Source organism: Musca vetustissima, unplaced genomic scaffold (genome assembly GCF_032173495.1).
Source record: "Musca vetustissima isolate MV318-11 ecotype Yass unplaced genomic scaffold, APGP_CSIRO_Mvet_v1 utg2045, whole genome shotgun sequence".
Classification (NCBI taxonomy): Eukaryota; Metazoa; Arthropoda; class Insecta; order Diptera; family Muscidae; genus Musca; species Musca vetustissima.
This window is the reverse complement of record NW_026872726.1, coordinates 1-137,696: the sequence shown is the minus strand read 5'-3', so window position 1 is coordinate 137,696 and position 137,696 is coordinate 1. Positions and strand designations below refer to the sequence as shown.

The 137,696-nt window shown below is 34.5% G+C and overlaps 3 protein-coding genes across 3 annotated transcripts; 2 read left to right on the top strand and 1 right to left on the bottom strand.

The window, feature by feature from the left end:
* Positions 1 to 70,259: 70,259 nt before the first annotated feature.
* Positions 70,260 to 72,328, top strand: LOC133338112 (large ribosomal subunit protein mL38). The gene is made up of 6 exons (XM_061546301.1): positions 70,260 to 70,429; positions 70,513 to 70,668; positions 71,192 to 71,337; positions 71,399 to 71,610; positions 71,675 to 71,973; positions 72,036 to 72,328. The coding sequence occupies exons 1-6, from the start codon at positions 70,285 to 70,287 to the stop codon at positions 72,326 to 72,328; spliced, it is 1,251 nt and encodes a 416-aa protein (XP_061402285.1). The 5' UTR covers positions 70,260 to 70,284.
* Positions 72,329 to 91,625: 19,297 nt separating this feature from the next.
* On the top strand, positions 91,626 to 131,143 carry LOC133338101 (coactosin-like protein). Its single transcript, XM_061546290.1, has 4 exons — positions 91,626 to 91,740; positions 129,082 to 129,164; positions 130,660 to 130,900; positions 130,974 to 131,143. The coding sequence occupies exons 1-4, from the start codon at positions 91,678 to 91,680 to the stop codon at positions 131,088 to 131,090; spliced, it is 504 nt and encodes a 167-aa protein (XP_061402274.1). The 5' UTR covers positions 91,626 to 91,677; the 3' UTR covers positions 131,091 to 131,143.
* Positions 131,144 to 134,780: 3,637 nt separating this feature from the next.
* On the bottom strand, positions 134,781 to 137,588 carry LOC133338090 (uncharacterized). The gene is made up of 4 exons (XM_061546279.1): positions 137,524 to 137,588; positions 136,946 to 137,367; positions 134,942 to 135,653; positions 134,781 to 134,874 (listed from the first exon to the last, which is right to left on the bottom strand). The coding sequence occupies exons 1-4, from the start codon at positions 137,586 to 137,588 to the stop codon at positions 134,799 to 134,801; spliced, it is 1,275 nt and encodes a 424-aa protein (XP_061402263.1). The 3' UTR covers positions 134,781 to 134,798.
* Positions 137,589 to 137,696: the final 108 nt, after the last annotated feature.

Here is a 137,696-nt window from a genome sequence, read left to right as displayed (position 1 = left end):
TGGAAAAACGTTAAATAAGGGGAAAGAGAGAGAGCGCACAAATAAGTGTAGATAACAGTAAGAGAGTCACACCCAATACCATTTTGGAGATAATGGTTATATTTTTTTGCGTTGAAAATAATTCTTTGAAATTTGTTCTTTTTTTGGAATTGTGACCACACAACCGGCATTCTTATATGATGTGAGAGAGTATGTGTGTGTGTTGAACAGCTACATAATATTTATCTCTCTGCGGAAGCAAATATTTTCAGCAACAGAACAAAAAAAAAACAAAATGAGTCAAGTTCAAGTTGTGGGTTTGCTACTTGGCGTGGTTTTATATTTGCCGGGATCGGGATCGGTGTTGAGAGTTTCTCTCTCGAGAGAGAGTAATTAGAGTTGCGCTATTTTTAATTTTGTAACAAGCGTACTTTTTGTTAACAAAAGGTACAACATAAACGTACCAAAACAAAAATTATATTTTTTATTATTCGTGGATACATTTACGCTTAAATTATAACATATATTATTTATGCAAACAACTGGTATAAATATTGGCCAATATTTCTCGATAATTATGATTTATTATCATTTGAAGTAGAATTTTAGGTACCTTTTCGTATTTTTTTGTTCCTACCTGTGGCAATGTTTTCCAACACAATTCACAATTTACCACTGAGAGAGAGAGAGACTCTCAACACCGATCCCGATCCCGGCAAATATAAAACCACGCTTGCTAAAATGTTTACACCACAGATACAAGAAGTACTTGAGATATTGGTGTTGATGTGTCAACGCCAAAAAAATAATGAAGTTTTGCATGACGTGTTCAATTCTCAAGTAGTTATTTTTTGAATATTTGGTTTTTTTTTGTCTAATAAAGTCAATGGAATTGATAAGTTTTTTTTAAATGGTGGGAACCGAGTTTTTTGTTTGTTGTATTTGGGGGGAAGTTATGTATGACAAAAACAAATGGTGAATAGAAAATTTTAAGGTCAAATTCAAATTAAACCGTTAGAATTTTGAAAAAAATAGAAAAACAATTCTTTAAGATTTTTTTAAATAGCATTTGGAGACCGTTAGAAAATGTTATGAAGATTTTTTTAGGAAAAATATTTAAATGGAGAAATATTTGAATGAGAGCAAGGTTTCTGTTTGTTGTTGGTATTTGAAGTGGTAATATTCTAATAAGATCGTAAACGGAGTAATCCAGTTTAAGGGGAAAATTAAAAAAAAAAGTTTTGAATTGTTGATGGCAATTGTGGAATGAATATGTTTAAATCAATATTTGGAATTAATATATTTTGAGAAATTTGTTTATAATTATCCTTAAACATGATCCCCGAAAATGTTCAAATTCGAATATTTTTTTTTTTTTAATTGAATAATTTTTAATGGAGAATTAGATTTTTAATTGGAGAAAAAATGTTGGTTAAAACATTTTTGGTTTTTTTTTTTTGGAATTTTGAAATTGATATTTTTCAGAAATGTTAAAATTTTTAATGGAGAAATATATTTTTAATTCGAAAAAAATTATGGTTAAAGACATTTTTGTTTTTTTTTTTGGAATTTTGAGATTGATATTTTGCAGAAATGTTGTTAAAATTTTGTAAATACAAAAATACGGAAATTTTTCACATTTTGAAATGAAAAAAAAAAAATAGCTTGGAAATGATTGAAAGAATTTTTAAATTAAAATTTTTGACATATTTTTGTAGTTTTATTTAAGAATATTGGAAAAAAATATTGAAATTTTAAAAAAAATTAACTAAATTTTTAGTTTAACTGTAAATAATTTTATATCATTTATATCAGATGAAAAATTATTTTTGTTTCTTTTAATTTGTTTCATATTCTTTGAGGTTAAAACAAAAAAAAAATTAAACCTCAATATTTTTTTTCTTTGAAAAAAATCTCATACGGAAGAAAGGTTAATGCCCTGAAAATTTGTTTTCTTTCAGAAATATTTTTCCAAAACCAAAATTAAAAAAAAAAAAAAATTTGTTTTATTTCAAATTTTTTTCTGTTTGAAAAAAATCGCAAAGGGTGGAGGTTAACGCCCTAAAATCCAATTGCGAAAACATTAATTTTCAAAAAGAAAAACAAAAATTAAAAAATGTTCTCCATTTCTTTTAATTTGTTCAAAATATCAAAATTCGTTAAAGAACAATTTTCTCCAATTGTTGAATTTTCAAAATTTCTTTTTATTTTTAACGATCTCTGCAAAACAGAAATTTGTGAAAGTCATGTCTCGTCTTGATATTTCATTCATATCTGCTGCACAAGAAGAAGAAGAAAATGCAGAGAGAAAGTGTGTGAATTTGGCATATCAATGGAGTGTAACGGTTATTTTTTATTAGAGTTTTGAAACCATTTTTTTCAAATTGTTTGGTATTACACACAGACTTTCGCAGAGCAAAATACAAAAAATCTTAACGGTTATGTCTTGAATTTTGATTGGATTCCACACATGTGACCAAATTAAAATTATCTTCACACTTTATTTTTTTGAACTATTATCTTATCAAAATCATTCGTATTTGTTTTCGTTGATTGATGATGAATATTGAATTTTTTTCTTTTCAAGATAACAACAATATTATGTAATATTTGTTGAAAAAAAGAATCACTCAAAAATGTTGATAATTTTTTGTTTGAAATTTATGACTTTTATTTAATAAATCATATTTTTTATCTGAAGTAATCCACTTGCTTTGAAGCTGAGACTGACTGCATTTTCTTTCGAATTTTTCACAAATTGTTTTTGGTGTTTTTTTTTTCAAAATTAGTAATTTTTTCGTATTTTTTCAAAATGTTCTTTGAGTCACTGTTTTCATAAAAATTCTTTGCCACTTTTTTTTTAAATATTTTTTCTTAATGTTCATTGCATTATATTGTCTTTTCTTGTTGTTGTTCATTTTTTTGCACTAAAAAAATACTTACTTTTTTGTTTTGTTAAGTTACTAAAAATTAAATAAATAAATTAAGTCTTTTTGTTTGTTGGTTTGGGAGGTCTCGCGATGTATCCAACACACAGCACAAGAACGCAAACTGTAATGATATCAAAAACTCGTTGTGCCGGCGCTTATAAAGGCGTCCACCCCTAATGGCTCCTTGCGCTTTTTTCGTTCTCTATGGATTTTCAGACATTTTACCATATATGGAAATATGCATGCACAATCGTATATTTCCAGAGAAATAATGGCGGTGGGCTCTCTTTATCTCTCCAACCACACAACAACAATATCTCACATTCATAATAAGCCCGCATTTTTTCAGATACATGCATTTGCCGTTAAGGCACACAGATACTTTGGCTTAACACAAAGTGATAAAGTCACAACTCTCTCAGATACGACTCTTCTGTTTAGCCACTCTCTTAATCAAACTGCAACAACAAGAACAAACAAAACAACCATATAGGCGAGTCATCAGACTTAGGGGTTTTGTTTCATTGAATTTGTGTGTGTGCGTGTGTGGCTGATTGGGTGTTGTTTTTTTTTTCTCAGTCAGACTGTTGTTGAGCATAAGCCGTAGTTTGTTTTTGGTTTGGTTTTTCTCCCCACCAAAGCGCACACACACACGACATGAAACAACAAAATGTGTGTTTATCAACGAGAAGCCCAACGATTGAAACTCTTCGCTGTGGCATTTGTTGTGACTCAGTCGTTTCGTTTTTACTGATAAGATTTGTTGAGGATTTTTTTGGAAGTTAAAAAATAAAAGAAAAAATTTATATTATTTTATATTTAATAATATTTTTGTAAAATTATTGTTTATCAATTAACAAAAAATAAGGGAATTTTGTTTTATTATTAAACCACCATAATCATTGAGTCTCAATAAGTCATTTATTTTCCAAGAAGATTTAAGTTCAATTTTCTTTTAAATTTTTTGTTAAACAAAAAAAAATATTGAACGGAAATTAAGAAAAAAAACATATTGTTTAAAATTGTGGAAGGAAAATATTTTCAAAATATTTAATAATTAAAGGGCACAGCACATAAATAAAACAATAAAAATCATATAAAATTAAATAAAAAATATATTAAGTTATAAAATCAAGGGAATACAATTAAACAATATATAATAAATGATATAAATAATTTAAAAAAATCTTAAATTATAAAATAAATAAAAAGGACTGAGAAACAATAACTTGAAAAATATTTTGAAATATGAATCATTAATAATTGAAAAATAAAAATAGTTATTTTATTAAAAAATAATAAATTAAATAAAGAAACATTAAAGGAAAACAAAAAAAAAATATTTAAAAAAACCAAAATCACAAAATCAAATATCAACAAAATTTAAGTACAAATTAAACAAAATTAAAAACAAATATAAAAAACAAAATTAAATTTATCGGAGAACGTAAACAAATTTTTATTAAAAAAAACAAAATCTTAAAATCAATTATCAACAAAATTTAAGAAAAAACAAAAAACTTTTATAAAAAATAATTCATATTAATAAAAAAAATCATAAAAGAAAAATAATTTAATTTTTATTTTCTTTCCTTTTATGATTTTGAATTAATAAAAATTATAATAACACATTTTTCTTATTTGGAGGTTATAAAAACAATAATATTTTGAAAAAACACCCTAACAAAAATATGAAAATAAATGAGTAAAATTAATAAAAAAATAACTTTGAAAATAATTTTGGAAAAAAATATAAAATAATTACTTTTTTAACTAAAACAAAATATAAATAAAAAAAATCCACAGTAATAAAAATATTCAAAAAAAAATAGTTAAAAAAAAACCAACAAGTATATAAAAATAAATAAGTAAAATTAAAAAAAATAAAAAAACTAAAAATAATAATAAAAAATATAAATAAAATATCCACAGTAAATATTCAAAATTTTGAATAACAAAAATTGGAATTAAAAAAAAAATAAATTCGTCAAAATTGCATTTTTTAGTAACCGAATTTTAATAAAAAAATTATAAATATTGTGTGCAATAATTATTTTTTAATTAAAATTTGGTTAATAACAACATGTAATTTTGTATTTTGATTTTTTAAGTTTTGTTATTATTTTTCAGTTTTTAATATTCAATTTGTATATCCTACACAACTATGTTGGCAGGGTATTATAGTTTTGTGCTGCCCCAAGTGTTTGTAACGCCGCGAAATATTGGTCCGAGACCCATCTTTAAGTATACCCTTCGTCATATCTCGACTAGCTAAGTCGATCTAGACATGTGTGTCCGCCCGTCCGTCCGTCCATTACAATTTGTAAACACGATGCAGGCCACTGTTATGGACCAATCATCACGAAATGTTCCATGAGCTTCCAGTTATGTATGTCAGTTTAAGGAAGAGGTGCTGAGGTGATCTCTAATCGGTCAATAGGGTGCAAATATCACGAAATATTGCCCAGGTTTGAAATAAACATCCGCAGAAAGTAAGAGTTCCGTGGTAGTTGTGTAGGGTGTCGTATGATCGGCTCCGTCCGACAATACAGCTCCGCTCACTGGTTTTTTAATTAAAATTTGGTTCATAAGAAAATTTAATTTTGTATTGATTTTTTAATTTTTGTTATTTTTTTTAGTTTCTTATTAATTTTTTTTTAGTTTTTATTATTCAGATTTTTTTTTTCTTATTTAAATCTATTTCAAATTATTAATATTTTTTTTAATTTTAATTAAAATTTGGTTGATAAGAAAATTTAATTTTGTATTTTGATTTTTTAAGTTTTGTTATTTTTTAGTTTTTATTATTCCGATTTTTTTTTATTTTTTTTTCGATTCCAATTTTTTTATTTTCTTCTTATTTATTATTATTTAATTAATATGTTTAATTTTAAATATATTTTAATTTAATAATTTCAAGTGAAGCCAGAGAAAATTACATTTATTTCGGAATGTCACCCACCATCCGCATCGATGACATTACAAAATTATAAAATTTTTTATAAAATAAATAAAATGAACAATTTGAAAACCAAACAAAAATGTGTTGATTTTTATTCAAATTCAAAATTTGGGCTAGGGAATGTAGAGGCTTCTGCAAACAAATTTTATTTTAGTTTTAAATTCAAATGTAGGGGATTGCAATAAATAAATAAAATATTTAAAAAAAATTTAACTTTGAAATTACTTGCAATGTACCAAACATTTTGAAAATCCAGTACATACACATTTTTATATTTGAATTTAGTGGGATTATGCATGCATTTTCAAATCATTGACCCTTTTATTTGTTTTTTTAGAGGTATTTACGAACTATTTTCATATTTTTCATTCTTAGAATAAAATAAATTTCTATTGATTTCAATATTTTTAACTGTAATTTAATTATTTTTAAACTTAAATTAAACTTAAATAAAGCTACACATTTTTATATTTTCAAATCATTGAACCATTTATTTTTTTAGAGGGCTATTTTCATATTTTTTAAAATTTCATTTCATAGAATAAAAAATATATTGATTTCAATATTTGAAAGATTGATTTAATCATTTTTGTAAGGTCATAAAATGTAAATAACGCTAAAATGTTTAAATCATTACCATTTAATTTACTTGAAGAAATTTTAAGAAACATTTTCCTATTTTTTTCCTAATTATGAAATAAATTTGATTTTAATTTCATTAGATTTAAATATTTTAATTATTCATGTATTTCATTAAAAAGTTTGTTTTTCCATTTTTTTTTTAAATTTAACTATTTAATTTCCTCTAATATTTTTTTTCTAACACCAACAACAAAAATCTAGCCATCATTTCCGATGAATCAACAGCACTTAGTTCCTAAATTAGAATTTATTTCCGATAAGACCGCACTTATCTCGCTCTCTCTCTCTCTCTCTGACTCTCTTAGTCCAACAACACAGTAATATGGCGGCATTCAAACTATAATTAATCATCGATCGTATATAATTTCTCCATATAATAAGAAAAGGAAAACGAAAATAAATTGAAGAAACATAATGTAGATATCCTTATAAGAACATTTCCTTTATGTGAAACATAAATAACAACAACAACAAAAAACCAGACTTTAAAATACATAACAAAACCAAAAAAAAATGTATTTTCTCCTACCATACACAACAAATTGCACAAAATACAAACACATATGTATATAAGAGCAACACATAAGCAACAACAAAAAAGATCCAACAAACAGATGAGAAGAAATGCCATACAATTCCAGCTGAATTTTTTCAATGTTCTCTTTTTTATGTTGGCCAAAAATAGTTGGGCATTTTTTATTCATTTACATATGTTTTCTTCTTTTTTCCTATGAAAAATAAACGCAAGCTTAGAAAAAGTCTATTTTAAGCTATTCCCACCATAATGAAGATGATACCCTTTATCTAACAGAGTAATAGGGGAAAGGGAGTGAGTGAGAGTCGTTTACACTACTCTTTGTGTGTGTGTGTGGAGAGTTGATTCAAGTGCAAACATAAGCCGGTTTTTGTCGTCATCATATCAACGACAAGACAGTAGAGTGCATGTCTCAGCGTTTGGAGAGATAAACTGAGCTGCTCTCCGTTAGTTTATTTTAATTAGGGAGGGGTTGTGTGCGAGAGAACAAACCCAATAAAGGAGAACACAAACAACTATGGTATGTACACAGAGATGATGAGAATGGTTGGTGACGTTGTTGGACGAAATAAAAAACCGGCTTTGAACTTAAGTAAGGCATATGATGTACAAAATGTACAAAAAGAAAAAAAAAGACAAATAAAACAACAACAACAAATATATTATGAAAAAAATAGCAAACTGGGATTGTCATCTGTGTTTTCTTGTTGTTGTACTTTATAACAAAAAAAACTGATACTTTTTTGGGATGTTTTCGTTGTTGTTGTTCTGGCTGCCATTAATGACTCATGACTGTTTATGGTAGTCGTCATTTAAAGCTGTTTATGGTGATTTAAAAAAAGCAAAGCAAAAATACTACAAAAAATAGCAAACATTCGGAAAACACCCATACAAGTATGGCAGTCTTTCTCCTCATGTATGTATTTATAAAAGTAAGTGCCGAGTATGCCTGTTGTGTGGCTTTGGTTTTAAAAAATAACGTATTTTTTTCTGCCTTGCATATTTGTTTAATTAGTGATGGTATGCCGTTTTTTGTTATTCTAAAGAAAATATTTTTTTCTATTTTTCTTTAAAATATGTAATAAAAAAATATGACGTGTTTTTTTTTTGTTATAAATATTATGACACCTTTTTTGGGAATTTTTTTATGCTTGTTTGTTCAAGATAAAGCTGACAAAAGATATGAATAGTGATTTAAAAAAAAAAATTGTTTTGCTAAATCATAACAAAAACCAAAAACAACAAATAATCATAATATGCTTCACAGTTTTTTTTATGACGTTTAATCATGAGAACTAACGTCAACTGGTTTGCCAATTTTCAACAATTTTGTTTTTCTTATCTTCTTCTACTTCGAGAACAAAATTATTCTATCTTTAATTTTAAGTTCTGAAGTCATTTCACATTCCGCTGTGTGTGCTGTTTTGTTATCATATGTTATCTTATCGCCGCCGTCGTTCGTTCCAATTTATCTACGATTAGTGGTTAAAGCAAGCATGATGTGGTTGGTCTAAATTCTAAAAATTCACAGAACTAGATTATTGTGTGATTGGCACTTGTGTTGTTGTTTTTGTTGCTGCTGGTTTTGGTAACGGTTATTCCTATTTTTATTTTTACAGCATAGCAGATTATGTTCCAATATTTGAAGAAGAAGAAACTTTTTTCCTGACGTGCACACACAACAGCAACGCTGATTTAAACCGTTCATTTTGTTTTCATTCAAACAAAATCAAGACATTATTCTTCTTCTAATATCAAATTTCTAATGTCTGTTATAAAGTTTAAAGAAAAAAAGCAAGTCAAAAAGTAAAAGAATCAAGCAAAGAATAACATGCCGGTTGTTGCTATTCATGTTTCCTCAAGTCCAGTCTCAGTGGCTTGCCCACTACTCGCACACAAAGCTTTGCTTTGCAAGTTTCTCCTTTGTTCCTCCGTTGAGAGAGAACACTAAACTGTTCTCTCTCACACACAGTCACACACAGTGTGGTGCTGACACTCAATCTCATTGCATTGCAGTAGTTGTTGTTGCTGTTAACACAGGAAATTTGCATGTTTTGTTTTGCCACTACTACGGACTGTGACCAATTGCCGCCACCGTTTGCTCAGTTGTTTTTTTTTTTGCCCTGTTGTCAAATTTCACTTAAGCAAGAAAAAGAAGAAGCAAACCCTTGCAAAAAGAATAAAATACACCTTGATTTGGATTATGTTATTTATTTATATATATTTCTTAGTTAAGTTTATCATTTATGTACTAAGTTTGTGTGGATGTGTGTGTGTTTTGATGGAAATAAATGAAGAAACAACGACATGGCCATGGTAAAAAAACCTAAAGAAACATTAAGGTTTGTTGTGGGAACAACATAGGGTTCAAAATACAAATGTGGTAGGGTTGCCAGACTACAATAAAAGGATCATATGGAATAAGCGATATATTATGTTTTCCAAAATAATGAGGCTATTTTAGACAAGGAATTAAAAAAATATGTTTGTTTTAATTTTTCTTATTAAAAAAGAAATTACATTTTTTTATAAAAAATATGTTTTTTTTTAAATTTTTCTTATTAATAATGAGACTAAAAAAATATTTTTGGGTTATAATTGGTTCATAACATTTCCTGGCAACATTTTTCAATATTGGTCAAGTTTTTGGCGTAGCTCTCATTTAACGGTTCCGCCCAAAATTCAGTATTTCGATTATTTTTGCCAAGGTTTCAAACCGAATTTGCATTTATTTGGTACTTGGGGTTCTCATTGATTAACAATTTTCTCTGCCAAAAATTTGAAATATTGATGTCCTTTTTTTGGTTAACCTCCTTTAGCGGTACCTCCCGATTACCAGTACTTCGAGCCAGTATTTCAACCGAGTTGGCTGTAATTTTGTATATGGAGCTACTATTGGTTAAGAAATTTTCCTAAAAATTATTAATATTGGTCAAGTTTTTGGCGTAACCCTTATTTAACGGTACCGCCCAATATTCAGTATTTTGGGTATTTTTGGCACGATTTTGGCTGTTATTTAATATTTTGGGTTCCCATTATTTAAAAAATGTCCCTGCCAAAAAAATATAAATATTGATGTCCTGTTTTTGGTATCCCTACTGTAGCGGTACCTCCCGATTTTCGGTACTTCGAGCCAGTATTTCAACCGAATTGGCTGTAAATTGGTATTTTGATTTCTCTTCGGTTAATAATTTTTCCTACTAAAAATTTTCAATATTGGTCAAGTTTTTGCGGAAGCACCCATATAGCGCTACCGCCCAAAATTCGATATTTTCGTTTTTTTTGCACTGTTCTCAACCGAATTGTCTGTAATTAGGCATTTTGGGTTTTCATTGGTTAAAAAATCTCCCTACAACAAATAAAAAATTTTAATGTACTTTTTTTGGTAACCCTCCAGTAGCGGTACCCCCCGATTTTTTGTACTTCGAACAGGTTTTTGAGCCGAAATTTCTGTAATGTGGTATTTTGGGTTATCATTGGTTAAGAAATTCTCATACCAAAAATTATCAATATTGGTCAAGTTTTTAGGGTAACCCCTATATAACGGTACCGCCCGAAATTCAGTATTTTGGGTGTGTAATTTTGTATTTTAGGTTCTCATTGATTAATAAATTTCCCTGCCAAAAATTATAAGTATCGATGTACGTTTTTTGGCAACCCTCATGTAGAGGTACCTTCCGATTTTCAGTACTTCGAGCCAGTATTTCAACCGAATTGTCTGTAATTTGGTATTTTGGGTTATCATTGGTTAAGACATTTTCCAACCAAAAATTATCAACATTCTAGGGAAACCCCCTATATAACCGTACCTCTGATTTTCGATATTTTAAGGATTTTGAACATTATCTCCAATCGAATTGTCTCCAATTTAGTATTTTGGATTCTCATTGTGTGTCGAATTTTCCCACCAAAAATTAGCAATATTAGTTCACTTCTTAAGGTAGCCTCCAAATGACGGTACTTCAGATTTTCGGTATTTTGTGAGATTTTAGATACATTAGTTTAGTATTTTGTGTTCTCAAAAAATTTTAATTATTGGTCCAATTTTACGGTTAGAAATCATATAATGTGACCTTCCTATTTTCGGGATTTTGGGGTGTAATTTAGTATTTTGGATTCTCGTTGGGTGCCGAATTTTCCTACCAAAAATTATCAATATTGGTCAACTTTCTACGGTTACCCCCATATAACGTTACCTCCGATTTTCGGAATTTTAAGGATTTTTTTGCATGTTCTCAAACCAAATTTAATGCAATTCGATATTTTGGATTCTAATTGGGTGTCAAATATGCCTACCAAATATAATCAATATTGGTCCACTTCTTAAGGTAGCCTCGATATGAGGGTACCTCCGATTTTCGATATTTCGTGGGGTTTTAGGGGACGCTAATTCAGTATTTTTTGTTCTCATTTGCTAGCAAATCTTTCTACCAAAAATTTTAATTATGGTCCAATTTTTCGGTTAGCACCCATATAAGGTTTCCTTCCGATTTTTGGTATTTTGGGGTGCTTGGGCACATTTTTCAACCAAATTGGCTGTAATTTAGTATTTTGGATTCTAATTGGGTGCCGAATTTTCCTACCAAAAATTATCAATATTGGTCAACTTTCTACGGTTACCCCCATATAACGTTACCTCCGATTTTCGGAATTTTATGGATTTTTTTGCATGTTCTCAAACCAAATTTAATGCAATTCGATATTTTGGATTCTAAATGGGTGTCAAATATGCCTATCAAAAATTATCAATATGGGTCACTTCTTAAGTTAGCCTCCATATGAGGGTACCTCCGATTATCGATATTTTGGGGGATTTTATGGGACGTTAATTCAGTATTTTTGTCTTCTCATTGGGTAGCAAATCTTTTGTTTTTATTGGTAGTCCCCATACAACGGTTCCTTCGATTTTCGATATTTTAAGAAATTGAGCAGGTTTTTTGACCGAATTGTTCCTAAGTTGATAATTTTAGTTCACATTTGGGTAACACATACCTCCTTCTGCTGCTGCCTGTTTTTTTTATTGGCAGTCCTCATACAACGGTACCTCCGATTTTCGATATTTTGAGAATTTTGGGCACGTTTTTCGCCGCAATTATATCTGATTTGATATTTTGTATTCTCATTGGATGTCAAATCTCTCAAGCAAAAATTATCTATATTGAATCAAATTTCGACATAGTTTGACATATAACCGTACCTTCCGATTTTCGATAATTTGGAGAGTTTGAATTCGTTTTTAAACTATTTTGTCTCTAATTTTATATTTTGGATTCCCATTGTAAAGTATATCCAACAGCCTACCAACAATTATCAAATTTAGTTCACATTTAAGGGTACCCTCTATATGTATATAAACAGATTTTTTGGGTTCTCATTGGGTGACAAATATTCCTACCAAAAATTACACATATCGGTTCCCATTAATAGTCCTAGGCGCATTTTCCAACCGAAGTGACGATATTTCAACATTACGAAGTAGCAAATACGACGACTTAGAGATGAATTTTGTGGTTTTGCTTTAAGTCGGCTACAAAAAAATCTCAGACGAATTTAGAGGGTTACCAAATTTTTCAGAATTTTTTTGTTCGTATATCCAGGAAAATTAGTCCCCTAAGGATTAATCATATTTGTATTGACTATCCAACAATTTCCATAACATTTGGCCTTTGGTCATTCAGATATTCCATGTCCTGCCACAAAACCTACCCCTAACCCAATTTTTTTTTGCAAAACGGCTGTTTGTTTTTCCAAAATTTGCTTCCTTTTTATGTCTGCAGCTGTTCCGAACGATGCTTATCTCAAGCACAGATAGTGGTGCAACAACAATAACAAAAACAAAACACCATCTAACATACGTTTGCCATAAATTTCCGAAATATGTCTAACTAACCATCCGCATGTGTTCGCTACGTCCATCCACAATACCAAGGTCAACGGTAACGGGTGGGTGTTTACTTTTATTTATTTTTTCGAAAGACAAATATTTATGAGATAAACCATCAACGCAAAGCAAACACACGCACACACCAAATGTGTGCAATAACTAGCAAAAACAACAACACTAGATTAAGACAGCAACAACAACATCAGCAGCAGCACCCTCACCACCACATCTGTTATCTGCAAAAACGAAAAGTAACGGCTAAAATGGACGGTTGGTCGGTCCGATTGTTTAAATGTTGGCGGATTTCATTTTCGATAGAGCAGTTACTTCATCTCTCAACTACGTGCCAAAAGAGAGAGATACTGGGAGAACGTGATGTGAATATCTTTTTAGATGAATGGAGGAGATATTTTTGTGTGCATGTGATTTTTTTCAAAACGATCGAAAAGCTGATTTATTTTCGAAATATCAAGTCAATATCGCCTCCAAGTAAATGCAAATTATCTCTGTAGGTAGTGGTGGGTGATTTTCGTTGGAGGTGATTGGGTATTTGACTGAGATTTATTGTTGATTTTAGGTATTAATCAAAATGATGAGGCCAGTTGATGGGGCGGGGATTTTTGAAAATTATACTAATAATTCAACCCAGGAAAAACTTTTAAAAACTACAGGAATGAAACGTCTCTGTCCACCCCGACGCGACTATGTTTCATTGGCCATTTACTAAAGTGACACACGCCGGATAACAGCTGAAATAAGAATTCTACATAATAATTCCTTTGTACGTATGTACATACATACATTAGAATAATGATAATGAGCGTGTGTCGTCGTCATCGACGACGCCACTGGTCTTGTAGGCTCGTGTCTAGTTTCCTGAATTCAACTTAGACATCAGAAGTAATCACCTGAACATCGTTTTGAATACTAAACGTCGAGGGAAATGAGTAGAGAAGAATTAGCAACAAAGAGGTGGAGGGAAACGTCATTATGTTCGGAAGAAGAAATTAGCTATAAAACAAGAGGATAAGTACTACTGGTGTGGAATACATAAATAATACAAAGTAGCAATATGTCACAATTTCATTTTGCATAAAAAAAAAAAATCTGAAAGACTACTATAAAAAAATTCGATGTCGACATTTTTAGATGCTTAGATTTTTATGAGATTTCGACCTATTAATATTTAATTATACCCTTCACCACAGTGTGGTACAGGGTATTATGTCTTTGTTTGTAACAGGCAAAAATAATCGAGATAGACCCATGGTTCCTTTTGAGAATATGCATAGAATCACATTCTGAGTCGATTTATGCATGTCCGTCCATGTTTTTTGTTAACAACGTACAGGTCGCATTTATGATCCGATTTGGATGAAATTTGGTACAGGTCACTTAATTGGCCCAAGGACGAACCCTATTGAAAATGGGAAAAATCGGTTCAGATTGGGAGCAGAATGATGAGTGCCAAGTTTCGAGAAAATCGGTTCAGATTTAGATATAGCTCACATATATATTTTCGTCCGATTTAAGGTAAATGGTGCACCAAAGTCCCTATGTATCTTTCGATTTGCACGAAATTTGGCATAGAGTACTGAATTAGGTCCAGGATGATGTGTGCCAAGTCGGTTCAGATTTAGATATAGCTCCCTATATAGTTTAGTCCGATTTAAGGTAAATGGTGCACCAAAGTCCCTATGTATCTTTAGATTTGCACGAAATTTGGCATAGAGTACTGAATTGGGAGCAGAATGATGTGTGCCAAGTTTCGAGAAAATCGGTTCAGATTTAGATATAGCTCCCACATATATAGTCTCGTCCGATTTAATGTAAATGGTGCACCCAAGTCCCTATATATCTTTCTATTTGCACGAAATTTTGCACAGAGTACTGAATTAGATCCAGAATGATTTGTGCTAAGTTTCGAGAAAATCGGATCAGATTTATATATAGCTCCCATATATATTTCCGGCCGATCTGAGGTAAATAGGGCTCCAAAGTGCCTATATATCTTTCGATTTGCACGAAATTTTGCACAGAGTACTGAATTAGATCCAGAATAATGTGTGCTAAGTTTCGAGAAAATCGAATCAGATTTAGATATAGCTCCCATATATTGTTTTGTCCGATTTAAGGTAAATGGTGCACCAAAGTCCCTATATATCTTTCGATTTACACGAAATTTGGCACAGAGAACTGAATTAGGTCCAGAATGATGTTTGCTAAGTTTCGAGAAAATCGGGTCAGATTTATTTATAGCTCCCATATATATATATCCGGCCGATCTGAGGTAAATGGGGCTCCAAAGTGCCTATATATCTTTAGATTTGTGGTGAAGGGTATCATATAGTCGGCCCAGTCCGACTTTACTACTTTCCTTACTGGTTTTATACTGGTTTTTATACAATCCTACACCCCCACAGTAATCCTAAATCCAAGTTTCAGGATTCCATCTCTATCGGTTCACTCACAATTCAAATTATACGAAATTTATTACACAGTAGTACCAATTTCCAAAACTTCCTACATACCCCAACAGTGATCTTAAATCCAAGTTTCATGATTCCAACTCTATCGTTTAGTAAATATTTTTTAAAATTCCTACATATCTCGATCTTACACCTCAACAGTGATCATGACTCCAAATTTCATGATTTTAGCTCTATGGGTTCGCCTAAAATTCAAATTGTACAAAATTTAGTACCATTTAGTACCCATGAATATAAATTGCTTCAACTGAATCCTGACCCCAGTTCTACACCCCTACAGTGATTCTGACTCCAAATTTCATTGTTTTCGCTCTATTGGTTCATACAAATCCAAATTGTACCAATTATAGTACGATTTCGTACTTTTCGTACACATCAGTAAACAATTTCCAAAACTACGTACACATCCCATTCCTACACTCCGACGGTAATGCTAATTTCAAATTTCAGAATTCCAACTCGATTTGTACCTTCAAAATAAATTTGAACCAAATATAGTACCATATAGTACTTTTTTTCGTACGAACACATGAGCACACGCTTTCAAAACCATCTCCATAAATGGAACCTACTTCTCAACCTTAATTCACACTGCAAATTTTTTAGCGCTATCCGTTCACATGCTACGAAATTGTAACAAATTTAGTACATTTTCGTGCTTTTTGGGTAGTTACCAACCCAAATTTCAGAGTTCTAGCTCCAATGGTTCGCCAAATACAAATGGTATCACATTTAGTAACTTTTAGTACTTTTCGTAGCGTTCTAGTACGAATTTCCAAAAACCCAGCCTTATCTGTTACATTTGGACCAAGAGTGACCCTCATCAAAAATGTTCAGATTCTAGCTTCAGCCGTTTTGTCTGGGCGTCGATGAATCGTTAAATCAGTTAGTCTGTCAGTCAATCACTTTACTCTTTTATTAGTAAAGATTTCTTCTTACCTTCGAATAAAAACTCTTTGCCATATGTTCATGAACTCCAATTTAATGATCACTTCATGATTTAGAGGTCAATAGCGAACATTGATCTTCAAGTTTATGTCAACACTTAATAATTAATTATGATTTTTTGTCTTTCCCCCCGAAAAAAAATCATTTTTAAAAGTAAACAACCAAATAAAAAATTTTTTGCAGCAGCAAAAATATTTGACAACAGCAGCCACAACAGAACTTTTGTCCATACAAATCTCATCATGTTGTGTATTTAGTTAGCACCCACATACATACGTTACGTTACATTACGGTGCGTAAGCACTTGTCTCCTCTCTAATAAATTTCAGTGTGACACGAAAGCCTGCCTGCCTTGCCAGTTCAATTGTTGTTGTTGCCTTGCTGTCAAGGTCATTGTATGCTAAAACACACGAAAGCACACACACGCACGCACACCGAAACATACCTAGATGCTGCTGATTTAATGCGAACATCAAACGTGATTGTTACTGCCGTTAGTTGTTGTTGTTGCTCTTTGGTCGTTTCTTTTTAATAAACACAATTAAAAAGAAATGTTAACTGTTATTTTGATCACTCACCTCTCGATCTCACATATTGTGGAAATTACTTGTTTTTGTAATCATTGCCATCATCGCCATCCAATGATGGCACATTTGGGAGAGTGAGTGTTAGAAACTAGTTGTACATTGCTGTTGCTGCTGTTATTGTTGTTTTTGCATTTCTTAATTTGCTAATTGTTTGACGTCTTCGTTGAGAGATAGAAGAAGAAGAAAAAATTTCACCAAGCAGCAGCAACAATAACAACATAAACGTCGACAACAACTGTTTGGTGTCGCTCGCTTGCTGTGTATTTTCATCGGTATGTGGTCGACGGTACGCGTGATCTCGCATGCTTTAAAAGTTACTGTTGTTGTTTTATGGAATTTGTTGTAACATTTTTTTACTTGTGTTTAATTAAGACTTTATTTGGTGTAAACATGCAAGATACTGTTAGGAAAACAAAAATTTAGAGGGATGGAAGGAAGATCTCATTGATGGTTAAATTTTTAAAAAATGTTTTAAGGTACTTTAAATGGGCGTGGATTAAAAAAAATTGTTTAGGAGGCCATTGGATTTTTTCAAAAATAATTTTTTTAAGGACCATTAATACACGTGGATTTTTTTAAAAATATTTTTTTTACAAAAGCAAACACTTGGGTACCAAAGACCACCATCAGTAGTATTACGACACTGGAGTGTCGTAATGCTACAGATATGAAAAATGCAGCGTATAGAGCACCCCTGCAGGCAGTAGCCACACGTAATGTGATGGAGAATTATCGGAAAAAAGGAGAGAGAAGAAACGTATTTTTAGGAAAAAGAATAAAGAACAAGAAAATGTGAGCGTGAGCAAACCGAGATGTACAAGAGCCAGAATGAAGTACGAAAATTCTACCAACGGGTAAAACACCAAACCGAAGACTTTGGTGCAGGCACATCCTCCTGTAGAGATGAAGAAGGAAAACTGGTGACAGATACAGACAGCGTGTTGAGGATCTGGAAGGAGCATTTTGAAAAACTTCTGGTATCAAATAGTAGCGGTGAAGATGATACCCCAGAACCAATAATAGATGATGGTATAGAGTGTATACCACCTATCCAAGATGAAGTCAGAATAGCAATCAATCGGCTGAAGAATAATAAAGCAGCAGGCACATGCTCCTGTTGAGATGAAGAAGGAAACCTGGTGACAGATACAGACAACGTGCTGAGGAGCATTTCGAAAACTTTAACTGGCACAAGATCAGCAGTTAAAGTCGGAAAGGACCTCTAGGAGCCCTTTAATACCGAACGAAGATTCAGACAAGGTGACAGTTTGTCGTGTGATTTTTTTTAACATCATGCTGGAAAAGATCATACGGGACGCAAAGGTGAACTGAAATGACACTCTGTACACCAAACAACACAGGTTACTCGTCTACGCCGACGACATCGATATAATGGGTCGAACTTTGAAAGCACCAGATGTCGATGGGTACCAGATGCTGGTAAGGAGCATGCACCAGCTGATTAGTAGAATTTGGCTAGGAGAATGCATGCCCAATGATTGATGCCCTCAGCATCGTGTGTCCCGTGCACAAAAAAGGAGACAAGACAAGATATGTGCCAACTATAAAGTAATAAGTCTCCTTCCCATTGCATATGAAGTACTATCCAGCGTAATGTGTGAACGACTGATGCCAATGGTCAATGACATTATTGGACCATACCAATGTGGCTTCAGACCTGGCAAATCCACCATTGACCAGGTGTTCACTCTGCGCCAAATACTCCAAAAAACCCACGAAAAACTCATCGACACATTCCACCTATTTTTGGATTTTTAATTTTTTTTTTGTTTTGAGGGCCTATTTAAATCTTCAAAAAAAAAAAATGTATATATTTAAAAAAAACCACGCCAATTAATAATCTCCGAAAAATTATTTTCAAAAATCCACGAAAAAAATAAAAATTCCTTTTTGGAATAAATATTTTTATTACTTCAATAACTCCAAAAACATAAAATATCAAGGAAATATTTTGAAATCATGCAATGCTTATATCTATTTTATGATTTTTTTATTCATACCTATAAAGAAATTAATTTTTTACCAAAAAAAAATAAATAAATAAAATAAGAAAAAAAACTCTATAAATTGCAAAAGCCTAATCATAAATCTAAATATTTCTGTTACCTCAGAGGGCACACACATGCAAACATATCCATCTGTCTATCTACATACATAAATAGTTATGGATGGTGCAACTTGGAAAAAAATTCAATGCATATCGGTCTAGCCGGAGATTGTTGCATAGCAGTGCAACGCTCACGCTATTCTTGAACATTTTTTTAGGCATATGGGTAGATAGGTAGGTTGTAAAGCTGCCACGCCACTTTTGGATGCATTGCCGTTTGATTTATACTTCCGTTATAACGGAAATGCATTTTTTATGTTTCCAATTTCCCTCACTCCAATTTGTTAAGGCGTTCGTTATTCAATGTTTTTTTTTCAAAAAAAAAAAAAAAAAAAAAATAAATAAATAAAAATTCATTTAATATTTTTCGATAATTCATTCTTCCGATTCCAACAAAACAGCCACAATCAATGAATTTCAATTGGGAAAGTCTCTTAACCTTGTAGTCAAGGAAGTGTGAGAGGGAGAGAGAGGGAGATAGACAAGCACTCGTTGCTATTCTGTCATCTGCTACGCTCGATTGTTCGTTGTAATGTAACTGCTATTGATAACCAACACGACGTAATAGACATCAGATGCCATACTCGTATGGCAACAACAACAAAAGAATATCATTGTGTGGAGAACCGTTGCTTTTGAACTCTTTCTTCATTTATCTTCTCAATGCTCCACACTGTGTCTCTTCAGATCATCACTTTTTGTTTGACTCCAAACATCTTGACACAATAAATAATCTAACATTAGACAAACAACAACAAGAAAAGAATGAAGAAAGATAAAAATAAAAAAAACAAAATAAAACTATGTCTTTGTCTTCTGCTTTGATGAAAGTAGGTTGAGAAAGAAGAAAAAAAAACACGAGTTGTTAGCAATATTATGACAGATGGAAAGTAGAGCCAGACAAACTTATTTTGTTGAGGACTTCTAATAGGTCAGGATTAAAAAAAAAAAAATAATAATAATTTTGAGAAACTTACGTGGATTTTTTAAAAAACATTTTTTTACAGTAGATATCGGATATAAGAAATTCAAAAAAAAAAACAGAGATTTCTTTCTTATATGCGTTACTTTTCTTATATGGAATTATCAATTATAAGAAAGTATAAGCTCGGTGTTTTTGATAATCTTTCTTATATGCGACTTTTTTCTTATATGAGATGTGCTTATATCCGATATCTACTGTAGTAGCATTAAGCTTGCAGCTCAAAAAACTTTTTTTTTTAAAATTTAAAGACCCTCAAAAATATTTTTAAACCTGTGAGGGGATCCGTATAGTCGGACGGGGCCGACCATATGATACCCTACACAACTTCACGAAAATCTAACTTTTTATGGTTCTATATTTTGAGCTTGGGCACTATTACGCGATATTGGACCCCTTTTGACTGACTAGATGTGCAGATTCCCTTCGCCGTGGGTTGTGTTGTTATGTTCGGCTTTGAAAAAAATTAAGTTTTCGGTCCACTTCATCCCAAATTTTTTATCTGATCATCACCGAAGATTATAGGCGTTGTTCTTGACCATAACTGGAACCTCATGGAACATTTCAAAGCGATCAGCACAATATTTCCGCCTTTCAGGGTGGTAATGGGTTACTAAATAATATATGAATACGTAAGCAACTGTAAATTTAAGTGTAACTTCCACATCCGAATATATACAACTATATATTTGGTATCAATTTAAAGGTCAACCAGTTCTCTTGGATATACTATAAACTTCTTGGGTATATGTCCCTCAGGGGTAAATATATGCGCTATAGAATAAAAATTTTGTAATTTTTCACACAAAATTCAGGGTACATTTGACCCGCTAAATATTGACCGATCTTTAACAAAACAGACATGCTTATTCTTTAGGCCGATCGCGTTCTCGCGATGTTCGGGCCATAAGAAAAACCGACAAAATGAAAGTATTTGGTCCATTTCATCCCCTTAATATTAACTAATCTTTACCAAAAAAAATAGGGGTCTTCATTGGCCAGAATCCATCCTACAGGCAAAATTTCGTAAAGACTGGTCCATAACTGTGGCCTGTATCGTGTTTACAAATTATAATGGACAGACGGACGGACACACATGTCTAGATCGACTCAGCTAGTTGAGATATGACGATCGGTAAACTTAAAATTGAGTCTAGAACCAATATTTCGCAGCGTTACAAACTTTTGGGGCTGCACAAAGCTATAATACCCTGGCAACATAGTTGTAGGGTATAAAAATTAGGATTCGATTCCAAGAAGTGTTCTGTTTATACCCTTCACCATACTGTGGTACAAGGTATTATGTCTTTGTGCATGTGTTTGTAACAGGCAAAAGGAAACGAGATAGACACATGGTTCCTTTTGAGAATATACATAGAATCACTTTCTAAGTCGATTTATGCATGTCCGACCGTGAGTCGGTCTGTCCATGTTAAATTGTAAACAAAGTACAGGTCGTATTTTTGATTCGAATTGGATGCAATTTGGCACAGCTCATTTATTTGGCCCAAAGACGAACTCTATTGAAATTGGGAAAAATCGGTTCAGATTTAGATATAGCTCCCATATATATTTTCGTCCGATTTAAGGTAAATGGTGCACAAAAGTACCTACATATCTTTCGATTTGAACGAAATTTGGCATAGCATAATGAATTAGGTCTAGAATGATGTGTGTTAAGTTTCCTGAAAATCGGTAAAGATTTAGATATAGCTCCCATATATATCTTCGCCCGATTTTAGGTAAATAATCCACTAAAGTTCTTGGAAATCTTTTGACTTGCACGAAATTTGGCACAGCGTACTTAATTAAGTATAGAATGATGTGTGCAAAGTTTCGTGAATATCGGTACAGATTTAGATATAGCTCCCATATATATCTTCGACAGATTTTTGGTAAGTAGTGCACCAAAGTCCCTATATATCGTTCGATTTGCACGAAATGTGGCATAGCGTACTAAATTAAGTCTAGAACGATGTGTGTTAAATTTCGTGAAAATCGGTTCAGATTTATATATAGCTCCCATATATATTTTCGTCCGATTTTAGGTAAATAGTCCACTAAAGTCCCTCGAAATCTTTTGATTTGCACGAAATGTGGCATAGCGTACTAAATTAAGTCTAGAACGATGTGTGTTAAATTTGCACGAATTTTGGCATAATTTACTGAATTAAGTCTAGAATGATGTGTGAAAAGTTTTGAGAAAATCGGTTCAGATTTAGATATAGCTCCCATATATAGCTTCGCCCGATTTTAGGTTAATAGTTCACTAAAGTCCCTGGAAATCTTTTGATGTGCACGAAATTTGGCACAGAGTTATGAATAAGATCGAGAATGATGTCTGCCAAGTGTCGGGAAAATCAGTTCAGATTTAGATATAGCTCCCATAAATCTTCGTCCGATTTAAGGTTAATTGTGTATGAAAGTCCCTATATATCTTTTGATTTGCACTAAATTTGGCACAGCGTACTAAATTAAGTATAGAATGATGTGTGCAAAGTTTCATGAAAATCGGTTCAGATTTAGATATAGCTCCCATATATAGCTTCGCCCGATTTTAGGTAAATAGTCCACTAAAGTCCCTGGAAATCTTTTGATGTGCACGAAATTTGGCACAGAGTTATGAATAAGATCGAGAATGATGTCTGCCAAGTTTCGTGAAAATCGGTCCAGATTTAGATATAGCTCCCATATACATCTTCGTCCGATTTAAGGTTAATTGTGTATGAAAGTCCCTATATATCTTTTGATTTGCACTAAATTTGGCACAGCGTACTAAATTAAGTATAGAATGATGTGTGCAAAGTTTCATGAAAATCGGTTCAGATTTAGATATAGCTCCCATATATAGCTTCGCCCGATTTTAGGTAAATAGTCCACTAAAGTCCCTGGAAATCTTTTGATGTGCACGAATTCTGTCAAGTTTCCCTGAAATCGGTTCAGATATAGATTTATAACAAAACGCGTCGTCTGTTAGGATACATATGTAAAATATACCCAAAGTGGTGAAGGGTATCATATAGTCGGCCCAGTCCGACTTTACTACTTTCCTTACTGGTTTAAAATAATTTTTCGGAGACTATTAATAGGGGTGGATTTTTTACATATTTTTTAGGGTCCATTTATAGGCGTGGATTTTTAAATAATTTTTTAGGGTCCATTTATTGGCGTGGATTTTTTTAAATAATTTTTTTTTTTAAATTTCTAATCGAAAAATTCTTCTTCTTTTTCTTCCCAAGCCACATAAAACGAAAACAAAATTCGCACTTAGAAGTCATTCAACTTTAATTATGAAAAAGAAAAAATCAAAATACTTGATTGCCAAAACTGGTTAACAAGACAAACAGACAAACCGCCAACCAGCCCAGCCCAGCCAACTTATTCAGCCCACAATTACCAAACCAGACAATGCTTCCAACCGGCAGTGTAGGTCTGATCGAGGTGGAAGTTGACTACTTACCTACCTACATTTAGATCGCAGCAGTAGACAAAAAAAGCGAGACGAACAAAAAAATTAAAAAAATAATTAATTACGTTTTGCAACAATTGTCGAAAAAAAGACATGACATAATTACTTAACAAATGAACTGAGCAAAAACAGCTAACAGAAATCGGGAGCGTAAAAGAAATTGAAGTGCAAAAAAAAAAAAATAAATAAATAAATACGTTGTGAAAAGTAAACAGCTAACGGTGGGGGTTTTGTGACTAGACAATGGGGGGTAGCACAATGGGTTGGAGAACAAAAAATATTTTTTCTGAAGTTAAATAATTAAAAATATTTTTAAGGGTCCCTCAATAGGCGTGGATTTTTTAAAAAATATTTTTAGGTCCTCTCAATAGGCGTGGATTTTTTAAAAAAATATTTTTAGTTCCTCTCAATAGGCGTGGATTTTTTAAAAAAATATTTTTAGGTCCTCTCAATAGGCGTGGATTTAAAAAAAAAAATATGTTTAGGTCCGCTCAATAGGCGTGGATTTTTTAAACAAAAATATTTTTAGGTCCTCTCAATAGGCGTGGATTAAAAAAATATTTTTAGGTCCAGGTGGAGTAGGGGATGCTAGATACCAAGCAACGGCTCTGATTGGCTTTAACATGGCGAGGTCCAGGCTTTTCTTTTCTCAATTGTGGACACTGACCTCCCCGCCGTGCCACCTGGGGAGCTATTTACATTACCCGATGAAATAGTGAGCTAATAAGAACTATAAAAAATGGGTTGAGGCGTCGGGTTTGTTGCCTACTCTCGAAACACCCAATCTACTATGAAAAAGCAAAGAAAAAGAAAACCAAACCCCACCAATGTTGACGACTCCCGCAAACGTATAAAGGACCACGATCTGCGAATCTGCACGTGCTTTGCTTTGTCAGATGTTCTCAAGAAGTACAAGGCGATATTATTGCCTTACAGGAAATGCAATAGAGAGGGACAGGCGAGAGGGACAGACGATTGCGCCTTGTATTATAGCTGCCATGAAACGAGACATGAATTTGGCTGCGGATTTATGGTCGACAGGGGAATAAAGGACCTCGTCTCCAGATTCACCCCAGTAGAAGAGCGAATTGCTATAATCCGCATAAACGCGAAGTTCTTCATCAGTTTCATTTGCGCCCATGCTCCGATCGAAGATAAAGATGAACAGACCAAAGACATATTTTACGAACGCCTAAAAACAGCATATGATCGCTGACATGGCCATGGCATTAAAATCCTGCTAGGAGATTTTAATGCAAAAATCGGAAGGGAAAATATCTTTGGCCCCACCGTCGTCAGCCTTCATGAAGAAACATCCGACAACGGCATCAGGTTGATTGAATTCGCGGCAGAAAAAAACATGGTAGTTAGCAGCACCAGATTCAAGCATCTTGATATACACAAGGTCACCTGGATTTCTCCTGATCAAGCAACGAGAAATCAAACTGACCATTTTGTGATAGACGGAAGGCATTCATCCAGTGTTTTAGACGTCCGATCGATTCGAGGAGCGAATATCGATTCGGACCATTACCTTGTGGCAGCCAAGGTTCGCACTCGTCTTAATGTTGCAGCAAAGGTGCGACCTAACACAACACGGAAACTCGACGTCGAAAAGCTGCAAACACAACAGGTAGCCGAGGCCTACTCCGCTCAACTTACCCACCTGCTGCTTGACGAAAGCACTACAGTAGCAACACGTAATGTGATGGAGAATTAACGAGAGAAAAGGAGAGAGAGAGGAGAAACGTATTTTCAGAAAAAAAGAAGAAAGAACAAGAAAAACATCGAGATGTACAGGAGTCAGAATGAAGTCCGAAAATTCTACCAACGGTTAAAACACCAAACCGAAGGTTTTGGTGCTGGCACATCCTCCTGTAGAGATGAAGAAGGAAACCTGGTGGCAGATACAGACAGCGTGTTGACGATCTGGAAGAAGCATTTTGAAAAACTTCTGGTATCAAATAGTGGCGGTGAAGAAGATACCCCAGAACCAATAAGAGATGATGGTATAGAGTATATACCACTTAGCCAAGATGAGGTCAGAATAACAATTAATCGGCTGAAGAACAATAAAGCAGCAGGAGCCAATGGTCAGGAGTATGCACCAGCTGATTATTACAATTTGGCTAGAAGAATGCATGCCTAATGATTGGAGCCTCAGCATCCTGTGTCCCGTGCACAAAAAAGGAGACAAGACGATATGTGCAAACTATAGAGGAATAAGTCTCCTTGCCATCGCATATAAAGTGCTATCCAGCGTGCTGTGTGAACGACAGAAGCCAATGGTCAATGACATTATTGGACCATACCAATGCGGCTTCAAACCTGGCAAATCCACTATTGACCAGATTTTCACTCTGCGCCAAATCCTGGAAAAGACCCACGAAAAACACATCGACACATACCACCTATTCGTCGACTATAAAGCCGCATTCGACAGCCCTATCCGTTCAGAGGTGTTTAAAGCCATGTCTGCGTTTGGCATTCCTGCAAAATTAATACGGCTATGCAGGATAACTTTAAGTGTTGGAAAGGACCTATCGGAGCCCATCAATACCGAACAAGGATTCAGACAAGGTGGCAGTTTGTGGTGTGATCTTTTGAACATCCTTCTGGAAAATATCATACGAGAAGCAAAAGTGAACCGTTATGGCACTCACCAAACAACACATGTTACTCGCCTACGTCCATGACATCGACATAATGGGTTGGCAGTAAACGGCGAGAAGACCAAGCTGATGGTATCAACGCACAACACGTCCAGTAGACTCGGACCAACTGTGGAACTTGAGAACTACAGCTTCGAGGTAGTCAAAGATTTTATATACCTTGGTACCGCCATAAACACAACGAATGACATCAGTTTTGAAATTCGGAGAAGGATTGTGATGGCCAACAGATGCTACTATGGTCTGAGTAAGCAGTTTGGAAACAAGGCCACCTCCCGCCAGACCACACTCACTCTCTACAAGACGCTGATACTACCCGTGCTGTTATATGGATCTGAAGCATGGGTACTTGCGCAAGGAGATGAGGCATCTCTTGGAGTGTTTGAGAGAGAATATTGTCCGAAAGATCTATGGGCCGATCTGCGTTGACGATGAATATCGCCGTCGAATGAACCATGAGTTGTAGCAGCTCTTCTCGGACATCGACATTGTTAGACGTATTGAGCTGCAGCGACCACGTTGGCTAGGTCATGTTATGAGTATGGATGAAGATGCCCTAGCCCAGAAGGCATATAAAAGCGAACCAGCTGATGGTTCACGCAGAAGGGGAAGGCCACGAATAAGATGGAAAGACCTAGTGGAAGACAACATTGCCGAATATGGTCTTTAAAATTAAAAAAAAACTGCGCAAAAGACCGACGCGCCTGTAAATCTTTTTTAAGGTCGACTAATGGAACGAAAGTTCTGCCACAAGCCAGCTAAGTAAGTAAGTCAATAAGCGTGGATTTTTTTAAAAATATATTTTATAAGGGTCTCTCAATAGTTGAGGATTTTTTAAAATATATATTTTTTAATAAATCCAACCCATTGTGCTGCCAGTGTCAGTCAGATAGACACCTAATATTTGTACTCCTGTACAAAATCAACGTCATCATCGTCGTCAGCAACAACAACAACAACAACCAAGTGATGAACAATATTATTTTACATTCCATAAAACGGCGCTTCTGTTTTTTATATTTTGTCTTCTTTTTGTTGTTGTTATTTTTTTACAAAACCTGTTTCAATTCAATATCTTGAAAAAAATTGCAACGTAACCGTAAAAAGTAAGCTGTCGATAAGAAAGTTGTACGAACGGGTATAATGGTGCGATCATTTTGTTGTTGTTGTCGTTTTTTGCAATTGTTGTTTTATTATTAATAATTGTGTTATTCGTGTCGCTCGTCGGTGTTGTTGTTGTAGCTGCGACACGTTTGAAAGTCACGTTGGCGAAAATATGGTACAAAGAATGTTGAACAAACGACAACAACAACACCAACATACAGACAACACCTGTATGATGATCGTTGGATGGCACGGAATGAATGTTTACCCCAGCCGTTAGTTGCCAAAAATCAGTTATCTTCAGCAGCAGCAGCATCGGCATATGGTCACTGAATTTGATATGGGATTCACGGAGGAGATAACCCAACCAACCAACAACAGCCAACCGAACCAAACAACCCACACCAACTCATTTTGTGTCGCCATATAACCAGAGGAGCAACATTGAGTATGACCACGACATTGCCATTCCGAAGATATTCGGTATGGTCATCACCATTGTCATCATCATTATTATAAGTGGGGGTTTCAACTAAATTTGGGTACTTTCCAAGATTAATTTGTCCAAAACAACATTGTCAACGAAACACCCCGGCATCCCCACCTCTAACAAAGTGGGTATGCGCAAGTTGGGTATCATCACGACAAAAAGAAGAAGAAGATTTGAATGAAAGTTAATCATCCTTTTGAAGGTTGGTTTTCCACTTGGGGGTTATTAACCCCCAGGTGGTTTTTATAGTCCGAAGAGAATGGGGGAAAGTAAAGGGGAGGTATGGATTAAAAAAAATAAAGAATCACAAATAGGCGTGGATTTTTTAAAAATATTTTTTAGGACACCAACAATTGGCGTGGATTTTTTAAAGCCACAACAATAGGGTCCATTTGTAGGCGTGGATTTTTTAATGCCACCAACAATAGGGTCCATTTGTAGGCGTGGATTTTTTAATGCCACCAACAATAGGGTCCACTTATAGGCGTGGATTTTTTAATGCCACCAACAATAGGGTCCTCTTATAGGTGTGAATTTTTAAAGCCACTAAAAATAGGGTCCATTTATAGGCGTGGATTTTTTAAAGCAACCAACAATAGGGTCCATTTATAGGCGTGGATTTTTAAAAGCTACCAACAATAGGCGTGGATTTTTTAAAGCCACCAAAAAATGGTCTATTTATAGGCGTGGATTTTTTAAAGCCACCAAAAAGGGTCTATTTATAGGCGTGGATTTTTTAAAGCCACCAAAAAGGGTCTATTTATAGGCGTGGATTTTTTAAAGCCACCAAAAAGGGTCTATTTATAGGCGTGGATTTTTTAAAGCCACCAAAAAGGGTCTATTTATAGGCGTGGATTTTTTAAAGCCACCAAAAAGGGTCTATTTATAGGCGTGGATTTTTTAAAGCCACCAAAAAGGGTCTATTTATAGGCGTGGATTTTTTAAAGCCACCAAAAAGGGTCTATTTATAGGCGTGGATTTTTTAAAGCCACCAAAAAGGGTCTATTTATAGGCGTGGATTTTTTAAAGCCACCAAAAAGGGTCTATTTATAGGCGTGGATTTTTTAAAGCCACCAAAAAGGGTATATTTATAGGCGTGGATTTATTTTATATCTACGCCTAAGTGGATTTTTTTAAAAAATCTACGCTTTAAAAATCCACGCTTAGGTGGTTATAAAAAATCTAGGCTTTAAAAATCCACGCCTAAGGTGGTTATAAAAAATCTAGGCTTTAAAAATCCACGCCTAAGGTGGTTATAAAAAATCTAGGCTTTAAAAATCCACGCCTAAGGTGGTTATAAAAAATCTAGGCTTTAAAAATCCACGCCTAAGGTGGTTATAAAAAATCTAGGCTTTAAAAATCCACGCCTAAGGTGGTTATAAAAAATCTAGGCTTTAAAAATCCACGCCTAAGGTGGTTATAAAAAATCTAGGCTTTAAAAATCCACGCCTAAGGTGGTTATAAAAAATCTAGGCTTTAAAAATCCACGCCTAAGGTGGTTATAAAAAATCTAGGCTTTAAAAATCCACGCCTAAGGTGGTTATAAAAAATCTAGGCTTTAAAAATCCACGCCTAAGGTGGTTATAAAAAATCTAGGCTTTAAAAATCCACGCCTAAGGTGGTTATAAAAAATCTAGGCTTTAAAAATCCACGCCTAAGGTGGTTATAAAAAATCTAGGCTTTAAAAATCCACGCCTAAGGTGGTTATAAAAAATCTAGGCTTTAAAAATCCACGCCTAAGGTGGTTATAAAAAATCTAGGCTTTAAAAATCCACGCCTAAGGTGGTTATAAAAAATCTAGGCTTTAAAAATCCACGCCTAAGGTGGTTATAAAAAATCTAGGCTTTAAAAATCCACGCCTAAGGTGGTTATAAAAAATCTAGGCTTTAAAAATCCACGCCTAAGGTGGTTATAAAAAATCTAGGCTTTAAAAATCCACGCCTAAGGTGGTTATAAAAAATCTAGGCTTTAAAAATCCACGCCTAAGGTGGTTATAAAAAATCTAGGCTTTAAAAATCCACGCCTAAGGTGGTTATAAAAAATCTAGGCTTTAAAAATCCACGCCTAAGGTGGTTATAAAAAATCTAGGCTTTAAAAATCCACGCCTAAGGTGGTTATAAAAAATCTAGGCTTTAAAAATCCACGCCTAAGGTGGTTATAAAAAATCTAGGCTTTAAAAATCCACGCCTAAGGTGGTTATAAAAAATCTAGGCTTTAAAAATCCACGCCTAAGGTGGTTATAAAAAATCTAGGCTTTAAAAATCCACGCCTAAGGTGGTTATAAAAAATCTAGGCTTTAAAAATCCACGCCTAAGGTGGTTATAAAAAATCTAGGCTTTAAAAATCCACGCCTAAGGTGGTTATAAAAAATCTAGGCTTTAAAAATCCACGCCTAAGGTGGTTATAAAAAATCTAGGCTTTAAAAATCCACGCCTAAGGTGGTTATAAAAAATCTAGGCTTTAAAAATCCACGCCTAAGGTGGTTATAAAAAATCTAGGCTTTAAAAATCCACGCCTAAGGTGGTTATAAAAAATCTAGGCTTTAAAAATCCACGCCTAAGGTGGTTATAAAAAATCTAGGCTTTAAAAATCCACGCCTAAGGTGGTTATAAAAAATCTAGGCTTTAAAAATCCACGCCTAAGGTGGTTATAAAAAATCTAGGCTTTAAAAATCCACGCCTAAGGTGGTTATAAAAAATCTAGGCTTTAAAAATCCACGCCTAAGGTGGTTATAAAAAATCTAGGCTTTAAAAATCCACGCCTAAGGTGGTTATAAAAAATCTAGGCTTTAAAAATCCACGCCTAAGGTGGTTATAAAAAATCTAGGCTTTAAAAATCCACGCCTAAGGTGGTTATAAAAAATCTAGGCTTTAAAAATCCACGCCTAAGGTGGTTATAAAAAATCTAGGCTTTAAAAATCCACGCCTAAGGTGGTTATAAAAAATCTAGGCTTTAAAAATCCACGCCTAAGGTGGTTATAAAAAATCTAGGCTTTAAAAATCCACGCCTAAGGTGGTTATAAAAAATCTAGGCTTTAAAAATCCACGCCTAAGGTGGTTATAAAAAATCTAGGCTTTAAAAATCCACGCCTAAGGTGGTTATAAAAAATCTAGGCTTTAAAAATCCACGCCTAAGGTGGTTATAAAAAATCTAGGCTTTAAAAATCCACGCCTAAGGTGGTTATAAAAAATCTAGGCTTTAAAAATCCACGCCTAAGGTGGTTATAAAAAATCTAGGCTTTAAAAATCCACGCCTAAGGTGGTTATAAAAAATCTAGGCTTTAAAAATCCACGCCTAAGGTGGTTATAAAAAATCTAGGCTTTAAAAATCCACGCCTAAGGTGGTTATAAAAAATCTAGGCTTTAAAAATCCACGCCTAAGGTGGTTATAAAAAATCTAGGCTTTAAAAATCCACGCCTAAGGTGGTTATAAAAAATCTAGGCTTTAAAAATCCACGCCTAAGGTGGTTATAAAAAATCTAGGCTTTAAAAATCCACGCCTAAGGTGGTTATAAAAAATCTAGGCTTTAAAAATCCACGCCTAAGGTGGTTATAAAAAATCTAGGCTTTAAAAATCCACGCCTAAGGTGGTTATAAAAAATCTAGGCTTTAAAAATCCACGCCTAAGGTGGTTATAAAAAATCTAGGCTTTAAAAATCCACGCCTAAGGTGGTTATAAAAAATCTAGGCTTTAAAAATCCACGCCTAAGGTGGTTATAAAAAATCTAGGCTTTAAAAATCCACGCCTAAGGTGGTTATAAAAAATCTAGGCTTTAAAAATCCACGCCTAAGGTGGTTATAAAAAATCTAGGCTTTAAAAATCCACGCCTAAGGTGGTTATAAAAAATCTAGGCTTTAAAAATCCACGCCTAAGGTGGTTATAAAAAATCTAGGCTTTAAAAATCCACGCCTAAGGTGGTTATAAAAAATCTAGGCTTTAAAAATCCACGCCTAAGGTGGTTATAAAAAATCTAGGCTTTAAAAATCCACGCCTAAGGTGGTTATAAAAAATCTAGGCTTTAAAAATCCACGCCTAAGGTGGTTATAAAAAATCTAGGCTTTAAAAATCCACGCCTAAGGTGGTTATAAAAAATCTAGGCTTTAAAAATCCACGCCTAAGGTGGTTATAAAAAATCTAGGCTTTAAAAATCCACGCCTAAGGTGGTTATAAAAAATCTAGGCTTTAAAAATCCACGCCTAAGGTGGCTGTGAAAAATATAGGGTTAAAAAATTATTTATTTATTTTTTTTAATATTGAAATTTGAAAACAATAACGTTAAGGCCACATTTGGCACGTTTAATTTATTGAAGTACTTCCTTGAGATTTGAAGTATTTTTTGCAAATATATATTTTTTTGTTTAAATAATATTCAATTTGTTTATTAGGTTACTTAGTCTTGAAAACAATAACCCCCTCCGGGTCATTGCTAATATAAATAAAACTTAGACTTCAATAACAAATTTTGTTTTTTTATGGAAATGTGACTCTTAAATAATAAAAAATAAGATGCAAGCACATGTGATTTGTTAAAAAATATTCATATTAGGGTGGATATTGATAAATTATTAACATAAAAAATATAATATTATTTTTTAAATTTTTTTCCCCATAATTAATTGGATTTTTATTTAATTTAATATTTGGGTTTTTTTATTGTATATTAGGGTGTTTTTTTGCTAAATTCTTCACTTATAATTTTTTAAATTTTATTTTTTATTAAAATTAATTGCATTTTTATTTTTTCCATGTGCTGCTTTTTATTTTGATTTTTTTTCATCCCACCCTATTATTTTAATAAATTAAATATGTACAATATACAAGTAACACTTTTTTTGTATTTTGACATTTCAAGTTAAATCTACATCGGGCTTCACTGTATATTTTTTATATCTGCCTCCTACCTCCTGCCATTGAGGGTGATGCTGGTTGGCTGGCTGCCTGACTGATGACGTCGATGATAAAACATCCAAGTGCTAAGTTTTGAGTCTGAGCTGTGAGTCTGGGTCGCATTTTATGAGTTCGTTCGCCATACAGATATGTGTGAGTGAGTGTGTCTGTTTGAATTGTTTGCAACATTTCAATGTCTTGGCCAATGACTTTTTTAGTGTAGTGAAAACAAAAAATTATATTTTTTTGGTATGAAAACTTGTTATGAGATATCCATGGGCTTGAGATTGACTGGCTGCTTGGAACGGCAACATAATGTTATTTTTGGTTTAAATTACATTAAAAGTTCTCGCAAAAAAAATTGAAAGATAAAGAATAGATAAACGAAAAGAAGTTTATTTGTTTTTTTTTTCAAATATAAGAAGAAATTCGTAAATTATTCGGGATATAATTTTTTTGTGGATTTTTAAAGCCTAGATTTTTCAGAGCCATCTCCCATCTTACGACTGGATTTTTAAAGCCTAAAATTTTCAGAGCCAACTCCCAACTTAGGCGTGGATTTTTAAAGCCATCTCCCATCTTAGGCGTTGATTTTTAAAGCCTAGATTTTTGTGAGCCTCCCATCATAGGCGTGGATTTTTAAAGCCTAGATTTTTGTGAGCCTCCCATCATAGGCGTGGATTTTTAAAGCCTAGATTTTTTTGAGCCATCTCCCACCTTAGGCGTGGATTTTTAAAGCCTAGATTTTTCAGAGCCACCTCCTAATTTAGGCGTGGATTTTTAAAGCCTAGATTTTTCGCAGCTACCTCCTAATTTAGGCGTGGATTTTTAAAGCCTAGATTTTTCACAGCCACCTCCTAATTTAGGCGTGGATTTTTAAAGCTTAGATTTTTCAGAGTTACCTCCTAATTCAGGCTTGGATTTTTAAAGCTTAGATTTTTCAGAGTTACCTCCTAATTCAGGCGTGGATTTTTAAAGCCTGGGTTTTTCAGAACCACCTCCTAATTTAGGCGTGGATTTTTAAAGCCTAGATTTTTCAGAGCCACCTCCTAATTTAGGCGTGGATTTTTAAAGCCTAGATTTTTCGCAGCTACCTCCTAATTTAGGCGTGGATTTTTAAAGCCTAGATTTTTTACAGCCACCTCCTAATTTAGGCGTGAATTTTTAAAGCTTAGATTTTTCAGAGTTACCTCCTAATTTAGGCGTGGATTTTTAAAGCCTAGATTTTTCGCAGCTACCTCCTAATTTAGGCGTGGATTTTTAAAGCCTTGAATTTTTAGAGACACTTCCTATCTTAGGCGTGGTTTTAAAGCCTTGAATTTTTAGAGACACTTCCTATCTTAGGCGTGGTTTTAAAGCCTTGAATTTTTAGAGACACTTCCTATCTTAGGCGTGGTTTTAAAGCCTTGAATTTTTAGAGACACTTCCTATCTTAGGCGTGGTTTTAAAGCCTTGAATTTTTAGAGACACTTCCTATCTTTGGCGTGGTTTTAAAGCCTTGAATTTTTAGAGACACTTCCTATCTTAGGCGTGGTTTTAAAGCCTTGAATTTTTAGAGACACTTCCTATCTTAGGCGTGGTTTTAAAGCCTTGAATTTTTAGAGACACTTCCTATCTTAGGCGTGGTTTTAAAGCCTTGAATTTTTAGAGACACTTCCTATCTTAGGCGTGGTTTTAAAGCCTTGAATTTTTAGAGACACTTCCTATCTTAGGCGTGGTTTTAAAGCCTTGAATTTTTAGAGACACTTTCTATCTTAGGCGTGGTTTTAAAGCCTAGATTTTTAGCAGCCACCTCAGGCGTGAATTTTTAAAGCCTACCTTCGGTGTGAATTTTTAAAGCCTACCTTCGGTGTGAATTTTTAAAGCCTACCTTCGGTGTGAATTTTTAAAGCCTACCTTCGGTGTGAATTTTTAAAGCCTACATTCGGTGTGGATTTTTAAAGCCTAGATTTTTAGAGCTTCCCACCTTAGGCGTGGGGTTTTAAAGCCTAGATTTTTCAGAGCCACCTCCTACCTTAGCCGAGTATTTTTAAAATATTTGAATCATTTTCATTTCAGCCCATTCGATTCTTTATCAATCGCACGCAAAATACCACGACTTTGTATATCATTCCCGCACCAGATAGGAAATGTATAGCAGCTCGTTTGTTGGTTTTCTTGTTGTTGCTGCTACTTCTGCTGCTATTGTTGGCCAATTTGCAAGTCTAATTTGTCTATTTGCTGTGGTGTTAAAAAGCGATTTGCAAAAGAATGACCTGCATTCAAATTTAAACGGTAAGGCATTGTGGTCTTGAATATTTCAGTCTTTGTTTGGTGTTGCTGTTGTTGTGGGCTTTCTCAGCTTCGAAGCCCGGCACACGAGTAAAATGAACAGTAATAGAAAGTTGTTTTCAATGCTTTTAGTTTCATACATCGTTTGTTGTTGTTGTTGCTGTTGCCGTTTCAGAGCCGCTGAAGACGAGCTCTGCGGATTTCCATTATTGTGGATCTTGGATGGCGAAGGCAACAATACCATGCCATAGTGGAGATATTTTGTACTGACTGACTGCGACTACATCTACTATGGATGGTTTGGATTGATGGATGGATGGCCAGACCTGGCGGTCAGCCGAACAAGCAGACAGAAGTGGAACTAAATGAAGAAATGAATGGAAATCAAATAAATTATTTTTATTTCAGTTTCATTTGTTCGAATGAATTCGAAAACTGTAAAAATAGAAATAAATTCACTGAACAATTAAAAGCAAAGCGGAAGGCACCGCTATTGAAAAGCGAAAACAACAAAGCCTTAAAAAACGAAACGAATCGAACCCGCCAACCTACCCAACACAACATCAAACCAATAAAAAAAATCTAAATCCCCCCAAAATGGTAATATTATTTTTATAAAATAAAAAAAAAATCGAAGTGGATTTAAAGCTTGAAAATTTATGACCAAATTTGAAATGAAAAAAAAAAAAAAATAAAAGTTAATGTTCGTGCTTGTGTGTGAGAGCTTGAGTGTATAGTTTTACGCCCAACACCTAATTTGTCTCTGTCTGTCTGTACTAAAAATAGATTTGTTTTAAGGACTATTACGGTAAAAAAATAATAAAAACAATTTATTACACATTTTCTTTAAATGGCGATTAATAAAAATTAAAACATTTTGAAATGATTTATTACATGTACAAATGAAAAGTGATTTGAATTCGAAATTAAATATACGAATTCTACATCAAGGTTTAGGGAGAAGCCAGTAATAAAAAATCTAGGCTTTAAAAATCCAAGCCTAAGATGCGAGGCTCAAAAAAATCTAGGCTTTAAAAATCCAAGCCTAAGATGCGAGGCTCAAAAAAATCTAGGCTTTAAAAATCCACGCCTTAGGTAGGAGGCTCGAAAAATCTGGGCTTTAAAAATTCACGCCTAAATCAAGAGGTGGCTCTGAAAAACCTAGGCTTTAAAAATCCATGCCTAAGGTGAGAGCCAAAAAAAAAATCTAGGATTTAAAAATTCACGCCTAAGGATGGAGGTTTAAAATCCACGCCTAGGCTTTAAAAATCCACGCCTAAGGTGGGATGTGACTCTGAAAAACTAGGCTTTAAAAATCCATGCCTAAGGTGAGAGCCAAAAAAAAATCTAGGATTTAAAAATTCACGCCTAAGGATGGAGGTTTAAAATCCACGCCTAGGCTTTAAAAATCCACGCCTAAGGTGGGATGTGACTCTGAAAAACTAGGCTTTAAAAAAATACGCTAAGGTGGCTCTGAAAAATATAGGCTTTAAAAATCCACGCCTAAGGTGGCTCTGAAAAATCTAGGTTTTAAAAATCCACGCCTAATGTGGCTCTGAAAAATCTAGGTTTTAAAAATCAACGCCTAAGGGGGCTTTGAAAAATATAGGTTTTAAAAATCAACGCCTAAGGTAGCTCTAAAAAATCAAGGCTTTAAAAATCCACGCCTAAGTTGGGAGGTGGCTCTGAAAAATCAAGGCTTTAAAAATCCACGCCTAAATTGGAAGGTGGCTCTGAAAAATCTAGGCTTTAAAAATCCAAGCTTGGGAGGTGGCTCTGAAAAATCATGGCTCGGAAAAATCTAGGCTTTAAAAATCCATGCTTGGGAGGTGGCGCTGAAAAATCTAGGCTTCGAAAAATCTAGGCTTTAAAAATCCAAGCTTGGGAGGTGGCTCTGAAAAATCTAGGCTTTAAAAATCCAAGCTTGGGAGGTGGCTCTGAAAAATCTAGGCTTTAAAATTCCTATGTTAGGAGATGGCTCTGAAAAATCTAGGCTTTAAAAATCCACGCCTAAGGTGGTAGGTGGCTCCGAAAAATGTAGGCTTTAAAAATCCACGCCTATGTTAGGAGATGGCTCTGAAAAATCTAGGCTTTAAAATTCCCAGCCTAAGTTAGGAGATGGCTCCGAAAAATCTAGGCTTTAAAAATCCACGCCTAATGTGGGAGGTGGCTCCGAAAGTCTAGGCTTTAAAAATCCACGCCTAAGGATGGAGATGGCTCAAAAAAATCTAGGCTTTAAAAATTCACGCCTAAGGATGGAGGTGGCTCTGCAACATCTAGGCTTTAAAAATTCACGCCTAAGGTGACTGTGAAAAATTTAGGCTTTAAAAATTCACGCCTAAGGTGACTGTGAAAAATTTAGGCTTTAAAAATCCACGCCTAGGGTAGGAGTTGGTTCTGAAAAGTCTGGGCGTTTAGAATCTGAAAATGTAAGTCTTTAATAATCCTTGGCAAATTTTCAATTTTATTTTTTTTCGAACAAAGAACTATTAATATCCGAACTTTTTGAAATCACCCACTATTTTCGTATAGATACATTGAACTTTATTACACTGTGGTGACTCAATTGTACTTTGAACATCGTTCCTTTTGCGGGGGTGTGAGCTTCATGAAAATACAAAACAAAATAAAAATACAATTTCCTTTGTATTTTTTGTGTTCGGAAAGTTTGAACCCATAACCCCAAACGTTCGTTGAGAACTGTAACAAAAAATGTATACTTTACACACAAATGTATCTATTTACTTACATCGAAATGAACTTCTGTTCATCATTGGATTTTTTCAAACACACAAGTGATTGGAATCATTTTTCAAAACAATGGAAAACATGATTATACAGGCGCTTGACTAGAAACCAGACATTTGACGCGTCACTTTAATACAGGGCTTTATCTTCTATTCTCAGCAATATTTTGTGTTGGAAATTCAATGGGAAAACTTTAACACACACACACACAGACATAACTGTGTGGGAATTTAATGTATGAGTTAGAGGGACAATACATTTCAAAATTAAAAAGGTCTGAAAAATCTAGGCTTTAAAATCCACGCCTAAGGTGGGTGGTGGCTGTGAAAAATCTAGGCTTTAAAAATCCACGCCTAAGGTGGGAAGGTGGGTCTGAAAAATCTAGGCTTTAAAATCCACGCCTAAGGTGGTTGGTGGCTGTGAAAAATCTAGGCTTTAAAAATCCACGCCTAAGGTGGGAAGGTGGGTCTGAAAAATCTAGGCTTTAAAATCCACGCCTAAGGTGGGTGGTGGCTGTGAAAAATCTAGGCTTTAAAAATCCACGCCTAAGGTGGGAAGGTGGGTCTGAAAAATCTAGGCTTTAAAATCCACGCCTAAGGTGGGTGGTGGCTGTGAAAAATCTAGGCTTTAAAAATCCACGCCTAAGGTGGGAAGGTGGGTCTGAAAAATCTAGGCTTTAAAATCCACGCCTAAGGTGGGTGGTGGCTGTGAAAAATCTAGGCTTTAAAAATCCACGCCTAAGGTGGCTCTGAAAAATCTAGGCTTTAAAATCCACGCCTAAGGTGGGTGGTGGCTGTGAAAAATCTAGGCTTTAAAAATCCACGCCTAAGGTGGCTTTGAAAAATCTAGGCTTTAAAAATCCACGCCTAAGGTGGCTCTGAAAAATCTAGGCTTTAAAAATCCACGTCTAAGGTGGGAGGCTCTGAAAATTTTAGGCTTTAAAAATCCACGCCTAAGGTGGGCGGTGGCTCTGAAAAATCTAGGCTTTAAAAATCCACGTCTAAGGTGGGAGGCTCTGAAAAATGTAGGCTTTAAAAATCCACGCCTAATGTGGGAGGTGACTCTGAAAAAATCTAGGCTGTAAAATTCGACGATTAAGCTGGGAGGCGGCTCTGTATAATCTAGGCTTTAAAAACCCAGGCCTAAGGATGGAGGTGGCTCTGAAAAATCTAGGCATTAAAAATCCACGCCTAAGGTGGGAGGCTCTGAAAAGTTTAGTCTTTAAAAATCAACTCTTAATAGGCGTGGGTTTTTTCAAATATTTTTTTGAGGTACTCTGAATAGGCGTGGATTTGTTTTAAATAACTCTTCTTATAGAATAATTTTTCAATTCCAATTTCCCCACCTCCTTTCGCCGAATATTTCACTCATTGTTAATGAGAATTCTCAAAAATTTACGAACATCAAAAAAACCATTAATTGTTCTTCCAGTCTTGCGGCCAAGGCGTCATGGAGCATTTAAGTTCTGTGTTATCAAAGGGTGTGGCTCCAATGTGATAGAACATTTTTTTGTCGTCTGGACGCTTTGAGTCCGGCAGCCGTTACTCATGCTTTGTCAGACATCCGCGACATTCACACTGTGTAAATAAATGGAAATCAAAATTAAACATAATAATGAAAGAAATATGTACTCACACACATACACACACATAAACCCCATACATTAGGCGATACTGATTATGACAGAATATGACGTAGCATTTCCAGCATAAAAATTATTTTGGGGTGATGACCCCAAACCACCACCACCAAAGATGGGAATGGAACAGGGAACTGACAAAAGAAGACGAACAACAAAAAGCCCAGGCAATGCAACAGAGATTTTTTTGTTGTTGTTTGGGTTTTAAAAGGGAGTGGAGGTTCTGTTGTTTTTTGTATTAATTTTTGTAGGTTAGGTTCTAATTAAATTTGCAAAAACAACGAAACATTTTATTTTCCACCATAGAAAGTTTTGTTGTTGGTTTTGGTTCGAAAAAAAAAGTTAATTAAGGCTAATATGACCAAGTAACCTTGTAAACGTTTTTTATTTTGTTAGCCAGCCATGTCTGACTGCTGTCTGTCTGCCCGTCAGTCACTCAGCCTATATTTGGTATGTGTGGGGCTGGTCGTTATGCTATTTTATTACACCCGATAGTAATTAACATAATTGTGGAAAATGTACGGCATTAAATTTAGTCAAAGTGGACATATTATTCTCACGCATGTCACCATTTTTGTTGTAATGGTTTGTATTCTTCTTGTTGTTGTTGTCGATTTTGCAAACAAAATTAGTAATTCTTTGCTCTTTCATTTAATTAATTTGTTCGCACCCAGTTTTTATTTTTAAAATGTTATTTAACTTAGAGCCTTAAAACTGCTTTTAAAAAATGCACGCCTATTAATAGAGCCTTAAAGCTTACTTACTTAGCTGGCTTCTGACAGAACTTTCGTTCCATAAGCCGAGCTTAGACAAGATTTCCAGGCGCGTCGGTCTTTTGCGCAGTTTTTCCAATTGGAAATACCATTTTCGGCAATGTTGTCTTCGATTTGATATTTCCATCGTATTCATGGCCTTCCCTTCTACGTCAACCATCAGCTGGTTCGCTTTTATATGCCTTCTGGGCTGGGGCATCTTCATCCATTCTCACAACATGACCTAGCCAACGTAGTCGCTGCAGCTCAATACGTCTAACAATGTCGATGTCCGAGAATAGCTGGTACAACTCATGTTTCATTGTCATCGCAGATCGGCCCATAGATTTTTCTCACAAACACTCCAAGAGCTGTCTCATCTGCATGCGCAAATACCCATGCTTCATTCCATACAACAGTACGGTTAGTATCAGCGTCTTGTAGAGTGTGATTTTGGTCTGGCGGGAGGTGGCCTTATTTCTAAACTGCTTACTTAGACTATAGTAGCATCTGTGGGCCATCACAATCCTTCTCCGTATTTCAAAACTGATGCCATTCGTTTTATTTATGGCGGTACAAAAAAATATAAAATCTATAACCACTTCGAAGCTGTAGTTCTCCACAGTTGGTCCGAGTCTATTGGACGTCTTGCGCGTTGATACCATCAGCTTGGTCTTCTCGCCGTTTACTGCCAGGTCCACTTTGGCAGACTCCTTCTCAATTTGTTCAAAGGTGGCTGTTACCCCACGCAATATCGAATCCATTATATCGATGTCATCGACGTAGGCGAGTAACATGTGTTGTTTGGTGTACAGAGTGTCATTTCTGTTCACCTTTGCGTCTGGTATGACATTTTCCAGCAGGATGTTAAAAAATGACAAGACAAATTGTCACCTTGTCTGAATCCTCGTTCGGGGTATTGAAGGGCTCCGATAGGTCCGATTTTAACTGCTGACCTTGTGCCAGTTAAAGTTATCCTGCATAGCCGTATTAATTTTGCAGCAATGCCGAACGTAGGCATGGCTTTAAACACCTCTGAATGCGGTGTTGTGTCGATGTCGGTGGAATGTGTCGATGTGTTTTTCGTGGGGTTTTCCAGGATTTGGCGCAAATGTGAAAATCTGGTCATTGGTGGATTTGCTAGGTCTGAAGCCGCATTGGTATGGTCCAATAATGTCATTGACCATTGGCTTCAATCGTTCAGGAAGAAGGCTAATTCCTCTTATCTCCTTTTTTGTGCACGGGACACAGGATGCTGAGGTTCCAATTATTGGGCATGCATTCCTCTAGCCAAGTTGTACTAATCAGCTGGTACATGCTCCCGACCAGCATCTGACCACCAGTTTTGACCACCGATTAATTGCTTTTATGACCTCATCTTGGCTAGGTGGTATACACTCTATACCATCATTTCTTATTGGTTCTGGGGTATCTTCTTCACCGCCACTATTTGATACCAGAAGTTTTTCAAAATGCTCCTTCCAGATCCTCAACACGCTGTCTGTATCTGTCACCAGGTTTCCTTCTTCATCTCTACAGGAAGATGTGCCAGCACCAAAACCTTCGGTTTCGTGTTTTACTCGTTGGTAAAATGTCCGGACTTCATTCTGACACCTGTACATCTCGATTTGCTCACGCTCACGTTTTTCTTGTTCTTCCTTTTCTCTGAAAACGCGTTTCAACTCTCTCCTTTTCTCCCGATAATTCTCCATCGCATTACGTGTTAAAATATGTCCGCAGGGTTGCCCTATACGCTGCGTTTTTCACCAGTAGCATTACGACACTCCTGGTCGTACCATGGGTTTCTTGATGGTGGGTTTTGGTACCCAAGTGTTGCTTTTGTTACAGTTTGTAGGGAGTGGGCAATTCTTTGCCATTGTGCTTCTATACTATTATCGGGACAAGAAGTGCTTTCGTCAAGCAGGTGTGTAAGTTGAACGGAATAGGCATCGGCTACCTGTTGTGTTTGCAGCTTTTCGATGTCGAGTTTCCGTCTTGTTTTAGATCGCACCTTTGCAACATTAAGACGAGTGCGAACCTTGGCTGCTACAAGGTAGAGGTCCGAATCCATATTCGCTTCTCAGATTGTTCGAACGTCTAATACACTTGATGAATATCTTCCGTCTATCACAACATGATCGATTTGATTTTTCGTTGCTTGATCGGGAGAAATCCAGGTGGCCTTGTGTATATCGAGATGCTTGAATCTGGTGCTGTTAACTATCATGTTTCTTGCTGTCGCGAAGTCAATCAACCTCATGGAGTTGTCGGATGTTTCTTCATGAAGGTTGAAAATATTTTCCCTTCCGATTTTTGTATTAAAATCTCCTAGCAGAATTTTAATGCCATGGCCAGGGTAGCGATCATATGCTGTTTCTAGGCGCTCATAAAATATGTCTTGGGTCTGCTCATCTTTGTCTTCGGTCGGAGCATGGACGCAAATAAGACTGATGTAGAGGAACTTCGCTTTTATGCGGATTATAGCAATTCGCTCATCTACTGTAGTGAATCTGGAGACAAGGTCTTTTATTCTCCTGTTGACCATAAATCCGCACGCATCTTCATGTCTAGTTTCATGGCAGCTATAATACAGGGCGTAATCTTCCGATTTACTTACGCCTGTCCCTTTCCATCGCTTTTCCTGTAAGGCAATAATATCGGCTTTGTACTTCTTGAGTACATCCACCAAAGCTAGAACTGCGCCTGTTCTGTATAACGTGCGCACATTCCAAGTGCAGAATCGCAGATCATGGTCCTTTATACGTTTGCGGGGGTCGTCAACATTAGGAGGGTTTGGTGGTTTTCTTTGCTTTTTCATAGTAGGAGGGGTTTTCCGAGTGTGGGCAACTAACCCGACGCCTCAACCTATTATTTTATAATTCTTATGGGTGAACTCGTGGCACATATTAGTTCACTATTTCAACGGGTGATGAAAATAGCTACCTTAGGTGATACCGCGGGTAGGTCAGTATCCACAATTGAGATGGAAGAGGGGCCAAGATAAGCCTGGACTTCGCCATGTGAAAGCCAATCAGAGTCATTGCTTGGTATCTATCATCCCCTACGCCTCCCACGCCTATTAATAGAGCCTTAAAAAATCATGCCTATTGCTTATTCCTTAAAAATTAATTTCCCTCTTAGATACCTCCTCCACCCCAGCCACCCACACACATGTGCATTTTGTATTTGTCTGCTTTGGATGATTCATCCATTTTGCTGAGACACACATAAAGGAAAACATTTCTGGGGGGAGACGAATACTTGCTACAAGTAAGTCCTTGTAAGCTTTAATTTGTTAATACTGCTGCTGCTGCACCCTAGTAAGGCAGGATGAAATTGCAACCACCCCCCTAAAAATGAATTTGTGGTTTTATGTTCGGAGCGGATGTTTTATGAGTCATAATTTGGATTAAAAAGAAATGCACATACTCATCATTATATTGTGGATGGAATACACTCACCCACATATACATAGCATACATATGTATGCTAGTATATATACATATATTTGTATGTAACTGGTACAAGTAGCCCTCATTAAATTGTATCGAGCAGAACCAACCAAGCATAAGTGATATGCCAAAAAGGAAACATATTTATTTTTTCGGATATTTTTAGAATTAAAAAAAACTGGAAGTGCATATTTGAGATAAGCTGAGAATGGTTGCGGTCGTGTGACTAAGAAAATGCCTTTCATGGTTAAATGATTACAATTCTTGCCTTGTTGTTCGATATGAGACGACTCATTTCAAGCAATCAGTTTGAAGAATATACAAATACATAGAAATGTATACACAGGCTTAGAATTTTTTTTTCAAAATCACTGAAAATAGTGGCTGTTTTAATGATAATGGACCACAATAAATCACTTCTAAGTAGGACATTTTTAAAATAAATAGTTTTGTGATTAATATGAAAATACGGTTGTATTTAAACATATTAAAGTAAACATTTTTAAGGAACCAATAATAGGCGTGGATTTTTTTAAAATATTTTTTTAAGGTACTACAATGGCTTTTTATACCCTTCACCACACTGTGGTACAGGGTATGATGACTTTGTGCATATGTTTGTAACAGGCAAAAGCAAACGAGATCGACTCATGGTTCCTTTTGAGAATATGCATAGAATCACTTTCTGAGTCGATTTATGCATGTCCGTCCGTCCGTCCGTCTGTAGATGTTAAGTTGTAAACAAAGTACAGGTCGCATTTATGATCCGATTTGGATGAAATTTGACAGAAGTCACTTATTTGGCCCAAGGACGAACCCTATTGAAATTTAAGAAAATCGGTTCAGATTTAGATATAGCTCACATATATATTTTCGTCTGATTTTAGGTAAATGGTGCACCAAAGTCCCTATATATATTTCGATTTGCACGAAATTTGGCATAGGTCCAGAATGATGTGTGCTACGTTTCGTGAAAATTGGGTCAGATTTAGATATAGCTCCCATATATATTTTCGTCCGATTTTATGTAAATAGCGCACCAAAATCCCTACAAATCTTTCGATTTGCACGAAATTTGGCATAGCGTACTGAATTTAGCCTAGAATAATGTGTGCTCAGTTTCGTTAAATTCGGTTCAGATTTAGATATAGCTCCCATATATATGTCGTCCGATTTTATGTAAATGGTGCACCAAAGTCCCTATATATCTTTCGATTTGCACGAAATTTAGCACAGCGTACTGAATTAAGCCTAGAATGATGTTTGTTAAGGTTCGTGATAATTGGTTCAGATTTAGATATAGCTTCCATATATATTTTCGTCCGATTTAATGTAAATGGTGCACCAATGTCCCTATATATCATTCGATTTGCAAGAAATTTGGCCAGCGTACTGAATTAAGCCTAGAATGATGTGTGTTAAGTTTCGTGAAAATTGGTTCAGATATGGATATAGCTCCCATATATATTTTCGTCCGATTTGAGGAAAATGTTGCACCAAAGTCCTTCTATATCTTTCGATTTGCACGAAACTTTGCATTGAGTACTGAATTAGGTCCACAATGATGTGTGCCAAGTTTCGTGAAAATCGGTTCAGATTTAGATATAGCTCCCATATATATTTTCGTCCGATTTAAGGTAAATGGTGCACCAAAGTGCCTATATATCTTTCGATTTGCACGAAATTTGGCACAGCGTACTGAATTAAGCCTAGAATGATGTGTGTTAAGTTTCGTGAAAATTGGTTCAGATTTAGATATCGCTCCCATATATATTTTCATCTGATTTAATGTAAATGGTGCACCAACATTCCTATATATCATTCAAATTGCACCCAATTTGGTAAAGCGCATGGAATTGAGTCAAGAATTACATATGTTAAGTTTCGTGATAATCGATTCAGATTTAGATATAGCTCCCATATATAGTTTTGTCCGATTTAAGGTAAATGGTGCACCAAAGCCCCTATATATCTTTCGATTTGCACGAAATTTGGCACAGCGTACTGAATTAAGCCTAGAATGGTGTGTGTTAAGTTTTGTGAAAATTGGTTCAGATATAGATATAGCTTCCATATATATTTTCGTCCGATTTTATGTAAATGGTGCACCAACATCGCTATATATCTTTCGATTTGCTCGAAATTTGGCACAGCGTACTGAATTAATCCTAAAATGATGTGTGTTAAGTTTCGTGAAAATCGGTTCAGATTTAGATATAGCTACCATATAGATTTTCATCTGATTTAATGTAAATGGTGCACCAACATCCCTATATATCATTCGATTTGCACACAATTTGGTAAAGCGCATGGAATTGAGTCAAGAATTACATATGTTAAGTTTCGTGATAATCGATTCAGATTTAGATATAGCTCCCATATATAGTTTCGTCCGATTTAAGGTAAATGGTGCACCAAAGTGCCTATATATCTTTCGATTTGCACGGAACATTGCATTGAGTACTGAATTAGGTCCAGAATGATGTGTGCCAAGTTTCGTGAAAATCGGTTCAGATTTAGATATAGCTCCCATATATATTTTCGTCCGATTTGAGGAAAATGTTGCACGGAACTTTGCATTGAGTACTGAATTAGGTCTAGAATTATGTGTGCCAAGTTTCGTGAAAATCGGTTCAGATTTAGATATAGCTCCCATATATATTTTCGTCCGATTTGAGGAAAGTGGTGTACCAAAGTCCCTATATATCTTTCGATTTGCACGAAACTTTGCATTAAGTACTGAATTAGGTCCAGAATGATGTGTGCCAAGTTTCGAGAAAATCGGTTCAGATTTCGATATAGCTCCAATATATAGTTTCGTCCGATTGAAGGTAAATGGTGCACCAAAGTCTCTATATATCTTTCGATTTGCACGAAATTTGGCATAAACTTCTGAAGTAGGTCCAGAATGATGTGTGTTAAGTTTCGAAAAAATCGGATCAGATTTAGATATAGCTTCCATATATATTTTCGTCCGATTTGAGGAAAATGATGCCCCAAAGTCCCTATATACCTTTCAGCGTACTGAATTAAGCCTAGAATAATGTGTGCTACGTTTCGTGAAAATCGGTTCAGATTTAGATATAGCTTCCATATATATTTCGACCGATATTATGTAAATGATGCATCAAAGTCCCTATATAAGTTTCGATTTGCACGAAATTTGGCATAAACTACTGCACACAATTTGATATAGCGCATGGAATTGAGTCAAGAATTACATATGTTAAGTTTCATTTGAACGGGTGTCTGATTGAGGCTATAATTTTAACAGAGTATCGTGTATCAAGTTTGCTATAAATCGATTTCCATAAATTTGTGCGTAAACGATTCTAAATCTGCCCAATTGAAACTAAATTTAGCATAGATTGCAGAAAGGTGTATGTCCCTTCGAGGGAACATTGACATGAAATTGTTAGGATACATATGTACAATATCCATAAAGTGGTGAAGGGTAGCATATAGTTGGTCCAGTCCGACTTTACTACTTTCCTTACTGGTTCAAAAATATTTTTTTAACAAAATTTATTTTTTACGAATTTTTGAGGGCGCATTTTTTTATTTTTTTATTACCTTGTAAATTTCTTCCACACCTTGTGTTAATTAATTGTCTAATAACATGTTTAGTTTTTCTTTTTTTCAATATTTTTATTTATTGATTTAATGACGATCATTAAATGTGTTAAACTACAATTAAGATATGAAATCAGATTTGAAACATATGTATGTAGCAAATAACGAACATCGATAAAATTAGCAACGTCTAAGGTAAGAGTTATTTTATTTTATTTTTTGTTTTGTTTTGATTTTTTATTGTCGGTAATTTAACGTTTGTTTTAACAAGTGCAATGCTGTCCAAGTCTAAACAAAAGCTTAGCCAGTGAATTTTTTTCTTGCATTTTGCTTTTTGTTTGACGCTTACAAAAGCGTGGAATGTTTTCACACGCTTTTAAATATCCATGAAACAGACCGTGGCAATGATTTAACACACACATCGAGAGAATAATAAATAAAAATGTTTTTTTTTTTTTGGTGCAAGGAAAGTCGATGTGGGTATACCCTACTCTAATATACATTATATGGAGTATGATAGAAAATATGAAAACATGGCATTGTTGCATTTTTACACCCTCCCAAAATCGTATGTAGCGTACACCGAAGTCGAAGTTTATTTTTCAAATAAATAAAAAAATAAATCACACATTATGACTGATCATTATCGCAATGAATGATGACTCCTCCTCGCCGCATTTTTTTTTACAATCATCATTAGTGGTTGATATCGTGTAATAAACCCAAAATTTATACATTTTTTCCATTTCAATAAAAAAGTGGTTTTGTTTTATTAAATGGAAAATAATTGTTAAAATTCTTTATTTCTTTTTTGGGATTTTTTCATTTGGAAAAAATTTCCTTTCAGACAAAACGTTGTTAATGCATTTTTATGTTGTTGCATTTTTTTTTTTTTTTTTTTTTTGGGAAAAATTAATGGACCACAATGTCTGATATTTTCGTTTAATTTTTGGCAAATTAGAAAGTAAATTTTTGGGGGAGAAAAAAAATAATTGATTTTTTGGTAACATTTGATAGTATGTATGAAATTATTATCATTTACACTGTGCAACAAAAAATAGTTCTTAAAATCCATGCTTACCTCAAACAATATTCTTTAGAAAATTCACGCCTATTTCTATACCTCAAAAACATTCTTTAAAAAAACCACGCCTTCTATTGATCCCTTAAAAAATATTCCTTAAAAAATCCACGCCTATTTCGATACCTCAAAAAACTTATTTTGATACCTCAAAAACATTCCTTAAAAAATCCACGTCTATTATTGATCCCTTAAAAAATATTCCTTAAAAAATCCACGGCTATTGTAGTACCTTAAATTAGTAAGGAAAGTGGATCTTTTCACGAAGCTTAGCAACATCATTCGTGCAAATCGAAAGATATATAGGGACTTTGGTGTATCAATTACATAAAATCGGATGAAAATATACATAGGAGCTATATCTAAATCTGAACCGATTTTCACGAAACTAAGCACATGTCATTCTAGACCTAATTCAGTATGCTATGACAAACTTCGTGCAAATCGAATGATTTTCAGTGACTTTGGGGCACCAATTGGCTAAAATCGGATGAAACTATATATGGGAGCTATATCTAAATCTGAAACGATTTTCACGAAATTTAACTTAACACACATCATTCTGGATCTAATTCATTACTCTATGCCAAATTTCGTGCAAATCGAAGAATATATAGGAACTTTGGTGCGCCATTTACCTTAAATCGGACGAAGATATATATGGGAGCTATATCTAAATCTCAACCGATTTTCACGAAATTCGTCACACATCGTTTTAAACTTAATTCAGTACGCTATACCAAATTTCGTGCAAATCGAAAGATATATAGGGACTTTGGAGCGCCATTTACCTTAAATCGGGCGAAAATGTATATGGAAGCTATATCTAAATCTGCACCGATTTTCACGAAATTCGAAACACATCATTCTAGACTCAATTCAGTACGCTATGCCAAATTTCGTGTAAATCGAAGGCTATATAGGGACTTTGATGCACTATTTACCTAAAATCGGACGAAAATATATATGGGAGCTATATCTAAATCTGCACCGATTTTTACGAAACTAAGCACACATCATTCTATGCTTAATTATGTACGCTGTGCCAAATTTCGTGCAAATCGAAAGATATATAGGGACTTTTGTACACCATTTACATTAAATCGGACGAAAATATATATGGGAGCTATATATAAATCTGAACCGATTTTCACGGAACTTGGCACACATCATTCTAAGCTTAATTCAGTACGCTGTGCCAAATTTTGTGCAAATCGAGATATATAAATGGACTTTGGTGCACCATTTACTTTAAATCGGGCGAAAATATATATGGGAGCTATATCTAAATCTGAACCGATTTTTCTCAAATTCAATAGGCTTCGTACTTAGGCCAAATAAATGAGCTGTGCCAAATTTCATCCAATTCGAATCAAAAATGCGACCTGTACTTTGTTTACAATTTAACATGGACATAAGGACAGACGGACGGGCGGACATGCGTATATCGACTCAGAAAGTGATTCTATGCATATTCTCAAAAAGAACCATGTGTCTAACTCGTTTCTTTTTGCCTGTTACAAACATATGTACAAAGACATAATTCCCTGTACCACAGTGTGGTAAAGGGTATAAAAACTTGTGCCCTTAGAATGCGCCCTACCTTAAAAATATATATTTAAAAAACCCACCCTAAAAAATCTCTTAAAAAATGTTCTTTAAAAAAAAAAAATCCACACATATTTATTATTGATCCCTTAAAAAAATTTTTTTAAAAAATCCACGTTTGTTTATTTAAAAACAAAAATCCAAAAATATTTTTTCAAATAATAATAATAAAGTAATGTACAAAATTATCAACCAAATAATAATACCAAACGTGTCTATTTATGAAAAATTAAAAAAAAAAAATCATTTTAAAATTTTATTTACAATCTTAAATACATCGAATTCCAAAACTGATCTTTCTGTGTGTGACTCAGTGTTGATATTAAAAATCGTGGTTTATGACGATAAACTTTGCATTCCAATTTTGAAATTGTTTATGAATACTTAATATATTGTTGGTGTTGTTGTATTTTGGTTTTCGATGATGTTTTTCAATTCTGTTATTTTGTTTTTTTTTTTAAATAAAAAAACCAACAACAACAAAAATAAATCAAATTAAAAATTGCCGTTAAACCCCCAAAGGTCTTGGCTAGCGTTGTCGTTTCAATATATTGGCGGCGATTATTTCGATGATTCATATCAATTTCAATATTATTTAGTTTTACTCATACAAGTGTTTTTTTTTTTATTTTTAAGAAATTAAAAAGTTATTGAATGTGTAAATAGCGATGTGAGTCATTTGCAGGGTGAAAATAAGAAATTGTAATTTAACTAAAAAATATATATATTAATAATAAGTTTAAAATATTATTTAAAAAAATCCACGCCTATGCGCCAGTAGGTGGTGGAGAAAATGGTCTGTGCATTTTTAAAAATGTTAGATTTTCTTAGAACTGAAATATTTAATTTTTTTATTTTATTATTTTGTAAAGAAACCACCAGAGAGGGTAATCAATCAACAAAATTTTGTTTTCGCACTACTAAATTAAGCCATAGAATTTAAAGAAGAAAATATTCAACAAATAATTGGTGATAATTTTCTTAAAAGATGAAACCGAACCCGTTGACCGTTACATGACACTTTTTCTTTGGCATTCATCAATTTGAAAACGATAGAATGTTGGTAAATTATACAGAATCGAAGGTCTGGTTTTTTTTCTATTGTTATTAAAATGTATATTTAAAAAAATGGGCCATTAGGTGAAAAAAGTGAATGTGATAGACAGACAGGCAGGCAGTCAGACATACCGACAACTGATGAAATGCAAAAAAAAAAAAAAAAAAAAAAACATGAAATGTAGCCATTGACCCCAGCAATACAATACTTGGCGTTCCAAAGTTTTTTTTTTTTATGGGTTTCCTTTCACTGTCTTCGTATTGAAATTAATGGGTGAGCTTAAAGGCAGAATTTAATTGAAAGGTCTTTTTGTAAAGAGTTTGGAAATTTTGAACCTCTAAAGGCAAATAATTATTATCCGCAATAGTTCAGAGTAAATATTCTTCAGGACAAAACCTTGAAACATATATATTTTCAAATATTAAAATATTTTTTAAACCTTAAGATTTGGATTTAAGAATATTTGCTTGCACACCCGTCAATGTTGATTAAAAAAAAATCTTCGTCTTCTTCAGGCTCATAGGCGTGGCTTATTTAAGAATTTTTCTCCACCATTTATAGACCCAAAGACGTAGTATTTTCTAATAATTTTTCTCCACCGTTTATAGGTCCATAGGTGTGAATTTTTTAAAGAAAATTTCTCCGCCATAAATAATACTAATATAAATAATAATTAAATAATAATACTAATATATTTTTTTAATTACAATTTCTTATTTTCACCCTGACAATGACTTTTTAAAGAATTTTTCTCCACCACCTAATAGCCCATAGGCTGGATTTTGTAAAGAATTTTTCTCCACCATATACTGGCTCATAGGCCTGGATTTGTATACCCTTCACCTCACTGTGGTACAGGGTGTTATGACTTTGTGCATATGTTTGTAACAGGCAAAAGGTTCATTTTGAGAATATGCATAGAATCACATTCTGAGTAGATTTATGCAAGTCCGTCCATGTATTTTTGGTGAGCAAAGTACAGGTCGCATTTATGATCCGAATTGGATAAAATTTGACACAGCCGATTGGTTTGGCCCAAGGACGAACCCTATTGAAATTGGAGAAAATCGGTTCACATTTAGATATAACTCTCATATATGTATATTTTCGTCCGATTTTATGTCAATGGTGCACCAAAGTCCCTATCTATCCTTTGACTTGACTTGCACGAAATTTGGCATAGCATTCTAAATAAAGCCTAGAACAACGTGTGTTAAATTTCCTGAAAATCGGTTCAGATTTAAATATATCTCCCATATATATATTTTCGTCCGATTTTAGTTAAATGGTGCACCAAAGTCCCTATATATCTTTCGATTTGCACGAAATTTGCCATAGCATTCTGAATTAAGCCTAGAACAACGTGTTTTAAATTTCGTGAAAATCGGTTGAGATTTAGATATAGCTCCCATATATATTTTCGTTCGATTTAAGGTAAATGGTGCACCAAAGTTCCTATATATCTTTTGATTTGCACGAAATTTGGCATAGCCTGTTGAATTTCGTCTATAGTAATGTGTGCTAAGTTTCATGAAAATCGGTTCAGATTTAGATATAGCTCCCATATATAGTTTCGTCCGATTTTAGGTAATTGGTGCACCAAAGTCTCTGAAAATCATTCGATTTAAATTCGAAATTTGTCATAGCGTACTGAATTATGTCTGGATTGACGTGTGCTAAGTTTCATGAAAATCGGTTCAGATTTAGATATAGCTCCCATATATATTTTCAAATTTTATGTAATTGGTGCACCAAAGTCCCTATTTGCACGAATTTTGGCATAGCGAACTGAATTAAGTCTAGAATGATGTTGCTAAGCTTCGTGAATAGATCCATAGCTAGGCCGATTGACACAACGTACTGAAGTGATATAAATTAGTCTCTGGCAAGTTTCCCTGAAATCGGTTCAGATATAGATATATAACAAAAACGCGACGTCTCTTAGGATACATATGTAGAATATACCAAAAGTGGTAAAGGGTATCATATAATCGGCCCAGTCCGACTTTACGACATTCCCTACTGTTTTTTTTTTTTTTTTGTTTCAATGCTGGTCACTTCATTATTTGTTTCTTTTTTCACACTCGAGCCATTGATAACTTCTTAAGGATTTACTTAAATTTTTTTTGGGCATATCATAAATTAGTCAACAATTCAAAAAAATTTTCACTTCGTTTTACGATAATTTTGTAACGATAGCGGAAGTATTAGTCATACGTTCTTTGACATTCGCCATCCCCCTTCCCCTTTTTTAAGAATTGTTTTCTGTTATTTACTAATTTTAAATTGGATGATAACTAATTTTGCCCTTAAATGCTGCCTCTCTCACTCTCTCCCTCCCCCTTACAACCAAATATCGAATTGTTAACCATTATTATTGTGAAACGAAGAATGATTAAACTATTTACCAAGGTCTTAGTTTTTTACAACAAGTTTCCCTTAACTATCCGCCATTCACATTGTTTTTTAATTTTTCCTCTCCACAAATTTTCGAAAATAACCGTTAAGATTAAGAAACCGATAAGAATTGCTTTCAATGAAATCGAATCGGAAGATAGTGAAGTGAATAACCTCCAAATGGATTTTTGTTGTTGTTGTTGCTATAAAATATTCGACAACCACCAAGCCACCCAGCCTTTCTTTTAGTCAGCCAAGCACCGAGTCAACCACTCAGCCACCCTCATCTTTATAAACCACCCTCATTTTTTTCTCAGCTTTTTTGAAGAGCCCCTGCTTTACAAATGAAAGGGAAAACTGCATGCATTTATGTAATACTTATTCATTTTTGTTGTTGTTGTTGGGTTGTCAACTTCCACCATAACGATTGCTCCACATTCAATGCATTAACCTAGGACTTAATCTTCCTTCGGTATGGTATGGTGCATGTCGGCTTAATAATGTTCCGGCCGGATTGGGAATTACAGAAAAAAAAATACACATTTAGCTGTACATAAATTTGTTGCATGTATGTTGTTGTTGTTGTATTTTATTGCTACCATCAGTTGGTTGATTTTGTTTGCAACATATGACTCACTCAGTCGCATATGTATGTCTGTACAGATGTTGGGACCATGAAATCGAATACCCTTTTTTGGGAAGAAAATGCTGCACGAATATGGGGGTGGGGGTTGGTTAATGGTTTGTGGTGTTCTTTCTTTTTGGTGGTGGTGGTGGTGGTGGGTTAATCGAGGAATGAAGAGAAGAAATATTAATACTTTATTTTTTTCCAAAAAATTCTATATTCTATAGGCTCTCAGAAAATATTCTTTAAAAAATCCACTCCCTAAGAAAATATTCTTTAAAAAATCCACGTTCTCAGAAAATATTCGTTAAAAAATCCACGCTCTCAGAAAATATTCTTTAAAAAATCCACGCCCTCAGAAGATATTCTTTAAAAAAACCCGAAAATATTCTTTAAAAAATCCACGCCCTCAGAAAATATTCTTTAAAAAATCCACGCCCTCAGAAAATATTCTTAAAAAAAATCCACGCCTCTTAATGGGCTCTCAGAAAATATTCTTAAAAAAATTCACGCCTCTTTATGGGCTCTCAGAACATGTTCTTAAAAAAAATCAACGCCTCTTTATAGGCTCTCAGAAAATATTCTTTAAAAAATCCACGCCCTCAGAAAATATTCTTAAAAAAAATCCACGCCTCTTAATAGGCTCTCAGAAAATATTCTTAAAAAAATTCACGCCTCTTTATGGGCTCTCAGAACATGTTCTTAAAAAAAATCAACGCCTCTTTATAGGCTCTCAGAAAATATTCTTTAAAAAAACGCCCTCAGAAAATATTCTTAAAAAAAATCCACGCCTCTTAATAGGCTCTCAGAAAATATTCTTAAAAAAATTCACGCCCTCTTTATAGGCTCTCAGAAAATATTCTTTAAAAAAATCCACGCCTCTTTATAGGCTCTCAGAAAATATTCTTTAAAAAATCCACGCCTCTTTATAGGCTCTCAGAAAATATTCTTTAAAAAATCCACGCCCTCTTTATAGGCTCTCAGAAAATATTCTTTAAAAAATCCACGCCCTCTTTATAGGCTCTCAGAAAATATTCTTTAAAAAATCCACGCCCTCTCTCCACGCCCTCTATAGGCTCTCAGAAAATATTCTTTAAAAAATCCACGCCCTCTTTATAGGCTCTCAGAAAATATTCTTTAAAAAATCCACGCCCTCTTTATAGGCTCTCAGAAAATATTCTTTAAAAAATCCACGCCCTCTTTATAGGCTCTCAGAAAATATTCTTTAAAAAATCCACGCCCTCTTTATAGGCTCTCAGAAAATATTCTTTAAAAAATCCACGCCCTCTTTATAGGCTCTCAGAAAATATTCTTTAAAAAATCCACGCCCTCTTTATAGGCTCTCAGAAAATATTCTTTAAAAAAAAATCCACGCCTCTTTATAGGCTCTCAGAAAATATTCTTTAAAAAAAATCCACGCCTCTTTATAGGCTCTCAGAAAATATTCTTTAAAAAAATCCACGCCTCTTTATAGGCTCTCAGAAAATATTCTTTAAAAAAAATCCACGCCTCTTTATAGGCTCTCAGAAAATATTCTTAAAAAAACCCAAGCTTCTTAATAGGCTCTCAGAAAATATTCTTTAAAAAATCCACGCCCTCATTGTAGGCTCTCAGAAAATTTTCTTTAAAAAATGGACGCCTTCTTTGTAGGCTCTCAGAAAATATTCTTTAAAAAATCGAAGCCCTCTTTGTAGGCTCTCAGAAAATATTCTTAAAAAAATCCACGTCTCTTTATAGGCTCTCAGAAAATATTCTTTAAAAAATCCACGCCTCATTATAGGCTCTCAGAAAGTATTCTTCAAAAATAATCCACGTCCTAGAGACATGTTGTTAACAAAAAAATTACCTTATTTTTGGCAAATTTGAAATACAGACTGACTCATTACCAAAAATCGCATTATTGATGATTTTGGCAAACCCACCAGTGGCCCATTTCAAACAATAACATAATTTGTTCTGAATTTTCAATACAAAATGGTGGTTGATCCCGCACAATTGTCAATAAGGACACGTGTCAACCACGCACATCCTTTTTCGGAAAATATTTTAATGAGCAACAATAAAAGAATAAAATAATAATAATAGAAATTGACTACAAAAGAGAAGTGTGATCAATTCACGGAAAGTCGCTCGCAGACACACCCATTCTGAAAATTACAGATGCCTTTCAAATAATTTCAACACCATCTCTCTATTTTTTTTTTTTTGAGGAAAAAAAACCCGTAGAAAAATAATGAAAATTAAAACAACAACAACAATTTAAGATTGGTTCAAACACCCCTATAACAATAGTTTCCATCTGTGTGTGTGTGTGAGTGTGTGGGTTGTAAAAAAATGGGAAAACTAGTGGATGAAACGGAAAGGGCAATTTTTTGATCGATTGATAGAAAATTTCCAACAATGGGGATATTGAACTCTAACTGGCAGCTGCATGCATGTGTCCGGCTGTGTTGCAGTTCGGCGAAGAACACATCCAATGGATGGTTTATAAGGAAAGGGAAAAAGTGAAAGGGAAGAAATAACAAAACTATGCGGGTGGATTTAAAATAAAATAATTTTGGGCATCCTACAGTAGGAGTGGATTTTTTAATTACAAATTTTGAAATACTCTTCCGTTGCGGGAATTCTATAAAAGAATATTTTTTAGAGACCTATCCACAGGCGTGGATATTGCGGGAATTCTATAAAGGAATATTTTTTAGAGACCCATCCACAGGCGTGGATATTGCGGGAATTCTATAAAAGAATATTTTTTTAGAGGTCTATCCACAGGCGTGGATTTTTCAAAGAATATTTTTTTAGAGGTCTATCCACAGGCGTGGATTTTTCAAAGAATATTTTTTGAGAGGTCTATCCACAGGCGTGGATTTTTAAAAGAATATTTTTTAAGAGGTCTATCCACAGACGTGGATTTTTCAAAGAATATTTTTTGAGAGGTCTATCCATAGGCGTGGATTTTTATAACCTTCACCACACTGTGGTACAGGGTATTATTATGTCTTTGTGCATATGTTTGTAACAGGTAAAAATAATCGAGATAGACCCATGGTTCCTTTTGAGAATATGCATAGAATCAATTTCTGAGTCGATTTATGCATGTCCGTCCGTCTGTCAATGTTAAATTGTAAACAAAGTACAGGTCGCATTTATGATCCGAATTGGATGAAATTTGGCACAGCTAATTTGTTTGGCCCAAGGACGAACCCTATTGAAAAAATCGGTTTAGATTTAGGTATAGCTCCCATATATATTTTTATCGATTTGCACGAAATTTGGCAAGGTAAATGGTGATGTGTGCAAAGTTTCCAAAGCTCCCTATATATCTTTCCGATTTGGTAAATTGTGAACCAACGATATATATTAAAATTTAGCATAGCGTACTAAATTAAGTCTAGAATGATGTGTGCAAAGTTTCGTGAAAATCGGTTCAGATTTAGATATAGCTCCCATATATATGTTCATCCAATTTATGGTAATAGATGCACCAAAACCCTATACATCTTTCGGTTTGCACGAAATTTGGCACAGCGTTCTGAATTCTGTTCTAATAATGTGTGCTAAGTTTCTTGAAAATAGGTTCAGATTTAGATATAGCTGCCATATATAGTTTCGCCCGATTTTAGGTAATTGGTGCACCAAAGTTCCTGGAAATCTTTTCATTTGCACAAATTTGTCATAGCGTACTGAATTAAGGCTAGAATGACGTGTACTAAGTTTCGTGAAAATCGGTTCAGATTTAGATATAGCTCTAATATATATTTTCGTCCGATTTTATGTAATTGGTATATCTTTTTAAACATTTTTTTTAGAGACCTCACGTTTTTACTGCATCATAAAAAAATTGACATATCGTGTCCGCAAAGCCATTTCTATAACCATGGTCACTTCCGATTTCGAAACTATTAATAAACAATTAACAACAGGAATAAATCATAAACTTAAATCGTATTCAAGCCGACTATAAATATATTTTCCAGTTTTCAAATTTAAAATAAAAACAATTTAAATGTTAACGGATATCCCGACAAATTTGGAATGCATAACGCATTCGCCAGCGAATCGAATGAAACATCAGTATGTCCTCATCCTCAACAAAAATCGGAAGACGGATGGACGTGCGAATGAATGGAGGTGACAACAACATATTCATAAATTTTATAGAATATTATTATTAACATAGTTTTATTGTTGGTGGTGTTGCTGTTGTTATTGTTCGGGGTGTCTCATTAAAAATTCTGCGGACGTACAATAAGCCTATAAAAATTAAATACATAAGTTCTTTCAAAATGCACACATACACACGACTCGCCTGATGGCGAATTCAACGAATTCAAAAATAAAACCAACATTCAAAATTCAAATTGAAGACCATCAAAAGAAGGCAGACCTTAAAAGGCAATAACGTAAGCCCCCTAAAATGCAATCGAAAACTTCGTAAGAGCACAAAGTCGCATTTCCTTCTTTAAAAGAGAGAGAAAGAGCATTTTTTGGTAGAGAGAGGGATATTAATCGAGAAACTATTTCGTTGAATGACCTTTTGGGTGGTGTTAACCAGACTTGCAGCCTAAGAGTGATTTCGATGGTGCCGGCAATAATCCCCATCGCCACAAAAACGTTTATTGTTTAATCGTCATGCCGGCCGGTATTTCTTTTTTATTATTCTTTCATTTATTTTCTTCATTTTATGTCTTGACAAATTGTTCGACAATAGTTCGAAACTATGAAAGGAAATACAAGCAATTAAGTTTTGGTGGGAGGAGGAGGAGAGGATGGAATTATTGCACAGTGGGTGAGGTGAATGTTCGGAAATCGTGAATTTAGAATGTTTAAAAATATTTTTTTGAGACCAACAATAGGCGTGATTTTTTACAAATTTAATTTGAGGTTCTATCAAAAGGGGTGGATTTTTTTAACAAATATTTTTGAAGACCACTCAATAGGCGTGGATATTTTTTGAGGACCTCTCAATAGGCGTGGATATTTTTTGAGGACCTCTCAATAGGCGTGGATACTTTTGAGGACCTCTCAATAGGCGTGGATATTTTTTGAGGACCTCTCAATAGGCGTGGATACTTTTGAGGACCTCTCAATAGGCGTGGATATTTTTTGAGAACCTCTCAATAAGCTTGGATATTTTTTGAGGACCTTTCAATAGGCGTGGATATTTTTGAGGACCTCTAAATAGGCGTGATATTTTTTGAGAACTTAGAAAAATCTACGCCTATTTTTTGGTACCTCAAAAAATATTCATTAAAAATCTACGCCTATTTTTTGGTACCTCAAAAAATATTCATTAAAAATCTACGCCTATTTTTTGGTACCTCAAAAAATATTCATTAAAAATCTACGCCTATTTTTTGGTACCTCAAAAAATATTCATTAAAAATCTACGCCTATTTTTTGGTACCTCAAAAAATATTCATTAAAAATCTACGCCTATTTTTTGGTACCTCAAAAAAATATTCTTTAAAAATCTACGCCTATGTTTTGGTACCTCAAAAAAATCTACGCCTATATTTTGGTACCTCAAAAAAATACTTTAAAAATCTACGCCTATTTTTTGGTACCTCAAAAAATATTCTTTAAAAATCTACGCCTATTTTTTGGTACCTCAAAAAATATTCTTTAAAAATCTACGCCTATTTTTTGGTACCTCAAAAAATATTCTTTAAAAATCTACGCCTATTTTTTGGTACCTCAAAAAATATTCTTTAAAAATCTACGCCTATTTTTGGGTACCTCAAAAAATATTCTTTAAAAAATCCACGTCTCTGGATAGACCCTCAAAAAAACATTATTTAAAAAATCCACGTCTCTGGATAGACCCTCAAAAAAACATTATTTAAAAAATCCACGCCTCTGGATAGACCCTCAAAAAATATTCTTTAAAAAATCCACGTCTCTGGATAGACCCTCAAAAAAACATTATTTAAAAAATCCACGCCTCTGGATAGACCCTCAAAAAATATTCTTTAAAAAATCCACGCCTATGGACCGACCCTCAAAAAATATTCTTTAAAAAATCCACGCCTCTGGATAGACCCTCAAAAAAATATTCTTTAAAAAATCCACGCCTATGGATATAACCTCAAAAAACTATTCTTTAAAAAATCCACGCCTCTGGATAGACCCTCAAAAAAATATTCTTTAAAAAATCCACGCCTATGGATATAACCTCAAAAAACTATTCTTTAAAAAATCCACGCCTATGGATATAACCTCAAAAAATATTCTTTAAAAAAACCACGCCTATAGATATAACCTCAAAAAATATTCTTTAAAAAAAACACGCCTATAGATACACTCTCAAAAAATATTCATTAAAAAATCCACGCCATAGAGCCTCAAAAAATATTCTTTAAAAAATCCACGCCTATGGATAGACCCACAAAAAAATCTTTAAAAAATCCACTCGTATTGTTTTGAGATTCCTTGACAATTCTTCTACGATCCACTGTTCCAAATTTTGAATATGGCCTTTAATTCCTTCAACTTCGTCATTTATTTTGAATAATTTTTATATCGACTTCGTGACTTTTTTGAATGGTTTACGAAGTTCAAGTTCAAATTTATGTCTTCTTCAATGTCTCAGGCGTGTCTGTCAAAGGGTGGTTGGGTGGTGGCCCATGTGTGTGACTCACACATGTGGTGGAACCAATAAACAATGCCGGAAGTTATTTTTATTTTCGGTTTTGGAAGGGAACCGTCGAAAAAAGTTGTTTTTGGGACTGACAAAAATTCAACTGCACACTGTGTCATTGACAGTGAAGAATTGAAGAAGAAAGAGTGTAAAGGGAAGAGAGTAGCCGGAAAAAAATCATGTGGGGTGTTGTCACCACCACCACCACCACGGCTGAGAACACATGGTGTGGCATGACAAAATGATGAGGGTGGTGGTGGTGATGGTAATAATGCCGGCAAATGTTGCTGCCGGTGGTGGTGATGGTGGTTGTGCTACCCGCTAATATTTGTTTTAGAGGGTAAGGTCCTTTTGGCAATCCTGTGTATATTTATATATTTATTTACATAAATATTATATATGTATATTTTTATTTGTGTTTTTATTTACCCTACTTTGAGCAATTTACACACGACGACATGGTTCGGCAAGGAAAAAAATTCACTTATTTTATATTCAAATAAAACCCATCTATTAACACAGTGAAAGGTCCTTTGATATGTCTCCTATATACATATATATATGTATATATGTAAATAATATGTTTAGAATTTTATGTATTTACACACCCATTTACCAAGTCGTGGTGGCGGTGGCAACATCAGCAGCAGGGTGCGGCTTTATGATTTTATAATGTAAATAAAAATAAAACTCAAAAAAAGCAAAAAGGTTCCCTGGGACCAGGACTGCTGGCCCGCACCCACATGCACACATACTCCTATTCCAGGAGTTCACAGAATTCAATTTGTATTTTTTTGTAATTTTATTCGGGATGTCGATGAGGGTCCTGTGGCGCATGTTTGGTTTATATTTGCCACATTGGTACGCGCTCTCTCTCTATCTCCCTCTCTTTTGGACTCTCGGTCAGACACACAGCGGACAGACAACGCATCGGAGGAAAAAAGTGAAATTTTTCCTAGAAGTCCTAGGCAGAAAAAAAAGACAAAGGCATGCTTATGCCGCATCCTTTAAAGATTGTGGTGGTGTTTTCTGTAAATAGAAAAAAAAGTTCGCTCAGATCTCCATGCATTGAAAATAAGGATGAGAGGTAATTATTATTGAGGGTTAGCTGTGTCAAATGTGTACATAAAAGAGAAAGTGCAAATGAAGAGAGTGGATGGCCTGTAAATTCTTGGTATTAATAAGAGTAGAGATTTCCTTTATAAAGAGGGATAATACCTATAATATACGGGAGGATAAATGAAAAATACTTTTGTAAGGACTAAATTTTTTTATGGATTTTTAAAGAATAATTTTTGAGGGACCAACAATAGGCGTGGATTTTTTAAAAACATTTTTAAAAAATTTAAAAAATATTTTTTCGGGGTCAAAAAATTGTTAACAAAGTACTGGTCGCATTTATTATCCGAATTGAATGAAATTTGGAATAGGTCACTTATTTGGCCCAAGGACGAACCCTATTAAAATTGTGAAAAATCGGTTCAGATTTGGATATAGCTCCCATAATATTTTCGTCGGATTTAATGTAAATGGTGCACCAAAGTCCCTATATATCTTTCGATTTTTAACGAAATTTGGCACAGCGTACTGGATTGGGCCTATAATGATGTATGCTAATTTTCGATTTGTACGAAATTTGGCACGACGTACTGAATTAAGAGTAGAATTATGTGTATTAAGTTTCGTTAAAATCGGTTCACATTTAGATATAGCTCCCATATATATTTTCGTCCGATTTAATGTAAATGGTGCACCAAAGTCCCTATATATCTTTCGATTTGTACGAAATTTGGCACTGCGTACTGAATTGGGGCTATATTGATGTGTGCTAAGTTTCGTGAAAATCGGTTCAAATTTAGATATAATATTAATATGAACCAACCGATATTTGTATTATTTGGTAAGAAGATTTCCCATCCGTGAAAACTCAAAATACCTATAATTTGGATGTCATTACATAAGAATCCACTAATATTGGTGGTCTTTGAAGACAAAATATTAATAAATTGGCGCTTTGAAAATAAATGTAACATACCTATTGTTGGCACTTTTTTTAAATTCTGGCCTATTACTAGAACCTCAAAAATATTAAAAAAATATACATATATAAGACAATTGTTAATTTTTTAAAAACATATTAAAAAATTCACGCCTAGTGTTGTTGCCGAAAAATATTCTTTCAAAAATCCATGCTTATTATTAGATAAATTTAAGACTGTCTCGGCTCTTTTCGTATCATATTAACTTTATAAGAGATGATTCTGAATAAACTTTCCCCTAAAATTTCATTTGAAAAAATCTCAGTGATAATTTTCTCCCACTTGAAATTTGGCAACATTGCCATATTTTTCTCTCCGCTTTGCAAAATATGCTCACAGGACATGCGCTGCTACCACCCCATTCAACTACCCTTTTTGTATTTTGCCGGTTAACACACACAACTTCCCTCCTCCCCTGTGCCGGGCCCAAAACGGGAATATTTCCAGATTCCTTCGGCAAAAAAAGCAATCATATGACGAGGTATACATATTCCCGAACAATTATTGTTCTTTTTTCTATGTCCTATCCTTCTTGTTGCGCTCTTCGTCATTCTCTGTTCATTTGCCGGCAATTTGGTGTGTATTGATTTTCATTGTATTTATTAGGTGGATGCAGAGATGTGTGTGTATGAGTGAGTGTATACGTCTCTGTGTGTGTGTTCGAATCATGTTTCCATGTCCTTTTACGGAAGTTTAAAGGATTCACTATCAGTACAATGTGCTCGATGTGTGCTTGTTCTTACATTGCAGACTTATCATCCATGGGCGGTAGCCTTTGTTGTTGTTGGGTTGAATTTTCGCCTGATTCCTACAACCCACCACCCACTTTTTACTATAGCAGCTTAGATGAGTTTTGCACTTGGTAACTAAAATATCCCGCCGTTTTGAACCTTTTTTCCAGACACAATCGGCCACACATACACACAGTCATTGCAGGATTTCTTTAATCATTGATTTTTGTTATTTTTATTATTAATTTTTCTAGACTGCCTTTAACCTTCTGCTTTGTCAGTTCGTTTGTTATTTTTTTTAATTTTCCATACCCTCTCCATAATCAGCAATTGAAAATTACTCTGCATGGGTAATTCACCTTCATGTCATGATTATTATGAGTTTTATGAATTTTTTTATCAGTCACCTCCTCCAGTCTTCACCTTCACTTCTTCTGCTTCGATTTTTTGAATTATTTTCAACGTGACCAACTCTACAACCAATATCGTCGCACATGATATGATGACGACGGCGATGGTGGCATATCAGTCTATCAGGTTATTGCGATTTGTCGTATTATTAATAGGGCCCTTGTCACCATATCACATGAATATAATGAGCAATGAATACCGAATAGCTAGGTTCGGTTCTTGATTATTATGAAGACATATTCCGGGCGATATCATAAATTATGCTTCAAGGTTAATAAGAAACGTTTGTAATATTTTCTAGATCTTTAAACGCATAATTTTTTGGGGTTGCACCAATAGGCGTGAATTTGTAAAAATATTTTTTTAAACTACCAACAATAGGGGTTTTTATAGTATTTTCTTAAAGATTATAAGAGGCGTGGCCTTTGAAAAATAATCGTTAATAAATCCTGTAGAGATGAAGAAGGAAACCTGGGGACAGATACAGACAGCATGCTGAGGATCTGGAAGGAGCATTTTGAAAAACTTCTGGTATCAAATAGTAGCGGTGAAGAGGATACCCCAGAACCAGTAATAGATGACGGTATAGAGTGTATACCACCTAGCCAAGATGAAGTCAGAATAGCAATCAATCGGCTGAAGAATAATAAAGCAGCAGGTGCCGAACTATTCAAGAGCCGAACTAGTCAGATGCTGGTAAGGAGCATGCACCAGCTGATTAGTACAATTTGGCTAGAAGAATGCATGCCCAATGATTGGAATCTCAGCATCCTGTGTTCCGTGCACAAAAAAGGAGACAAGACGATATGGGCCAACTAGAGAGTAATAAATTACCTTCCCATCGCATATAAAGTGCTATCCAGTGTGCCGTGTAAACGACTGAAGCCAATGGCCAATAAGATTATTTTGGACCATACCAATGCGCGCTTCAGACCTGGCAAATCTACCATTGACTAGATTTTCACTCTGCGCCAAATCCCGGAAAAAACCGCGAAAAACATCGACACATACCACCTATTCGTCGACAATAAAGCCGCATTCGGCAGAGGTTCAGAGGTGTATAAAGCCATGTCTACGTTTGGCATTCCTGCAAAATTAATACGGCTATGCAGGATAATTTTAGCTGGCAAAAGATCAGCAGTTAAAGTCGCAAAAGGACCTCTCGGAGCCCTTTAATATCGAACGAGGATTCAGACAAGGTGACAGTTTGTCGTGTGATCTTTTTAACAAGGTCATACGAGAGGCAAAAGTGAACAGAAATGGCACTCTGTACACCAAACAACACATGTTACTCGCCTATGCCGAATACATCGATATTATGAATCGAACACTGCGAGCGGTAACAGCCACCTTTGAACAAATTGAGAAGGAGTCTGCCAAAGTGGGTCTGACAGTAAATGGCAAGAAGACCAGGCGCCAGACGTCCAGTAGACTCGGACCAACTGTTGAACTTGAGAACTACAGCTTCGAGGTAGTCAAAGATTTTATATATACCTTGGTACCGCCATAAACAAAACGAATGACATCAGTTTTGAAATTCGGAGAAGGATAGTGATGGCCAACAGATGTTACTATGGTCTGATCAAACAACTCAAAAGCAAGGCCACCTCCCGCCAGACCAAAATCACACTCTACATGACGCTGATACTACCCGTACTGTTATATGGATCTGGGTACTTGCGCAAGCAGATGAGGCAGCTCTTGGAGTGTTTGAGAGAAAAATTCTCCAAAGGATCTATGGGCCGTTGACGGTGAATATCGCCTTCGAATGAACTATGAGTTGTACCAGCTGTTCCCGGACATCGACATTGTTAGACGTATTGGCTAGGTCATGTTGTGAGGTTGGATGAAGATGCCCCAGCCCAGAAGGCATATACAAGCGATGGTTCACGCAGAAGGGGAAGGCCACGAATAAGATGGAAAGACCAAGTGGAAGACAACATTGCCGAATATGGTCTTTCAAATTGGAAAAACTGCGTAGAAGACCGACGCGCCTGGATTTTTTTTTAAATCTACGCCTCTTATGGTCTTCGAAAAAACTATTCGTTAATAAATCCACGTCTCTTCTGGCCTTTGAAAAATATTCGTTAATAAATCCACGCCTCAGTTGGCCCTTGAAAAATATTCGTAAATAAATCCACGCCTCAGTTGGCCCTTGAAAAATATTCGTTAATAAATCCACGCCTCAGTTGGCCCTTGAAAAATATTCGTTAATAAATCCACGCCTCGGTTGGCCCTTGAAAAATATTCGTTAATAAATCCACGCCTCTGTTGGGAGTTGAAAAATATTCTTTAATAAATCCACGCCTCAGTTGGCCCTTGAAAAATATTCTTTAATAAATCCACGCCTCAGTTGGCCCTTGAAAAATATTCGTTAATAAATCCACGCCTCAAATCCACGCCTCAGTTGGCCCTTGAAAAATATTCGTTAATAAATCCACGCTTCATCTGACCTTTGAAAAATATTCGTAATAAGTCCCTGACTCTTTGGAAAAACATTCTTTAAAAAATATAAATTCACATTTGGCATTTTAAAAATAAATTTAACCATTAATCACTTGTTACAATTGAAAAAAAATTATATTAGAATTCATTTTAAATCGTTATTTCCGCAAGTGTAGCTCCGAATTTCCTCCCAAATAATTCATATGTCCAAATATAAACAATAAACAGCTATTGATTCTATTTTTTTAATAAAAACTAATTCCACTACCATATTTGTATTCGAATAACGTGGCAGCAAATTTTCATCATCACACACATCCACATCAATACTACAATTTTCCAAAACCGGTAACAAATTTTCAAATTTTCCATTTGGCGTCGCAATGTCTTCCAATAGAATGCTGGCTGCAAAACTGGCTCACCTATGTTTTTGTTTTTTTCTCTTCCATTTGACCGGTTAATTAGAGTTTGGCTACAAAACGATGATTAATTACAATTTTCAATAGCCTGCTACTATTTTCAGTGAAATAAAAAAAATCGAACCATATATGGTGTGGATTTTTTAACGCATTTTGTCTGACCAGCTTAAGTATGTGTTTGTTTTTTCCCAAAACTCACAATTTGTTGTGTGTATTTTGCTAATGTACCGCCAAAACAGCCGAAAACGAGATTTCATTTGCTTTTTGCATTCACGCTGGAGTGGCTTTGAAAAGGAGATGGATGGCAAATTCAATGCAGTATCAAAAGCGCCAAACTAAAAAATACAAACAATTTACAAATTTGGTCAAATCATAAAAACACAAACAGAGACTTACATACATTCGTATATACATATGTATATAGATATTACGGAGTCTCCAACCCCATTGCCAGACAAACATGGTATGGATGTTATGTTGTGTGGCTCTATTGTTGAAATTTTTGGATATATATCCGTTGCTGGCTTTCAATCAAAATAAACCCAACAACAAAATTCAATTTAAAAATCACTTCCAAAAAAGCCACTCAAAGTTAGAGTGAGTTGGAGTGAATATGAATATCCATAAAAGAGTTTGTCCGACCGCCTGCCTGGTATTTTTTTCTTAACCATATGGATGCTGAATGTTGTTTTGGATGCTTGGTTGGTTGGTTGGCTGCTTGAATACCTGAAAGATGAATGAATGAATCAATTAATGAATGAATGTTGTTGGCGTTGAGGTATTTGTTGTTTCTTTTTTTTCTTAATAGCCGAGCTCTTTAACAATTCATTTAAATATTTTTGCTCTAATTTGGATTTTGTTTGTGCTGTGTGTTTAGTCATTTTTAACGGCAAAAGTATTCAAACTGGTTTTTTTAAATATATATATCAACACACTTTGGTGGCGTGTAAACTTGTTGCCTGTCATAATTTAATATCACATAATCTTATTAACAGGTCACTTGAAGACGGGGATGTACAATTCGGAAATTGTGACTAATTGTCGACAAACCATGTAATTATAACCGGTTTAGTTTTGTATAGAGTGATGGCGTTTCCCATTATGATTCAAAAAAAAAAAAAAAATCTATCCAGATAATTACAAATGTTGACCCAAGTTTTTGGGTTAGATCCCATACAACCCAGTATTGGGTATTAGGGATATTCTTAACCCTTTCAGTGTCAAAAAAATTTTTTGTCGGAATAAAAATCTAAAATTTTGTATTAAAAATCATATAAAGGGACATAGTTTAGAAAAAATAGCAATTGTCATTTTAACCCTCGGCCAGTTTCGTCTGTCTTACAGCAAAAACAAAAACATTAATAGTAACGGTATATAGGATAACCGAAAAATCGCAAAGAAAGATAGTACTTTTAAATGTCGAATATATTCGACAAAAACACTGAAAGGGTTGAGTAAGTTTTTCAACCGAATTGGCACTAATTGGATATTTTGAATTCTCACAAAACAAAAATTATACAATTTCGATACACATTTTGGTGTAGGCTTCATATAATTAAATGGAATTTCATATTGATTCTCTTTTTGGGGACGTTTTGGGGTCTCTATGGGTGTAAAATCTTCCTACGGAAAATTAAAAATTACAAAACCGCCATAATTCGGTATGTTGGGCATGTTTGGAATTTGCTCTAGTTTAATATCTGAATTTACAGAATGGTGCCGAAATTAATTTATATCAGTACATTTTTCTGTTATCAGTAATAGAAACGGTCACTTCAAACTTTTATAAACAAAAACAAAAAAAAGTGCCGAATTTTTAAACAATTCCATTTTTGAAGTTTTTTTATAGATTATGTAACAAGTTTGTCTGTGTGTTATATTCAACCTCAATGCTGTACTTATAGGCCCATATTCTGTTAAGAGTCCCCTTAGCTAACCTGTGGAAAAATAATATTTATTAGAAAAACATTTTATATTTAATGCGAACAAATTTAACATATTTACCTGATAATTCAAATTGCCTTAACGATTATATCAATCCATTCTAAATGGAAAACCCCGATTTATGTTTTTTTTTTTAAGATTTTGAATTGGCTGTTATTTGGTATCTAGGAACTTTGTGGATAAGAAACTGTTTCACGAAATGTTCCGTGAAATGTTATGGATTCCATTTCCTCTTAGCTTCAATTTACCAAAGCATAGTGTCCATATGAAATTCAAGCTTAATTTTAACTATTTTAAATCTCCACCTAATGGTTGAAGGTTTATAAAGTTCAGCCCGGACGAACATTACGACGTTTTTACTTGCTAATGACGTTTTTACTAAATTGCCTAAAAGAAACTTTATCTAACACCCACAATGGTGTGGAGGAACTTATGAATCAAAATCTTTTCTAGCGTTCATCTGTACAAACATAGACATTAATTAAAAATTGAACTATTTAAATAAATATTTGGGTATTCAACTTACCATGGTGATTAATAGAAACTTCATCAAGGATCCAAGGAACATTAGTTGTTTTTTATTTATTAATTTTCTTGTTGATTATTATGTCGAATAAATCACCGATATAGGGTAAATTTGTTTAAACCTCTTATGTAATTAATAAAATTAGTTATGTTTCTTATTTTATATGTAATTTGTGTCCTTTTCTAACAAAATCAATAAAAAGAAATGCCTTTGTTCCAAATTGCGCCATTTTCAGCTTGTTTTCCTTTTTAACTGTCATTTACCACTACGTTACGTTCTCACCACTAATTAGCACTCTCTCTCTCATCCATGTGTAATTTATTGAGAATGGTGTTTATATCACTCTTGTTACTGTGATTGTCTTAGAAATTTAATTGGTTATACAAATATTTTCCATATTATTTTTTTTATTTTATACATAATTTTGCTCCTTTTTTAATAAATTAAATAAATTAAAAAGTTACGCCTTTGTACCAAATTGCGCCATTTTCTGCTTGTTTTTCTTTTAAACTGTCATTTAGCACTACGTTACGTTCTCACCACTAATTGACACTCTCTCTCTCATCCATGTGTAAGTTATTGTGAATGGTGTTTATACCACTCTTCTTACTGTGATTGTCTTAGAAATTTATTTGGTTAATCATTGCTTTTTGTTTATTTTTATTAATTATATATATATATATTTGCTTGAAGATGTGTCTCTTTTGAATAAATTTAATTAAATATGATTACTTTTTATTTTCAAATTACCTGTAAGGTATTGTTTTTTGTTACTGTTTACCCCTACGTTACGTACTGCCCACTAACCAACTACCACACTCATGGACCTTTTATTGTGAATGATAACAGCACATAAAACCATTGTGAATGACTTTTAAGAAAACAGCTGTTTTAATTTGATGAGGTAGACGTTGATGGCAAACTATCGGTAAACTGATAATCTTTAAAGAAATGTTTTACAATAGAATAGATTAAATTAAATCAAATCAAAATAAGACAGTGCATTGAATTTATTAAGCAATTATTTAATTTTTAAATAAATATGTTACATATTTGTGTGGATTTTTAAATAAAAATATAAACCCTTTTCAACCTTACCGATAAATCAATCACAATCAAACGTTTTATCGATACTGTCATCTCCAATAGTCCCCCCATCACTAGTTCGGAGGCCGGGACAATTTGGGTTATAGCAAATTACGCGAGGAAATAAAAATTGAATGAAATATTAAATAAAAATGGCATTTAGCAGTCTTTTGGTAAAAACACAATTGCCACAAAGCCTACGGCAATCGACTCCGTTGTTGTTGGCCTGCCGTCAGGGTCATACGGTGCGTGGTAAACCAGTCGGTGTAGCCAAAACATTGGAACAACGTTTGGCAGGTAAATAATGGTGTTGTAATCACTATAGTGAACGAAATATGATTTAATTTATTTCGATTTTTTTTTGTTCTAACATAATTTAGAGGAAAATAAACAGGATCCGGAATTGACGGCTCGTGTTAATATTGGCCTACCCAAATTGAAGCAATCACGCTCCGAACTGTTCAAAGATCGTTGGGCCCATATTAAGGCACAACGTGCCAATACTGAATTGGAGAAGAAAACGAGAAGTCAACAGTGTAAGTAAAATAATTAAATAAAAGGACTGACTTGCATGGGGACGATGACGGGAGAAAGGAAAATACCAAAACTACAAAAACTCAGGGGGAATATTGGACGAGGGCATTAGACATACCGAAAATCAGGGTTGATCAATAAGAACCAATTGGTATATAAAATAAATATGTACTACCCAATGAAAATCCAAAATTACAGCCAATTTCGTTAATAAAAGTCCCCAAAATATAGAAGTTAGAAAGATCTCGTTATTTGGGGATTACCCCAAAAAGTTTTCCAATATCGATCATCATATGTAGGAAAATTGGTTATCGCATGAAAACCCGAAATATAAATACGGCTTTATTTCTTCTGGTCACGAGGACTGGAATTATGGACTTGCACAAGAAAACAATTAAGAAGTTCTAATCAGGCCCCATAGTGATTCTCATCTAAAAATTTTAAACAATTCTCGATCGGACCTTCTTGTTCCAACTTAAGCCAATATTTTTCTAAAATGTAATATCCATACAATTTCCATTTCAGTACTCATTGACTTGGATGAAGTTCAAAAAGACTATGGTCAAACAACTCGTGGTTTTGATTTACGCGTCATTGCCGATCACTATGGCATTTTCGAAGATTTATTCGGGGCTGCCTATTTTGTGCCCAGAGTCAATTTGAATATACAGGTAAGAAATTTCTTTAGAATTCAAATAGGGAAAATATCCATTTTTAAATTCCTCTTTTCAGTATGAAGCTGATGCCGAAACCTTGGTGCCCGTTTACAATGGCAACATTATTAAACCCAAAGAGGCTAGAAATCAGCCATTGGTAAGCTTTGATGGTACCACCGATCCCATTACGGGTAAACCACAAAAAGAAGATTCCTATTGGACATTGGTAGCCACAAATCCCGATGGACATTTTAATGCCGACGATAAGGAATATGTACATTGGTTTGTGTACGTCTATCAACCCATATTAAATCAAATTTAAATCTAAAGTTTAAATGTTTTTCTATTGCAGATCCAACATCCCCAATGGTGATGTTGCAAAGGGTGAAGTAATTGTCAATTACCTGCCACCATTCCCACCCAAAGGTATTGGTTTCCAACGTTTTGTATTTGTGCTCTACAAACAGAACAAGAAGCTCGATTTTAGCTCACTGAAATTAGCCGATGCCGATTATGTTAATTTGGATAAACGTACATTTAAAACCTATGATTTCTATCGTCAATATCAAGATGATATTACGCCAGCTGGTTTGGCTTTCTATCAAACGGATTATGATAAGTCGTTGACAAAATTCTACCACGATGTGTTGAGTAAGTTTTTCTATACGATAATTATTTAGAAATTATTTAAACTTCTTGTTTTCCTTTCTCAGACATTAAGGAACCCATTTTCGAATATGACTTCCCTGAACCCTATTTGGCTGATCAGAAATTCTTCCCCTTGCGCCAGGCCTTCAATCTGTACATGGATCGTCATCGTGACATTAAACAAGTGAACAAAGAATATTTGGAACGTAAATTGTCAAAAACGCATCCATTCGAAGGTCCAGAACCCGAACTGCGTTATCCCAATGCTCATCCCATTAAGAATAAACCATCATGGTTGCGCACCGAAATTAGAAAGGAACGTTTACGTATTGGCCGTATTAATGATTATTTGAATTAAAAAATGCTGCTGTTGTTTAAGTTAGGAGAGAAATTGTTGAGCTATGTTGATGTGTGTTCTATAAAATAGAATAAACAAAAAAATATTATTTGGAAAGCTTTGTTCTTTCTGGAATACAATGTTGACTGCCAAGCTCTATGAAAGTTGTTACGTACAACGTTGCAATGACCAAAGAAAAAATCACTCCAGAAGTGGAGTGTATGCCTAGTATTCCTATCCAGACCTATATCGTTGGAGCTATATACTCTAGTGTTTCACATACGGAAAATATGGAAGTCTGAAAAAATATATTTTAAATAATCTGAAAAATATTTTTAAAAATATTTTCGCCTCTTTCAAAAATATCTACGCCTCTTAAAAAAAATCTACGACAGTTCTGGAGTTTTGTTCAAAGGGTTTTTTTTGGCATTCGAAGTATATGTATACGAAAAGTACTAAGTATGGTACAATTTCATAGCATGTGAAGGGATAGATCTAAAAACTTAAAGTTTGGAATGTGAATTTTGGTTGAGAAGTAGGGTCGATATGAGGAGATGGTTTTGAAAGCGTGCATCCATTTGTACGAAAAGTACTATATGGTACTACATTTGGTACAGATGTAATTTGGAGGTACACATGGAGCTGGAATCCTAAAATTTGAAATTAACATCAACGTCGTATTGTAGAATTGGGATATGTACGTGGAAATCGAAACGAAATTCCAATCGTTACTTATGTGTATTAAAAGTACTAAATCGTACTATAATCGGTACAATTTTGTTTTGGGTGAACCGACAGAGCTGGGATCATGAAATTTGGAATTAGGATAATTGTAGGGGTGTAGGATTGGAGTATGTAGGAATTTTTGAGAATTCGTACTAATGTGTTCTATATGGTACCAAATTTGAATTTGGATGCAACGATAGAGTTTTGAGTGAATCGATGCAGGAAGTTTTGGAAATTTGTACTAAATGGTACCAAATTTAGATTTAGGTGAACTGGGATCTTCACATTTGGAGTTAGGATCACTATAGGGGGTTGGATTGGGGGTATGTAGGAAGTTTTGGAAATGTCTATTAATGTGTATCAAACGGCACTAAATTTGGTACAATTTGGATCTAGAGTGAACCAATAGAGCTGGAATCATGATAATAAGATTTCCATTGGGTTGTACATACGTATACTAAATGGTACTAAATTTCATATAATTATGCCCTACACATCTATGTTGTCAGGGTATTATAGCTTTGTGCAGCCCCAAGAGTTTGTAACGCCATGAAGTATTGGTCCCACCTTTTAGTATACCGATCTTCATATTTCGACTAACTCAGTCGATCTAGACATGTGTGTTCGTCCGTCCGTCTGTGCATTATAATTTGTAAACACGATACAGGCCACAGTTATGGACCAATCTTCACCTAATTTTGCATGTAGGATGGGTTCTGGCCAATGAAAATGGACCGAAAACTTTGTTTTTGTCTAATTTTCTGACCGCCCAATAGGCCGCAATTATGGCCCAAACATATATATGGAGAGGATCGAATCAACGAATAAACATGGCGGTTTTGATAAAGAGCGTTCAATATGTAGCGGGTCTTATGGACCCTGACTTTTGTGTGAAAAATTACAAAATTTGTATTCTATAAAAATGAAGGACATAGACCCGAGAAGTTGATACCTATTATATTGTCGTATGTACTCGAATGCGGGAGTTAAGGTGGGATCACATGATTGTCGCAATGCGCCAATTTAAACCAATTTTCATTGTCCAAAGTTTTACTACAATAAATAAATTGTCACAATCAAATTCTCTGCGGTCACATGATTGTCCAACTTTTCATAAATTTGATTGCCGCATATTGTCTCAAAACCATCAAGTGACAATTATTGTCCAACTTCAGTCACACGATTGTTCTACTACACGGCAAATATCAGAAGCAGCTGCTATGTGTCAAAGTTTGTTTATTAAAAATGTTAAAGCATTTAAAAATTTGTTTTATTAAGATGTGTTCTTTAAAAAAAAAGAAAATTGCAGCAGCTATAATTATGGTGTGTGCATTTGACGATGAGAAAAATGAAAGGAAAGAAAAGAAAAAAAAAGTAAATAGAAGTACGTGGGTCAGAGAGTGGCTCACAAAAAGAAGCACTGATGGTGCATATGACAAAACATTAATGGAATTCCGGGAAATCGAAAACCAAAAGTTTTTGTTTAAAAATTTTATCCGGATGGATGACGAAACGTTTATCGAATTACAAATTACAAATTACACTTGGTTTTTTTCTTTTTTTCGGCACAGGTGTTTCTGGTTGCTGATCGGGGGAAAAGAACTCAAGCTCAGCTGAATTTTCGTATACAATGCAATCACCGAATTCCATATTAAAGCTGCAAATACATAATATGAACATAATTATAGCAAATACAACAATTTAAATTAACTTTACTTTACTTACGACAAAGAAATGTTGACGGTACAAACACAAGAAAAAATATTATTTAAAAAAAATCAGGTTATTGACGCGTATTGTCTTCTTTGATTGACGCACTAGAAAACAATAAATATTGACGCATTTTTCAACTTTAAATTTGCGCAAGGTTGTCTATTAACAGTTCACACGATTGTCGTACCAGAGTTGTATTTGATTGCCGCAAATCAGCACAATTTATTTTTGATTGTCGCATTGGACAATAAATTGTGCAATCACACGATTGGCATATAAAATGCACCAATAATTGGCGCATTGCGGCAATCATGTGATCCCGCCTTTATACTTAAATATTTACATGTGCTTACGTATTTAAATATTATTTAGTGACCCATTACCACACTAGAGGGCGAAAATATAACGCTGATCGCTTTGAAATTTTCCATGATGTTCCAGTTATGGTCAAGGACAACGCCTATAATTTTCATTGATGATTAGATAAAAATTTTTGGGATAAAGTGGTTCGAGTCGATCTATAGGCCATGATTATAAGCCGAACATCACAACACAACCCACCGTGAAGGGAATCTGGACAAGTAACTAGAAGTGCTGTACTGAATATTGGGAATATTCGGAATATATGTCAGTGTAAGGAAGAAGTGCTGTTGATCTCTAATCGGGTAAGAGGGTGCAAGTATCACGAAATACTGCCCAGACTCAGAATAAACATCAGCAGAAAGATAGAGTTCCGTATGGTCGGCCCCTTCCGACTATACTGTCCCGCTCATTGGTTTTAATTATGGTCGGTATTGGTTTTTAAATAATTTCCACAATCGCTAACGATAAATATTATAAAAATCATTTAAAGCACAATTTTGCCCATTTTGTTTTGTTTTATTTTTTTTCTGGAAATTTCAATTCCCTATTAAATCACAAAATTAACTTTCCCATCCTAGCCAACCACATTATATTAAATCGTATATTAAACAAAGACATAGAAACCGTAAAGACTCGACAAAATGCATTTTGACAAAATAGTTTATGAAAAAATATCCAGGGGGAATCAGGCATAACAGAGGCATGTTAACAATTAAAACGTAAATACGCGATAATGTGTGTATAAAATCAGAGATCTGCACTCAAAAAATATTTTTTTATTTAATAAGCTTAAGATATAGCATTAACAACGTTTAATATTGTTCTCTCTGTTGTTATGATATCGTAACAACAGAGGAAAAGCCATCTGTTGGGAATTGTTTACGTATCGATTGTCCTATCTTTATACTTTTATGTCTTTGTATTAAAATCGTAGACGTGTGCATGAACCTTTCAGCGCAGATGGTTCATTTATTCATTTTTTTCCCAAATTTGGCCGTGTGCTTAAAAAAATAAAGAAGGTACGAATGTGCTTTTTTGCCATTCATGCACATCTTAGACACAAACCAAACGTCTACTTTGTTACATTATCTGGGGTTATCTACATTTAAATAAATTGCAACATTAAATTAATATAAACATGTATCTGCCACATATGGTCACACAAACATGTTCCTAGCTAAAGTTTCTGTTATACCAATTTGTATCTCTGAGATACTAATGCATCGCTAAAAGATACATGCCGTAGATACATTGTGTTTGTTCTAAACGTATGTTGCAGATACACAAAAGTTGATATGTCGTCAAATGTTATAATGTTAGCGTAAACATTGTAGCATAGTTTTATTTGAACACTTGCGAGTATCTATATATAATCGTATTTGTATCTTTAACATACTGTTTATAACAAAAACAATGTATCTGCGGCATGTCTGTGTGTATTGGTTGGTCGTTGTTATACAAAAAGATAAATGTCTGACATTAATAGAACACATCGGCTATTTAAAGTGTATATTTAAAGCAAACAATTGATTGTAATTAATTATTTGAGTTGTGTTAGGTCAGTTCTGTTTAAACGAAAAACAAAATTAGGGAACAAATTTTGTTTGAGTGATTTTTGCATAAATGCCCTGACTTTCCTTAGATATGTTGATGGTCCAAGAGACATTGTCAATAGAAGTGGTTATTTATGTCAGGGTTTTTGGAGGGCAAAACAAATATTTGCAAAAAAATGTCAATATAGGAATATTTTTCTTACATTTCTCCATATAACGGTTCCGTCCATTTTAAGTATTTGAAACCGCATTTTCTAATCGATCTGGCTAATAGCTGGGCATTTCGGGTTCATAGTGACTAAAATACTTATTCGAAGGAAATTTTTATACCCTCAGCCTTATGGCTAATGAGTGTATATACACTTTGATACGGTGAAAATGCACCTCATCGAAATATTGGTGTTGGAACCCATGTTTCTTTGGACCAAATACGTTTCAGAAAATTTGGAGTCGATTTACACATGTCCGTGCGTTGTCTGTCTGGCTGGTGCGCACGATAACTCTCGAAGGCAGCAACCAATTTCATTCAAACTTTGCAAATTTTAATATTTCTTCTAAACTTAGTTTAAGTTCACAGATATGGAATATAGGTCCACTCTTTCTGGTACCTCCCCCACATAATGGTCAAAATTGTGCTAAAAATTAATTTTATAATAACATGCAAACAAACTATCCGATTTAATGAAACTTTGTACAATTTATTATCTTTACCAACCCTAGATCAAGTCCGAAGATGGGAACTATTGGTCCACTTCTTCTGCTACCTCCCCCACAAATGGTCATGTCCGATATGAATGGAATGTCCGATAAATGTCTGGATAAAGTCAAAAGAAGGGACCCATTGGTCCACTCCTTCTGGTACCTCCCCCACGATTAGTCAAAATTTTCAATGTATATAAAATCAATATCAGGCAAATGGAATGCCATATTTCAACCAAACCTTGCACAACCTATTATCTTTACCAACCCCATTTTAAAACCGAAGGGACGAGATTTTATAAAATGTTATCAACATTCAATCCGTAACCTCTTAATAAAACCATATTTCTTATATAAAACTTATAATAAAATCTGTGTGTAACTCCGAAGACCTCCGCAAACCATAGGCTGGGGGTATATATTTGTCGGCAGCACCGACTGACACTTTTTTACTTGTTAATATAGGCTTATGTTATCGTATAGATTATATCTATACTAATAAATGACTGAAGTGATCGATCAGTCATATGGGTCCAAAGGTGTCGGATAAGGCTGGGTTTTTAAAAATTCTTACTAGAACAGCATGAAAAGTATTAAATGTGGTACCATTTGTATTTGGCGGATTGGACTAGAACTAGAACTCTTAAATTTGAAATGAGGGTCACTGATGGAATGTAGAGGGATTCGAACTATAAGTATCCGAAAAGTACTAAAATGTACTAAAATTGCTACAATTTCGTAGCATGTGAACGAATAGAGCTAAAAACATGAAATTCGGAATGCGAATTAAGGTTGAGAAGTAGGTTCGATATAAGGAGGTGGTTTTGAACTAAATTTGGTACAATTTGAATTTCAAGAAACGGATGGAGCTGGAATCCGAAAATTTGAAATTGACGTTGCCGTCGGACTGTAGGATTGGAATATGTACGCGGACATTTTCGATTTGTACGAAACAGCGTACTTAATTGAGTATACAATGGTGTGCGCTAAGTTTCGAGAAAATCGGTTCAGATTTAGATATAGCTCACATATATATTTTCGTCGGATTTTATGTATATATCTTTCGATTTGCACGAAATTTGGCATAGCATACTGAACAGAGTCTAGAAAGATGTGTGGTAAATTTCGAGAAAATCGGTTTTGATTTAGATATAGCTCCCATATATATTTTCGCCCGATTTTATGTAAATGGTGCACCAAAGTCCCAATATATCTTTCGATTTGCACGAAATTTGGCACAGCGTAGGCAATTGGGTCTAGAATGATGTGTGCTAAGTTTCAAGAAAATCGGTTCAGATTTAGATATAGCTTCCATATATATTTCGTCCTATTTAATGTAAATGGTGCACCAAAGCCTCTATATATTTTTCGATTTGCACGAAATTTAGCATATCGTACTACATTAAGTCTAGAATATTGTGTGCTAATTTTCGTGAAAATCGATTTAGATTCCGATATATATATTTTCGTCCGATTTTATATAAATGGTACACCAAAGTGCCTATATCTTTCGATTTGCACAAAATTTGGCATAGCGTACTGAACTGAGTCTAGAATGTAAAAAATCGGTTCAGATCTAGACATAGCTCCCATATATATTTTTGTTGGGTTTTAGGTAAATAGTGCACCGAGTGACACGAAACTTTGCACAACGTAGCGAATGGAGGCTAGAATGACGTTATTGCGTTTTGTTGGAGATGCAGATGATGCACAGACAGCTTTCTGATTGAGATAAAATTTTGATGATTATAATTTGAATTTTGCGACCTACCGAATAGCGTGTATCAAGTTTGCTCTAAATCGATTTACATAAATTTGTCCGCAAACGATTCTAAACTTACCCAATAGAAATTAAATTTATTCAAGTTCGTTCAATTTCATGTTAATGGTCTTTCGAAAAGTCGACGTCTCTTAGGAAACATATGTAGAATATACCCAAAGTGGTGATGGGTATCATATAGTCGTCCCAGTCCGACTTTACTACTTTACTTACTGTTTTTTCAACGTGAGAGGGTTGAGGATACTGCCTAAAGTAAATCAGGACAAATGAAGTTTCCGTAAAGTGACCTACACCACATATTCAGGATGTTGAAGGTTAGGCAATTTACAATGCCATGGCATTGTCCCTACAGATTTCAGGTATTTCGAATGTCCATATCATGATGCAGGGTACAAACAGTTTGGCCCATATTAACGAAGATTTTGCTTGTTTGAAAATACTCAATATTACCTATACCCTACAAAATCGTATTGGGAGTCGGTCCGTCTCTTAGGAAACATATGTAGAATATACCCAAAGTGGTGATGGGTATCATATAGTCGTCCCAGTCCGACTTTACTACTTTACTTACTGTTTTTTCAACGTGAGAGGGTTGAGGATACTGCCTAAAGTAAATCAGGACAAATGAAGTTTCCGTAAAGTGACCTACACCACATATTCAGGATGTTGAAGGTTAGGCAATTTACAATGCCATGGCATTGTCCCTACAGATTTCAGGTATTTCGAATGTCCATATCATGATGCAGGGTACAAACAGTTTGGCCCATATTAACGAAGATTTTGCTTGTTTGAAAATACTCAATATTACCTATACCCTACAAAATCGTATTGGGAGTCGGTCCGTCCGAATTTGTTGTTTTTCTTATTTTTTTATTTTGGTTAAAAAATCCATGCCTAAAGATAGGCCCTACAAAGTAATGTTTAAAAATCCGTGCCTTGATTTTATCTATTTAGCCCTTAAAGTTCTTCATCATTCATCGGAATAAATGTCGACTTTTCCTTTCATCATTTATCAAATTTCGACAGGACACCGCACATATGTTCTACAAACATTAGGCCAGACAGAAGAAAATAAAATATTAATTGATGAGTGTTTACTTCCGGTGGACAAATTAGATTTCCATTCGGCTAAGTGGTTTTGCATACACTTCGATGTGATTTTAACGACCATCATTGGCAGCGGCATATAGGCACAACTAATTCTATCAATAAACTCCGACACATACAAATACAAAACATTAACAACAAAACCGGAATTTACAAAGTTTTAGGTAGACAGGAAGGACCTACTTGTCTGTCAAAGTAGGAGTAAAGCAATGCAGACTACCACTGCAGATTTATTTGCTCAATAATTTTTCAAATGCTACTTCCCTTGGAACCTCTAGCTAACATGACCCCCGACCTCAAATAACTTCTACCACCACCAACAATTTCTTGCTTTCCTTCAAAACTATTTTCTTTTTACAGTCATTCATTGTGTCAACTTAAAACATTGCCTCCGAACATCGACCACTCATTGGATACTAAAACCAACAAATCAATGACTTTTTCTTCTTCCTCTTCTTGCGCCATTGTGTTCTTCCGTTATGACATGTTTTGTGGTCGACATATTTTTAAGTGCAAAAATCACTTCTCCTATCAGCCCTATTGCCGTGTGCGCGCCTCTATTAGTCTAACCCAGATCTGATTTTTATTGTTGCTTGGTCTCGCCAGTCTCATCGATTGTCTTAGTCAGAAGACACATTTTTTTCTTCTTCTTTTTCTTACCGAGGGTATTTTTTTCCTTTTTTAGGTTTGTTTAAAAAGCGCCACACATGCAATCCGAACGCAAACACACACACCCATACATCCCTGTTGTATCGGTGTAGGCATAATTGTTTGGTTTTCATAGATAACGAAGCAAATTATCAAGTGGATGTCATGTCCATACATACTTACGATTACATCCATTTGATGATACATCGTCCCTATCACTTATGAGTCTATTGTTCTGTCTATATTTGTTTTAAGGAGGTACTGTTTTTGGTGGGGTAAGTAGGGAGCCGTGGTTTCTCAAGGACAGGAAGCGGCATGTGATAAGGTAAATGGTCTATGAAAACGAATGTTAGACGTAGGCTGCAGATGATTTTTGGAGACAGCTGAAATTTTCTATAGTTATCCAGACAAACAAATACAAGTAGAAGCAGACATATATGCATTCAAACCTCAAGCGTATTTTTTTTCTCTTAGAAGCAAGTTTGACAAGCTTTAGCTAAAGCGTGCTGAACATATTTTTGAGGCGATCCATCCGAAATGTTTATATTGCTCAAAAATAAACGGTTCGAAACCCTACACAACTATCACGGAACTCTAAATATCTAAATTCCGAGCCTTGGCAATATTTTGCGATATTTTCTTGACCCTCTTGACCGATTAGAGGCTAACAGCTCTCCTTTCTTACTCTGGCATGTTCTCCGAACCTTGTTTTTCCAGGGTGAGTATTTACGCCATAAGATGTAAGATGAGACCTTTCTGGTACCGTCCTCATGATGTAAAATATAAGAATCCGAATTGACATCAGGAGATAAGATCCTTCGATAAACCACCTCAGGTACATCCTCCATAAAAAGTAGCGAATTGAAGCGAATTGAATATACTATTTAATACAAAATTTGTACATTCTAATATTATTATCAAATCCACGCCTAAAGGTAGGCTCTAAAAATAATTTGAAGACAAACCACACCTAAAGGTAGATCCTAAAAATAATTTTTAAAAACATCACGCCTAAAAGTAGGCCCTAAAAAATAATAAAAAAAGTCCAAGCCGAAAGGTAGGCCCAAAAAATTATTTGTAGACCAGTAAGGAATGTAGTAAAGTCGGATTGGGCCGATTATATTATACCATTCACCACCCTTCACCACTTTGGTATATTGTACATATGTATCCTTACAATTGTATATCAATGTTCCCTTAAAGGAACATTCCGGCAGATTTAGAGTCGTCTGTGTACCATGGGACAAATTTATGGAAAACGATTTATAGCAAAATTGACACACGCTATTCGTTCGTCGCATCTGCACCAATTTCAACAAACCATAATAACGTCATTCAAGTCTCAATTTGATACGTTGTGCAAAATTTCGTGTCAATCGGACAAACATTAGGGGTTTGGTGCACCATTTATGTAAAATCGGACGAATACATATATATATATATATATATAAATCTGAATGGATCTTCACGAAATCATTCACATATCATTCAAGACTCAGTACAGTACGCTATGCCAAATTTCGTGCAAATCGAAGGATATATAGGGACTTTGGTGCACCATTTACATTAAATCGGACGAAAATATATATGGGAGCTATATCTAAATCTGAACCGATTTTCATGAAACTTTACACACATCATTCTAGACTTAATTCAGTACGCTGCGCAAATTTTCCTGCAAATCGAAAGATATATAGAGACGTTGGTACACCATTTACATTAAATCGGACGAAAATATATATGGGAGCTTTATGTAAATCAGAACCGATTTTCACAAAACTTAACACACATCATTCAGTACGCTGTGCAAAATTTCGTGCACATCGAAAGAAATATAGGGACTTTGGCGCACCATTTACCTTAAATCGGAAGGGAATATATATGGGAGCTATATCTAAATTTGAACCGATTTTAACGAAACTTCGCACACATTGTTATAGATTCAATTCAGTACGCTGTGCCAAATTTCGTGCAAATCGAAAAATATTTAGGGACTTTAGCGCACCATTTACCTTAAATCGGACGAAAACATATATATATATAGGGAGCTATATCTAATTTTGAACCGATTTTTTCCAATTTCATGTGCCAAATAAATGAGCTGTGCCAAATTTCATCCAATTCGAATCATAAATGCGATCTGTACTTTGTTTACAATTTAACATGGACATACAGACCGGACGAACGGACGGGCGGACATGCAAAAATCGACTTAGAAAATGATTCCATGCATATTCTCAAAAGGAACCATGTGTCTATCTCGTTTCTTTTTGCCTGTTACAAACATATGCACAAATACATAATACCCTGTGGTACAGTGTGGTGAAGGGTATAAATACGGTTAATCTTTAAGCGGGACTTCACTTTGTCCTGATTTCGTCAGAGCCTAGATTAAAGCAATTATTTGATTTTTTCGAATTTTTCTATTTCTTCTCAGCTTTCTTGTTAATTATGCCTAAAAAATAATCTTTAAATATCCATGACTAAGGTTATGCCTTAAAAATAATTTTTAAAAAATCCACGCCTAAAGTTATGCCTTAAAAAATAATCTTTGAAAAATTCAAGCCTTGCCAAAAATTCAAGTTTTGCCTTAAAAAAATCTTTGAAAAATTCACGCCTAAAGTTATGCCGTAAAAAACTAATTTTTAAAAAATCCACGCCTATAGGTAGAACCTGAAATATACCATTTCTATTAAATCGGACGAAAAAATATATATGTAAGCTATATCTAAATCTGAGCCGATTTTCACGAAACTTAGCACACATCATTATAGACTCAATTAAGGTCGCTATGCCAAATTTCGTGCATATCGAAAGATATATAGGGACTTTGGTGCACCATTTACCTTAAATCGGACGAAAATATATATGGGAGCTATATCTAAATCTGAACCGATTTTCACAAAACTTATCACACATCATTCTATGCTTAATTCAGTACGCTGTGCCAAATTTCGTGCAAATCGAAAGATTTATAGGGATTTTGGTGCACCAAATAAAAAGCTTACCTTTAGGCTTTCTTAAGCCTTGAAGAAATATGTTTAAAAAATCCTCGCCGGAATGTAGGCCTTGAACAAATATGTTTAAAAAATCCACGCCGGAATGTAGGCCTTGAACAAAAATTAAAAAAAAAATCCACGCCTATAGATAGGATTAGATATTTCAAAGCCTATAGATAGGCCTTGAAATATATTTTTAAAAAAGTCCACGAATTAAACATTAAAAATGAGTTTTAAAAAATCCACGCCTGACGGTAGGCCTTAAAAATATTAAACACATTAACAACTATAGATATGCCTTACAAAAATCTACGCCTATAAGTAGGCTTATTATAAAAAACTACAGACCTACAGGTAGGCTTTGAAAAAATATTTATAAAAAATCCACAATATCATCCCTCGTAAGTCACGGAATGGTTGTAGGAATACAAAGATCTGTAGCTTAGAGGAAGCACCTCTCGGTCAGAGGAGGTCAAAATGTCTAAAGTAAAAAACAGCAACTCTTTTTATACCCTCCACCATAGTATGGAGAGTGTATTAGTTTTGTTAGGCTTCAAATTGGTCTGACGATGTTAATATCCTTGTATAAAATCGATCTGAGGACGATAATAAGTAATCCTTTTACGTTTAAAAATATTATTGTTGATGGTAATATTTAATCATTAAGGGCTTCAAATTTATCTTAGGATCAGGAATATTGGATTCTCAGACAAAGCTCCCCTTTAAGGATATGATATTTTTCCGGGACTCTGTAATCCTACCAGAATACATTATGATTTCCTCTGTTCTATAAATTTTGACCTCGTTATTTGAATCCATGGGAACGAATCGTATACCCCACAACATAATTAAGTTCACTTTGGCGACCACATAATAAGTACTTCTCCTGAAAGTTGTCAACAATGTGACGTAATAGTTCGCTAGGAACAAAAAAAAACAATCCCTTACGTCATGACAAGGAATTCCTTTGGTCGATCGAATTGGGGGAGGTTATAGATGTGTTTATAAAATTTTATTATGCTCCGTCATCAACATACATAAAACTTATCCATCAAATGTTATGCTCCATTTTTTGTGTTTTTATTTTGATTTCCAACCCCCTCATTCCTCCTCCGCCCTTTAATTAATATTTGACGTGACGATATGTAAATTTATCCATCAGATTATTTGAATTAAAAATTAATTCGAGAAATCTTATCGTGCCAAAACAAAAAAAAAATGCCACTGAACCTTAACTTCAGAGTGAGGCAATCAATGCAAAACATACAAGCGGACAGACATCCATACATACACATTCGTACCAAAAAATATTACTTAATTTTTTTAGTCAACAAATGCAACATAAATATTGAACATCACGTACAAATGGACGAATGCATATGTGCAAGCACACACACACTCACATACAAACACATGGAAATAACACCACACAAATGTCCATTGAAACATCCATGCAATACTGGTGAAAAAAATATACGTGGGGTCTGACGCGGGTTGCATGAGAGCATAAAAGCCCCCACACACTGTGTGCCGCGGTTCAAACATAGCTGACATATGCACATGTCCATGCACACACACACACATCGAACAAAACTATAATAAAATGTCGAGGAGGACGAAAGCAACAACACCAACAAATGAGAACGAAGAGCATTGACCAGTGTTGCCGTTTTGAATATTTCCTACCAAATTTGGACCGATAACAAATTCATTTTCAGTTTGGTCCTATGGTTGGCCTTTTCGGTCCATTTTCACCGGATGATGAAATTCATGAAATTCATCGAATTTCGAAATATTGGAAAACACTGGCCTCAAGCTCGAATATCCTTAATTTATTGGAAATACATAATTTAGGCGAATTCCGCTTGCATTTTTAATGTTTGGTCCAAAATACCGATTTCGAACGGCAACACTGGAATTTTGACTGGCTACACCCAAAAATATTAAAAACACACAAAATTACAGACAACTGACTATTTGAAATAGCAAAAACAACAACAACTACAATGATGATAATTAAAATACTACAGCCCAAGCAACGAGCGAACAAACGAACCTTCGACGAGTCACAGCCACCGCCAGGACAGCAGCAACAACAACAACAGTGTCATCACAAATCACCAACGAACAAATACGGGCTAAAAAGGAACTGTTGTTTCTTTTTTGGTTTTTGTTTTTGTATTTTCATTATTAGTATTTTTATCATCATTCATTACAAACCAGAACATACACGCACACACACAAACACACAAACAACCAAACCCAGACGCAAATACAAATACACTGAAAATTAAATGAAAGAGAAAACGCAGACAATGTAACAACAAAAACAACAACACCGGCACTAAGTTGTGCAAACTACAACAACAGCAATGAAAACGACACCACACAATGTCAGATGGTAGACGTAGGAGATATACAGGGTCCCTGACTGCTAGCCTGCTGACGACGGCTCTGTTATGGAGTTGGCGCTGCTGCTGCATTATATCCACAACATCCCGAAGAGCAAACATATGCGGGAGTGTTGCCACAGTGGGTTTCGCGAATATTTGGGTATTTTTAAGAATTCTGATGGGGAAGAAGAAAAAATAATATTTTTCAAGGAGCATCGGATTTAAGGATTTTTTTTTATCCACCATCCGAGGAATAGGCGTTGACTTTTATACCCTTCACCACACTATGGTACAGGGTATTATGTCTTTGTGCATATGTTTGTAACAGGCAAAATAAATCGAGATAGACCTATGGCTCCTTTTGAGAATTTGCATAGAATCACTTTCTCAGTCGATTTATGCATGTCCGTCTGTCCATGTATTTTTGTGAACAATGTACAGGTCGCATTTATTATCCGATTTGAATGAAATTTGGCACATGTCACTAATATGGCCCAAGGACGAAACCTATTTAAATTGGAAAAAATCGGTTGAGATTTTGGATATAGCTCTCATAAATAGTTCCGACCGATTTTTTGTAAATGGTGCACCAAACTGCCAATATTGGTCCGATTGAGACAACATTTTGCGCGGAGAACTGACTTAGGTCCAGATAGATATGTGTCAATTTTTTTTAATCGGTTCGGATTTAGATATGGCTCTCATATATAGTTTCAGCCGATTTTATGTAAATGGACCACCATATCATCAATATTTGTCCGATTCACACAACATTATGCACAGAGTTCTGAATCAGGTCCAGATTAATGTATGCGAAGTTTTGTCGGAATCGGTTCAGATTTAGATATAGCTCCCATATATAGTTTCGTCCGATTTTATATAAATGGAGCATCTAAGAGTCAAATTTAGGCCGATTGGCACAAAATTTTGCACAGCGTACTAAATTCATGTATGCGAAGTTTCGCTGGAATCGGTTCAGATTTAGATATATAGCTATCATATATAGTTCCGTCCGATTTTTTGTAAATGATGCACCAAACTGCCCATATTGGTCCGATTGAGACAAAATGTTGATAAGAGTACTGAATTAGGTCCAGATTGATGTATGCGAAGTTTTGTTGGAATAGGTTTAGATTTAGGTATAGCTCCCATATATATCAGATGAATAGGCTTGGATTTTTTATGGAATATTGTTTGAGGAATCATCCGAAGATTAGGCATGGATTTTTTAAAGAATATTTTTGTGCCACCAACCGAAGAATAGGCATGGATTTTTAAGGAATATTTTTTGAGGTACCCTCTGAAAAATATACGTGGATATTGTAAAAATATGTATATTTTAATGATTAGGCGTAGATTTTTTTAAATGAGTCACCGTCCAAAAAACAGGATCTGATTTTTTAGGGGCTCAACAGAATAGGCGTAGATTTTTAAAGGAAATTTTTGAGACAACATCCGAAGAATAGGCGTACATTTTTAAATGATATTTTTTAACCCGCATTCGAGGTGTAGTCACCATCCAAATAATTTTTTTTGATTCACCATCCAAGGAATAGGCGTGGATTTTTTATGGAATATTTTTTGACTCACCATCCAAGGAATAGGCGTGGATTTTTTATGGACTATTTTTTGAGTCACCATATTTTTTGAGGCACCATCCAATGAATATGTTTGGAGTTTTTAGAGATTTTTTTTGAATCATCTTCCAACAAATAGACTTGGGTTTTTAAAAGAATATTTTTTAAGGCTTGGATTTTTGGGACCATGAACAGAATAGGCGTGGAATTTTAAGAAATATTTTTTTTAAACACCATAAACTGAATAGGAGTGGATATTTGCGAGACATTCCGCAGAACAAGCCTTGAGTTGTTAAAGAATATTTTTTGAAGAACATTTCGAGAAAAGGTTGTGTGGATTTCTGAAATCATATTTTTTCAAGGACCTTCCGACCAATAAGCGTGGATTTTTGAAAGCATATTTTTTCAAGGACCTTCCGACCAATAAGCGTGGATTTTTGAAAGTGTATTTTTTCAAGGACCTTCCGACCAATAAGCGAATATCCTGAAAGCATATTTTTCAAGGACCAATAAGCGTAGATTTTTGAAAGCACATTTTTTCAAGGACCTTCCGACCAATAAGCTTCGATTTTTGAAAGCATATTTTTTCAAGGACCTTCTGATCATTGTCTCGCTCAGGAAGATAATACTTGCTACTAGTTTTCTCAGGGCTTATATGCTATTTAACGATCTAAATTATAATATAAAATATAACAGCTATCCAGATCAATGGGTCCCACCCAACGGGTGCTTCATGACGGGTCTCCATTTTTTAATTTCCTAAACCTTTTCACTGCTAAAGAGGACGTGAAAGGGAATGTCATACATATCATTTTGAGCACCGGTGTGCTGTTTGCGCTTCTTCCTTCTGTTCATCCTGGCCATTTTTCACGTTTCTGATCCAGATAATTGCGTGAGTTTGGCGATATGCTTTCTCAATTCTTTTACCATGTTGTCACCCTCTTCGCTTCTCTGGTATTATAGGACAACGACTGTTTCAGTTCGGTTTCGGAATTTGAGTTTGAGTCCCTACTTGCTTCGGATGTTTGGGTCGATATTGCTCTTTACATGGGCCCTTAAACTCAGATCTATTATTGTCCGGTCGATGTGATCTTGATGTAATACCCACGACTAGTGAGTAGTGAGTCATCTGAGCATCATCCTGGTCAGTTTTCGCCTCTGTGTATCAGATAACTGCTTCAGTCTTGCTGTGAGGTTGATGCTATTCCTGTTCAGTTTCTCTATCATCTTATCAGCCTCTATGCTTCTTCGCCATTCTAAGACGACTGTGTTAGCTTTATATTCGTGCTCAAATTTGAAATCTCGAATGGTTGGGTCAAGATTGTTCTTCGCCTATGGACCTGAATCTTATATCCATTTTATCCTGCTTGTAGCGATACCTTCGTCTACAGATACCAAGATGTTTGCTCACGATAGCAGGAAGACGATGGGGTGTGACTCGTGGGCAGATCAACTTCGCCTGACTGTATTGAGTTATTTAGGTTCTGCACCGTAACTTTATTCTTCTTCGTACTTTCCATATTTGTTTAGGGTAACGCCCTTACACCCAGTTTTTGTGGGAACAATGGCCTAAAGGCGGGTGATCAAACTATTCCATTATCTCCAGATTTAAGGTTTTGAAATGTTTTGCAAAATCGACTAAAAATTTGATTTTTTATATGAATTATTGTGAACAGATTAAGTAAAGTTCCGGAAAGTGAATTTTTTGGGCAATTTGAGCTTTGTGATAAAAAATCAAGTATATATGAAGAAAATCGAAAGTCGATCTTGAAAAGTCGACGTTACGATTTTCTCATAGATCAAAAGTCGACTTCGACCTTTATACTTTTCAATACAAAAAGTCGATTAATCGATTAGTCAAAAGTCGCTTTACTTATCTCTAATTGTAACTTAATATTTTTTTTAACACAAACCTCGGATTTTCCCTTAATATTTTTTTTATAACGCACGCCTCGGATAGTCCTTTAAACTTTTTCTTTAAAAAACCGACACCTTGGATGGTCCTTTAAAAATTGTCATTTACAATTTTCATTAAAAACCTGACGCCTCGGATGGTCCTTTAAAAATTGTCATTTAAAATTTTTCTTTAAAAACCCGACGCCTCGTATGGTCCTTTAAAAATTGTACTTTACATTTTTTCTTTAAAAAATCGACGCCTCGGATGGTCCTTTACAAATTTTATTTAAAAACACTCCTTGGATGGTCCCTAAAATGTTTCTAATAAAACCCCACTAAAAAACCCACTCCACCAAGGGTCCCTTAATATTACAAATTTTCTGTAAAAACTCAAATTTTCTTTATAAACTTAGACTTTGGATGGCGCCTAAAAATTGTTATTTAAAGACGCTTCGAATGGTCTCTAAACATTTGTTTAAACCCACGCCTCGGATGGTATCTTAATTTTTTTAAACCCACGCTTCGGATGGTCTCTTAATTTTTTTTATACTCACGCCTCGAGTGGTATTTCAAAAAATATTTTTTAAAAACTCATGCCTTTGGGCTCGTATGGTCTCTCGAAATATATTCTTTAAAAAAATTTTAGTTATACTTCCCCACATTTGGATCAGTATTTATTCCAGTGGCATCTCTCCACTACCAGCATAACCGCCCCAATTGGAAAAAAATTCCCACTGAGAGCGAGAGATATCTTGGAGATACAAAACAACAACAACAAACCACGCAACCAGATATCCTCGTGTGTTTGCTTGCATTCGTTTGCAAACATTTTGCAATTTGTGATTACAAAAAGTGTGTGAGAGAGAGAGGGAGAGAGCATTACTCAATGTCCGATGAATGTTTTGTATCTCATCGGCTCAGCACAATGCAATACTTCGTTATGTTACAATCTCCAATGCACTGTGGCCCAACTCACAACACTGCTACTCTGTTATTGGGGGTCTCTGTTGACGTTGACGTCGGCGTTGTCTGTGGTAGAGGTGTTGTTTTTGTGCTGTTGCCGCTGCCTTGGGTCTCTGTTAACAAACTGTTTCTGTTTTTTTGCGTTTGCTGAGACTCCGTTTATAGTCATTTCAAATTTTGAACATTTATTCGTGAGTAACAATCGAACGGAACGGACGTATCTAACGCGTGGACAAGAAAAAATACCCAAACGATTTTAAACTCCTTTGTAAAAAACAAAAAAAAAAAAAACTTTAAATCAATTTTTATATCTCCTTTAATTTCTATCCCAACCAAAAACCAGGAAGGTGTGTGCGTATACACTTTTTTCCAAGAAATAAAAGCATAAAAAGAAATTGAAAAAAGTTTAGATTGGATTTTTAAAAATAATTTTCACCTTTAAAATAGTGTTTCAGTTTTACTTCCTTGTCTGTCTACAAAGTGTATCTCTTTTTCTGGTGCAACAAAAAAAAAAAAAAATAATATAGAACAAAACTAAAAAAATCTACAAGAACAACAAAGAAACATATCAAAGAAGAAATAAAAATATAGAAAAGAAACAAATAGAATATTACAATACCCCTCTTTAAGCCATTCAACAATCATCATCTTCAGCTATCATCCAGCCATCCATCCATCATCAATTTTGCCCGGTCCATAGCTTAAACCGGCATTGTAACAATACCCTCCTCCTTCCAGCAGCCGCAGCAGACCGAACAACGAAAGAAATCAGAACGTGTGCAACCAGACAGCCAGCCCAGCATCGCTTCAGAAAAAAAGACCACAAAAGAAAAGATCGCAACACGCAAAACTAATCGCTGACTTGAAGTGAACTTCAAACTCAAACAAACCAACAAACACATCGAAACCAAATCCCCCCAACTACAACAACATCAAAAATAACCAAAACCAAGATGTCAGACGGTATTGAAGTTGAGCAAATGCCTGAAATTGTTGAAACCAGCAAACCAAGAAGGGTAAGTGTTGTGATTCTTCCTCTGCTATTCCTTTTTATTCATCCATCGTGTTCTCCTTATTCCAATTCTTATAAAAATATTCTGCTCAATACAAGTTTTAGACCTTAACTACATGCAAACACATGTATGTATATGTACACACATGTGCCTATGCATGTGTGTGGTATTTTACATCAATGTACTTAACAACAACAAAAAAATCTATATATTTTTAAACAAATTCGAAAGAGATATTATTGTATTCCTTATACAACATATATGCATACATGTTCCACTTATAGTACTCACTTGTGCCGCATGCATGGTGAATGCAAGCTGAGCGGGGCACTTGTGTCCGTTATTATGCCATGTACTTCAGAAACGAACTTCTCACATCATGTCTGTGCAAGTGTGCAAGTAGTTGTATGCCCCGCCAAATACCCTTACATAAATTTGTATATATGTATGTACTTATGCAGATTATTGCATCGAGGAGAGTGAGAGATTTTGGGCTGTTCTTGTGTGTTCCAAAAAAAAGAGAATTAATTTTTGGGATGGATTTTATCGGAAAATTAAAATAGTTTTAAAGTTGATATTTTATTTTTTGGTAAATATGTTGGGTCCTTCATGGCGAAGATCCTTAAAAACACGAACAATTTTAATAAATCAAATATGAAATGTGTAATAAAAATATTAAAATACAAATAATTAAATTAAAAAAATTCTACGAACATTGAGAACAGATTTATCGGCATTTAGAAAGTTGGGAGGTAAAATGGTGAGAACCAAAAACCCCTTTGAATGCCATCCTAAATATAAAATAAAGCCCTATTGGTGGAAATATGCACTTGTATTTAACCGAAAAAGGGAACTAGATTACATAGATTACTCTTTGGTAAGCATGGACTTCATTTCTAAGTTACACCTAATGCCATAACCTGCAAATGCTCCAAAACATTGTTCTAAAAATTGCTGCCGAATGTGTTCTGATGTCGAGTGTGGATCAACTTTATGATAGAATAGGACAATTTCGTTTCGATCTTTTTCGGTTCACTCAGCAAAATGAACTAGGTCATTCATTTAATGGCATGGTTCCTTTTAGTTCAAATGTTCATTGGCATTCGGGCTGTTCGGAAAGTTCTTAGCCTAGCACAAAAAGTGCAGTATAAACAGAAAAAGGTTAAGTGTTTTGGAAATTTCCATCTCTGTTTTGAACACATATTAAATTTTGTTTCCATCTTGCAATTCCATCATAGAGAAACAGGATGCGCATTTTTTACAATGAAAGTCCCCATTTCTAATTATCCATTGTGAAAAATTGCGGATATGTCTATTTTGAACACCTTTTCTGTGTATACCGTGCTTTTTGTGGAAATTCACACCTAGTGCCATAGCAAATTGTTCTAAAAATTGCTACCGAATGTGTTCTGATGTCGAGGGTAGATCAACTTTATGATAGGATAGGACAATTTCGTTCCAGAATCTTTTCGATATTTTTCGATTCACTCCGCAAAATGAACAAGGTCATTCATTTAATGCCATAGTTCATTTTAGTTCGAAACCAACCAACACTACTTGATGAGAAGACTTTTAAGCAGTTCCATCTGATCTTCCTCTCTTCAACGACACATCCGGAAGACACCAGACACATCCATATAGACATTGAAGACTCCATACCATCTGAACTCTACGGTCTGAAATATTTAATTCTAAACCTATTCTCAACAATTTCAATAGGGCTCGTAGTTTTGTCTCTGAAGTTTGGATCCAGATGGATCCGAGTCCAAAAAGAACTAGATGAACGAAAGAATCGGACCTTGTAGGGATTCCCATCTGATCTGCATCTCCTCATTGATATTTCCGAAAGACATCAGACACATCCATGCAGACATTGAAGACTCCATACCATCTGAATTCTACAATGTCTGAAATATTCAAATCTGAACCGATTATCAGCAATCTCAAAAGGGACTTTATGCCAATTGAAAGAGCCGTACCAAATTTCGCGGCATCAACCACATCCATGTAGACATTGAAGACTTCATAGGTGTCAATAGCAGGTCTGAAATATTTAAATCTAAACGGATTCTCACCAGTATCAATGGCGTCTTTAGGCTTTAGTTAAAAAATACACCGGCAGATCGGCATGCGTACATCAAACTCAGCAATTGATGCTTAGTAGCTTCCTCTAAAATAATAATGGGCCTATTATAGAACAGGATTAAATTCGAAGGCTATTAAGATGCAGAATTTTGTGGTTTCTATCTGCTGTCAGGCCTACTTTATCTACAGTCAGGTAGAATTTTGTGGCCTTTATCTACATCGGTCGACATTTTGCTCCCATATATCACATCGGTCCACGTTTAGGTGTAGATACCATATAACGAAAACCCCTGATTTTCGAAACACATTGGCTCAAATTTTTTCCAGTTCTCAGGGGGAAATACTAATGATTTTGAACAAAGTTTTTAATATGGTATAACATCTATAAAACGATACCTTCCTATTTTTGGTAGATTAAAAAAAAAAAAAAACAATTTGCCAGCGAATTGGATGTAATTAGATATTTTTGTTTCAGATTCAAAATCAAAAAATTTCAATATTGGTCCATTTTTAGATAAGACCCTCTTATTATGACCTCTTCCAATTTTCGGGATTTTGAAAATTGTTGGCACATTTTCCAACCGAAGAGGCTATACTTCATATTGATACTTTGTGTTCAAATGGGTTAACAAATCAAATCACCTATTGCGGACCACCTTAAGGTATAGTCCCCATATAATATATTCCGATTTTCGATATTTTATACATTTTGTCGTTTTTTTTTTAACCGATGCGTCTATAATTGGATAGTTTCAGATTTAAGAAGCAATTTCAGTATTAAATTATACACATTTCGGTGTACCACTAGGTATAACCCCAGTATTAATAATTTGGTCTCTGATAAGTTAGCAAAGACCACAAAGTTAAGTTGGACCCTAAAATTGCTATACCGTTGGAAGGTGGATGTATTCTGAAAATTTGGACCTAATATTTTCCTCATAGACCGAATAAAAAAATTACGAAGACTCAAAATCGATTAAATACTATCATTAGTTTCGAATATTAAAAAAATGCCACACGGGCATTTCGTCCTGTTTTGTGAAAATCTTGAAAATTCAATAAGGCCTATCTTTATTTTGAAAATTACCATAATTCATACTCAAAAATTATGAGACCCGCCTAATCTGACTTTAACATTTTATTAGGAAAATCGTCATAAATCTTCTATAAAAATTCTTCCAATTGACATATCAATTAAACGACCTTCATAAAGCCGTACACATTAACACATTTTAAAATTCCCACCATAAATTAATTTTTACTTATTCCTATTCCTTTCTTCACACCATCAACTTAATTAAATTGTAATTCTAAAATTTTCCCCACCACCTCTCGGCGCTACCATCATCACCACATAAACCATACAATTACAGACATGTCAATATTACAATTGACATTTTTAATGAGCTACCACTATTCTCAATGACAATGTGAATGCGGGTTCAAACTTAATTAAGGAGTACGCCACACTTTTCTTGTGCTGCTGCTTCTTCTTCTAGTTCTTCGTGGTGATAAATAATTATTATTATTTCAAATAAATAAATTGAAATTTATGACAACCTTTTAATTAAAAATAATTTAAAGGCAATCCCAAAAGACGTTCTTTGTTTTATTTCTTGTCATGGAGGTAGAGATCTCAGAAGCCCTCTTTTGACATTTACCTCGCTACCTCATTGACAATTGAAGTTCATTGATTTGAACATAACCTTACAAATTCTTTGTAATTCAATTGCCTCATTGTGAGTTCTTCTTGTTAACAACAAAACGGAGGAACTCAAATGTCAAATATTTTTGTCTTTTTTGGAACGTGCTTTTGTATTTTTGTTTTCCGATTAACTTCTTCTTTACTAAGCCATAAAAAATACCAATAAAATCGCACTTCATCTGGGTTTCAAAACATTGTCGTTTCGAAAAAAACAATAAAAATTTGAAGCCAATTGAAATGATGATAGCCGTTAACAAGAAAAGTGTACTGTTATATCCCCCTACCCACCTCCAATTAGAAATTTCTTGACCAATGAAATAAATTGTATCGCTCTCTCTCTCTGTCGCTCTCAACAAAAGTTGACATGATTCCTGGCTATTTTTGAAGAAGTATTTTTTCTTCTTCTTCTACAGAAGATCACATTTTGTTAAATGCCGCAATTAAAAACACATTAAAAACATTTTTTATTCTTCTTCTTACTTTTTGGTATGAAACGCACAGCAGCAGAGTGAAATGAAGAAAAAAAGAAAGAAAATCGAAAAACGAGTTCATCTGCTGATCTCTACCGGGCCATGCCGGACCAGGCCACATGCTGTCTGGTTTGTGTTTGTTTGCTTGCGGTGTTCTATGTTTGCCAAGGCATGTTTGTTCTGTTATTTAACAGTTGTGGATAGATTTTTTTCCCGTACAGGTTTGAGGAGATGTATGCACATCAATCGGTTAGCGGTAGATCCCCCAGCTGGGTATAGCCGAACATGTGGAAAATAATAATAAATGTAATTAAATTTATCATTCCATTTGTAACACCTCGAAATATTCGTCGGAGAACCCACCCTTGCTTACTTAGCTGGCTTGTGACAGAATTTTCGTTCCATAACCCGAGCTTAGAAAAGATTTCCAGGCGCGTCGGTCTTTTGCGCAGTTCTTCCAATTTGAAAGTCCATTTTCGGCGATATTGTCTTCGACTTGATCTTTCTAACGTATTCTTGGCCTTCCCCTTCTGCGTGAACCATCAGCTGGTTCGCTTTTATATGCCCTCTGGGATAGGGCATCTTCTTCCATTCTCACAACATGACCTGGCCAACGTAGTCGCTGCAGCTCAATACGTCTAGCAATGTCAATGCCCGAGAATAGCTGGTACAACTCATGGTTCATTCGACAGCGATATTCACCGTCAACGCAGATCGGCCCATAGATCTTTCGGAGTATTTTTCTCTCAAAACACTCCAAGAGCTGCCTCATCTGCTTGCGCACGTACCCATGCTTCAGATCCATATAACAGTACGGGTAGTATCAGCGTCTTGTAAAGTGTGAATTTGGTCTGGCGGGAGGTGGCCTTGCTTTTGAGTTGTTTGCTAAGACCATAGTTGTTCCGAGTCTACTGGACGTCTTGCGCGTTGATACCATCAGTTTGGTCTTCTCGCCGTTTACTGCCAGACCCACTTTGGCAGACTCCTTCTCAATTTGTTCAAAGGTGGCTGTTACCGTTCTCAATGTTCGACACATTATGTCGATGTCATCGGCGTAGGCGAGTAACATGTGTTGTTTAGTGTACAGAGTGCCATTTCCGTTCACTTTTCCTCTCGTATGACCTTTTCCAGCAGGATGTTAAAAAGGTCACACGACAAACTATCCCCTTGTCTGAATCCTCGTTCGGTATTAAAGGGCTCCGAGAGGTCCTTTCCGACTTTAAGTGCTGATCTTGTGCCTGTTAAAGTTATCCTGCATAGCCGAATAGGTGGAATGTGTCGATGTGTTTTTTCCAGAATTTGAAAAAAATCGTGGAAAGTAGTAAAGACGGACGGGGCCGACTACATGATACCCTTCAACACTTTCGGTATATCGAAATTCACCTAACCTAATTCATTACGCTATGCCAAATTTCGTACAAATCGAATGATATATAGGGACTTTGGTACACCATTTACATTTAATCGGACGACGATATATATGGGAGCTTTATCTAAATTTGGACCGATTTTTAACACACATCATTCTAGACCTAATTCAGTACGCCGTGCCAAATTTCGTGGAAATCCAAAGAAATATATGGACTTTGGTACACCATTTACATTAAATCGGACGAAATTATATATGAGAGCTATATGTAAATCTAGACCGATTTTTGGGAAACTTAATACACATCATTCTAGACCTAATTCAGTACGCCGTGCCAAATTTCGTGCAAATCGCATGATATATAGGGTCTTTGGTGCACCATTTACCTAAAATCGGACGAAAATATATATGGGAGCTATATCTGAATCTGAACCGATTTTCAGGAAACTTAACACACATCATTTTAGACCTAATTCAGTATGCCGTGCCAAATTTCGTGTAAATCGAAAGATATAAAGGGACTTTGGTGCACCATTTACATTGAATCGGACGAAAATATATATGGGAGCTATATCTAAATCTGGACCGATTTTTCCCAATTTCAAATTTCATCCAATCCTACTGTGGATAAATTTATTATCCACAAATGTGGATAAAATTATTATCCCCAAATATGGATAATTTTGTTATCCAAATATGCGGATAAAATTATTATCCACTAATGTGGATAAAATTATTATCCATAAATGTGGATAAAATTATTATTCACAACTGTGGATAAAATTATTATCCACATATATGGATAATTCTATTATCCACAAATATGGATAATTCTATTATCCACAAATATGGATAATTCTGTTATCCATAAATGTGGATTAAATTGATTATCCATAAATGTGGATAAAATTATTATCCACAAATATGGATAAATAAATATTTTACAAAAATATATATATTTTCCCGATTTCTATATTTAACCTTTAGCCGAATTAATTTTTCTAGCCAATGATAAATTTGTGTGTGAAGAAAAAGTGGACATGAGAGTGCATTACGACGTTTTTTTCTATAATCTACGATTACAGCCGAGCTACGCACGAAATATAAAAAAAGCTTTGTTCTCATCAATAAATCGACGGTAAAACAATTTTCCTAAAAAAAAAATACAAAATTTTTTACAAAAAAATATTTCCTCCTCCTCCCCCCAAATACAGGTTAGAACGGTGTTATTATATGGGATCCCCATTGTATCCCTCTACATCGAGGGTCTTGAGCGATTGTGTTTGGCTCAAATTTCAAATATTTTGCTGAAGAAATTTAGCTACAATGAGATACATAATCGTCGGGTGGCCTTGGGCATCACCTGTGTTCAGTGTACCCCGGTGCAATTGGAGCTGCTGCGACGTGCCGGAGCAATGCCCATAACTTCGCGACGATGTGGTATGATAACACGACGTGAAGCGGAGCGATTGTGTAAAAGTTTCCTGGGTGATAATAGTCCACCACGATTGCCGAAAGATTTCGCCTTTCAAGTTTATCACAAATGTGCTTGGGGCTGTATGGGGCTGTTTATACCCAGTCGCTACAATTCATCGCGGGCCAAGTGTATCAAGTGTCAATATTGCAACATTTTCTTTTCGCCAAATAAATTTATCTTCCACTCACATCGTATGGGTTCGGGTGAGGATAAATATGTACAACCGATTGCGGCAAATTTTAATTCGTGGAGACGTCATTTGCTATTGGCCGGCAAGCCCACCCTGGAGATGGCCTATATGTGGGAGGATGTAAAGGCCATGTTTAATGGTGGTACGCGGAAGAGGCATATGACTTCGTCAGTGCCGGTATCGGCAGCAACTTCGGTAGCGGTTAATAATACACGAAATGTTGGAAGTGTTTCAGTCGATTCGGAGGAATCAAATATGGCTCCCACAAAAATTGCCAATAAGACTCTGTTGAGTTCTGCGACTCAAGTCACCGAGGCATTTTCAAATATTTCCGAAACCATATTGCCATTATGGAAGGCCTCGGCCAATGATACTAAGCCAGCGGATATTTATCATCAATATACAGCCCAGCATCGCTGTTCGGCCATGAATACCACCACCACTGAGGCGGCCATAACTGAAACGGCTTGCATACCCGATTATTCCTTTATGATGAATTATATGTATCAAATTGATTCGAATTCGAATTTGTTTACCAAAACTCCCTCCTCCATATTGGCCAATAGTCAGTCCATTAAAAATTATTATATACAAAATAATCATATAACTGGAACCTTCCCGATATCAATGGATGAAACTAAGGTTCTTACAAAGAGCATGTCACAAATTGTGTCCCTCTCGGCATTTAAGCCGATCTCCAATGTCCAGGATTATGTCAATCAATCGGTAATACAAATACGCCGGGATTCAACATCGCCTTTGAATATTACCAACAAGCCAAGTCCAGAGAACCTACCAAACAATACCCCCACAGGCCCCTATAAAATGTTACAATGTGCTGATGCCAACTCTCCGGGAGAAAATATTATGCTAATTTCCGATCAAACCAAAGAAGATGAAGATGTGGTAGATGTGGAAAATTCCGATGATTGTCCATCGTATGTGGAGAGGCTCTATCGCAATACAAATTCCCATTCTCCGGTACACCTAATTCAAAATAACATCTCAGCCGAGGAGAGCAGCAGTGATGATGTCTTCATTGATGTGGTCGATGAAAATAATGATGAGGACGATAATGTGGTGGCCGATGATGCCATTCTGGCCGCCAAACGCTCCTGGCATGAAAAACATCTTTCCAAAAAAGATCTGAAATTATTTTATCGCCTTGATTTTCGCAGCATACCCAAATCGCTTGACGAACGTAAATAGTTTGGGTAGTCGACAAGGGGATTTTTTGAGATCGTGATGATGATGACTTCGTGAATTGAATATTTTTTTAAAAAATATCTGCACAATAATAATTTAATTCTAAAAAAATATTTTGACTTAATATTCTGCAGCATACGAACAGAGGGCTATGAGTCCAACATATTATAACAATAATTCCGAATATTGAAAAAAAATCATAATAATTAACCTATACCGCATATTATTGTATTGAAAAAAAGCTACAACTACAACAATATACATCATAATAACAACAACAACAAATAATAATAATAAATATCTTTGCCAGTTAATTTGACCCCATAAGGGTCCTGGCACACCTAATACATATTCTGTATTTTTCAATTGGGAATAATGATTGAAGATATTTTCATAAGAGATTTTCCCTTTTCCCAACACTCCCAAAATTCCTCTCTCACTCTCACAAGCTCTGGGTGCTTACTCTCTTAGGATGAAGAGAGTATTGCTCAATAAAAAATATAAAGACCAAATTTGTATCTATACTAATAAAAGAGTAAAGTGATTGACTGACTCACTAATTGACTGATTTGGGTGAGGGTCACTCTTGCTCCAAAGGTGACAGATAAGGCTGGGTTTTTGGAAATTCGTACTAGAACGGTACGAAAAGTGCTAAATGTAATACAATTTGTATTTGACGAACCGGTGGAGCTAGAACTCTTAAATTTCCTTTGGTGTAGGATAGATGTACCAAAGGGTTTTTGGAAATTCGAACTATAACTATCCGAAAAGTACGAAAATGTACTAAATTTGGTACAATTTTGTAGCATGTATACGGATAGCGCTAAAAACTTGAAATTTGAAGTGTAAATTAAGGTTGAGAAATAGGGTCCATTTAAGGAGATGGTTTTGAAAGCGTGTATGTACGAAAAGTACTACATGGTACTATATTTGGTGCAAATTTATTTTGGATGTACAAATCGAGCTGGAATCCTGAAATTTGAAATTAACATTACCATCGGAGTGTAGGAGTAGGATATGTTTTTTTACTGATGTGTAAGAAAAGTACTAAATCGTACTATAATTAGTACAATTTGGATTTGGATGAACCGAAAGAGCGGAAACAACAAAATCACGGTAGGGGTGTAGGATTGCAGTCAGGATTCAGTTTAATCAATGTATATTCCTGGGTACTAAATGGTACTAAATTTGGTACAATTTGAATTTTAGGCGAACCAATAGAGCTAGAATCATGAAATTTGGAGTCAGGATCACTGTTGAGGTGTAAGATTGAGATAGAGTTGGAATCCTGAAACTTAGATTTAGGATCGCTGTGGGGGTGTTGGTTTGGATTTGTACTAATGCGTACTAAATTTGGTACAATTTGAATTGTGGGTGAATCGATGGAGTTGGAATCCTAAAACTTAGATTTAGGATCACTGTGGGGGTGTTGGTTTGGGTTAAGTTGAAAGTTTCGTACTACTGTGTACTAAATTTGGTACAATTTAAATTATGGGTGAACCGATAGAGTTGGAATTCTGAAACATAGATTTAGGTTCATTGTGGGGGTGTTGGTTTGAGGTATGTAGGAAGTTGTAGAAAATCTACTACTGTGTACTTAATATGGTACAATTTGTATTGTGGGTGAAGCGATAAAGTTGGTTTCCTGAAACTTGGATTTGGGATCACTGTAGGGGTGTAGGATTGGGGTATATATGAAGTTTTCGAAATTGGTACAACTATGTTCTAAATTTGGTACAATTTGAATTGGAGTTGGAATCCTGAAACTTGGATTTAGGATCATTGTGGGGGTGTAGGTTTAGGGTAGGAAGGAGGTTTTGGAACCGATAGAGTTGGAATCCTGAAACTTAGATTTAGGAGCATTGTCGGGGTGTAGGTTTGGGTTAAGTAGCAAGTTTTGGAAATTCCTACTACTGTGTACAATTTAAATTGTGAGTGAACCAATAGAGTTGGAATCCTGAAATTTTAATTTGAAATCATTGTGGGGGTGTAGGATCGGGATATGCAGGAAGTTTTGTTGGATAACTGAGAAGGGTACTTGTGGTAATAATGTGTGAAATGTTGATAAACAATTTATCCACATTTGTGGATAATAATTTTATCCACATTTGTGGATAATTAATTTATCCATATTTGAAGACAATTATTTTATTGAGAGTTGTGGATAATAATTTTATCCACATTTTGTGGGTAATCATTTTATCCGCATTTGTGGATAATAATTTTACTCACATTTGTGGATAATAATCTTATCCACATTTGTGGATAATCATATTATCCACCTTTGTGGATAAATTATTTATTTTAATTTGCGGATAATAATTTTATCCACATTTGTGGATAATTTATTTATTTACGTTTGTGAATAATTAATTTATTTACGTTTGTGGATAATTAATTAATTTATTTATTTATTTATCCACGTTCGTGGATAATCATTTTATCCACATTTGTGAATAATTATTTTATCCACATTTGTGGATAATAATTTTATCCACATTAGTTTATCCAAATTTGCGGATTATAATTTTATCCACATTTGTGTATAATTATTTTATCCACATTTGCGGATAATAATTTTATCCGCATTTGTGGATAATTTGGGGATAATTCCGTTATCCAATTTTGTGGATAATTATTTTATTCTGGCTTGTGGATAATTAGTGTTAAAATTTTGAAATTTTTACAATATCAAGCTTTTTGGAGTGTCCGATTCGATCCGAAATTCCCAAATCGTAATATTTCTAACAAATCTACATGAAGTCCAGAAATGGAACGCATCAACCCACTCCTTCCCTTATCTCTCGCACCTCATGAAGATTACAAATCCATTGAAGTCGCATCGCTGAATATAAATTTGGAGGCCATAGGAAAAAATTTCCTTTTATCTCCCTGTTTGACCTTTAATGGCCAGCACGTTGATAGGTGTAAACTATGTGATCTAAATTAGACAGATCTTAATATTTATACTAACCATATATATATTAATTACATGTATCGACTATATATGTCCATCATTTCTGGTACCTCGCCATAATCATAATTTTTAAAAAGTATAAATTTAATAGAGAAAATATAACCCACCTCGACTGGGATTTCGTAGACCTTCGCAACCCAAAATAACATACAAAAATCCCGTTCAAAAATGCTGGGATACGAACTAGCTAATATCAAATATTTTAGCCGAATCTGACAGTCCTAATTAATCTATTATATCTGCGAAATTTATTATGGTTCGTAGATATCAGGTTTGCTGAGCAAACATCCTATTAAAAGTGGAAATGGAAGGATGCAAACATACGAATATCGATTTCTAGTCTTTGAGGGCCCTATCTAGGATCTTATGAGCGACATTTTTTTTTTTTTGCAAAATGTCTTGTGGTATTTAGCTTACGATTCAAGAAAATAAGGACAGCAAAAAGACGCACAAGGACTCGAGATAGAAGTAGGATATGTTTTACAAAACTATTTCTCATTCGATTTTACTGGAGACATGTCGACTCAAAAATAACCTGGAACAGACGGAAAACGAAGATATAACGATTTTTTTCTTCGTGGACTTTAGAGAAGACTTCAGGAATGAAATCATGACGTCATAACTCAAAAATGGTGATCGATGGTGAATTTTTCCTTCGAGATTCACAATGGGGTTTTCATCCCCGGATCATGAGCTCGATTTTTGTTGCATATTGGTACTGTAGAGTTCTTCGATATTCGTTGCGAACATTTGAGTTTAATTCCGACCACAAATAGTTGCTTGTTTCTGCGAATAGAATTCTTATTTTGTCATGCCTACTTTATCTACATTATCTTGTTCTTCTTCTTTCGTGGCTTTTGTTGTGTCAACAGACTCATAAAATGCGGCCGATTTTTTTTCTGTTCGTACGTTCCGTACATTTCTTTTGGTGTGTCTCTGAAAAAAAGCGAGTGGTGGTCAACGTACCCCACAGTCGGTCTATATTAAATGTCAATTAAAAAACAAGTAAATGAAAAGGCAAAACTAATCACGTATCTGATACATACACACATCCATTTATACGTATGTTTGGCTGATCACACATCGAAACAATTTCTAAATTCTATCAGGAATTACAAGATGGCGTCATTAATGATAACTCTAACAGTTTGCGGATCATTGCAAAACTGATTTTTTTGAAAGTAAAACGGCAAATAAAAAAAATTGCGTTAGAATTCTGATATGTATTTAAACCACTTAATTTTAAAATCTCGACAGAAATGGGTTAATTTTATGTATTTCAAAGAAAAAGAAAGAAAAAAGATCAGTCGAAGTAACTGCCGTTTTGGTTCGCATTTAAATGTTCACTCTCGGGCATTCATTCTTGTTATAGTTTCGGATTTTTTTTTTATTTTAAATAGCTTCTGTAAGGTGCTTTGTTTTTTGGTTGTTTGTGATTTTTTTCCTACAGCCCCCTGAGGCGAATCTAAACCGAACAAAAAAGTTTATTGACATATGAATGCCCGGCAAGAAGTGGTGTGTAATCGAGTCAATGAATTTTGTGCACTCTCTTATTTTTTGTCTGGTGTTTTTTTGTTCCATCGTTTCTTTCCTGCTCTCTGGTGAAGCGATTTTTTTTCTTATTAACCAGAAATCAACCCACAGATATTTTCGTTTTTATTATTTTTTGGCCTTTATGTTTTCCACGCTCTACCATGGATGACAGCTATGATCAAGGTCGTCACATGTTCGGTAACAATAGAAGTACTTACCACTTAATTTTATTTTGTTTTTGTTGTTGTTTCTGTATAGTTAACGAAACTTCTTCGCCTTCTTCTTTTTATTTATAATTCCAATGTCATCCATCCATCCATCCATCTCGCCCAATTGGTAGTTCCATTGAATTTGGTAATCATATTATTGTTTTGTTCGGTTCGGTTTTAGGCCAATTTCATTATTGTGGATTAAAATTTTGAAAATCGACATACAATTGAAGTTTGATGTTAGCCCACGTGAATAGCTCAATGACATTATTAGATCCATGACACACAATTTATGGATGGTTACATCTCAATTCTCAAAGAAAAAAAAATAAATATTGAAACCAAAGACATGGTCAATAAATTTGTGTTGAGATCTCATGACGATAGGCTTATTGTGAACAAAAGACTGCAAAGAGATTAGTCCCTACGCATAAAATGGTGGCCCATTCTCAATCATGATGATGACTCTGATTCATGAAAAAATGTTTTTAAAACATCCACGCCCGTTCTGAATCATGAAAAAATATTTAAAAAAATTCAAGCTTATTCTGAATGATAAAAAATATTTTTAAAAACATCCGCGCCCATTCTGAATCATAAACAAATAATTTTTTAAAAACCCCACACCCAGTCTAAGTTATGAAAAAATATTAAAAAAATTCACGCTTAGTGAAAAAATATTTTTAAAGAATAAAATTAAAAAAAAATCTCCCCTATTAGAGGGTAAAAAAATATTTTAAAACCCTACACAACTACCATGGAGTTCTAACTTTCTGCGGATGTTTACTCCGAGACTGGGCAATATTTCGTGATATTTGCACCCTCTTGCCTGAGTAGAGGTCAACAGCACCTCTTCCTTACACTGACATATTTTCCGTATATTATTAATGTTCAGTACAAGCCCTTCTAATTACTTTTCCCTATTCCCTTCATTGTGGGTTTTATGGTGATGTTCGGCCTATAATTGTAGCCTATAGATCGAATCGAAAAAAAAATACAAAAAAATATGTTTCGGTCCAATTCAATTCAATTCCAAAATTATTATCTGATCATCACCTTAAATTATAGGCGTTGTACTTGACCATAACTGGAACCTCATGGAACATTTCAAAGCGATCAGCGCTATATTTCCGACCTCTAGTGTGACAATGGGTTACTAAATAATATCTGAATACGTAAGCACCTGTAAATATTTACGTGTAACTCCCACATCCGATTACATACGACCATATAATTGGTATCAATTAAAAGGCCAACCATTCCTCTTGGATATATTATCAACTTCGGGTCTTTGTCCTTAGGGGTGAGTATAAAGGCTATAGAATACAAATTTTGTAATTTTTCACACAAAAGTCAGGGTCCATTTGAAACGCTAATTATTGACCGATATTTATCAAAACCGGAATGCTTATTCGTTGACCCGATTCCCTTCTCCATGTAAAAATTCGCGAATTTTGGGGCATAATTGCAGCCTGTGGAGCGACCAGAAAATCAGACAAAATTGAAGTTTTTGGTCCATTTTATCGCATAGATATTAACCGATCTTTACCAAAAACAATAGGGGTCTTCATTGGCCAGAATCCATCCTACATGCAAAATTTTGTGAAGATTGGTCCATAACTGTCGCCTGAATCGTGTTTACAAATTATAATGGACAGACGGACACACATGTCGATCTAGACATCAGCTAGTCGAGATATGACGATCGGTATACTTGAAGGTGGGTCTAGGACCAATATTTCGCGCCGTTTCAAACTTTTGGGGCTGCTCAAAGCTATAGTACCCTGACAACATAGTTGAGTAGGGTATAAAAATCCACGCCTATAAGGAGTTCATGATAACATTTTTTTTTTTGTATACCCTTCACCACACAGGCTATTATGTCTTAGTGCATATGTTTGTAACAGGCAAAAAAAATAGACACATGGTTCCTTTTGAGAATATGTATAGGATCTCTTTCTGTGTCGATTTATGCATGAGTCACTTATTTGCCCCAAGGACGAACCCAATTGAAATTGAAAAAAAAATCGGTTCAGTTTTAGACATAGCTTCCATATATAGATTTGTCCGATTTTATGTAAATGGTGCACCAAAGTCCCTATATATTCTTCAAGTTTCACGAAATTTGGCATGAGGTACTGAATTAGGTCCAGAATGGTGTCTGCTAAGTTCAGAGAAAATCGGTTCGGATTTAGATATAGCTCCTATATATATTTTCGTCCGATTTAATGTAAATCATGCACCAAAATCCCTATATACCTTTCGATTTTCCGAAAATTTTGCATAGTGAACTGAATTGAGTCTAGAATGACGTGTGTCAATTTTCGAGAAAATTGGGTCAGATTTTTATATAGCTCCCATATATATTTTCGTCCGATTTTAGGTAAATGGTGCACCAAACTCCTAATGTTTATTGGTTTGACACGAAATTTTGCAGAACGTACCATATATATATATATATATATATATATTTCGAACGGGGGTCTGATTGGGGCTATATTTTTAACAGTGCGATTCTTAATCTGCCCGATTGAAATTTAGCATAGGTTGCAGAAAGGTGTATGTGCCTTTGAGGAACATTGACATGAAATGGTTAGGATTCATATGTACAATAAAGTGGTGATAAAGTCGGTCCAGTCCGACTTAACTATTTTCCTTACTGGTTTAAAAAATATGGTTAAGTACCTCTCTAAGGCGTGGATTTGTTTTAAATATATTTTAAGTACCTTTCAAAGATGTGGATTTTTTAAGTACCTCTCTAAGGCGTGGATTAAATATATCTCTAAGGCGTATATTTTTAACACTAGAACGCCGAAGGCAGTCATTTTGACCGCTTTCCAATTTCAAGTAAAAAGCAACTGTGCATTTAATGACACTTTTTTTTAAAATTTGGTGACTTTTTGTATCTCATCGAATTACGTTTATTATAAAAAAATCAACAAATTTAAAATAAAAGTGTCATTAAATGCACAGTTGCTTTTTTACTTGAAATTGGAAAGCGGTCAAAATGACTGCCTTCGGCGTTCTAGTGTTAAGTACCTCTCTAAGTTGTGGATTTTTTTAAATAAAAATATTATTTCCAACATTCAATTAAATCGCTCCCAGCTTTAATAAATTTTATTGCCTATAATATTTATGATTCCCATACCATGAATAATTGCATGTGGGGTGTTCGGATGATGTGCCTGCATTTTATTGATACAAATTCATAATAAAAAAAAAACACCGAGACACCAAATAAAAACACTATATCAACAATTTGGAGAGCCTTTATAACTGTAGTGGCAGCAAATTAATTAAAAATACACCCCATGGTAGAAAAAGTTGCATTGCATTTGAATCACAATTTAGGTGCTGGAGGGGGTAAATGATTATGATTGTACAAAAAAGAAACAATTATAAAAATATGGTGGCTCAAAAAATAATTATTCTATGGTAATTTTTCTCCAACTCTAAAAAAACATAAATTTTAATAAAAAAAAAAATATAAGAGGTCTATTTAATGTTTTTTCAAGTAAATAAATAAACACATGTGTAGTATATACACTTATGTATTTAAAACCCCATATTATCACATGCTTGGGATCAATGCATAGCAATGAAACATGTGCAGCTGAAGAGGCTGCATTTTCATTCCTTCCACAGCTGCCTGCAATAGCATCTGTGGCATTTGATTTTTTTCCTTTTTTCAAAGTGAACTCTATACACACATGCATAGATGCCACTTGGAATACACTCACGATGCAACAATAACTTCTTATTTAAATAGCTCCATTGCACATTTACTATCAAGCACAAGCATGCCTTCTTTAGAATGAACATTTCAAAAGAAGATCTTATTTCCAAGCAGGGCCGAATAGAGTTGTGATGACATTCTTTCAAACTAAAATTAGCTACACTTTTCCAATTGCCCTTTCCCTCCACCTCCTTCTGTGTCACTTCTTCGTCAAACATGCATCACTCATTTATTTTCTTCTGTTTTATTTTAAGAATAGAACAAAAAACATTATTTAATTTTTTTATGTGTTTTCTCCCCCTTTCATTTTACCCCCTCTCGGGGTATTGTTTCACACAAAGAGAACTCCACTTGCAGCAGTGTTCTATTGTTACTTTGCCTCTTATCTAAATTAGTTTCTGATGTAATTCGAAAAAAACAAATTCTTGTCAACGAATGATGGAAGGAAGAGGGGTAGGGGGTACTTTGTCTCATTGTAGCCTAATTAGGTGTGAGTGAATTATTCTTCGGTTGGACGGAATTCCAATCTTCATCATGTTTTCAAAAAAAAAAAGTAGAGTGTCCATGTGTGTGATGAGTGTTTTTGGGAAATTTCGAAGTGATTATAGGGAAGTGAATTTGGAATGCGGTGAATCATACACAGTTGGTTTTCAAATATTTTGTACACATATTTGAAGAGGTTACCTAAAAAATCCACTGTTATTAGCCTAATGGTACATCAACAAATATTTAAAAAAATCCACATTTGTGATTCTGATTGCGGACATGATGGCGTCTGAAGATCTTTAAAAACTATGTGTCAATTCGACAAAGATTAGGCGTTTGGAGAACCATTTACCTAAAATCGGACGAAAATATATATGGGAGCAAAATCTAAATCTGAACCGTTTTTCTCGGAACTTAACACACATAATTCTAGACTTAATTTAGTACGCCATGCTAAATTTCGTGAAAATCGAAGAATATATAGGGACTTTGGTGCATTATTTACACAAATTCGGACGAAAATATATATGGGAGCTATATCTTAATCTGAACCGATTTTCACGAAACTTAGCACACATCATTCTAGACTTAATTCAGTACGAAATGCCAAATTTCGTGCAATTCAAAGGATATATGTTGACTTTGGTGGCCCATTTTCCTTAAATCGGACGAAAATATATATGTGAGCTATATCGAAATCGGACCCGATTTTCTAGAATCTTAACACACATCATTCCAGGCTTAATTCAGTACGACATGCCAAATTTCGTGCAAATCGAAAGATATATAGGGACTTTGCACCATTTACATAAAATCGGGCGATACTATATATGGGAGCTATATCTAAATCTGCCCCGATTTTCACGAAACTTAGCCCACATCATTCTAGACATAATTCAGTATGCTGTGGCAAAATTCGTGCAAATCAAAAGATTTTCAGGACCATTTACCTAAAATCGGATGAAAGTATATATAGGAGCTATATCTAAATCTGAACCGATTTTCTCCAATTTCAATAGGGTTCGTCCTTGGGCCATTTAAGTGACTTGTGCACAAATTTCATCCAAATCGGATCATAAATGTGACCTGTACTTTGTTTACAATTTAACATCAACAGACGGGCGGACGGACGGACGGACATGCATAAATCGGCTCAGAAAGTGATTCTATGCATATTCTCAAAAGGAACCATGGGTCTATCTCGATTCCTTTTGCCTGCTACAAACATATGCACAATGACATAATACCCTGTACCACAGTGTGGTGAAGGGTATAAAAATCCACTCTTAGGAGTCTGGTTGACTCTCCAGAAATATTCTTTAAAAATCCACGCTTAGGAGTCTGGTTGTCACTCCAGAAATATTGTTCAAAAATCCACGCCTAGGAGTCCGGTTGTCTCTCCAGAAATATTCTTTAAAACTCCACGCTTAGGAGTCTGGTTGACTCCACAAAAAATATTCTTCAAAAATCCACGCTTAGGAGTCTGGTTGACTCCAGAAAAAATATTCTTTAAAACTCCACGCTTCAGACTCCTATGCTCCTTGACTCTCCAGAAATATTCTTTAAAAATCCACGCTTCAGACTCCTATGCTCCTTGACTCTCCAGAAATATTCTTTAAAAATCCACGCTTAGGACTCTGGTTGACTCCAGAAAAAATATTCTTTAAAAATCCACACTTAGGAGTCTGGTTGACTCTCCAGAAATATTCTTTAAACATCCACGCTTAGGAGTCTGGTTGTGCCTCTAGAAATATACTTTAAAAATCCACGCTTAGGAGTCTGGTTGTCCCTCTAGAAATATTCTTTAAAAATCCACGCCATTGGATCTGATGATCTCTCAAAAAGTATTTAAAAATCCACGCCTAATGACGTAAAATCCGCGTCTAAGTATCTGATGGTATCTGAAACAAAATATTTTTTTTAAAATTCCAAGCTTGTGAAACGAATAACACCTCAAAAATATTCTTAAAAAGCCACACCTAACGATCTGATGATCTCCCAAAAAATATTCTATAAAAAATCCTCGCCTGACGATTTGATGATACCTCAAATAAATATGTTTTTTAAAGTTACCGAGAATCTGATGATCCTTCAAAAAATATTCTAAAAAAATACACGGTTATGGATTTAATGCCACTTCAAAAAAGTATTCATTAAAATGGACCCAATGGAGTCTCAAAAAAATATTAGTTAAAAAATTAATATAAACTTTTCAAAACTCATAATTGTGGGTCCGATGGTGCCTCAAAAAAAGTTGTCACCACGCAACTGCTTCGATTTTTTCCTCAGATTATTATTTTATTTTCTTATTTCCTTTGCTCCATTTTATTTGCAGTTTTTTCTGCATTTTGTGGGTTTAATTTATCAATTAAGTGCAGTTCACACACACACACGCACTCACATAATGACAGACAATGTTTATTTGTTGCTATTCGCAAGATTTAAAATGTTATAATTAATAAGTGAGAGAGATTGACTTAAACAAATATAACACCAGACCACATCACAACACTACACATGTGACACATATTTATTGTGGCTGCAAAGTTGTGCAGTTGTGGTCAATAAAATAGCAAGGGGTTAAATTTTTCACATTAAGAATTTTCAAGAACTACTCAAGATCTATATATGGAATATAATACATTCTGTAGAAAGTCTTTAATAGAAGATCTATGGAAAGCCTCAAATCCCTAGAAGTCCTTTGAATGGTATTTCCTCCATAGGAATCCTGTGGCTGGGGTTTATTTACAGAAAATACTCAATAGAAAATCTCTGAAGTGTCTTCTTTCAAAACACTTGAGATTGACATTATATTTATATAACATCTGTGAATGGTGCTCAATCAATTAAAGACCTTTTAAAAATCTTCCCTGTAACATTTTCTAATATTACACAATAGAATTTTTTCCTCCTCTTCGTGTGTCATGTGACATTTCTGATATTATTTAAGATGAAAAAAAAAAACATTGAGGCAATCTCTTAGATCAACTTGTACACATTCTTCTCCGGGAGAGTGGCTGCCTCATCAAACATACTTGAGATACGCATATGATAAATGGTTCGGGGTCAAATAACTACACGCAGACATAAAGTTAGATAACAATCATTTGATATCATTCTGTTTTTTTTTATTATTTTGTTTTATAATTTGCTATTGTTGCTGTTGTGACGCCTTCACATTTGGAGATAAGACTGTCCTTATGGCAAAAACAAAACAAAAAATATATAACACGATAACACACTTAGAAGATAGTGATTGCCGCTGTTGCTATGCATCTATCTGCGATTACAGATTGGCTTATCTACACATTTACATAAATAGTATTTTTTCTGTATATATCATTAGGATTTATATAAATCAAATTAGGTGGTTTAATAAAAGTTAATGTGTAGCAAAATTTTTTATTTATAAACGAAATTTAATCACGAGATTTTTGCCACAGATATTTATTTGCCTTAGATATTTTTTTTATCATCGTGAATATGTAGGTATTGTGATCTAGGGATCCTCAGAAAACTATTTAGTGATGTTTATACCATGTGCAACAAATTTGTGAATTTATTTTTGTCCATAGATCGAAATATTGATCGTAGGCCAATATTTTAGGATAATTTCCATCATATATCGAGTAGTCGATATTTTTGCAGCAAGTTTTCGTAAAGGGCTACACCTTTATTTTTTGTTCACGAATGCTAAACAATGACGCTTGTTTATTTTATTATTTCTCATATAATTAAAAAACAAAAATCCTTTTTTATCCAAAACAAAATTGTTTAAATTATTTTTAGTTTTTGTTTTTCAAACTTTTTAGTATTTAGCAGATTCCATATTTATGATCCGAACAGCACAATTTTTAATACAGGGAACGGTATTTTAGTTGTGTTTTAGATAATCAGCTAATATTTGCGGGACCAATGGACTAAGACTTTTGTATAAAAATAACAGATGTTGGGGTGTATGTTTACTCCTGCAAAACTTAGCATACATAATTCTGGACCTAATTCAGTACTCTATGCCAAATTTCATGCAAATCGAAAGATATATAGGGACTTTGGTGCTTCCGATTTGAGGTAAAATCGGTCTAGACTACTATATACGTGAGCTAAATCTGAACCGATTTTTCCCAATTTCAATAGGATTCGTCCTTGGACCAAATAAATAATCTGTGTCAAATTTCATCCAATTCGCATAATAAATGCGACCTGTACTTTATTTGCAATTTAACATCAACAGACGGACATGCATAAATCGACTCAGAAAGTGATTCTATGTATATTCTCAAAAGGAATCATGGGTCTATCTCGTTTAAAATTCTAGCAGAAACTTTTTTTTTAATTCTAAAGGTACCACAAAACTACTTCCAAAAATTACAAAACAAAAAACAGTTATGTATTCTTTTGGAGATATATATATATATATATATATATAATCGCTTTGCTTGTGGTTTCTTTCAAATCATTCTGGATGACTAAACGCATCGATGTAAATTATTAAAATATATACATATATGTATGTGTATATATATTGTATGATATGCATTCCATATCACCATTTAAAATGAGAGACTAATAAAAGTGGTCAGTTGGATAATAAACGCGAACAAGTTAAGAACGCTTAATATAATTGAACTGAAAATTAATATAAAATAATTTCATTAATAACAATATAAAATTATAAAAGCAAATAAATTTAAAGATTTATTTTTTTATAAAAAATATATATAATAATAATACTTTTGTAAGTGCCAATGCAACTATATAGATATTTATTTATCAAATCAAAAGAATGAAAATTATATTTTTTACTGTAAAACTAGTGCATATAAAAATACGGTCGAACTTCTAAATATCAAACTTTCTTATAATGAATATATGCCTATACATCAATAATGGAAATTTTCATACAAAATAGTTTCTGTTCCTGTTTCAGTTTCTTGGCATTGACGGTGCAGCACTTGTTCTCTTATACTTAAAAAAATCGGAGGATAATGACCTTCAAAATACATGTTACACATTTTTGTGCCACTATTGTAATTGTTTTCTTTATGTTATAAATACTCTTTTAAATTTCCAAAAAAAAAAAAATAATGACAGATTTATTGGCCATAAAAAACACTTACTAAAAATAATATTTTTTGAAGTTCAAAACCCCTGTTTTTTATTTCCATGACACACACCTACCCGAAATAAACAAACAAAACATGAACAAGAAAACTCCCCCACTTTGGTGATAATACAGTTGATTTGAAAAAAAAACAAAACAAAATAAAAATTCAATGCCTCACCACCAACTATGAAACATCGAAAAGAAACGACCCCACCCAACAACCAATTGATTTCAAACTTAAAACAAAAACAACAGCAATGTTTGTGGTTATTCCCCCTTCTTCCTCTTCTTCTTGGCAATTGATGAGTCGAGGAGTTATTATTTTTGGAAAACAAATAAAATCAATTAAAAAAAGATAAAGCAACAACAAAATTAAGAATGTGTGTTGCACTAATGTTTTTTTTATTTTGTTCAGAATGTTATTTTTAACATTTGATAAATTGAGTGTTTTGATTTTTTTGGAAATTTTGAAATTAGAAAGTTTTCTGTTTTTAGAAAAAATACATTGTAGTGTTAGAGGTCAATGCCACGTCGAATACATGTGTTATATGGAAATTGTTTTAAACTTTATATGAGAATAAATATTCGAGTATTGCTATTTTGACTTTAGAACCAGCATTGGTGGAATAAGTATTCGTTGGATTAGCTATTCAAAAATGATCATAAAAAACGATTATGGCTCTGAAAGTCCCTTTAAAATATTCCAAAAAAATCTACTTCTCAACATTATTAAAAAAATGGTCCCTTAATGATCTTGAACTCACTTAGAAATATTCTTAACAAAAATCCAGTCTTATGGTTCAAAACTATTCATAAAAATCCGCACCTATGTCGCTAATGGTCCCTTGATATAAATAGCCATAACAATGTAGGCGTTCTTAAAAAAATTAACTGTGATACAGGGTATTATGTCTTTGTGCATATGTTTGTAACAGGCAAAAGGGATCGACATAGATCCATGGCTCCTTTTGTGAATATGCATAGAATCACATTCGGAGTCGATTTATGCATGTACAGGTCGCATTTATGATCCGATTTGGATGAAATTTGGCACATGTCACTTATTTATTTTTTTTAATCCAATGACGAACCGTATTGTAATTAGGAAAATCGGTTCAGATTTAGATATAGCTCCCATATATTGTTTCGTCCGATTTTATGTAAGTGGTGCACCAAAGTCCCTATATATCTTTCGATTTGCACGAAATTTGGCATAGCGTACTGAATTAAGTCTAAATTAATGTGTGCTAAGTTTTATAAAAATCTGTACAGATATAGATATAGCTCCCATATATATTTTTGTCCGATTTTATGTAAATGGTGCACAAAAGTTCTTAAACATCTTTCGATTTGCACGATATTTTGTATAGCGTACTGAATTGAGTCTAAAATGATGTGTGCTAAGTTTCATAAAAATCGGTACAGATTTAGATATAGCTCTTATATATATTTTCGTCCGATTTAATATAAACGGTGCACCAAACTCTCTATATATCTTTCGATTTCCACCAAATTTAGCATAGCGTACTGAATAAAGTCTAGAATCATGTGTGTTAAGTTTGGTGAAAATCGGTTCAGATTTAGAAATGCTCCCATATATAGTTTCGCCCGATTCTATGTGAATGATACACCAAACTCCCAATATTTGTCCGATTGAGGCAACATTTTGCACAGAGTACTGAATTAGGTCCAGACTGATGTCTGCGATGTTTTGTAAAAATCGGCTCAGATTTAGATATAGCTCCCATATAAATAATTTCGTTCGATTTAATGTAAATGGTGCACCAAAGTCCCTATATATCTTTCGATTTGTATGAAATTTGGCATAGCGTACTAAATAAAGCCTAGAATTATGTGTGTTAAGTTTCGTAAATTATGTTCGTTAAGGTCCATATTGATGTCTGCGAAGTTTTGTTGAAATCGGTTCAGATTTAAATATAGCTCCCATACTGAATTAGTTCCAAACTGATGTCTGCAAAGGATTGTTAAAATCGGTTCAGATTTAGATATAACTTCCATTAAGATAGATCCACATTGATGTATACGCAGTTTTGTGAAAGTCGGTTCGGATCGATTTTTTGGTAAGTGGTGCCCCAAACTCCCAATGATTGCCCGATTAATACAACATTTTGCACAGCGCATTGAGAGAGATCCATATTAATGTATACGCCGTTTTGAGAAAAACAGTTTAGATTTAGATAGAGCTCCAATATACAGTTTCGTCCGATTTTTGGTAAATGGTGCACCGAGGAGCCCACGTGGACAGCGCTCTGTGCTGCAGCATACAAAACGGTATATGCCACGGTTGCTCAATTAGGTCCAGATTTACATATAGCTCCACATACACTATTTTCCTCGATTTCATACAAATAGTACACAATAGAATCCGATTGACATATAATTTTTCATAGATTTCAGAATGATATGAAAAATATCGTAGATCACACATTTAGTTTCGCCCCATTCCATTTCAATGGTCCTCTAAATATTATATGTCTGTTCTATCTACAGGATATCGTATATATTAGCATCTCTTGTATGTATCCAAAGTGGTGAAGGGTATCATATAGTCGACTCCGTTCGACTTTTGAGTTTTCCTTACTAGTTTTTCTATAAAACTCCCTTCAAAATATTAAAAAATGAAAAATTCAGTTTTTTTGCGCTCCAAATGCATTCTTAGAAATGTCGTGCCTTAGGTTCTGAATATTTTTCGACAAAATATTTCTTAAAACACTAGGCTTGTGACTCTAAAAGCCCTTTAAAAATATTCTTAAAAATATGACATGACAGTCCCTCAAATAATCCTAAAAATCCACGATTATGACTCAGAAAATCCTTAAAAAAATGATCTATTAAAAGGATCCAAACTTATGGTTCTGAAAACAATTTAAAAAGTATTCAATAAAAAATCCACACTTATATTGTCAATGGTCCCTTAAAAAATAGCCATAATAAGTGAGGTTTTCTTAAAAAAGCACCTACAGGTCCTTCTAATTTTTTTTAATAAAAATTCATACCTTTTGCACAGATGATGGGCTCTCAAAAAATATTTTTTTAATCTTCACTTATATGCGTACATTAAACCTGCATTGTATGTAGCAGGTCCCCAACCTACGTTACGCATTTCCAACATGTTTTACACCTGTTTTTTATTTAAAGTTCAAAACACTTTCTTTCATATAGCGAATGTGTTAAAAACTTAAATACATCTTAATTTTTTTATAATTGCGATAATGATGTCCACGATGGTGACAAAGACGAAGAAGAAGCGATCGGTGGTTAAACAAATACCATCTTAGTGCAAACTTGCAATTACAATTGCTGTAGCCTCCGCCACACAGTCAAAATGCGGTGCTGAGGCCTACCGGCCAGCCAACCACCAGCAAAATTGTTGACAATTATGGTATTTTACGTTAATGTTTGGTGGTAGTGATGATAGAGTCTTAACAAATAATGATAGATGCTTAACATTTAGGCTTATGATGTTTAACAACAAAAAAAAATAATGACAGACTTTACAAGCAATAACAACAAAAGTGTTTCGGAGGAGCTTTGTAATAACAACAATTCAAAAAAATGATCAAGCCTTTCATTGGTTTTCATCATACTTGTGTTGTGTTTGGAATGTCTATGCCTATTTCATTGATCCCAACCTGTCTGCCAACACCAAAAACAATTGTGGGCAATACACAGTTTCAAGTGAAAGCATTTCAAATTGCCACAATTTTATTTCATTTTTTTTTTTTGCAAATGAAATTAAATCTTAATACGTTGTTTTGTATTCATTTTCGATTTTTGTCTGTTTGTGGTATTTTTTTCTATCGGAACTTTTAGATATTTTCTCTCCTAGAAACTGAGCTTTGACATTGACATTAGATATTAACAGAAGCCACAAAATGTGTTCGAGTGTGTGTGTGATCGTTTTAGAAAATGACACCTATTCAGTGGCAAAATATCTCCCCTCAACCCCTTCAAATTTTTTTTTTATAATTTTCACACGCATTTTGGTTTCAGCTTAAAAGGGAAAACATTTAAACGTCAGTTATGTCTGTTGGCGGTCTCGTTCTCATCTCCATTGTAACGGTTCACACTCACCTAGAAACGATACGAAACACCTCTTTGAGAGGGGTTTTTAACCACAAATCAATATTGAAAATAATTAAGTTATCGGTAAATGATAGCAGAAAGCTTTGTTGTGTGTTGGAATTGATTTTGTTTTTGATTTAGAATTCAGTTTTCAAACATAAAAATTAAATAGCAAGAATTACGTTATAATTATATTGAATTCCAATTTTTTTATAAAAAAATATTGATTGATAGATTTCTCCCAATCAATATTAGATTTATTAATAACCATTAGTCAGAATTGAATATTTTTTTTAACATTAAAATTTTGAATTTCTCGATTTGATAAGGCTTTTCAAATGATCATATTTGTTAGTGCACCATTCACCTAAAATCGAACGAAAATATATGGGAGCTATATCTTTATCATTCCAGACCAGGGATGGTCCGTGTGACGAATTTGTAGGTTTTCGACTGTCAAAAAGGTGTAAACGTCGAAAAGGTCATATACCTGTATAAAATGTAATAAACGCAGTAAACGTCATTTATATCAATATTATCAGCATACACAGTTATTTACAAGAATATATATTATTTTTACATATATCTGAATATTCCTTACTAGAACTGATAAAAATTTTTAAATTTTTTCGAGAAGAAAATTTTGAAATTTTATATGGATAAAGCATGCGTAATTTCCAAATGGAAATAGCTATTTTGTCAAAAACCTAATAGATTTGGGTAGGTTTCCGACGTTTCTGACGTATTATACGTCGGAAATGTATGTCATTTACGTCACTGTTTCTGACAGGCCATCTCTGTTCCAGACTCATTTCAGTACGCTATGCAAAATTTCGTGCAAATCGAAAGTAATATAGGGGCTTTGGTGCACAATTTACATGGAATCGAACGAAAATGCACATTGGAGCTATATCTGAACCTGACCCGAATTTTTACGAAACTTAGCACACACCATTCCAGACTCCATTCAGTGCGAAATGTCAAATTTCGTGAAAATCGAAATGAATATAGAGCCTTTGTGTAGCATTTACATAAAATCGGACAAAAATATATATATGGGAGCTACATTAAATCTGAACCGATTTTTACGAACTTACCACCATTATTCCAGACTCAATTCACTATTCTGTGCCAAATCGTAGAAATCGAAAGAAATATACAGACTTTGGTGCACCAAAATATATATGGAAGCTATATCTAAATCTGAACCGATTTTTCAAAACTTAGCACACATCATTCCAGACTCAGTTCAGTACGAAATGCCAAATTTCGTAAAAATCGAATGATATATATGGACTTGTTTGCATCATTTACATGAAATCGGATGAAAATATATATGGAAGCTATATCAAAATCTGAACCGATTTTCACGAAACTTAGCAAACATCATTACAGACTCAATTCAGTACAAAATGTCAAATTTCGTGAAAATCGAAAGATATATATGGACTTGTTTGCACCATTTACATAAAATCGGACGAAAATATATATGGGAGTTATATCTACATCTTAGTTTAGTAAGCTACGCGAAGTTTCTTGCAAATCGAAAAATGTATATGGACTTTTGTGCACCATCGGACAAAAATATATATGAGATCTAACCTTAACCGATTTTTTTTCAAATCTGAGCACACATCATCTCAGACTCAAATCAGTTCGCTATGCCAAATTTCGTGAAAATCGAAAGAAATGTAAAGGCTTTGGCGCAGTTTTTCCAATTTGTAAGATCGTGGCCTTCCCCTTCTACGTGAACCATTAGCTTGTTCGCTTTTATATGCCTTCTGGGCTGGGGCATCTTCATCCATTCTCAAAACATGACCTAGCCAACGAAGTCGCTGCAGCTCAATACGTCTCACAATGCCGATGTCCGAGAATAGCTGGTACAACTCATGGTTCATTCGACGGCGACATTTTCCGTCAACGCAGAACGGCCCATAAATATTTCGGAGAATTTTTTCTCTTAAACACTCCCAGAGCTGCCTCATCTGCTTGCGTAAGTACCCATGCTTCAGATCCATATAACAGCACGCGTAGTATCAGCGTCTTGTAGAGTGTGAGTTTAGTCTGGCGGGAGGTGACCTTGCTTTTGAGTTGCTTACTCAGACCATTGTAGCATCTGTTGGCCAACATTATTCTTCTCCGAATTTCAAAACTGATGTCATTAGTTTTATTTATGGCGGTACCAAGGTATATAAAATCTTTGACTACCTCGAAGCCGTAGTTCTCAAGTTCCACAGTTGGTCCGAGTCTACTGGACGTCTTGCGCGTTGATACCATCAGCTTAGTCTTCTTGCAGTTTACTCCCAGACCCACTTTGGCAGACTCCTTCTCAATTTGTTCAAAGGAGACTGTTACCGTTCTCAATGTTCGACCCATTATGTCGATTTCGTCGGCGTAGGCGAGTAACATATGCTGTTTGGTGTACAGAGTGCCATTTCTGATCACCCTTCCAATTCGTATGACCTTTCCCAGCAGGATGTTAAAAAGGTCACACGACAAACTGTTACCTTGCCTGAATCCTCGTTCGGTATTAAAGGGCTCCGAAAGGTCCTTTCCGACTTTAACTGCTGATCATGTGCCAGTTAAAGTTATACTGCATAGCCGAACTTTAAACAACTCTGAACGGATAGGCCTGCGACTTTTAGTCGACGAATAGGTGGAATATGTCGACGTGTTTTTCGGGCTTTTTTCCAGGATTTGGCGCAGAGTGAAAATCTGGTCAATGGTGGATTTGCCAGGTCTGAAGCCGCATTGGTATGGTCCAATAATGTCATTGACCATTGGCTGCAGTCGTTCACACAGCACGCTAGATAGCACTTTATGTGCGATGGGAATATTCCATAATATCTAAAAATATATATGTATATATATATATATGAAAAATTCCTCAGAAAACCCATAAACCTTTAAAAACCAGACAACAAATTTGCACTTATCAAAATATATAACAACCCAGAATTATTATTTTGTTGTCTCGGCATTTAAACTTTAATTAAATTATTAACTATTGGTTTCCATTGTTCGAATGACAACAACAAGAATGGCTTTTATCAAATTGGTTGTTTGGTTGTTCCCCCGTCTATTTTTAGGCGTGGTAGTAATAAACGAGAAAACATTTCAATTTAATTGATTTAACAAAAGAAAGCCAACAAAACAAAAGGAAATCTTTTCATTTATTTGTATTACAGCTTGTATCGACATTTTTGGGAAGTTTGATTAAACAGTACAACGATGACAACAACACGAAGTAAGAAAACAAACAAAGCGAACCCGGTCATTGCCATTTGTAACATTTCAAAATTAAACAGTTTTTTTTTGTTTCAAAATTAAACAATTTTTTCCACCAAATTTGTAATTTGCGATTTCGCTTGATGATCATTTGTGCAGAGAGGAAGGTAGGTTAGTACAAAGACATAATACCCTGTACCACAGTGTGGTGAAGGATATAAATACATATTTATGTCAGGACTGTAAGGCTAAAGTAAATTGATATAAAATATTTGACCAAAAATTCAAAATCCGACCAAAATCAAAAATTTCTCAAAACGACTCACAATCAAACCTATATTATATCCATGCCATATCCTCAAATGGCAATGTTCATTTATTTGTATAATGGAACACATGTGTGCCTGGGCCAGCGAATGCAGTATTATCTGGTGTGGCCGACTCACATCAAAATGGACACAGAAGGCGATGGCGGGGGAGATATGGGGTTGCATTTTATTTCTTTATGTTTTTTTTTTATAATTTCATTTTATCAACATTTCTGAATCATCAAACATGACTCGCATTGGTTGCTCGTTCGCTCGCTTGCTCATAATCATGGAGAATGGCGGGAGGGTTTCAATGGAAATTCATTACAGTTGTGTTTCTTTTCTTCTTAAAAGTAGTTGTTTCTTGACTTGTTCACTAAAACAACAAAAAAAGAAGCAGAGAAAAAGCGGAACGCTCCCTTTTTATTGCGAAAACCATAATTTTACATATGGTCTGGAAGACGACATTGCTGTCATTCATTCATAAGTTGTAGTTGTGGCGGGGTAGGGTGGGATCGGTCATTCATTATTTTATGTTTTCTTAGTTATTGTTTCGTTTTCTTTGTCGTTTAGTGTGCACACACACCTTAGTCGTGCTAATTTTCTACATCCTTAAACGGAAACACGAAACATATCCTTAAAAGGACAAGTGTCAGAAGACTTGTCAGGTCACGTTGGCAGGTTAAATCGTGTATTAAGTTTCTTGTTTTAATTGTAATTTGTCTGGATATGCCGTCATAGTTACTCATTACACCGGGATTAATAATAAGTGACACATTTGTTTTAACCTTTTAAATATCCTTCCTAACTTCCTTTGCACCTTTGTTGGGAGTTGGTGTGCTTTATTTCTATTACAGTTGAAGGTGTAGTGTCGTTGGGGATTTAGTTAAAGTTGTTGGCTTTAAGCTCATTACAAGGACTCGGAATATAAAACACTTTACAACAGTTTATACTAAGCTGTATTGCATTAGAAGGACATATCTGCAAGGTGACATACTCAGATTTCGAACTCGTTTAGCGTCTTGTAGAGTGTGAGTTTGGTCTGGCGAGAGGTGACCCTGCTTCAGAAAGGCTTACTTAGACCATAGTAGCATCTGTTGGCCAAAACTCGAAGTTGTAGTTCCCAAATTCCAAAATTGGTCCTAGTCTACTAGACGTCTTGCGCTTTGATACCATCAACTAAGTCTTCTCGCCATCGACTTTTGCGCTCGACTACGTATCACTACTCGCAATTACCGACCCATTATGTCGATGTTATCGGAGTAGAAGATCAACATGTGTTGTTTGGTGTACAGTGTGTCTTTGCTGTTCACATTTGCTTCTCGTATGACCTTTTCCAACAGGAGGCCAAAACAGGTCACACGTTAAACTGTCACCTTTTCTGAAACCTCGTTCGGTTTTAAAGGGCTCCAAAAGGTCCTTTCGGACTTTAACTGCTGACTTTGTGCAGGTTAAAATTATGCTGCATAGCCATATTAATATTGCAGGAATTCCGAACGCAGACATTACTTTAAACACCTCTGAGCGGAATGGGGCTTTCGAAAGCGGGTGCGGCTTTATAGTCAACGAAGGTGGTGGAATGTGTCGATGTGTTTTTCGAGGGTTATTTTTCCAGAATTTGGAGCAGAGTGAAAATCTGGTCAATGTTGGATTTGTCAGGCCTGAAGCCTTATTGGTATGGTCCAATAATGTCGTATAGCACTTTATATGCGATGGGAGGGGCACTTATGCCTCTATAGTTGGCACATATTTTGTCTTGTTTCCTTTTTTGTGCACGGGACACATGATGCTGAGGTTCCAATCGTTGGGCATTCCTTCATCTAGCTAAATTGTACAAATCAGCTGGTATATGCTCCTAACAAGCATCTGCCGGCCACCAGACTTTAATAGTTCATCGGTACCTGCTGATTTATTCTTCTTCAGCCGATTGATTGCTATCCTGGCCACATCTTGGCTACCGTCATTTCTTATTGGTTCTGGGGCATATTCTACACAGTGAGCCAGCAAGTCAAAATGTTTGCAAAAGTCTTGCTCCTTACTCCTCGAATCGATCGAACGTCTAATACACTGGATGATTGCCTTCCGTCTTTCACAACATGATCAATTTGATTTCTCGTTGCTTGATCAGGAGACATCTAGGTGGCCTTGTGTATATCGAGATGCTTGAATCTGGTGCTGCTAACTACCATTTTTTTGCTGCCGCGAAGTCAATCAACCTCATGTCGTTGTGGGATGTGGGGAAAAATATATTTTCCCTTCCGATTTTGGTATTAAAATTTTCTAGCAGGATTTTAATCTCATGGTTAGGGCAGCGGTCACATACGAGAGTGGGCAACCCATTTTTTATAGTTCTTATGGGTGAACTCGCGGCACATATTTGCTCACTACTTCATGGGGGGATGAAAATAGCTACCCCAGGTGGCACCGCGAGGAGGTCTGTGTCCATAATTCAGATGAAAGAGGGACCAAGATAAGCCTGGACTTCGTCATGTTAAAGCCAATCAGAGCCGTTGCTTAGTATCTATCATCCCCTACGCCACCATTTTTCCATTGCTGAATGCAATTTTCCTTCAAACAGTTGCTTCCAAAATTTTGCTGAATTGCATTTTTCACAGCTGAATGACATTTATTCTCCTAGATTTATAATAAAATACACAAGTAGTATAATAAAAACTAAATAAAAGTCTGGATACCAAAATTTTGTTGAATTCATAAGAAGAACAAGAGAAGAAGAAAAAACACATTTTAAATTTTTCATTTCATTTTGAGACTATATAATCCCATAGTTGATGAATAACAAATGCATTTTCACATTTACTTATGACTCATGGGCAAACATTTGGACATGCGTTTGTTTCACTGGCAACCCTCCTTCCCCATGCTCCCTTGGGTCCAAGGATATACATATATGTGTGTTTTTCTGTGTAAAAATAAATGATTTTGTTTGCATAATTATAGCTGTGCACAAACTGTTAAACTGACTGCTGTCCATAAATATTTTGTCTGAAATTTACACTATTTCCTCGTCGTCGATGCTTTTTGTGAGTGTGTATATGTGTTTGTATTTCGGCAAAAGACAAGGCCTTTGGTCGATTGCTCATCCGCAAAACTCACGCACTTTATGCATGGTCTCTCATCAATATTGATATTGCAAAGTAAATACTTTTTTATTTTTTTTTTTTCTTGTTGTATTCAGAAACATATCCCTCCAATATAAGTTTTGTAATTTGCTCTCTTCTTCTTCTCTCTGTCATTTCTGGGACGATAATAGTCATCATTCTGATAATGAGTATGGTGTTGGAGGAGATTTTTTTATTTTTAAAATCAGTTTCATAAAATGTGAACGACAATGTCTGATGAAGAAGGCGACTTCTTTGTTTTCTTTAGTTTGTAATTTGTTTTTTTTTTATTTGTTCATATAAAACGGAACTATAAAAATGAATTAATGTCTAGATGAATGTCTGTCATGTCAATGGAGCAATTCATTTTTAGAAGAAGAAGAAAGAACAAACATAAAATATTCTGTAAATTAAAATTATTCAAATTAAAATAAAAAAATATATATAAAAAAATGATAAATTAAAAAATAATATATGTTTATAAAATTTTACATAATAAAACAAAAATATTTAAAAATAAAAAATATTTAAAATATATATCTTTAAATAATAAAAAAATTAAAAACAAAATATTTTTTATAAAATATCTTTAAAATATACTCCTGAAAAATATTAAAAAAAAAACCAAACGTAAACCAAACGTCTAAAAATATTTTTAAAAATCTGCCCATTAAAAATGTTTAAAAAAAATAGTTTCTCTTGCTTGTATAAATATTTTATATATTACAAAACTCGAATAGATCGAAAAAAATATAAAAAATATTAATATTTTTTTATATTTTAAGTGGTTATTTATACTCTTTCGAGTCGAGCTTGATGATCTAAGTTTTGCAATGAAAAGGAAAGCCAGGAGAAGAACCTACGTACCCACCATTATGCGACGCGTTTCGCCGTTGGTTAAGCGGCTCATCAGGCATATTGGGCTATGTGGCTTTACAAATGTCGTACGTTGATAACTTGTATTTATTCCTTTCAAATGATCACTGCCCTTACAAGGCAAAATTCAAATAACAAAAATTTTTTTTTATATTTTAAAAAATCCAATATACATTGAAAACCCAGTAAGGAAAGTAGTAAAGTCGGACTGGGCCTATATGATACCCTATATTCTACATATGTATCCTAAGAGACGTCGCCTTTTCCAGCTATGCATTTTTAGTGCACCATTTACTTAAAATCGGACACAAATATATATATATATATATATATGGGAGCTATATCTAAATCTGTACCGATTTTCACGAAACTTAGCAGACATAATTCTAGACTTAATTCAGTACGCTATACCAAGTTTCGTGCAAATCGAAGGATATATAGAGACTTTGGTGCACTATTTACGTTAAATCGGACGAAAATACATATGGAAGCTTAGCACAAATTATTCAAGACCTAATTCAGTATGCTATGCAAAATTTCGTGCAAATCGAAGAACATATAGGGTCTTTGGTGCAGCATTTACCTTAAATCGGACGAAAATATATATGGGAGCTATATCTTAATCTGAACCGATTTTCACGAAACTTAACACAAATTATTCAAGACCTAATTCAGTATTTTGTGCAAAATTTCGTGCATATCGAATGATATACAGGGTCTTTAGTGGACCATTTACATTAAATCGGGCGAAAATATATATGAGAGCTATATCTAAATCTGAACCGATTTTCAGGGAACTTAGCACACATCATTCTAGACCTATTTCAGTACGTTATGCCAAATTTCATGCAAATCGAAAAACATATAGGGTCTTTGGTACACCATTACGAAAATATATATGGGAGCTATATCTAAATCTGAACCGATTTTCACAATACTTAGCACACGTCATTCTAGGCTTAATTCAGTACGCTGTGCCAAATTTCGTGCAAATTACATTGAATCGGACGAAAATATATATGGGAGTTATATCTAAATCTGAACAGATTTTTACGAAACCTAACCCACATTATTTAAGACCTAGTTCAGTATGATGAGCCAAATTTCATGCATATCGAAAGATAATATATATGGGAGCTATATGTAAATCTGAACCGATTTTCTCGAAACTTAGCAGACATCATTCTAGACTTTATTCAGTACGCTATACCAAATTTCGTGCAAATCGAAGAACATACAGGGACTTTGGTGCACCATTTACATTAAATCGGACGAAAATATATATGGGAGCTATATCTAAATCTGAACCGATTTTTACGAAACTTAGCATACATCATTCTACTCTTAATTCAGTACGCTATGCTAAATTTCGTGCATATCGGAAGCTATTTAGGGTCTTTGTTGCACCATTTACATTAAATCGGACGAAAAAATATATGGAACTATATCTAAATCTGAACCGATTTTCTCGAAACTTCATTCAGGCATCATTCTAGACTTAATTCAGTACGTTATACCAAATTTCGTGCAAATCGATAACATATAGGGTTTTTGGTGCACCATTAACATTATATCGGATGAAAATATATATGGGAGCTATATCAAAATCTGAAGCGATTTTCACGAAACTTAACACACATCATTCTAGACCTAATTCAGTATGATGTGCCAAATTTCGTGCAAATCGAAAGATATATTGAGACTTTGTTACACCATTTAAAATATATATATGAGCTATATCTAAAAAATTTTCCCCACTTTCAATAGGGTTATAAAACTCCACACATAAAAAATATCATAAAAACAACAATAAAAATCCATTTAAAACAAATATAAAATTACTCCCGTAAATACGAATTCAACGCCATGAAATTGAAAACGAAAGTTTCAATTTGTTAACAATTCAAAACAAAAGTTATAAAACATTTCAAACAACACCAAAAACAATGCAACACTTCCATAATGAAAAAATCATGCAATCTTGCAGAAAAAAAAACATTACGAAGTAAGGTGTTACTGCCATGCAAACCAAGGTAATAATTACAATGAACTCGGGATTTGGGATTTCGCATGGAATTTCTGGGGGAGGGAGGAGTATTATTTTGAAATTGTAAACATTTAAGGTAAAGGGTGTTATTGTGGAATTTTAAAAAATTCCATAAACGAACTATTTACCTACTGGATTGCCCTGAATATCCGCAACATTTAAGGAAACAAAAAAAAAACAATCATAAATTCCCCCAAAATGCATTTTCATCGCCAATCAATTCAAATATTGCCTTATAAGGCATTTTAGCTTTTACACACAATAGAAAAATATTTATTAGAATTTTATGTTCGATTTTTTTTAATTGTTTATAACCCAAATTGGCATTTGAGGTTTTTTTTCACTTTGTATGGATTTTTCTCCAAAAGTGAAATATATATATATATATATATATATATATATTTTTTATTATTTGTGAGTCGTAAATAAAATACAATTTTGATTTGTAAGCATTTGGGTATTGAATTATTGCCGGTATATAAAGTACGTATGTGTGTGTGGGCCTCTAGGTGAGCAATTATATTCCGCTGAACTGAAATTACATTTTGTTATATGGCGGCCTCGGATGCACCGACACAATATCTGTTGCAACTTGAAACACACACATATACTCCGAACCTCCCTTACTTCCTTGCTTCCGCTCTCCCCCATCCCACACATGCATTCACCTGTAGTCATATATTTTACGTTGCTTTTGGTCACAACGCCTAGCTACACTGAATGAAGTTTTCAAGTTTATCACGTACCGTCGTCGTCGGTCAACTCATCAAAAATTTCATTGACGTCTGCCGTTTGGAGTTTATCTGCTATGTGGTGACGGCGGGTAGGTTGGTGATGATGGTCATCATCTATCGTCAAGGAAATATAAATATTTGTTTTTGGTTATTTATTTCGATTTTTGTTTTGTTTTGATTTTTTTATTGTGTTGAAAGGAAGTAATATTTTTTGTTGTATTTTACATTGATCGGACATACATACGTTCATATAAATTATTCCGTTAATTTGTATTTTAGATTAACATCGTTTTACTTCCTTTAGTTTTTTATTATTTTCTTTCTTTCATTTTTTTTTTAATTTTGAAATTAATTTCATATGGATTTTATTAATTCGATTTTATTTTCTTTTTCTAGATGCCCATGGCTACATCATTGGATAAGGATGCCATACGTGAAGCATATGAAGATGTGCGTTCAGATCTCACAGACACAGAATGGTGGGTATTAAAACGTATTTGAAAAATAAAAAATTCAATTTTTTTAACAAATTCTATCGTTAAAAAAATATTTTATACAAATCTCAAAAACATAATTGTAAACCAGTAAGGAAAGTAGTAAAATCGGACGGGGCCGACTATATGATACCCTTCATCACTTTGGGTATATTCAACAGATGAATCCTAACAGATGTCGCATTTTTAAAGGACCAGTAAAATGAAATTGGATGCATAAACATGTCATTCTGCAACCGATACTACATTTTTCATTTGGTCAGATATAGAAGCTATATCTAAATCTGAACCGAATTTCATGAAACTTAGCACACATCATTCTACACTCTATTCAGTACGTTATGCCAAATTTCGTGCAAATCGAAAGATATATAGGGACTTAGGTGGACCATTTACATTAAATCGGACGAAACTATATATGGGAGCTATATCTAAATCTGGACCGATTTTCAGGAAACTGAACACACATCAATCTAGACTTAATTCAGTACCCTGTGTCAAATTTCGTGCAAATCGAATGATATATAAGAACATTGATGCACCATTTACATTAAATCGGATGAAAATATATATATGGGAGCTATATCTAAATCTGTACCGATTTTCACGAAACTTAACACACGCCATTCTAGACCTAATTCATTACGCTATGCTAAATTTCGTGCAAATCGAAAGATATATAGGGACTTAGGTGGACCATTTACATAAAATCGGACGAAAACATATATGGGAACTATATCTAAATATGGACCGATTTTCATGAAACTTAACGCACATCATTCTATACCTAAATCATTACGCTATGCCAAATTTCGTGCAAATCGAAAGATATATAGGGACTTTGGTACACCATTTACCTTAAATCGAACGAAAATATATATGGGAGCTATATCTAAATCTGAAACGATTTTCAGAAAACATAACACACATCATTATAGACTTAATTCAGTACGTCATACCAAATTTCGTGCAAATCGAAAGATATATAGGGACTTTGGTACACCATTTACATGAAATCGGACGAACATATATATGGGAGCCATGTCTAAATCTGCACCAATTTTTCCCAATTTCAATAGGGTTCGTCCTTGGGCCAGATAAGGGGCCTATGCCAAATTTCATCCAAAATCGGATCATAAATGCGTCTTGTACTTTGTTCACAAAAATACATGGACGGACGGACGGAAATATTTTTTTAATTCACGCCTCTGGGATTTTCAATGAAAAATATTTTTAAAATATCCACGCCTCTGAGATTGTCCCTGAAAAATGATTTTAAAAAATCCACTCCTCCTTGAAAAATATTTTTAAAAATCCAAGCCTCTGAGATGGTCCTTAGTCCGAAAAATTTTCGCCTAAAGAGGGCGTTTGAAAAATACTTTTTAAGAATTCTACGCCTTGATATGACCTTAAAAATAATTATTCATTGTTTTTTTAAATAATCTCTAATTTGTTATTTTTTCTTCTTGTTTTCCTCCAGGGCCGTTTTTAAATTCGATGGTCCCAGAATAACCTGCTCCGTGCGCGGTCAATGCTTCGAAGAGTTCCGCCAACAATTCGGTGACAACGAACGGGCATTCGGTTATATTCGCATTCAAATGGGCGATGAAATGTCCAAGAGAAAAAAATTCATTTTCCTCACCTGGATCGGACAGGATGTCGGTGTCATACAAAGGGCTAAAATGTCAACGGATAAGGCTATTATTAAAGATGTGCTAAATGTAAGTTAAATCGATATCGGTGTAAATTAACAAAATCAATATTAATCATACGTTCTCTGTTTTCATTTTGTAGAACTTCGCTGTTGAACTGCAGGCTGGCGTTGACAATGAATTGGACATTGAACTTTTCCGTGAAGCTTTAAATCGTGCCGGCGGTGCTAATTATGGTACTGGTGTGCGTAACTTTTAAGTAAATGCACACCAACAACAACAAAACACATCCTCTTTTATAAAAAAACAAAACAACAAAAAACCTACTAAAAAAACTAAAGACATTAATCATCTCTGAGTGGGTGTGGAAATTAATTCATGATTTGATTTCCCCCCCTCATTTTGGAGATTTTTGTAAAAGTGTACTTCTCTATTCTTCTTCATGCAAGATTTTAAGATTTTTTATTATTACTTTTTTTTAATAAGAGCAAAATGTTGCAATAAAAGTCCTGATTAGCTTCTAAGTGTATTTAAGACATACAATTAAACAAAATTTTCATTTTTTTAAAAGAGAGTTACAAGAGTGAGAAGAAATTTGAGGATGCACTGGATTAGTTGCTAAGTGATTCGAAAAACTCATCCAAAACTTTTGGAATATTTGCATTGTTAATTTTGAAATTTCTTCTCACACTGATATCTCTTGTTTAAGTTTATGAACTCTTATTTTTCGTGGTCATATTTTTTTATTTTTCTCAAACCAACCAAGGTATTTTTAACAAAGAAATTCTCTTCAAAAGTAATGTATTTTTAATAATAAAAAAATATATTTTTAAATGATTACAAAAAAAGTCAAATAAAATTAACAAAAAAATCAAATTTCATTATTGTTTTTACTTGAATATAAATATTGGATTGGGTAAGTATGGGAATATACTTGAGTTCTTAAAAAAATTTAAGCCTCTCAGGTGGCCACTAAAAATTAGAATCAGTACGGGAAGTAGTAAAGTCGGACTGGGCCGACTATATGATACCCTTCACCACTTTAGGTATATTGTGCACTTTGGGTATAAAATTCCATGTCAATGTTACCTCGAAGGAACATGATACACGCTATTCGGTACGTCGCACTGTTAAAAATTAAATCTCAATTAGACAACCGTTCGAAATACATATGGAAGCTAGCTACATCTGCACCAATTTCAACGAAACGCAATAATGTCATTCAAGTCTCAATCGAAATCTGAATCGATTTTCTCGAAACGTACCACACAGCACTCTAGACTCAATTCAGTACGCTATGCCAAATTCCATGCGAATCGAAGGATATATAGGGACTTCGGTACACCATTTACATAAAATCAGAGGAAAGTATATATGTGAGCTATGCCGAAATCTGAACCGATTTGCCCGAAACTTACCACTCATCATTCCTGAATCAATTCAGTACGCTAAGCAAAATTTGGTGCAAATCGAAAGTTATATAGGGACTTTGATGCACCATTTACATAAAATCGGACGTAAATATATATGGGAGCTATATGTAAATCTGAACCGATTTCTACGAATCTTAGCAAACATCATTCTGCACAAAATTAAGTACGCTATGCCAAATTTCGTGCAAATCGAAATATATATAGGGACTTTTGTGCACCATTTACATAAAATGGACAAAACTATATATGGGAGCTATATCTAAATCTGAACCGATTTTTACGAAACTTAGCATACATTATTCCAGACTTAATTCAGTACGCTATGCAAAATTTCGTGCAAATCGAAAAATATTTTGGGACTTTGGTGCACCATTTACCTTAAATCGGACGAAAATATATATGAGACCTATATCTAAATCTGAACCGATTTTCACGAAACTTGCCACACATCATTCAATGCTTAATTCCGTACGCTATGCCAAATTTCGTGCAAATCAAAAGATATTTGGGGACTTCGTTACACCATTTATATTAAATCGGACGAAAATATATATGGGAGCTATATCTAAATCTGAACCGGTTTTTCCAAAACTCACCACTCATCATTCTTGGCTTAATGCAGTACGCTATGCCAAATTTCATGCAAATTAAAAAATATTTGGGGACTTTGGTGCACAATCTACCTTAAATCGGACAAAAATATATATGGGACCTATATCTAAATCTGTCTGTCTCTCGTATGAACTAGGATTATTGACTTCGCACAACAATTAACAAAATGGCGGAACTTTGAAAAAATTTTTATGGAAAATCGCCTATTTTTTACCACAAACTAAGTTAAAAAATAAGGAAGATCTTCACCGATTGGCTTTATCCTAGTTCATACGAGAGCTACACACTCCCAGAGAAACGTGTCAAAATTTGAAACCGATTGGATTATTAGTTTTTGAGTTATCGTGCCCGCCATTCGTTTTGAGTAAAACGCGTTTAAAGTTTTAGAAGCCCTTTAGCCGTCACTTGATGCTGACACAATAAATCGGCTATATCTTCAAGAGTTTTTGAGATTTTCACTTGAAATTTTGTAGGAACATTGTAGAATTAGAGTAGATTCGAATTGTATCAAAAAAATTTTTGACACCGAGAATGGGGGGGTCCCCTTAAATCGGACGAAAATATATAAGGTTTAATATATAGGTTTAATTCAGTACGCTGTGCCAAATTTCGTGCATTTCGAAAGATATTTAGGGACTTTGGTACACCATTTACCATAAATCGAACGAAAATATATATGGAAGCTACATCTAAATCTGAACCGATTTTTACGAAACTTAGCGCACATCATTCTAGGTTCAATTCAGTATGCTATGTCAAATTTCGTGCAAATCGAAAAATATTTTGGGACTTTGTTGCACCATTTACCTTAAATCGGACTAAATTATATAGGGGATCTACATTTAAATCTGAACCGATTTTTTCCAATTTCAATAGGGTTCGTCCTTGGGCCAAATAAATGAGCTATGCCAAATTTCATCCAATTCGAATCATAAATGCGACCTGTACTTTGGTTATTCTATGCATATTCTATATCACAGTGTGTTGAAGGGTATAAAAATCTCTACTCTGTGATGGTCCCCAAAAAGCCACGCCTGTGCATTGTCCCTGAAAAATGTTCTTTTTTAATTCACGGCTCTGAGATTTTCCCCGAAAAATGTTTTTTAATCACTTCTGTGGTTAAAAATATTCCTTAAAAATCACGCCTATTTTGGAGATGGTCCCTCAAAAAAATATTATTTAAAATCCACGGATCTGTGAAGGGCATTCAACTTTTTGGAATACTCTTCCAAACATTTAAAAATCTCAATATTTATTTTCTTTACATTTCTATGTATTTATTATTTATTTGTTATACATATGTATATTTAATTATTATTATTAAATAATTATGTTTTAATTTAATCTTTAATGTGAATTTTTTTAGGATACCTGAATTGCATATTTTCCAATGAAGTATGAATACTACTACATTCTAGACTAACATTAATAATGTTCGGGTAAGATAATTGAAAAAAAAATAAATTTCGTATAACTAAAAACTATAAGGCGAAACAAGGAAGTGAAAAAAAAAATCGAAACAAATTCTTAAAAAACATAAACGCCGTCTAAAGGCAAGCTTTGTAGCAAAAAATGTTCTTAAAAATATAAAAAAATAATCAAAGAAAACAAATAAACTAAAAGAGGGGGCCATAGTCATCATCGGAGGTAATAAATTACAAAATAATTAAGAATCTTCTTAAATATATAGTTTGTTCAAAGTTAAGGATATTAGAAATATAATTCAAAATTGTTTAAATTTAGTTAGATAGCATGGAGAAAATGCATTTTTGTAAGCATATAGAAATGGAGAGCGCAAGAACAGGATTTACATATACATTCTAAAAATGGTAATTATAATTGTTTATTGAATGTTATGAATGTTCAAATTGCCGTTGATTCATTTTTGTTGTTTATTTTATTTGTTAATGGAAAATACAATACTAATGACGCCGGAAAAGCACTTTATGTAAAGCATCTATATCAATCTCTAGGGGAGTCTTATTTGATGAGTGTGAACTGTAAGAAAGAAAAACAACAGAAAATTAAAAAAAAATAATAAAAAAATCAATTCCACATCACCTACCTTGAAGTTCTTATTGCAGGTGCTGTGGGTTTATTCGAGGCTCTGGGATTAACCAAAAGACACTTCATTGGTTGACCATCTAATTGACGATTGTGATAAGTATCTACGGCCTTCTCGGCATGAGCCAATGACTTATAAATAATTTCAGCTACACCAGGCCGAACAATTCGCGAATCATACAATTCACCAATATCTTCGAATAGTTCCTTAATATCCGATTGTGTTACACTGGGATGTAAATTACTAACAACTATACGATAGCCTGATGACGACGCCGACGATGATGATGACAATGATTTGGACAGACCACCACATGATGACGATGAACCATTTGGTGGTGATGGTGGTGTCAGGGGATTTGAGAAAATACCCATGGAAGCATGTGGATCTGGGGCACGCTCTAAACGTGAACGCATCTCATACGATAGATGTGATGAATGTTCACTTGGATAACGTCGTTGGTAGGGATCGGGGCTACGATCACGCAGCGATGACGATCTTAGAATACCTTTTGCTGGTGGTGGTGGTAATTCAGGTGATAGGCGACGTTCATGACGTGCATTATGAGGAACTTCATAAACATCGAATGGATCGTAGTGATCATTGTGTACGGTGCCCCAACTATCTAAACGTCGTGATGATGAAGATCCAAGGTCGTAGACCATGTCATTTCTGACGGTACGGCTAAGTCTTGTGGCAGCTGCATATTCCTCTGAAATATAAAAATGATTATGAATAATATAGTTAAAAGTATTGCAATAAATTAATAAAATTGGCATGAAATTTTCAAAAGGCACAGTGTCCATAATGGGATTATCTATTTCTAAGTATGAATCAGAACCCAATTCGTTGAACTATAAACAATTTTGTCAGAAAACGTGTACACATATTTCATATAGAGAAAGAAATCGTACCGCGAGGTCCTAGTCCATATTCAGATCTGGTATCGTTCTGATAGTACGTCCCAATATGAATTAAGACTGTAGAACCAGTCTGATCTTAGATGGACTAAACCACTCGCAATTAACTTCTATGCCACCAGCATCGGGTACAGTCATATACAGAAAGAAGGCGTACCGTGAGGTCCTAGTCCACATTCAGGCCTGATATCGTTCTGACAGTACGTCCCAATATGAACTAAGACTGCAGAACCAACTTGATCTTAGATGAACTATAACCACTCGCAATTACCTTCTGTGAAAGAAGGAGTACCGTGAGGTCCTAGTCCACATTCAGGCCTGATATCGTTCAGACAGTACGTCCCAATACGAATGAAGACTACAGAACCAGTTTGATCTTAGATGGATTATAACCACTCGGAATTAACATTTATGCCACCAGCATCGGCTACAGTCGGGATAGCATTCTGATAGATTTAAATACTATTCCATAGCCGATCAACTACATTCTCAAACCACAATGGCGCCGTTCATGTTTGCTATGATTTTTGCTCATTTTAATACCTTTATATTGAGTGGTGAATTGATTATGGAAATATATATATATATATATATTTTTTTTTTTTTTTGATGTACGTACCCGGTTACCCGCTCATTTTACCTGGAAGTTTTGATACTATTTTGTTTAAAAGGAGAATCTATCATGTAACCGATGTTGGCCTCTGTCCGTAAGTGGAAATTCCGTTTTATGAATTTTCTCCGTTTCTGCGGAACCGATTCATACAAAATGGGTATTAATTTTAAGGCCATAATTGGTGACATAATGGGGATATCTCAATCCGTTTTAGAAATACTTTAAAAAACTTTTTGGACCCGGTTTTTTAATCCCTCTAAATTCGATCAATATTCCCTCACCAACACTGTCCCAAATGATAGCCTACACTTTGAGCTTTCAAAAACGATACTCTCCCAAATGATAGACTACACTTTGAGATTTCCAAAAATGGTGTCGTATGTATAGGTGTAATGAGCTATCATATTCTCTTCCCAAAATGCACCATCTATTAAATAAATAAAAATAAATCTACATTTCACCCTTACTCACCCTCTTCCATTTTCTCCATATTATCATAATCAACATAGCCACGGGGTATTTCCAATACCTCATTGCGGCGCAATGATGCCGTGGACAATGATGTCTTATAGCCAGAATTGCGGGTCTTCAAACCACCAGCATCGGCTGCAAGTTTACCACCAATTCGACCACCAACATCACCGCCACCCAATCGACTGTATTTAAAACTGCTAGCCTTATATGGTGCCTTCGACACGATCAAATCCTGTTTCTGTGACAACTTCTTGCGTACATCACCATTGTTACGGGTTATTTCGACCAACTTATCTCTGGCATCACGAATTTTGGCACGATTTTTCTGTATGATTTTCATACGAGCATCTGTAATGCGAGCAGCCTCTTTAAATGCCGGCCTATTTAATGTTTTCCTCAATGGTGGTTTCTTTACGGCCCTAAAAGAAAGAGAAAATTTTAAGAAAATGTGATTATGATTTTCAAAATATCTGTTTTTCATTCACAACGCCATTTTCTTATTGTTGTAAAAATCCTGCTGCTGCTTGCTTGCTGCATTTGATGCGTTGGTTGATTTTGGTTGACACAGAACTTACAATCGTTTGGATGGGGCCACGGCAATTTTCTTGCTTTTTATTATATCATCTAGGCTCATATCCATCTTGAATGATTTCTATGGAACAGGAGTTTTTGTGTTTGAATATAATGGAAAATTGAGTTTTTAATGATGAAAAAACTCCTGAAATCCTTTTGGAAAATTTTAGCGGTG

Bases quoted from the DNA above. Each gene is read 5' to 3' on its own strand.
- LOC133338090 (XM_061546279.1), bottom strand. From the start codon at position 137,588: ATGGATATGAGCCTAGATGATATAATAAAAAGCAAGAAAATTGCCGTG. The intron at 135,654-136,945 runs GTGAGTAAGGGT...TTTATATTTCAG, and splicing joins TATGGAGAAAATGGAAGAGG to AGGAATATGCAGCTGCCACA. The intron at 134,875-134,941 runs GTAGGTGATGTG...TCTTTCTTACAG, and splicing joins CCTGCAATAAGAACTTCAAG to TTCACACTCATCAAATAAGA.
- LOC133338112 (XM_061546301.1), top strand. From the start codon at position 70,285: ATGGCATTTAGCAGTCTTTTGGTAAAAACACAATTGCCACAAAGCCTA. The intron at 70,430-70,512 runs GTAAATAATGGT...AACATAATTTAG, and splicing joins ATTGGAACAACGTTTGGCAG to AGGAAAATAAACAGGATCCG. The intron at 71,338-71,398 runs GTAAGAAATTTC...TCCTCTTTTCAG, and splicing joins GAGTCAATTTGAATATACAG to TATGAAGCTGATGCCGAAAC.
- LOC133338101 (XM_061546290.1), top strand. From the start codon at position 91,678: ATGTCAGACGGTATTGAAGTTGAGCAAATGCCTGAAATTGTTGAAACC. The intron at 91,741-129,081 runs GTAAGTGTTGTG...TTCTTTTTCTAG, and splicing joins AAACCAGCAAACCAAGAAGG to ATGCCCATGGCTACATCATT. The intron at 130,901-130,973 runs GTAAGTTAAATC...TTCATTTTGTAG, and splicing joins TTATTAAAGATGTGCTAAAT to AACTTCGCTGTTGAACTGCA.